At 44.9% G+C, this 143,800-nt stretch overlaps 2 protein-coding genes across 3 annotated transcripts in view; both read left to right on the top strand.

Moving 5' to 3' along the window:
- Positions 1–8,166, top strand: part of SC5D (sterol-C5-desaturase) — an 11,900-nt gene extending 3,734 nt beyond the window's left edge. For both annotated transcript variants that reach the window (XM_087706417.1, XM_087706416.1), the window contains 3 exons: positions 1,465–1,597; positions 5,100–5,200; positions 6,738–8,166. In XM_087706417.1, the coding sequence (XP_087562543.1) occupies positions 1,465–1,597; positions 5,100–5,200; positions 6,738–7,157 (654 nt within the window). In that variant the 3' untranslated portion in view covers positions 7,158–8,166. The remainder of the gene's footprint in view (positions 1–1,464; positions 1,598–5,099; positions 5,201–6,737) is intronic.
- Positions 8,167–34,170: 26,004 nt separating this feature from the next.
- Positions 34,171–127,328, top strand: SORL1 (sortilin related receptor 1). The gene is made up of 48 exons (XM_087706412.1): positions 34,171–34,491; positions 57,169–57,285; positions 59,792–59,917; positions 61,436–61,597; positions 63,629–63,696; positions 64,728–64,908; positions 72,548–72,649; positions 73,005–73,174; positions 73,969–74,161; positions 75,876–75,993; positions 76,700–76,773; positions 79,109–79,197; positions 80,758–80,936; positions 81,084–81,270; positions 83,480–83,608; positions 85,655–85,740; positions 87,112–87,284; positions 89,557–89,688; positions 90,103–90,194; positions 90,433–90,679; positions 91,835–91,973; positions 93,540–93,713; positions 95,266–95,379; positions 97,003–97,125; positions 98,351–98,470; positions 100,587–100,712; positions 101,915–102,022; positions 104,130–104,261; positions 104,344–104,475; positions 104,978–105,112; positions 106,695–106,850; positions 108,941–109,090; positions 109,759–109,887; positions 110,866–110,992; positions 111,779–111,948; positions 112,193–112,305; positions 113,118–113,222; positions 114,191–114,263; positions 116,157–116,239; positions 117,652–117,748; positions 118,620–118,804; positions 119,187–119,306; positions 120,441–120,605; positions 122,000–122,174; positions 122,906–123,012; positions 123,856–124,048; positions 125,357–125,569; positions 127,029–127,328. The coding sequence occupies exons 1-48, from the start codon at positions 34,186–34,188 to the stop codon at positions 127,094–127,096; spliced, it is 6,663 nt and encodes a 2,220-aa protein (XP_087562538.1). The 5' UTR covers positions 34,171–34,185; the 3' UTR covers positions 127,097–127,328.
- Positions 127,329–143,800: the final 16,472 nt, after the last annotated feature.

The raw sequence follows: 143,800 nt of genomic DNA, 5'->3' as shown, positions 1-143,800 counted from the left end.
CTGGAGAATTCTGGGAGTTGAAGTCCACAAGTCTTAAAGTTGCCAAGTTTGGGAACCACTGAAATAGGAGATGGGGTGGTTTCTCCATATATCTCTAGGGTACTTTTGGAGATTGGGCACATTTCATCTTTTCTTTCCTGATTTAGTTACCCTCATTTTATTGAGGAGCTCTTTGGGCCGGAATTTTGACTGCCCCCCCTCCTCCCATTTTGGTCTATTGGAGGGGAGGAAGAGGATTCATACAGGCATAGCGTTGTCAGGTAATGTAGCATAGTTAACAATAAAGCAGAACTTTGTTACAGATTCATCCAATAGCTTTAGCTTTCTCAGACGTTTGGTGGGGAATGTGAGGTCTACACCAGGGATTTCCAACCTTGGAACTATTCCCCAGACAGATAGAGCCGAGGTGGCGCAGTGGGTAGGGTGCAGTACTGCAGGCCACTTCAGCTGACTGTTATCTGAAGTTCAGCGGTTCTAATCTCACCGGCTCAAGGTTGACTCAGCCTTCCATCCTTCCGAGGTGGGTGAAATGAGGACCCAGACTGTGGGGGCGATATGCTGACTCTGTAAACCGCTTAGAGAGGGCTGAAAGCCCTATGAAGCGGTATATAATTCCAACTGCTATTGCTATGCTGACAGGGGAATCTGTAAGTTGAAGCCCACAAAACTTCAAAAAGGGGTTGATTAGCAGCAGCCACGTCCCCTTCTTCCTTTCCCCAGCCATAACGGTTCCCGAGCATCCACCTTCCCCAGCCGGATCCCTTCCAGAGAGATCGGAGGAGGCATATCCCAGGGTTTCATGTGGGCTGGGAATGCTGGGGTTTGTAGTCCCGATGCCACTTGGGAGGACTCTAGATGGGGGCGGTGGGTTTCCCACCACTGCTTTAGAAAGGCCAGCGGTGCTAGCCAAAGGAGGACGAAGAGGCTGGCAAGGCAGTTTTATCAATAATTATTTATTTTTTGTCCGTTATCTATAATATATTATTTTAAGGTACTGATCTAAGTTGGTCCTCGACGTAACAACAGGACGTTCGGCGTTACAACCACACTGGGTGGGGGGGGGGAGGAAAGGGACCTGTGACCGTCACACTTGACACAACCATTGTAGCCTCTCCGGGATCGTGGAATCAAAATTCAGACAAAAGAGCCAAGGTGGCGCAGTGGTTAAATGCAGCACTGCAGGCTACTGCTAGATCAGCAGGTCAGTGGTTCAAATCTCACCGGCTCAGGGTTGACTCAGCCTTCCATCCTTCCGAGGTGGGTAAAATGAGGACCCAGATTGTTGGGGGCAATATGCTGACTCTCTGTAAACCGCTTAGAGAGGCCTGAAAGGCCTATGAAGCGGTATATAAGTCTACTGCTATTGCTATTGCTATTGCTTGGCAACTGACTCATATTTGTGCCAAAGTTAGGACTGGGTGGTTTTGAAAGGCCTTTTGACCCATTCTTTGCTTTTGTGTTCAGAATCAAGTGCAGCGGGAAATAAAGCACACCCTCTCGTCTTTGCCTACTATCAGCGTTCCCACCGTGGCCATCTTCTTTGCTGAGGTCAGAGGCTACAGCAAACTCTACAGCAGCGTTGAGGATTCTCCCCACGGTAAGCACCCCTGTTTGTCAACACTCTCCAGAACTGGCCTCCCTGCGGATACTTTTCTCGGTCCCTTTATATCTTTTTTTTTTTTTGAAATATACTTTTTTTATTTTCCATTTTCATAACATATATATACTATTACATAGCCAATATCCTATTGTATTAAGTAGTAATTACTTCAGTTCCTCTTGCCATCAACGCCCAGGAAGATAAAAACCCATTATTAGCTCTTCTGCTCACCATACACCTCTTTCTTCTACCTCTCTCCTACCTCCTTTCTTCCCTCCATCATCCTTTTCTACTCTACTTCCCCTTCCTTTCTCCTTCTCCTCTCTCTTCATTCCACTCCTCCTTATCCTCCTCATCTTCCCCCCTTACCCTCTCTCCTATCCCTCTCTTCCTATCTTTCTTCTCTCCTCTGTTTCCCACTCTTCCTCTCATTCACTTGGTGTATTTCAGCTTCTGAGCAAACTCCATTCTATTTTGATGGTATTTATGCTTCCATATCAATATACTTAACATATCTTATTTAGAGAAGACAGCATACATGTGCAATCATATTATATTAAAGTCTAACACCCCTCGTCAAGCATAATATACATCCCTCCCTCCCACCGTACCCCCCAACCACCTGCAATCTTCCCTCCCCCGACTTCCCAGAACCCATACACGGTATAAATCTTTCTCGGTCCCTTTATATCTTCCTTCCTTAAAACTCCTCCATTCCACCAGAGTCTTTGCCATCCCGAAATATATCTCGGCCCCGATTATGCAAAGTAAAATGGTTTAGAAGTGGACTTGTATGGTACAATTTAACTGCTACTTTCTGGAGTGCATTGGTTTAGGGAAAGATGTTTTAAATTATATCTGCTACTTTATGGTAACTTTTAGGGTTGGGAATTGAAAGCTTTGGAATGTAAAATACTAAGTAGCATGGAAGAAAATCTATAATTATGATTTAACCACAAACACAGTGTTATTAAACTTGTTAGTAGCCTTGCCCATCCGTATGTTTACTTAATTATGTGCATTTGCCCATGAATCTGTCTAGTCCATTAAATGTGGTTATAGGGAAGGGATCGTTGAAGCAGACCAATGAAGTTTGCATCATTTGTCTAGTCCATTAAATGGGGGTCATAAGGAAGTGATTGTTGAAGCAGACCAATGAAGTTTGCATTATTTGTTTAGTCCATTAAATGGGGGTCATAAGAAAGGGATCGTTGAAGCAGACCAAAGAAATTTGCATTATTTGTCTAGTCCATTAAATGGGGTTATAAGGAAGTGATCGTTGAAGCAGACCAGTGAAATTTGCATTATTTGTCTAGTCCATTAAATAAGGAAGTGATCGTTGAAGCAGACCAATGAAGTTTGCATTATTTGTCTAGTCCATTAAATAAGGATGTGATTGTTGAAGCAGACCAATGAAGTTTGCATTATTTGTTTAGTCCATTAAATGGGGGTCATAAGAAAGGGATCGTTGAAGCAGACCAAAGAAATTTGCATTATTTGTCTAGTCCATTAAATAAGGAAGTGATAGTTGAAGCAGACCAAAGAAATTTGCATCATTTGTTTAGTCCATTAAATAAGGAAGTGATCGTTGAAGCAGACCAAAGAAATTTGCATTATTTGTCTAGTCCATTAAATAAGGAAGTGATAGTTGAAGCAAACCAAAGAAATTTGCATCATTTGTTTAGTCCATTAAATAAGGAAGTGATCGTTGAAGCAGACCAAAGAAATTTGCATTATTTGTCTAGTCCATTAAATAAGGAAGTGATCGTTGAAGCAGACCAATGAAGTTTGCATTATTTGTTTAGTCCATTAAATGGGGGTCATAAGAAAGGGATCGTTGAAGCAGACCAAAGAAATTTGCATTATTTGTCTAGTCCATTAAATAAGGAAGTGATAGTTGAAGCAGACCAATGAAGTTTGCACCATTTGTTTAGTCCATTAAATGGGGGTCATAAGGAAATGATCGTTGAAGCAGACCAATGAAGTTTGCACCATTTGTTTAGTCCATTAAATGGGGGTCATAAGGAAGTGATCGTTGAAGCAGACCAATGAAGTTTGTATCATTTGTCTAGTCCATTAAATGGGGTTATAAGGAAGTGATCGTTGAAGCAGACCAATGAAGTTTGCATCATTAATTAAGGAACTCTGGCTGCAATCCTTTAACTGATCAGGCAATTCAACAGCCCACATATATGTGCACATTTTTAATGCCTTTGAATGGAAAAACAATACCATTCAAGCTGCTGCCTGCTTAGCTGACAGCTGCAGGTTCTTTTCAAATGTGTTGTGGGCCTCTGATTTCTCTTAAGACTCCTGAGAAACACAGAACGGGGCACAGCTCTGCTCTCTCTCTCTCTCTCTCTTCGCAGGCGGAAGATCCCAAGTCTGGCAGCCCCCTTTCCAATTAACAGATTAGCAGATGATGTTCAAAGGCGTCAGCTTTTGTGAGCTGCAGCTCAACTTCCTCAGAGCATGAAAAGGACAACTGACAAAAGCTGGTGCCTTTGAATCAAATAGATTAGACAGAAAATTCCTGGGTTCTTGCCCCTGTAGATCAACATGGTTCACCACTTACAGTATCGTTTCTAAGACTGGACAACTTTTAAGACATGTGGACTTCAATTCCCAGAAATCTATACTGGCTGGGGATTTCTGGAAGTTGAAATACACATGTTTTAAAGTTGCCCAGTTTGAGAAACATTGATCTACAAGAAAAGGAAGCAGCCTTAAGGAAACTGGCACCATTGCCTCTTTAACTGCTAATGTTTGTCCCAAAATAGAAGGACCACTGTGCAAATTCTGACATTGTTCGAGCTTATTTTCCTCCTTTTAAAAAGGATCAGGTGGGAAAGGAAGAAGAAATATGTTCACAAGTTCTGGCCGTGTCCACCCACCTGAAAATGTCTCTGTCCGGCCTGCAGCCATCTTTTCTTTTGGATCTTTGGCCTGCCACACTTCCTATTATTCTACTAGGCCTTTTCTATTGTGGGGAAGTGGGAGGGGGGGATTGTATGGAGTTAGATGCTATGTAGTCATAACAAAATCCTTTTCTAGAAAGCCAAGGTCATCCTTTGTCTCTGCACCAGACCGGAACTGGATGGGTGGAACTGCCAGCATGGCAGTGGGAGATTAGACCATGTGATGGACTTGGTGGGGTCAAGATCTTGAATTTTCAACTGGGTGGGGAAAACCGGGAAGCCTTCAGATTCGGGTTTTCCCAGATATGCCAACATGGCTCTCTTAATAAATTGGAACTTTGAGGAATCCTTTGCCTCGGACTCCGACTTAATTTTGGATGCTATTTGGAACCCTGAAACTCCTGTTCCTCCCTGGGTTGCCCTTTGATGATCCAATTCTTGGATTTGGCACCTGCCTAACTATTATTAAAGTAAATTCCAGATACAAACATTGTCCAATAGACTTGACAGATGTCTTTGTTCTCATGACTTGAATCGACTGGAATTCCACCAGCCCCTAATTTTCTTCCCTCCTTATCTAGGATGGTTTGACGTGATTTTCAGCATGCTTTCATTTCTGTTCTTCACCGATATGTGGATTTACTGGATTCATCGGTTTCTCCACCACAAGCTCCTCTATAAGGTAAGGTCAATAATGTCCTTGTGAGACTGTTTCTGGAAGAACAGGCAGCACCTGGAATATGCATGATTGAAGCAGTGTGCTGATCGCTATCGGCAAGAACAAGCAGGAGAGGACTCAATGCCTGGATGAATGTTCCTAGCTTGGCTTGAGTGAACATTCCAGTGGTTTAACACAACGTTTTCCAGGGTCCTTTCCAGCTCCTTTCTATTCTATTCTATTCTATTCTCTATTCATTCCAATATCTATTCTATTCTAAATTTCAATATTTATTCTATTCTATTCTTCATTTCATTATTTATTCTATTCTATTCTCTATTCTTCATTCCAATATCTATTCTATTCTATATTTCAATATTTATTCTATTTTATTCTTCATTTCAATATTCTATTCTTCACTCCTATATCTATTCTATTCTCTATTCTTCATTCCAATATCTATTCTATTTTATTCTATTCTATTCTCTCTTCTTCATTCCAATATCTATTTATTCTATTCTATATTTTCTATTCTTCATTCAAATATCTTATCTAATCTATTCTCTGTTCTCTATTCTTCATTCCAATATCTATTCTTATTCTATTCTATTCTATTCTCTCTTCTTCATTCCAATATCTATTTATTCTATTCTATATTTTCTATTCTTCATTCAAATATCTTATCTAATCTATTCTCTGTTCTCTATTCTTCATTCCAATATCTATTCTATTCTATTCTCTGTTCTCTATTCATTCCAATATCTATTCTATTCTATTCTCTACTCTTCATTCCAATATCTAATCTATTCTATTCTCTGTTCTCTATTCTTCATTCCAATATCTATTCTATTCTATTCTCTGTTCTCTATTCATTCCAATATCTATTCTATTCTATTCTCTACTCTTCATTCCAATATCTAATCTATTCTATTCTATTCTCAACCTTGGCAACTTTAAACTCTGTTGGCTTCCATGCTGAACCCATTGAGAAACCCAGGTATAGCAGACTGAGGCCAGTTTTTCTAGTCTTTGAATGTGGGTCAGTCCCTTGTGGAACATTTTGTTCCTCAACATGGTTTCTGCCATGGTACTGAACTTAGTTCTGTCCCTTATAAGCAACGGTGGAGTAACATTGGTGAAATTCACAATGCGCAAATCGGTTGAGGGTTGCCCAAAACAGGCAGTCCTCGACTTACTCGCCATTCGTTTACTGGCCATTCGAAGTTACAAGGGTACTGAAAAAAGGGTACTTACGACTGGTCCTCGCACTTAGGACTATTCCAGCCTTCCCCTAGTGATCAAATCAAAATTCAGGTGCTTGGAAACTGGCCTGTTTTTCTGAGGGTTGGGGTGATTTGCTTAACCATGGCAGAAATGATGGTAAAATTAGGCACGACGCCTTTAACAACCATCTTCGGTAGGAGAGGAAATTCTAGTTATGGTCATAAGTTGAGGATCCCCTGTAGGCCATTTTTTTGTAGCTGGTGGAGACCTCAGCCAAATGAAGTGAAAATATTACGATTTCTAACATCTGCTTCTAACGATCTGGTTCTTTCCACAGCGTTTCCACAAACCCCATCATGTATGGAAGATCCCAACTCCGTTTGCCAGCCACGCTTTCCACCCCGTGGACGGTTTCAGTCAGAGCATCCCTTATCATATCTACCCGTTCCTTTTTCCTCTTCACAAAGTGACCTACTTGGTCCTTTACATCTTCGTCAACGTCTGGACAATCTCCATTCACGACGGGAACTATTGTGTTCCCGGTCCGCTGAAATCCATCATCAACGGATCCGCCCATCACACGGACCACCACTTGTACTTCAATTACAATTACGGCCAGTACTTCACCCTCTGGGATAGAATCGGGGGCTCCTACAAAAACCCCTCTTCTTTTGAAGGTCAGGGCCCCCACGCATATTTGGAAAAGCTGGCGAACGGCCAGGAGGATAAGAAACTCCCAGGAGCGAAAAATAAATAGCAAGCCCTCCCAACGGAAGGATGAGGAACCTCTATGCCTTATCAACTGCGTAGCTGGAAGTCGACCCCCCCGTCTCCATCCATTAGCTTCCAAAATGGAAATATTTGGCACCTAACATTCCAGGATGAGAAGACAGAATATGTGGATTCACAGCAGAGCGGTCTCTTGGATGTTGAGCAAGAGAATAGCGTCCATGAATTTCCCCGTGGCCACTAGAATGAATCAGGAAGCGGTCAGGGCTGCTCTGAAGTCCATCCTTGGCAGATGTTTGAAAGCAACTTTCAGCAACACCTTGTAAGCTGTTGCTGTGTAGTCTGTCTACGAATGTCTACTGTTGCACCAGCGTGTTAAATAAGTGGGTTTGGTTTGAGTTAATGGATTCCTTAATTGTTTCCATCCTAAAATACATATTGCAATGCACTTTAGTCCTGTCTTTACAGACTAATCGGTGGGAGGGATTTCTGAAGTCCTGAACCGAAGGGGACACCTTCGCAGCAATTAACAAAATGAGGTGATGTATGTCAAAGCATCAATATCCAAAGGGCGCCAAATTGCAACAGAACATGCAAAGCCCAGGTTTTCTAAACTTGGTCAAATTTAAGACATGTGGACTTCCAGTCCCCAAACTCCCCAGGCAGCAGACTGTTGGCAAGATTGAGAAATAGTGGTTTAGAGCAGTGGTCTCCAACCTTGGCAACTTTAAGACCTGTGGACTTCAACTCCCAGAGTTCCTCAGCCAGCAAAGCAGCAAACAGGCCACGCCCACCCTAACCCTTTGCAGAGTTAGGGTGGGCGTGGCCTGTGCGTGACGCATCCCGTCCGTAGGACGCCAGTTTGACACTCCTGTTAAATCATTGCTTTCCTCTTCAACATGTGTTACTTCAAACACTAAAATCACCTTCTGTTTACTCTGGGGTGTAAATCCCATGTTTACTCTGACAAACAAACCTTTATCAGAGTAAATATGATTGCTTTGATTAAAAAAAAATGCGAATAATTCAGGAGATAATGTGAAAAAAAATTCTGATTTTTTTTTTCTGTATATAGGATATCTTACCATTTCTTACTCCCCGCCCCACCCCCAAATTAGACAGTCTGTGGAAATTTGTCTTTTCTTTAATAATGTTTTTAAAAGATCAAAAGTTGTGAAATGTAATTATTGAGTGCCTGAAATCAGTGTTTGTAAATTTTAAAAAGTGAAGATGGAATATCTATATATGTGCATATTATATAGTGGATTTATTTAGTTTATTGGTTCTGATGTTTTCTGGTGATAAAATCACTAAAATGATTTTTTTCTGTGGATAGATTTTAATAAAACGGGCAGAGTGCTGTACTCCAGGGGCGTCCAACTTTGACAACTTGAAGACTTGAGGACTTAACCTCCCAGAATTCCCCAGTCAGCAACTTTAAGACCGGTGGACTTCAACTCCCAGAATTCCCCAGCCAGCATGGCTGGCTGGGGAAATCTGGAAGTTGAAGTCCACCGGTCTTAAAGTTGCCATGGTTAGACACCCCTAGTTAAAGGGGTGAAGGCATTCAGCTAGGGACTGGAAGAGTCCCGCTGTCAGCGTTCCAAATATCATCCAGAATTAAATCAGAGTTCAAGGCAGAGCTTTCCTCAAAGTTCCAATTTATTAAGAGAGAGAGAGAGAGAAACATGTTGGCACATCTGTGGAAACCCGAATCTAAAAGCTTCCGAGGCTTCCCACCTAGTTGTAAGTTCATGATCTTGCCCCCCATACCCACAAGTCCATCCTATGGTCCAATCTTCCACTGCCACGCTGGCAATTCCACCCATCCACTTCCGGTCAGGTGCAGAGGTGCAAAGACAAAGGATGACCGTGGCTTTCTAGAAAGAATGTTGTTATGGCTACATAGCATCTAACTCCGTACAATTTCCCCCTCCCAATTCCGCACTAATGAAACAGCATAATAAAATAAGAGAGAGTGTGGCAGGCCAAAGATCCTAAAAGGAATATGAACGGAGGCCTGACGCCTGCCTTTGACAGAAGGCCACTGGATAGCTTGGGCCGGTCACTTTCTCTTAACCCTAAGAAGGAGGCAATAGCACAAACCACTTCCAAGCAAACCTCTGGAATTTGTCCAGACAGTTTCCAAAGAATCAGAGACGATTGAATGGAAGGGGAAAAAGCATAAATAACCACATAGCCAGCAGCTCAGCTACATGTAACAAGCTGCACTTCCCCGAGTTTGCATGTCAGGTGAAATTCTTCTCTTTGGTGTGGTTCTATTGCAGCTGCCTTCCTTCGGGATATTATTTTTCAAATTCTTCCCCCCCTAGCCTACGAGGCTAATATTTCCTTTGGCGTTCCCATTCAAGTGACATGCCTGATCCTGCTTGGTTTCCACAGCCAGGGCGAATCAACTGAATGGATCCACCTTCCAGCCAGAGTTACTGACAAGGTCTCCAGATCGGTGTTTCTTAGCTTTAAGCCGTGTGGACTTCAGCTCCCAGATTTCCTTGTGCTGACTTGGGAATTCCGGGAGCTGAAGTGCACACATCTTAAGAGTTGTTGAGGTTGAGAAACACTGATCTCGTACCTCTCATTATCAAGTGTGCATGTTGTTCTGTAAGGAATTTTTAGCAAAGTACAGTGCCTTGTCATGCACAGCTGAAGCTTTATGGATTGTAACGGAAATTTGGGAGAGCTTTAAGCATACATTTCTCCTTCCAAACCTCTCACTGTATCATTGCAGAGCCCGGTGATTATTATGTTTACCAATACATTATATTTCTTAAAATGTGCACATTTAACAACAACAAAAAAATTGAACTCTATTGGCACATGTGCTGAAAAATTAAATGCTGAGTGGGTTCCCAATTTGTTTTAAAAGTCGTAAACAATTTGATTTTGGGAGTTCGATTTCTGGAGTTGTTTTATGAATAAACTAATCACATGACTTATTTAGGGAATTAAAGCTGAATCAGTCGTACTTGTTTTCTGTTTATGGAACTAGAAAGTAATACCCCAAAACTCTTAATTCTAGCAGAATATGATTTATTTGATTGATTGATTTGGCTTGTATGCTGCCCTATTCCCGGAAGACTCGGGACTAATTTGAAATCAGTCCATGTTTATTTTGGAAGAGCTACTAAGCCCTCATGTGTCTACTTTTCAGGATTCCAAATAGCATCCAAATGTAAATCAGAGTCCAAGGCAACATATTGCTCAAAGTTCCAATTTATTAAGAGAGCCATGCTGGCACATCTGGGAAAATCCGAATCTGAAAGCTTTCAAGTTTTCTCCACCCAGTTGAAAGTTCAAGATCTTGCCCCCACCCCCACAAGTCCATCACATGGTCCAATCTCCCATTGCCATGCTGGCAGTTCCACCCATCCAGTTCCGGTCAGGTGCAGAGACAAAGGATGACCTTGGCTTTCTAGAAAGGAATTTTGTTTTGGCTACACAGTAATTAATCCCCCCTCTCATTTTCCCACAATAGGTGATGCATGGTAGAATAATAGAAAATGTGGCAGGCCAAAGATCCAAAAGAAAAGATGGTTGCAGGCCTGATGCTACTTTGATTTCGGTCCGATCTTGGGATGAATCTGGTCACCGGGACTTAAAAACCCTGATCTATGGCTTCATACCTTATATGACTCAAGATGCATTTCTGCAGGTTGTAAGGATTTGATGGCAGGCACAAAGTAAAAAAACAGGGTACTTCCTCTGCTTGGATTCATAAGCTATAAAGTTGTAGGAGAGAGCCGCCTTCATCTAATAGTGTTTTCGGACTGTAAAGTTAAAAAACAACAACCCTGCTTGTAAAAGAAGAAATGGTATAGGGCAGTGTTTCTCAACCTTGGCGACTTTAAGTCCTGTGGACTTCAACTCCCAGAATCCCCCAGCCAGCATAGCTGGCTGGGGAATTCTGGGAGTTGAAGTCCACAGGACTTAAAGTCGCCAAGGTTGAGAAACACTGGTATAGGGTACGATAATTAAAATGCTCATTAAATGCTGGGCTGGCTTCTCCATTCTCAGCCATGGAAAATTACTGGGTGGACTAGCTTTTCCTTCTCTTTTTTTAAACCCAAGCTACCTGACAGGTTTTTTGTGCAGGGCAGGAAGCATGGGAGAAGGTAAAGAGTTGAAGGAAAGACGAGTAATTAAATCCAACCGCTAAATGAATAAATAAAATAAAAAAACGAGATCAAAGAAGTGAAAGAGAGCGAGAGAGAAAAATTATTATACCCCCCCACTGGAGAGCAGAGGAATTTGCTCGAGATTTAAAACATCCTCTGGGCCTTCAGGGGGGGATTACACTTGACAGGAAGAAAATCTTCCTTTCTCGTCTCTAAAATAGGAGAGCAATTTGGTCTTGTTTCACTTTTAAAAAGTCCATAGCAACTGGTGTCACATTTCGGAAAAGGCTCCACTAGAGAAAGTCGATCGCTGGATCTCGGTGGAATGAGACAAGCTTCTGTGCTTTTTGCTCCTTTAGAACTACACTCCATTGGAAGTGGTTGGTTCACTAACAGGGAGGAACTTCAAACGGTTACTCACGCCCTTGTCACCTCAAGGATTATTGCAACACCCTCTACATGGGGCCACCCTGGAAAAGCGTTCGGAGACTGCAGCTAGTCCAGAATGCGGCCGCGCGAGCGATATTGGGTGTACCGAGGTACACCCACGTTACACCTGTCCTCCGCGAGCTGCACTGGCTACCAATTGGTCTCCGGACGCAATTCAAGGTGTTGGTTATTACCTTTAAAGCCCTACATGGCTTAGGGCCAGCGTACCTTCGAGACCGCCTACTGCCACATACCTCCCAACGGCCAGTAAGATCCCACAGATTGGGCCTCCTTCAGATGCCGTCAGCCAGACAGTGTCGGCTGGCGGGCCCCCGGAGGAGAGCCTTCTCTGTGGCTGCTCCGACTCTTTGGAATCAGCTACCCCCAGAGATCCGGACCTCACCCACTCTCATGGCCTTCAGGAAAGCTGTAAAAACCTGTCTGTTCCGGCAGGCCTGGGGCTGTTGACCTCATTGTTGAGGTCCAGCCCCGATTAGAATGAATGTATGTGGTGTTGCGATTTTAAACTGTCTTTTTTTTCTCTTCTTTTTCTCTCTTTTGTAAGCCGCCTGGAGTCCTTCGGGATTGGGCGGCATATAAATTTTGATAATAAATAAATAAATAATAACAGAGAAGGCACCTGACCATCCAGTTTTAATTTTTTTTGTAATTTTAATCCATTTTACATTTACAAGTGCTGTTATATGTTGTTCTCTTTTGATGTAAGCCATTCAGAGCAGTGGTGGGATATGACCAGTACACCCCGATACGGGCGTACCGGTGCCTGTTGGGAGCACCAGGTACCGTTCCGGTACGGTGCTCCGGAGGGCCCGCCCACCCATCCTCCTTACTGGCATTTGAGCCGATTAGGGGTTCCGCACACACGCATGGAGCGTATGGCACCTGCGCGACGCTCCGTCGAGCAGCTGGAGCGTCGCGGAGCATCACTGGCGGTAAGTACGCATGTGCATGCTGCACACATGCATGTGGTGGACGCCCAGCCCCATTGCACCATAGTGGTTGCAACGGGATCCGGAACTCACCACTGATTTCAGAGTCACCTGAACCAGAAGATGAGCAGGAAATGAAATAGATGGATGGGTGCAGTGGTGGGTTGCAGGCGGTACGCCTCGGTATGGGCGTACCGGTGCCTGCCTGGAGCACTGGGTACCGTTCAGGTACAATGCTCTAGAGGGCCCACCCGCCCTCCTGCCCTTCTGCCCTTCTTACCTGTATTTGACCTCTTCAGCGCTTCCATGCACGGAGCATACAATGCCTGCACGACACTCCACCAAGCAGCTGGAGCATCGCTGAGGTGTCGCAGGAGGTAAGGATACATGTGCATGCTGCTCGCATTCATGTGGTGGACGCCGCGCCCGTTGCACCGTACTGGTTGCGACTGAATCTGGAACCCACCACTGATTCAGAGTCACCTGAACCAGAAGATGGGCAGGAAATAAATTAGATGAATGGGTGGGTGGATGCATAGGATGGATATAGAGATACACGATAGATACAAAGTCAGATAGATTAGGATAGAAAGATGGCAGGCAGACAGACAGACAGAATGAATGAATAAATGAATGAATGGAAATGCAAATCTAGGTAATTTTTGTTTCCAGCCTTGCCACTGATTTTGACATGCAGGTAGTCCTCAACTTACAGCCACAATTGGGGTCACAATTTCCTTTGCTAAACAAAGTAGTTGTTAAGAAAGTTGTGCCTGGTTTTATGACCGATTTTTTTGACACAATTAAGCAAATAATTAACAGTTTTTAAATGATTCACACGGTCGTTTAGCGAATCCAATTTCCCCAAGCATGGATTTTGCTTGTCGGAACCCAGCTAGGAAGGTCACAAATGTTGATCACATGACTCCAGGATGCTGCAATAAATAAATAATGGCATGTATTTATATATAAATAAATAAATACATGCCAGTTGGCAAGCGTCTGTGAATTTTGATATGTGACTGCGATGGTCGTAAGGGTGAGGACCAGTGATAAGTCCCTTTTTTTTCACAGCTATCGTAACTTCGAATGGTTACTAAACAAATGGTTGTAAGTCAAGGATTCCCCGAGCTTTATAACTGAGACCATAATAAGTTTTGCATGGATATTTTTGCGTGACTCCAGCTAATGCGAATATGCATTTTGGAGATCCTGTTTCTTAATTATTCAACCAAAAACTATCCAGAGCTCCTAGAGAACCCATCATTCATTTTTGAGGGGGATGATCTCTCTAAGCTTCTCTGTGCGGTTTAAGAATCAAGAACTAAGTCTGCTGTGGTTTAATTAATCTTTCCTTCGCCAATAAAAAATCCCGACATTAAAAAAAATTGAACCAACGCAAGCCATATGTTTGCATTTGAGCTCTTAAATCTTAACTTTAATGGGTAAAGTCATGTGGGTTTTATAACTTGTTCCGTCTGTCTCTTTTCATTGAAAATAAATCCATGGTGCAATCCAAGTTACGTCCACAGCATCAAGCTGTGGTTTTGGTTTTTTATCTCCTAACTGGGTGAATAAACCACAGAGTATGCAACTATGAGTTCCATACTCATTACCAATTTTGGATTGTTTAAAACGAGGATAGAGAAACTAGTCAAGTGCTTTGTGAATAATGTATTGTGTGGGTCAGTTGCTTACGCATAGTAATATTTATCCAATTTCTAATCTCTATCTCTATTATCAAGTCATCGATAAAACAAGTTCCAGGTTAAAAAAAATATTCCCTAACTTCTTTATCCTTGATGTCAACTTATCCATTTCTGCACAATCTAGTATTCTTTTTTTAATTACACTCTCTTCTGTGGGTATTTCCTCATTTTTCCAGGGCTATGCAAATACAATTCTTGCTGCTGTCAAGACATTCAATATTATATATATTTATATATATATATATATATATATATATATATATATATATATATATATATATATATATATATATATATATATATATATATATATATATATATACATACATACATACATACATACATACATACATACATACATACCTATCTATCTATCTATCTATCATCTATCTATCTATCTATCTATCATCTATCTATCTATATGTTATATTTATGCTGATAAATAAATAAAGGGAGACTAGTATAGATCTATTTCAAGCTATTTAGCTCTCATCAGCTAGCCACACCCTTACTGGGAATCGAAATATAACAAATGGTCTCTTGTGACGAGCCATATATATATATATATATATATATATATATATATATATATATATATATATATATATATATATATATATATATATATATATATATATATATATATATATATATATATATATATATATATATATATATATATATATTCCCTTTATCATACTTTTCTGGTGCTATGCCTAACAAAAATATTTCTGGCTTATAATCTATGTGTGGTATGCATTTTTGTACAAAACTTTTTTTTTGCCTTTGCACACGTGACACCACATGTGATAATATGTGCCTGGAGTCTTGATTGCATTTGCAACATTTGGCGGACATGTTAATAATTTTGACGTACTTTAAGGGCCTGGTCATCCATGGAAACGACAATTGAAGAGGCTGAGTACACTTCTTGACTGTCCTGGTTGCACACCATGTCATTGAACTCGTGCTTAGATGACCAATGTCCTTATCCGCGCATTGCTCTCCTTTTAATCTAACCCAGCAACCCATGGCTCTGGAGCCGCATGTGGCTCTTTCCTCCCTCTGCTGCGGCTCCCTGTCGCCAGTTGGCACCACAATTTTGAGACGAGCTTCCGGTTTGGGGGTGGGGAAGCAGGCCGTGCCAGGAGGAGACTCTATGGCAAGAGTCTTATCTCCCACAAAGCGGGGAGAGGATGAGATTCAAAAAATGTCTTACGAAGCTGAGCTGAAATGTTAAACATCTGGCCACATGGCGGAGCCTTTGCACAGACCAGATTTTTTTCAGTGGGAAAATCAAAAACGCATTGGTGTGTGTATGTGTGTGTGTGTGTGTGTGTGTGTGTCTGTGTGTTGTCTTTTCCCCGATCCTCCCCCTTCCCCAAAAGAAACAGTGAAGGGCTTCCTATTTTTAATATTTTAAAAAACAGCCAATTAAATGCAATTCAGCTGTTTGGTGTTTTTTTTTGTTAAAAAGGGAGACTTCTAAAGGACTAAAAACTGGACACCCTGCAGGAGGGGTCTTTTTTTTAAGTTAAAGTTTATTGTAATATAAAACACAAATGAAAATACAAATTGGAAGGGAAAAGAGAGAAAAGGTTAAAAAAATTAAACCCCCAGCGACTTCCATCTCTTTTTGATACAGTAGTATACAAAATATACTAAAATATACAAAACGAAGTATAGATTTTTCTTGGTTCACACCAGAAATAGGCATTCAAAAGTGATTCCTTTAATTGTAGCCTCCCAAGTGAGCAGCTGTAGGGCTTGAACCGGGAAATGACTGCGGAACCGACTTTAAGCCCATCTGTGCAAGGAACGGGAGTTTCCTGTTATAGTTTTGAGATTTGAGAAGTTTATTTATATGCCGCCCTTTTCCCTGAGGGGACTCAGGGCGGCTTACAACTCGAAAAGGGGGGGGGGAACAAACATTTAACATGTAGGACAGTACATCATTAAAAACACAACATTCATACCATTTGGGTGGGTTACAATCTTTAGCCCCAGGCCTGACGGGATAGCCAGATTTTAAGGGCTGTGCGGAAGGTCTGGAGGGTGGTGAGGGTACGAATCTCCACGGGGAGTTCGTTCCATAGGGTCGGAGCTGCCACCGAGAAGGCTCTCCTCCGCATAGTTGCCAGTCGACACTGACCGGCAGATGGGACTCGGAGGAGGCCTAATCGATGGGATCTAATAGGTCGAGTGGAGGTGATTGGCAGTAGGCGGTCTCTCAAGTTTTACTTGCTTCTGCTTCAATTTGTCACTAAATTAGCCTGAAAATTGTTAATTGGCCCACGCTCGCTGGTAAAATGTGTAAAATGTAGGCCTGAACCTAGATTTCCTAAGCATTTGTTGGTGCAAGTATACTAAATATTTAACTTCCTGCTTAATGATTGTTTTGTTGTTAAAATGTGTCTCTCTCCAATTAATTATGGATGGAGCGACAGTTAAACCCCATCAAATATCTCATTAAATCCAAGGAGTCCTCAACATACAATGTTTAGTGACCGTTTTAAGGGCACTGAAAAAAAACTGACTTAGGACTGGTCCTCACACTTATGACCCCTGCTCCATCCCCATGGATACATGATCAAAATTCAGGTGCTTGGCAACTGGCATGTATTTAGGACAGTTGCAGTGTCCTGGTGTTGTGGCATGTCGGCCGCCGGCCACTGCAGCAGCCGAATTAGAGGAGGAGGAGGCGTAGGAGTCAGGGAGAGCAGCAAAGCAAGCCGAAAGCTCCGAGGGGTGGAGGAGGAGTGGAGCTGGCAGAGAGAGGGGAGGGGGGGCAGAGCCTGGTCCGTCCATCAACCCTCAGATGGAGAGTCAACAGCCCCCAGGTCTGGAAGTGGCTGATGAGGAAGCGGAGGAACAGCTGGGCCCAGTGTCTGATGCGTGGATGCTCAGAAGGCAGAGGAGAGGAGAGCAGTGGAAATCTATGGGCCGGTCCTTGGGACGGAAGAGCTACAGCTGCTAGCGAAGCCCCATCCTAGCTCTGGGGATAAAAGGCAGGAAGTGAAGATAAATAGATGTGGCAGAGGAGAGGAGAGCAGTGGAAATCTATGGGCCGGTCCTTGGGACGGAAGAGCCACCGCTGCTAACGAAGCCCCATCCTAGCTCTGGGGATAAAAGGCAGGGGGCGGAGATGAATAATAGGTGTGGCAGTCATCTTCTGGGTTCGTCGTGTTTTGGGAAGCTGGGCCAGAACACCTAGGTTCATGTGATCACCATTTGTGACGTTTCCCAGCCAGCTTCCGACAAAGTCAGTGGGGGGAGCTGGATTCACTTAGCGTCCGCATGATTCACTTAACAACCATGGCAAAAAAAAGTTTGTAAAACCCACTACGACTCACTTAACTGCCTTGCTTAGTGAGGAAAATTCTGGTCCCAGTTGTCATCATAAGTCAAGGACTACCTGTAAAATTGATTTCATTCCCAGTTTGGGGTGGTTATTTTTTTTCCTCCCCAATTCACAGGCTCCTGGTTGGAGAATATTTTTTTCTGGAATTATCCTGACCAGAATCTCCTGCTTTCACCTTGCATGAAATAATTGGGCTTTAAAAGCGAATTTGAAGAGTTGAATAGAATCAGAAACTCCGTGAGATTTAAAACAGTAAGATATTTATTCGTTCCAAAGCATTTAAATTCCAAAACAATATCATTTCTTAAACTTTCTCTCTCCCCCATTTCATTTGTGGATTTCTCAAGGCTGTTAGGGAGATTTTCTTTACAGAATTAAACAACATGGAAATGTCTTTCTTTCCTTCCTTCCTTCCTTCCTTCCTTCCTTCCTTCCTTCCTTCTTTCCTTCTTTCCTTCTTTCTTTCTCTTTCTTTTCTTCCTTTCTTCTTCCTTCCTTCCTTTCCTTCCTTTCTTCTTTCTCTTTCTTTCTTTCTTTCCTTCCTTTCTTCTTTTTCTTTCTTTCCTTCCCGCCTTCCTTCCTTCATTTTCTTTCCTTCCTTCCTTTCTTCTTCCTTCCTTCCTTCCTTCATTCTTTCTTTCTTTGTCTTCCTTCCTTTCTTTCCTTCCTTCCTTCTGTCCGTCCTTCCTTCCTTCTTTCTTTCTCTTTCTTTCCTTCCTTTCTTCTTCCTTCCTTTCTTTCCTTCCTTTCTTCTTTCTCTTTCTTTCTTTCCTTCCTTTCTTTCTCTTTCTTTCCTCCCCGCCTTCCTTCATTCATTTTCTTTCTTTCTTTCTTTCCTTCCTTCCTTCCCTTCTTCCTTCCTTCCTTCCTTCCTTCTTTCTTTCTTTCTTTCTTTCTTTCTTTCTTTCTTTGTCTTCCTTCCTTCCTTCCTTCCTTCCTTCCTTCCTTCCTTCCGTCCGTCCGTCCGTCCGTCCTTCCTTCTTTCTCTTTACTTTTTTGGGTGTGTGACTTTTTAAACAACCTTTCCCCATGACCAGAGCTCCTAATAACAAAAACGGCGGTAGGTATTTATCGCATCTCGTAAGCCTATCATTTTCTCCATTTCCAAAAAGTACATTGTTTGAAGAGGCTGCATTGCAGTAGAGGGGTGATTTGCTGCCTGGGAGACTGTCTGAAGAATCAGCAACCGTTTATTTATCCTGCCCGGCCGGTGACCTTGTGCCTTTATGGACACACTCGTTTTTGTTGAAATACGGGAAGGTCTCCAGCACTTCGTGTAACAGGAACTCCAATAGCTGTTTGCAGATTAATTTGGGATCAATGGCGGAGGTCAGAGGCCAAACAGGAATAAGTAATTGACATGAAGAGAATAAATGATGCCCTTTCCTTGGGCTATTTATGGATGGCCTGGTCTCTTTTTTCTTAATTTATGGATCCGTAAAAACTGTCAAGGATGCTGTGGGAAGCCCTGTCTTTGGCTGTGCCTTGCAACTCAACAAGAATTTGGTCCAGTTCTTGAATAGAATAGAATAGAATAGAATAGAATAGAAATCGTGTTTGGGGAGTTGTATTGTATTGTATTCGTATTGTATTATTTGTATGCCGCCCTTCTCCGGGAGGACTCTGGACGGCGAACAATTCAAGGGGGGAAAAAAGGGGGAACATAAAAGACAAAATACAAATAATAAAAGTAGACAACAGTCGCACAACCATACATGTCGAGAGGGGAGGGAACTCATCACCCCCAGGCCTGCCGGCAAAGCCAGGTTTTGACGGCTTTTCGGAAGGCCTGGAGAGAGGTGAGGGTCCGAATCCCTGCAGGGAGTTCATTCCAGAGGGCCGGAGCTGCCACAGAGAAGGCCCTCCCCCGGGTAATAGCCAGGTGGCATTGGCTGGTAGATGGCACCCGGAGGAGGCCAATCCTGTGAGATCTAATCGGTCTGTGGGAGGTAATTGGCAGCAGGCGGTCTCTTAAGTACCATGTTGGGTCAGAACACCTGTATTATTCAGACATAGACCTGGTCCTGGTCCCCCTGTGCTCTACACCAAGGTTAGAATTTTTCCTGCTCAGGTATTTTTGACTAAGTCTCCTCCTCCAGCTCAGAGGACAAAGGACCAAAGGTGAAAAGCTGTAGCTTGCAGCCACGTGAGCCTCTGGTATGCCTTTCATCCACCTGGGAAATGGCACAAGCGTGAACATGCAGACACATGACTCAAGGAAGTCACCTTGATAAGACGCTCAAGGCATCCTTAATTCTTCCCAGTCCTATTCCTGAAGCTGTCCTGAGTTACCAGCTGGAAGAAAATGAGGGATTTTTATTTTTTTGCCCTGGCCGTGGCGATGAAAATTGACCGTTTTATGTTAACCGCAGAAATGGAGAAAGAATAAGCCAAAGAAAATATATTTTTTTAAAAAAATTATAAGCATTCTTTCTCTCTCTTTAAATATGTGTGTGTGTGTGTTCTATTTGTGCTGATAAATAAATAAAGGGAGACTAGTATAGATCTATTTCAAGCTATTTAGCTCTCATCAGCTAGCCATACCCTTACTGGGATTCGAACCTGGGCTGTATTACATATTAGGCAGATGTGTTAACCACTAAGCCACAAGCTTACTGTTGCCTTTGTTACTTAGTGGTTAACACATCTGCCTAATATGTAATACAGCACAGGTTCCAATCCCAGTAAGGGTATGGCTAGCTGATGAGAGCCAAATAGCTTGAAATAGATCTATACTAGTCTCCCTTTATTTATTTATCAGCACAAATGCAACATGAATGTAACAAAGGCAACAGTAAAAATATTGGGTTTCTGTCTGGATGGTCTCTTGTGACGAGCCGATAGACAGAGAATGGAAGCAGTAGACTTCCTCCCATATTTGGGCATACCAGGAGTTGTGACACTAAATACATACATACATACATACATACATACATACATACATACATACATACATACATACATAGGCTGTCAGAAAGGATTCCTGATCTAACCAGATTCCCTGGCTTGGTGTTTGATGCTGAAACTTTCAAATCTTTTTGTCTAAAAAGAGTTGAGCAACAGGAAGCAAAGTAATTTTACATCCATTCTTCTGTAGCATGAAAAAACATGTTTTCTCAGTCCCCTCGGATGGTCCACTGAGCTGAACGCTACCTGGTATATCTCAAAATCTTTCCCCCATGGCCTCCGTTTAGTCACTGCAGGATCTTAAAAAAAGATTGGGCGACTGTCTGAAACGGTATAGGATCTCCTGTGTCCAATGGAACAAGGCCTGGAATGGAATGCAGAGGGTTAGACTAGAAGACCTCCAAGGTCCCTTCCAATTCTGTCCTTCTGTTACTCCAATTCCCTTTCAACCTCCAAACCAAGCACACTAATTCCAGCTTTATGAGCCGAGGTGGCGCAGTGGTTAGAGTGCAGTACTGCAGGCCACTTGAGCTGACTGCTATCTGCAGTTCGGCGGTTCAAATCTCACCGGCTCAAGGTTGACTCAGCCTACCATCCTTCCGAGGTGGGTGAAATGAGGACCCAGACTGTGGGGGCGATATGCTGACTCTGTAAACCGCTTAGAGAGGACTGAAAGCCCTATGAAGTGGTATATAAGTCTAACTGCTATTGCTATTGCTATTGCTTTCCTTCCTTCTCATTTCCCAAGAAAGCCATGCTTGTAGCAAAGTGCATTTGAATGTATGCCATCTAGGGGTGGGATTTAGCCAGTTCTGACCGGTTTGTGTGAATCAGATGCTAATTTTACAGCTACATTTACCAGTTCACCAAACCAGTAGTTGCAAGGACTGGCTCGCCCCGCCCAGCCCCCCCTCTCAGGAGTCTCCATGAGGCCCATTTTGGATGCCAGGTAAGTGCAGGCCCTGCGTGGAGTCTCTGGGAGGGCAAATAATGGGGCTCCCGGAACCCTGGAAATGGGTCCCTTTCCAGCCTCCGGAGGGCCTCCAGAGCCTGGGGAGGGTGGAAACACCCTTCCTGCTGTGGTGCAGGAGGCTAAAGAGTCCACACCCACCATGGCTATGCCCACCCAGCAATCGGGCAGAAAACTGGTTGCTAAATTTTTTGAATCCCACCCCTGACGGCATCTGCCCTCTGTATCAGCATCCTGATCACACAGAGAGGGTAACTCTTGGTACTTGCTTCCAAGGGTTGTCCAACCTCGACAACTTTTAAGACTTGTGGATTTCAATTCCCAGAATTCCCCTGCATGTCTGGCCAGGGAATTCTGGGAATTGAAGTCCACAAGTCTTAAAATCTTTCTGTGGCTGGATACCCATGCTGTAAAGAATGACAATGCCAGCACCTGACCCTTTACTGGCCAATTTCTTCTTCTTCTTCTTCTTCTTCTTCTTCTTCTTCTTCTTCTTCTTCTTCTTCTTCTTCTTCTTCTTCTTCTTCTTCTTCTTCTTCTTCTTCTTCTTCTTCTTCTTCATCATCATCATCATCATCATCAACAACAACATCTTTTAACAACCCCATAATCCATTGCAGGGTGGAGTCTGGGCAACTGAATGGAGCTAGCAGAGTATTTACTGGCCAGTTGCCCTTCGTGTCGCCAATGAGGAGTTTTGTTCAGCAGATCTATATTCTCATGTGCCCAGAGAGAGAAATATCTGCCTCTACCTAGGATCGAACTCACAGCCTCCTGGTTGTGAGACGAGAGCTCCACCTCTAGGCCAATGCACCACTCCCTTTACTGGCCAATTTCATTAAAAAAAAAAATGCATTCCTGATTTTTAACCTTCGGCGGAGTGGGTAGCACACTGTATGCCAAGGACGGGTGTCCATGGAAACATCGGCGGCTGAGTCACCCCGGAGGCTCAGGACGTACCGTTTGCTTCTAATCACAAGGCCAATTTGCTCCTGGGTTGAGCTCCATCCATTAACTGAGAAACTAGCCAGGAACGGGGCGAAGAAGCGGGAGAGAAGTCGCAGGGAAACAAGGCAGCAGGCGCACATCCTTGCACGCTCCCCGCGAAGCCTTTGCAGCAGGAGACCGAGCCGAACTGATTGTGTAACTCAAGAGCCTTTAGGAACCCACGCTGTCTTCTGTTTGCATTTGGCAGCCCCCGGGTACACGCTGGAGTCGTACAACAACCGGCAGACACCTTTTAATTATTCAATGTGTTTGCGTTTGGCGTCGGGGGAAGGAGGGGCAGGACGGTGAGGAGTTTGCTGACATTGTTACTTGCAGTGTTTCAGAGTGCTCCTTGCAGCAGGGCGGTTAAACAGAGGGTACGCTGAGGCCAGCGGTGGGATTCACTTACCTTCCCTAAAGGTAAATGTTCCCCTCGCACATATGTGCTAGTCGTTCCCGACTCTAGGGGGCGCTGCTCATCTCCATTTCAAAGCCGAAGAGCCAGCGCTCTCCGAAGACGTCTCCGTGGTCAGGTGGCCGGCATGACTCAATGCCAAAGGCGCACGGAACGCTGTTCCCTTCCCACCAAAGGTGGTCCCTATTTTTTGCATTTTTTACGTGCTTTCGAACGGCTAGGTTGGCAGAAGCTGGGACAAGTCACGGGAGCTCACTCCGCTACGCGGCGCTAGGGATTCGAACCGCCAAACTGCCGACCTTTCTGATCGACAAGCTCAGCGTCTTAGCCACTGAGCTTCCACGGCCCTTCCCTACCGGTTTGCAAATGTGAGCGCATGCGCCACATCTGCGCATGCATGCCACCTTCTGCACATGTGCAGACGTTTGCACATTATGTCGGGGTGAGGGGGCGGAGCTTCCTGGATGAGGAGCGAAACATATTCAAGGAAAGTCCAGTTGCCTCTTGAAAAAACATCTTTGGGACAACCATGATGACGGAGACTTTTAACAGATCATATTTTATTGTGTTTTTAAAACCTAGATGAAATGCTAATATATATGCAAGTCCATGTATGATATGCCATACGCTAAATAAATAAAGATGCCTAAACCATAGAGAGGTGACTTGCAAACATTTAAAAGATTCGTCATATAATAGTTTAAAAAAATCTGCCCCACCTCCATGGCAGCAACCACACAATGAAATCGGCCACTGGATTGGTTTCATTTCAATTTGCAATCCCCACCAGTGACTGTGGCATCTGTTTTACAACCTTTGCATTCACTTACCAACGGCTGCAAACGAAAGTCATACAGTCAGGTCATGGTGACCCACATCACAACTTAATTGATGTAATTGTTAGGCTCAATTGCAGCCGTAACTCAAGGATTGCCTATATCAGTGGTTCCCAAACTTGGCAACTTTAAGACTTGTGGACTTCAACTCCCAGAATTCTCCAGCCAGCAGCTGGCTGGAGAATTCTGGGAGTTGAAGTCCACAAGTCTTAAAGTTGCCAAGTTTGGGAACCACTGGCCTATATTATCCAAGTTTGGGAACCACTGGCCTATGTTATCAAAAGCTTCCCTTGATTCTGATCCTTCTCCCATGTGATCGTCAGAAAGGTTGGCAGTGCGTAACGGAGTGAGCTCCCGTGATTTGTCCCAGCTTCTGCCAACCTAGCAGTTCGAAAGCACGTAAAAAATGCAAGTAGAAAAAATAGGAACCACCTTTGGTGGGAAGGGAACAGCCTTCCATGCACCTTCGGCATTGAGTCATGCCAGCCACATGACCACGGAGACGTCTTCGGACAGCGCTGGCTCTTCGGCTTTGAAACGGAGATGAGTACAACCCCCTAGAGTCAGGAACAACTAGCACATATGTGTGAGGGGAACCAACCTCTCCCATGTGACAATATAATTAATCATATCTGTGTTTTTTCAACCGGCAATAAACCATTTTTTTAAAAAAAAATGGAAATACACAAAGAAGTCAAGATGGCAGCCACAATTGCGCGATTGCAATGCATATATCAAAAAAAGCTCCAGTTTCTTAGTTTTGGCCATAATCTTTCCTTTTTTGCTCCTTTCCCTGTGGATACGCTAAAAAAAACAAATCCCAAACTCCATACAATAATTAAGATTTGCTCTCATTTTTTTTTTTAAAAGCTTGCTTTGATTTGGCTGCGGGAACCCTCAATTAAGTATCCGATGAGTAAAAGAACACCGTCTATTCGGCTGTGACTAACCTGTAGGCCGTGGACAGAAAGGCTGCATTAAGAGGTGAATAATGAAAACGCTAGTCTAGAACAAGAAAACATTTGCCTGTCCCTAGAATTTCTGGGTGGAGGTCCCGGAGACATGGATGGGAGGACAGCTGCGACAAGAGAGGGAAGGGCTGAAGAAAGGAAAACAACATTGGGAAGGGTGGAGATGGAAGGCAGAAGGGAAAATGACAGATCTGGGACAGTCGTGAGCAATCGATCTCCAGCTGGAGGCTGTTTTCCATCCGCCAAAGGCTTCTACCAAATGGAACATCCTGCATTGGGGGGAAATAAACCCACTGAACATTTTTTTTAAAAAAAACAAAGGTTGTTTTTTTTTTGTTGTTCCATCCAGAGTTGCAACGATAGAGGAATTGGCTAGGTCGATCGAAAAGCCTTTTCTCTTGATGAAAAAGCCAGCCCTGATTAATCAGAGGATGGATTTAAACCCCCTGGCGATTCACAATTATTGTAATGAAAGATTTTTAAATATATATATACATAAGGGTTATTAGTAGGTCTTTGGGCCAAAGGACGGATTGTCTCCTGTGCAGCCAATTTAAAAACATAAAAATAGAATAAGAATAGATTAGAATAGAAGTAGAATAGAGTACAATACAATACAATACAATAGGAGTAGAGGAGAGGAGAAGAATAGAATAGAATAGAATAGAATAGAATAGAACAGAACAGAACAGGAGTAGAGTAGAAGAATAGGATAGGACAGGATAGGAGTAGAGTAGAGTAAAGTAGAAGAATAGAATAGAGTAGAATAGAGTAGAATAGAGTAGAATAGAGTAGAATAGAGTAGAATAGAGTAGAATAGAGTAGAATAGAGTAGAGTAGAATAGAGTAGAATAGAATAGGAGCAGAACAGAGCAGAGCAGAACAGAAGCTGGAAGGGATCTTGGAGGTCTTCTAGTCCAACCCTCTGCTTAGTCAGGAAATCCTATACCACTTCAGACAAATGGTTATCCAATCTCTTCTTAAAATCTTCCAGTGTTGGAGCACCCACAACTTCTGGAGGAAAGTTGTTCCACTAGTTAATTCTCACTGTCAGGAAACTCCTCCTTAGTTTCGTTCTTAATATCTCCTTACATGAGAACCATCACACTAAAAAGAAGGTTGCTTGGTCATGTGGATGATGGTGACGATGATTGAAGACTGAAAGGATCAGAATATAACCTATGATTAAGCTGACAGTCCCTTGGGACACTCATAGGAAGGGAGGTCAGTGGGCTTTTCAACAATTAGGGATTGCATTATATCATGGTTTAGTCACCCTCCGTGGCTCTAGCAGTTTTCTCCTCCTAGATGAAAAGAAAGAGTACTTTTCACTTCCTCCCTTCATTATAGGCAGTCCTTGACTTATGACCACAGTTGACTTCTGGCCAAAGTCAGCCAACTGGTTTTCATGCCTAAGGCAGGACTAGAACTCACAGTCCCCTAGTTATTGGACCAAAATCAACCAGCTGGCTTTGAGGGCAAAGATGAGACTGGAAACTCATCATCTCCTGATGATTGGCCCCAAAGTGATCCAGCTGCCTTTCATACTTTCGACAGGACTCGAACTTACAAATTCCCAATTTCTATCCTGATGCATTCAATATGAGACCAAACTGGCTTGTTTTCAGCCTCCCTTGGGGAGTCTTCCCAACAGCCTTGCGAGGCAGGCGTTGTCCGACTCTTCTTTCCTAGGCTGCCACATGCTTAAGAAAGAAGGAAGGAAGGAAGGAAAGAAAGAAAGAAAGAAAGAAAGAAAGAGAAAGAGAGGGGGGAAAGAAAGAATGAAAGAAAGATAAAGAAAGAGGGAGAGGGAAAGAAAGAGGAAGAAGGAAGGAAAGGAAAGAAAAAGAAATAAATAGAGAGAAAGAGAGAGAGGAAGGAAGGAAAGAAAGGAAAGAGAAAGAGAGAAAGAGGGAAAGAAAGAAAGAGGAAGGGAAAGAAAAGAAGGAAGTAAGAAAGAAAGAAAGAAGAGAGAGAAAGAAAAGGAAATAAATAGAAAGAAAGAAAGAAAGAAAGAGAAAGAAAGAAAGAAAGAAAAAGAAAGAGAAAGAAAGAAAGAAAGAGAAAGAGAGGGGGAAAAGAAAGAATGAAAGAAAGATAAAGAAAGAGGGAAAGAAAGGAAGAAGGAAGGAAAGGAAAGAAAAAAGAAATAAATAGAGAGAAAGAGAGAGAGGAAGGAAGGAAAGAAAGGAAAGAGAAAGAAAGAGAAAGAGGGAAAGAAAGAAAGAGGAAGGGAAAGAAAAGAAGTAAGTAAGAAAGAAAGAAAGAAAGAAAGAAAGAAAGAAAGAAGAGCGAGAAAGAAAGGAAATAAATAGAAAGAAAGAAAGAAAGAGAAAGAAAGAAAGAAAGAAAGAAAAAGAATCTTTAATTAAGATAATTTCTATGGAGGTTCTCATTCATCATCCAGGTCATGGTTGTCCCCAAAGGTGCTTTTTTCAAGCAGTAACTGGACTTTTTTTGTTCTTTGAAGACATTTCGCTTCTCATCCAAGAAGCTTCTTCGGCTCTGTTAAAGTATCTTTTAACCCCTTGTGGACCCTTATCTCTTCTATTCCCGAATTAGATTCCTGTCTTCCGAAGGGATGCATGGAATCTGTGAGGAGGAATCTCTTAGCCTGCGTATGATCTCATTACCTTTCTCCTCCCCCTCTGCCTTTCATTGCAATGTTAAGGCAGAGACCCCTTTGCAGCTCCTCTGCAGAGAGAATTAGCAGCTGTCGGGGAAGGACGAGGCCGACGCAGCCAAGGTTGGAACATCACAGACGACCCACCCAGCCAGGAGAGACTTCAGTGGAGATTTTGATATTATGGCAGCCAGGGGCTCTGACCTATGGCTGCAGAAAAGTGCTCCGGCATGTGCAAACCTCTGGTGCTGCAGTGAGGCTCCGAAGCCAGCCTAGATGCCTCCTGGTGTCCTTCAGAAGTTGCTGGAGCAGAACGGATGGAATTAGTTTTAACGACACCAGGAGGAACAATGCGCTCTGCCTTCCCAGGCTCACGGAAACACAGCGCCTTGCGATTGTGCCAGGACTATATTCCACCCGCCCCCTCCGGTCCCGCCTGCCTTAGCAGTGGCCCAGCGACCCAAACCCAGGACCCAAACTTATAAAACAGGCTCTGCCCCCTTTTGAAATGAGAGCCTCAGCGGTCACCCAGAACGGGGAACTGGAGCTTCGTCCCTGGAAAAATAAGACACCCCTGCTTTATTGATAAGGGACGCGGTTAAGAAAGGTCGGCAGTTTGGCGGTTCGAATCCCTAGCGCCGCATAACGGAGTGAGCTCCCGTGACTTGTCCCAGCTTCTGCTAACCTAGCAGTTTGAAACCATGTAAAATTGCAAGTAGAAAAATAGGAACCACCTTTGGTGGGAAGGGAACAGCGTTCCGTGCATTTAGTCATGCCGGCCACATGACCACGGAGACGTCTTCGGACAGCACTGGCTCTTCAGCTTTGAAATGGAGATGAGCACCGCCCCCATGTATTGAATGGGGTGAGGTCCACTGTGGACAGTTTGAGGTTGAAGCTGTGGGGGGGGGGTTGAGGAAGTAACAACGGAGTCAGGTAGTGCATTCCAGGCGTTGACCGCTCTGTTGCTGAAGTCGTATTTTCTGCAATCGAGTTTGGAGCGGTTTACTTTGAGTTTGCCTTTATTGTTTGCCCGTGTGTTATTGAGGTTGAAGCTGAAGTGGTTGTTGACAGGTAGGATGCTGTGTCTGTGTGAAGATGGTTTCTGTTTTATGCAAAGGTGCCTTTAAAGAAAAAGACGTTTGAAATCCCTGGAGAGAGAGAGAGAGAGAGAGAGAGAGAGAGGGAGGGATGGAGGGAGGGAGGGAGGGAAGGAAAGAGAGAGAAAGAGAGAGAGAGGAGAGGGAGGGAGGGGGAGGGAGGGAGAGAGAGAGGAGAGAGAGAGGGAGGGAGGGAGGGAAGGAGAGAGAGAGAAAGAGAGAGGGAGGGAGGGAAGGAGAGAGAGAGAAAGAGAGAGAGAGAAGGAGAGGGAGGGGCAGGGAGGGAGAGAGAGAGAGAGAGAGAGAGAAAGGTTAATTACAGGAGAGCAAAACCCAGGGGGCGAATTTCCCCTTGGAAATCCGAGGCTTGCGTGTTTGATGAATAAATAAAAGATTACGAGCTCCATTTAACTGCATCAGTGTGTGGTTCGTCAGCGTTTTCCTCATCTGAAGCAAACCGAATTCAGGTCAGGCTGTCCCAGAAGAGCATGAAACAATATTTAGTTTCATTATCTACAGATCTTAAATTAAAAAAAGACTTTGAGAATATACAAACAGAAGACTTTGGTTCAAAGACTTCATTTCTTTCTGAAATTCCCCGTGAGCTCACATCTTCTAACCCGCCGCCTGCTCTGGATTGGATGGATTGAGGAATGATGTGCCATCAAGCTGGTGTCAGTTATGACCCCCACAGATAAATCATCTCCAGGAGGATCTGTCCATAACTTGGTCCTTCAGATCTGCTAAGAGATCTTCTAACTCATCAGCCCTGTAACATACTCCAACCACCCTGGAGTTGCTCATACCCTTCTCTTCTCTTATTCTATTCTATTCTATATCCCTCTTCTCTTCTGTTCTCAATAAAGATTCTCTTCTATTAATTCTCTTCTCTTCTATATTCCTATTCTATTCTGTTCTCAGTAAAGATTCTCTTCTATTAATTATCTTCTCTTCTATATTCCTATTCTATTCTGTTCTCAGTAAAGATTCTCTTCTATTAATTATCTTCTCTCCTATTCTATATCCCTATTCTATTCTATTCTGTTCTCAATAAAGATTCTCTTCTATTAATTCTCTTCTCTTCTATATCCCTATTCTATTTTGTTCTGTTCTCAATAAAGATTCTCTTCTATTAATTCTCTCCTATTCTATATCCCTATTCTATTCTGTTCTCAGTAAAGTTTCTCTTCCATTAATTCTCTTCTATATCCCTATTCTATTTTGTTGTTCTCAGTAAAGATTCTCTTCTATTAATTCTCTCCTCTTCTATTCTATATACCTATTCTATTCTGTTCTCAGTAAAGATTCTCTTCTATTAATTCTCTTCTCTTCTATATCCCTATTCTATTCTGTTCTCAATAAAGATTCTCTTCTATTAATTCTCTCCTCTTCTATATACCTATTCTATTCTGTTCTCAGTAAAGATTCTCTTCTATTAATTCTCTTCTCTCCTCTTCTATTCTGTATTCCTTTTCTATTCTGTTCTCAATAAAGATTCTCTTCTATTAATTCTCTCCTCTTCTCTATCCAACTCTGTTATTCTATTCCATGCTATGCTATGCTATGCTATTCTCTATTCTGTTCTAAGATTTCTTGCTTCATTTTGCAGATCTTAATGGCAATATGTCTCTTTAGGACATATTACTTCTCACTTGTGACTTAGGAAGTGGCCTTCTGTTGATATTAACAATACGATCCAAGATTTTATTTTTATTTTTTAAAAAAGAGCACTGCTGTCCTTGGGATTATGAGCCAAGGAAACTTGGTCAGATGACAGAAACAGGAAAAGATGAAACAATGACTGGCTAATTCTGTGCCCACCTATGGAGACATGGCACCAAACCAGAGCCTGCTAATTTGTTCCAAATGGACGAGATGCCTGTTCAAAAGGGACTCTCAAAAGTCTTGTCTTTGGGGGAAGATTCTCTTCGGCCTCCCTTCCCATGGACACCGAGTCTTTGGAGCAAATTATCCAGTACGCTAGTCCTTGACTTCTGAACATTTGTCTAGTGACCATCTGCAGGTGCAAATGAAAAAAAAGCGACTTATGATCGATTCACACACCCACGACCATTGCCAATTCTCCACAATCACCTGATCAAAATTTCAATGCTTGGCAAGCAAATTTATTCTGGGGTATAACTCTTGCCAAAAAGGGATGCAGTGACTCAGAGGCTAAGACGCTGAGCTTGTCCATCAGAAAGATCGGCAGTTCGGAGGTTCGAATCCCTAGCGCTGCATAATGGAGTGAGCTCCCGTTACTTGTCCCAGCTTCTGCCAACCTAGCAGTTCGAAAGCACGTAAAAAATGCAAGTAGAAAAATAGGAGCCACCTTTGGTGGGAAGGGAACAGCGTTCCATGCGCCTTCGGCATTGAGTCATGCCGGTCACATGACCGCGATGTCTTCAGGCAGCGCTGGTTCTTCGGCTTTGAAACGGAGATGAGCACCGCCCCCTAGAGTCGGGAACGACTAGCACATATGTGCGAGAGGAACCTTTACCTTTTTATAGCGCCTGCCAACCTAGCAGTTCAAGAGCATGCAAATGCAAGCAGATAAATAGGTACCACTTTGGTGGGAAGATAACAGGGCTCCGTGATGTCATACTGGCCCCATGACCGCGGAAATCCCTTTGGACAGCGCTGGCTCAATGGCCTTGAAACGGAGAGGAATGCCGCCACCCTCTACAATTGGCAACAACTAGCAGAGTAAAATCCGCAGGGGTCCCTTTACCTATTTTATGAGAGAGCCCACCTCACATCACAGTTTGGACCTGGCAGAAGAGGGTCTCCCATTCCATCCATTGATCACTCCCAACCAGAAGAACTTGGAAGGTAGAAAGTCCTTCCTTGGGCTGCTAGCAAAGGACTGGTTGACTTTATCCCAGGCTGCCTTTGCAGAGCAATAGATGACCTCCTCCAGAGCTTTCAAGGACATCTAGCAAACTGCCACTACCTCTGGCCCAGCGTTCTGACCGAGGCTTCCCAAGAGCATGAAACAAACTCCTTGTCCTGACAAAAAAAAACCTTTTATTAATTTGCTGTGAATTCCACTCATTCACATCCAGCAAAATCTTTTGAAGAGAGGATTTATAGTCACAGACCTTATCTGGCTTGGAGAGCTGCCAGGCCGAGATCTGCAAAACTTGGCAAGGAGCCTCGGAGAGTCACAAACCAATGAAGCGAACTAATGGTCTCCTGCAAACTCCACTTCCCTTTCGCTCCTCTTTTAGAGGAGCGAAAGGGAAGAGCCGAGGTGGCGCAGTGGTTAGGGTGCAGTACTGCAGGTCACTTCAGCTGACTGTTATCTGCAGTTCAGCGGTTCTAATCTCACCGGCTCAAGGTTGACTCAGCCTCCCATCCTTCCGAGGTGGGTGAAATGAGGACCCGGATTGTTGTTGGGGGCGATATGCTGACTCTGTAAACCGCTTAGAGAGGGCTGAAAGCCCTATGAAGCGGTATATAAGTCTAACTGCTATTGCTATTGCTATTTCCTCTGGGAGGGGCCATCATCGTCCACCTGTGGCCTTACTCCCAAGTCGACCCCTGTTCTTTAGCCGTTCCCTTCATCTGGCAACTCTGTGCATGAGCACACTGGGAACAGGCTCCAGCTGTTCATCTGCCTCACTGATGTCTGACTCCGAAGGCAGCTGATAACTGTCAGGGGGCCCTGGTCCCCTCTCTGCCTCCGACACAGAGCCTTCCTCAGAGCCTTCCCCAGCTTCCAGGACTGGCCCATCTTCCTCCCCAACCCTTCTCACTGTCTGAATCTGCTGCCAGCTCCGCTGATGGGCCACAACACCCAGACACGTAAACATTTTCAGGATTTGGTGCTTTGGTATCAGCCACCCATCACAATCCCCCAAAGCCAGGCACAGCAGCTAAGGCATAAAATAAGCCACCAACAAGTGGCTCCGTTTGTGGCCTGCAAGATTTTGGCTGCAGAACGGTGACCTCAGAGAATGTTCTTGCAGCCAGCAGCGGTGTGGTAACAATCCAGATGTGGGTGATTCATGAAAGGGAAGCAGCTGTGGTGGTAGCCCGCAAGCCAGTCAAACCTGAGTTTCCCTCTTGCTTTAGAGGGGAGGCAGAAAGCGCCAAGAGGATCTGAGCGTGCTTCAGATGTAGCACACCTGGTTTACACTACTAGCCTCTTGGGGGAGGGGGAGTTCATGTGGGCCCTCTTTCCTGCTGGGAAGAAAAGGGAAGAATGGAGAGGGGGAGGAAAGGGGAAAGGAGGAAGCAAAGAGGAAGGAAGGAGTATAAAGACAAGGAAGAAAGGAAGGAGTATAGAGATAAGGGGGAGGGAGGAAGGAAGGAAGGAGTATAGAGATAAGGAAGGAAGGAAAGAAGGAGTATAGAGAATAGGAAGGGAGGGAGGGAGGAAAGAAGAAGGGAGTATAGAGATAAGGAAGGAAGGAAGGAAGGAAGGAAGGAAGGAAGGAAGGAAGGAAGGAGTATGGAGATAAGGAAGGAAGGAAAGAAGTATAGAGAATAGGAAGGGAGGGAGGGAGGAAAGTATAGAGATAAGGAAGGAAGGGAGGAAGGAAGGAAGGAGTATAAAGAATAGAAAGGATGGGAGGAAGGAAGGAAGGAGTATAAAGAATAGGAAGGGAGGGAGGGAGGAAAGAAGAAGTATGGAGATAAGGAAGGAAGGAAGGAAAGAAGGAGTATAGAGAATAGGAAAGGAGGGAAGGAGGAAGGGAGGAACTATAGAGCCAAGGAAGAGAGGGAAGGAGGAAGGAAGAAAGGAGTATAGAAATAAGGAAGGAAGGAAAGAAGTATAGAGAATAGGGAGGGAGGGAGGAAAGTATAGAGATAAGGAAGGAAGGAAAGAAGGAGGAAGGAAGGAAGGAGTATAGAGAATAGGAAGGGAGGGAGGAAGGAAGGAGTATAGAGAATAGGAAGGGAGGAAGGGAGGGAGGAGGTATAGAGCCAAGGAAGGGAGGGAAGGAGGAAGGAAGAAAGGAGTATAGAGATAAGGAAGGAAGGAAAGAAGGAGTATAGAGAATAGGAAGGGAGGAAAGTATAGAGATAAGGAAGGAAGGAAGGAGGAAGGAAGGAAGGAAGGAGTATAGAGAATAGGAAGGATGGGAGGGAGGGAGGAAGTATAGAGACAAGGGACGGAGGAAGGAAGGAAGAAGGGAAGGAAGGAGTATACAGACAAGGAGGGAAGGAGGGAGGGATTAGGGGGGGAAGGAAAGGAAGGAGTATAGAGACGAAGGAAGGGGGAAGGAAGGAAGGAAGAAGGGAAGGAAAGGAAGGAACGAGCATAGAGACAAGAAAGGAAGGAAAGAAGGGAGGAAGATCAGATCAGAAGAAAGTGCGTGGCCAGAGCTCAGCGCACGCCCGCCTTTGGCTCCGTCCGCGCGGGCGCGCCCTCGTGCGCAGAGCCGCCTCCGTGTGTTCCACGCGTGCCTGGCTGGCCTTCCTTCCTTCCTTCCTTCCTTCCCGGCGGGGCGCGGGCGGAGGGGTCGGCGGAGGCGGGCGAGGGGGTCGGCGGAGGGGTTGCCCCGTCCGGGCGCGGCGCCTGCAAGGCGAGCCCCGGGGTGTCCTGCGCGGCGCGCTCCCGGAGCCCAGCATCCCTTGGCACATTCTCTCCGGGCGGCGGCGCCCCACTTGGCCGCTGCCGAGCGCGCAAAGCCGGCGGAGCCGAGCGAGGAACATGGCGACAGGCGGCAGCGGGAAGCCCGGCGCTGCCCCGGCCGTCCTCCGGCTGCTGCTTCTGCCGCTGTTGCTGCTGCTGGCGGGGTCCCACCGGCCGCCCGCCGCCTCCGCCTCCGCTCCTCCTTGGAGTAGCCTGCGCTTGCACGGCGCCCTAACCTCGCGCCCCCAGGATCGGGGCTTTGCGCAGCTCCAAGCTCAGGATCCCCCCGGCTCCGAGCAGCCCCCCAGGAGGAGAAGGAGCCCCCCGCCGCCGCCCCCGCCGCCCCCGCCGCCGCAGGAGGAGCCGGTGAAGGTGTACGGCCAGGTGAGCGGTCCCCGGACGGGCATCTCTGCCCCCTGAGTTGCTCTGCTGCGCCGCGAGCCTCTTCGGCTGGCCGCCCCTCGCCCGTGCCTCCCCCAGGCTGGCCTCCGTCCCGGCTTTGGCTCCCGGGGGGGAGAGGGGGAGAGGGGAGGGGGCTTCCCCCCCCCGGAAACGTCCTTGGAGGATCCCCTTGCAAAGTCCCCCTCCCCACTTGCCAGCTCCCCCTCCCCATTGCAAACTCCCCCTCCCCACTTGCAAGCACCCCCCTTCCCGCTTGAAAACACCCCTTCCCCACTTGCAAACAGCCCCTCTTACTTGCAAGCTCCCCCCTCCCCACTGTTGCCTTTGCGCCCTTTGCGAGGGTTTTGGTTTTTTTGGGGTGGGGGGAATGGAAGGGGGTGCCCAGCGATGCTTGCAGGGAGGCAAACCATGATTCAGGAAGCCCTCTCCCACCCACCCCCTTGGCTGGTGCTTCATTGAGGAGGGGGGCTTCGTGTGCCCTTGCAGCCGCTGAGCTAACCTTACCTCCCTGGCCAGGAAGCTGGATACTTTATCTTTGGGGAGGGGGCATCAATCAGGGCTAAGTGACTCCAGAGGGAGGGAAGAGGGGGAGGGTAGGAAATTAGAATTAGTGGCAGGGGTGGGGGGGGCAAGGTGGGAAATTGCTAATCCCCCCCCCTGCAGTGATTTAAGGTTATATTATATATGCTTGGACAGAGACTTAAAATTGAAATGAAATATCCTTGGTGGAGGGTGCAGTGGGAAAAAGGGACATCACAATGGTTGTGTAGACAAGAGGACCAGCTTGGACCAAGCTGGATGTTTGTTGTTTTGCTTGCAAGCCCCTCACCAAGGGGCTTTGAGAGGCTGGGTTGGTGGGTCTCTTTGGGGAAGGGGGGAGGCCTGGAAAAAAAAAAAGATCAGTGCACATCAAGGCTGCTTTGCAGATTCACGGTTTGTTCCTGGCCTGTAGGAAGAACTGGAAATCCCAGTTTTTATGGGACTCCTTTGCCAGCTGTTTGCAGATGGGTCTGGTCTGGTCTGTGGTCTTTGTTGCAACTTGCAGATTGTCCAGCTTTGAGCCCCGAAGGTGCTTTCCTGAAAGGCAAAATGAAACCTTTCTGAAAATGCTTTTTTTTTTTCCTTCCGGTCCAAGAAGCTTCTTCAGTTCTGGTATTCCCCACCGGACTGATAGAACAGAAGAAGCTTCCTGGATGAGAATAGAGTAAGAATAAGAATAATGGTTAGGGTTAGGAATTGAATGGGATTGAATTCTTTATTGACCAAGTGTGATTGGACAGACAAGGAATTTGTCTTTGGTGCATATCTTCTCAATGTACATAAAAAGACAAGATACATTCATCAAGAATCATGAGGTACAACACTTAATGACAATCATAGGGTACAAATAAGCAATCAGGAAACAATCAATATAAATTGCAAGGATACAAGCAACAAAGTTACAGTCCTGCAGTCATAAGTGGGAGGAGATGGGGGATAGGAATGTTGAGAAGACTAATAGTAATAGTAAGTAATAGTAATAGTAATGCAGCCTTAGTGAATGGTTTGACAGAGATAAAATAGAATAGAATAGACAATGGAATGGAATAATAGAATAGAAATAGAATAGAAAAGAAGAATAGAATAGGAATAGAATAGAATAAAGAATTGAATAGGAATAGAAAAAATAGAATAGGAATAGAATAGAAATAAGAATAGAATAGAAATAGAATAGGAATAGAAGACTATAGAATAGGAATAGAAGAATAGAATAGAAATAGACTAGGAATAGAAAATTAGAACAGGAATAGGAATAGAAAAAATAGAATAGAGAATAGAATAGAAATAGAATAGAAATAAGAATAGAATAGAAATAGAATAGTAATAGAAGAATATAGAATAGGAATAGAAGAATAGAATAGAAATAGACTAGGAATAGAAAATTAGAACAGGAATAGGAATAGAAAAAATAGAATAGAAAATAGAATAGAATAGAAATAGAATAGAAATAAGAATAGAATAGAAATAGACTAGGAATAGAATAATAGAATATAAAAGAATAATAGAATAGAATAGAATAGAATTATTTATTGGCAACTGTGATTGGACACACAAGGAATTTGTTTCTGGTGCAGATGCTCTCAAGTGTACATAAAAAGACAAGATATATTCATCAAGAATCATAAGGTACAACACTTACTGATAGTCATAGGGTACAAATAAGCATTACAAATAAGAAGCGAAACATTTTCAAAGCAAAAACCAAGAAGGTCCAAGTTGACTTTTGAAAAAAAAAATCTTTGGGACATCCGTGACCTGGGTGACTGAAAAAATCTGCACAGATCTAGAGGGTGCTGTTATTTCCATCAAACGCGGCAAACAATATTGGGAGCTTGGTTCCCACCGAACTTCGGCGCTGATTGAGTTTCTGGATCTTCCTCACCTATGAACGTTGAAATCCATGGTTGTCATCCTTGTGTGTGGCTCGAGTTCCTTGTGCAAGAACCCTAAGGGTGTCCTCTCCAGACTTCTCCCTCTCCTTTCTAGACAAGCCTGTTTGCCTCTTTTTGAGATGTCAACATGTGTTGGGTTTGTTGAGTCCATGAGAGACTTCAAGTCCCAGCCTTCTTCTCTTTCTCCATGACGTAACGGCGGACGTGAGGTTTAAAGGGAGCTATTTTTAAATTTAAAGGAAGGCCTCTAAAAGAATAAGAGTTGTGTTGTTGTTGTTAGTTGCGAAGTCGTGTCCGACCCATCGTGACCCCATGGACAATGTTCCTCCAGGCCTTCCTGTCCTCTACCATCCTCTGGAGTCCATTGAAGCTCACGCTGACTGCTTTGGTGACTCCATCCAGCCACCTCATTCTCTGTTGTCATCCCCTTCTTCTTTTGCCCTCCATCGTTCCCAGCATGAGGCTCTTCTCCAGGGAGTCCTTCCTTCTCATTAGATGGCCAAAGTATTTGAGTTTCATCTTCAGGACCTGGCCTTCTAAAGAGCAGTCAGAGTTGATCTTCTCTAGGATGGATCAGTTTGATGGCCTTGCAGTCCAAGGGACTCAATGCAGGAGTCTTCTCCAGCACCAGAGTTCAAAGGCCTCCATTCTTTGAGTTGTTAGCAACCGCCATTCCCTGTTGAAATGAAAGAGTTCCTTGCATTTCTAATGAGGCAGTTGGAACTATTGTCAGAAATGGCCACCATTATTTTTTTTAAGAAAGATGGAAGCAAGTGTGAAGAGCACAATGGACCTTCTGTTTGCTTGAAGGTGCTCTTGAGGTTTCTGCATGAAAATCCAGATTAAGATGATTTCTATCTCCCTAGCCTCGGTCAATAAACATTGCCTTCTTTTTAAACCACAAGCCACAAATCTTGTCAATTCAACCATGGCTTATTATTATTTTATTTCCTGCCTTGGCGTCTTGTTTGCAGGGAGCAAAACCGACCAGGAAGACATCAGGTTAAGAAATGGCTTTGAGAGTGACCGGATGTTCTAAGAGAAAAATCAGGTCTTCCTGGATGTCTAAACCCCATTAAACTGAACCAAACTTTCTGGTCCCCAGAATTTCACTTTCCTGGGAACCAGCTTTCCATGGCTAAATTTTCTTTCTTTCTTTTCTTTCTTTCTTTCTTTCTTTCTTTCTTTCTTTCTTTCTTTCTTTCTTTCTTTCTTTCTTTCTTTCTTTCTTTCTTACTTTGATGGAGAACCTCCATAAAGATTCTCTAAATTAAAGATTCTTTCTTTCTCTTTCTTTCTTTCTTTCTTTCTTTCTTTCTTTCTATTTATTTCCTTTATTTCCTTCCTTCCTTCCTTTCTCCCTCCCTTCTTTCCCTTCCTTCCTCCTTTCCTTTCCTTTTCCTTCCTTCGTTCCCCCTTCCTTCCTTCTTTCCTTCCTTTGTTCTTTCCTTTGTTCCTTCCTTCCTCCTTTCCTCCCTTCTTTCCTTTCCTTTTCCTTCATTCCTTCCTTCCTTCCTTCCTCCTTTCCTTTCCTTTTCCTTCCTCCCTCCCTCCTTTCCCTTCCTTCCTTTCCCTTCCCTTCTCTCTCTCTCTCCTTCCTTCCTTCCTTCCTTTTTTTGCACAATTCCTTTGTTCCTGTTTCCCCCCTTCCCCTAAGGACCCCAGAGCTTCTGTGAAAATCTAGAATATTTTAGGCTTCCCTCTTCATCCTTTGGTGCATTTTTTAAAGTGCTTGAGAATTCTGCACCCCAGGATGAAGTCTCCCCGCCCCCCCAGTGCTGTTGTAACTGCCGCTAGATGAATAGCCTCTAAGTCAAGGACTCCCTGCACACCTAAACTAGATTTGTGTGTTTCATGATCATTGTTTGATTTCAGGGCATTGATTTCCTATCAAAAAACAACCCTGTGGGCCTATCTAGTCTAGTGTTTGGTTCCCATAGTAGCCAACTCTGGATGTCTTTCAAACTCTGACTAAAACATAGGATGAACAGTTGCAGGAATTGGGCCTGGCTAATTTAGTGAAGAGAAGGACCAGGGGAGGCATGATAGAAGTCTTCCAATATTTGAGGGGCTGCCACAGAGAGGAGGGGGATCAAGCTATTTTCCAAGGCACCCGAAGGCCAGACAAGGAACAATGGATGGAAACTGAGCAAGGAGAGATTCAACCTGGAAATTAGGAGACGTTTTCTGACAATGAGAACAAATCAACCAAGTTGCCTTCAGAAGTTGTGGGGGCTTCATCCCTGGGGTCTTTCGAGAAGAGACTGGACTGCCATTTGTCAGAAATGGTGTAGGGCCTCCTGCTTGGGCCCCAGGGGGTTGGACTAGATGACCTATAAGGTCCCTTCCGACTCTTTTCATCTGTTGAACTCGTTTACGGCACAAATGGTTGCAGAAGATGATGGCTGGGATGGCAAAACTGACCCTTTTTATCAAAGGAGAGAATAGAAGTGCTTTTGGCGACAGCGTCTGATCTTCGTGCTTGGAGTGGAAATGAACGAAACTTTGATTTTGGGTTTTACCGTTTAGATTGATCGAACTTTGTAGAAATGGCTTGTTGGTGTGATTTGATGTTAATGCCTTATTTTTGCCTTCCCCCCAGCCCTGCTGAAGCCTGAAGAGGGCTGAAGGAAGGCAAAAAAAGCCTCTGTTTTTGCAAAAAATGACGTTTTTCACAAATATAGGATGCGGGGGGTGGGGAGGCCAAAAATGACTGTATTCGGTGTATAAGACGCACCAATATGTCCACACACTCTTGGAGTGGGGAAAGGTGCCTCTTATACTCTGAAAAATACGGTAATAAGATAGCAATAGCAGTAGCAGTAGACTTATATACCGCTTCATAGGCCTTTCAGGCCTCTCTAAGCGGTTTACAGAGAGTCAGCATATTGCCCCCAACAATCTGGGTCCTCATTTTACCCACCTCGGAAGGATGGAAGGCTGAGTCAACCCTGAGCCGGTGAGATTTGAACCGCTGAACTGCTGATCTAGCAGTAGCCTGCAGTGCTGCATTTAACCACTGCACCACCTTGGCTCTTATATGGGCCACCAGGGATAGCTGGAGAACATTTTGAGCCAGGTGAGTTGCTTGCTTTTTCTCTTGCTCAATTACCTGTTCAAAATGAAACCGGATCACCTAAGACAATCCTGGATTGCATAAACAGAGGCATAGGATGAAGATTGCGTGAAGAATTAGTAATACTTTATAAAACCCTAGTGAGGCCACACCTGGAATACTGCAAACAACTTTGGTCCCCGCACTACAAAAAAAGAGGTTGGGACTTTGGAAAAAGTTCAGAGAAGAGCAATTCAGATGGTCAAAGGCCTGGAGGCTAAAACATATGAAGAACAGCTGAAGGTTTGGCTAGTCTGAAGAAAAGAAAAATTAAAGGTGACATAATAGCAGTATTCCAGTATTTTTGGGGGTGTGTGTGTTTGCCACAAAGAAGAAAGGGTCAAATTATTCTCTATTTTTTTTAAACTTTTTATTTTAAACACATAAACAAAAACAAAGACATGACTTAAAACAACACAGGAACAAGAAGTTCCATCGTATATCATACCGCAGTTCCGTATTGGTTTCTTTGCAGTTAGTGTTTTCCCTTCTATACATTTCTATCTTGCATTCATGGTCCCCTTATTCGTTATCCATTTTTTTAATGTACTATTTATTTATTTATACTTGGCTATTTATACCAAAATATTGTTTACCCTATATTATGCTTTATATTCTTACTGTCATTTATTCTCTTAACATACAATTATAGGTATACATTCACATAGTTATTCTTTTTCTTTGCCATTCTTATACTTTTGTTACGGGTCAAATTATTCTCTAAAGCACCAGAGGGCAGGACAAGAAACAATGGTTGGAAACTAATCAAGGAGAGAAGCAACCGGGAGTTAAGGAGAAACTTCCTAATGGTAAGGACAATTAACCAGTGGAACAGAAGTTGCCTTCAGAAATCATGGACGCTCCATCGCTGGAGGTTTTTAAGAAGAGACTAGACAATCACTTGTCTGAAATAGTAACGGTCCTCCTGCCTGAGCAGGGGGCTGGACTAGAAGACCTCCAAGGTCCCTTCCAGCTCTATTCTATTCTAACATTCTAACCTTTTTTTTTTCAATTAGAAAAAAATACACACTTTATCTTTACCGTTTCTGTGTCTTCAGGTGGAGAACTTTCCACACCTGGAATTGTTATCAATTGTGGTCTCGAATTTTCTTTCCCTGTTTATTTAAAAGGCCTCAAAGCCAACATGGAACAGGAAGGCTTCCTTTGTAAGGAGAAAACAAATCTGAAATTCCCATTTGCAATTTCATGATAATGCTGGGCCTTGTTATTCAAAAGCTTCCAGCGGTAACTCTTGTGTCAACAGTGTGTGTTGATAGCAGCTGTCTGCATGTTCAGGTGTTTGCGCGCCCGTCCTTTTGCAAGGAGGGGGTTTTGCATTCTGAGGACGAGTCGTTTTCTGAAATCCACGGTAGAAAAGAATTCATAGCTGGTTCATAGCTCCTTCTCAATCACAGCAAGGTCCCTATGACCTTTTAGATTCTGTAAAAAACAACACCACCATGCATGGGATTCTCAGCAAACTCATTGGTCCTGGAGTAATCAAAAGCAGTTGTCTCCTGCTTGAGCAAGGGGTTGGACTAGAAGACCTCCAAGGTCCCTTCCAGCTCCATTCTTTTTCACAAGGTAAAGGTTCCCCTCGCACATATGTGCTAGTCGTTCCCGACTCTAGGGGGCAGTGCTCATCTCCATTTCTAAGCCAAAGAGCCAGCACTGTCCGAAGACGTCTCTGTGGTCATGTGGCCGGCATGACTAAATGCCAAAGGCGCACGAAACGCTGTTATCTTCCCACCAAAGATGGTCCCTATATTTCTACTTGCATTTTTACGTGCTTTCGAACTGCTAGGTTGGCAGAAGCTGGGACAAGTCATGCGAGCTCACCCTGTTAGGCCGCACTAGGGATTCGAACGGCCAAAGTGCTGACCTTTCTGATAGACATTTTCAGCGTCTTAGACACTGAGCCACTGCGTCCCCCAATGACCTTTTAAATACTGTAAAAAAAAAAAAAACACAACAATGCATGGGATTCTTAGTAAAATTATTGGTCCTGGAGTTGTCAAAAGAAGCTGTCTCGTGCTTGAGCAGGGGGTTGGACTAGAAGACCTCCAAGGTCCCTTCCAACTCTGTTCTGATAGATAAGCACTCCTTTTATTTGGTACCTTTTTCTCCTAGGAACTTATCCTCCTTAGGAAATGGGAACAGTTTCAGAACTTCATGCCCTGAATAGACTCTTGAATGTCCAGCAAAGTATGTTTTCTATCAATAGAACAGAATATTTGTAGTTTTGGATTCAATTGTGGAGTCCTTGTTGCTCTCCGACCTTGGTGGCTTTCTTGTAGATGAAAAATCTAATGAATATTGTCCGAGCTCTGAAGGAATATCTACAAGATACGGGCAAAAAACGTCAAGCATCTTGTGAGGCATGTAAAAAAGAAAGCCAGGGGTTTGATTTATACTTCTGCCTTGACTTTGTGGGTCCTTGATGCTAGCATTGATGATGATAATTGGACATTAATACAATTGAGCAAGTCCAGAGGTATTTCACGAGGAGTGTCCTCCACTCCTCTGCTCACAACAGAATCCCACCAGGGTTGAAATTTTGGGCCTGGACAACCTAGAACTACGTCGATTAAGGTCCAATCTAATCATAGTACACAAAATTGTCTGCTACAATGTCCTATCTGTCAACGACTACTTCAGCTTCAACCACAACAATACATGAGCACACAATAGATACAAACTCAAGGTGAACTGCTCTAAACTCAATTGCAGAAAATACGACGTCAGCAACAGAGTGGCCCATGCCTGGAATGCTCTATGCAATACAATGCAATAGCAGAGTTGGAAGGGACCTTGGAGGTCCTCTGGTCCAACCCCCTGCCTAGGCAGTAAACCCTATACCGTTTCAGACAAATGGCTACCCAACATCTTCTTAAAGACTTCCAGTGTTGAGGCATTCACAACTTCTGGAGGCAAGTCGTTCCACTGATTAATTGTTCTGTCAGGAAATTTCTCCTTAGGTCTAAGTTGCTTCTCTCCTTGATTAGTTTCCACCCATTGCTTCTTGTTCTACCCTCAGGTGCCCTGGAGAATAGCTTGACTCCCTCTTCTTTGGGGCAACCCCTGAGATATTGGAAGACTGCTATCATGTCTCCCCTGGTCCTCCTTTTCATTGAACTAGACATACCCAGTTCCTGCAACCGTTCTTCATATGTTTTAGTCTCCAGTCCCGTAATCCTCTTTGTTGCTCTTCTCTGCACTCTTTCTAGAGTCTCCACATCTTTTCTACATTGTGGTGACCAAACCTGAATGCTGTATTCCAAGTGTGGCCTTACCAAGGCATTATAAAGTGGTATTAAAACACTTCACGTGATCTTGATTCTCTCCCTCTGTTGATGCAGCCTAGAACTGTGTTGGCTTTTTTGGCAGCTGCTGCACATAGCTGGCTCCTACTTAAATGGTTGTCCACTAGGAATCCAAGATTCCTCTCACAGTTACTACTGTTGAGCAAGGTACCACCTATACTGTACCTGTGCATTTCGGGTTTCTTGCCTAAATGTAGAACCTTATTGTTTTCCCCATTGAATTTCATTTTATTAGATAGTGCCCAATGTTCAAGTTTGTTCAAGCTCTACCTGACTCTGTGGTTTCTTCCCCAAATCCCCAAAACTTTAACCTTTAACCTGTCTACTGTCAACCTCACCCCATTCCTAAGAGGTCTGCAAGGGGAGCATGCATAAGCACGCCAAAGTGCCTACCATCCCTGTCCTAATGTCCCCATTTATTCATATCCATTTCATGTATTCATAATCTTGTAGGTACTTATGCCTATTATCTTACAAACACTTGACAAAACAAACAAATAAATAAAATAAACAGTACCCAGCTGGGAAATGTTATGAGCTGCAATCCCACCCATCAGGATGGCACCTGCTTGGCACAAGCTTGCCATATGTTTTGCTTAAGCTGAATGTCGCCACGAGATATACCATTTGTTGATCTGCGAGCCTCATTTTCGGAGGCTAATGAAAATGGATTGCTATTGGTCACCTGTGGGCCTTCGTTCGAATCACAGTTCCTTATTTCCCTGCTGCCCGCTGAGTGCTTTCCTGCGATATCTCCGAAGTGCCTTGATTTTTGCAGAAAAGGATTAAATGAGAGTCTTTTGCAGAGTTTTAGAGTGTGACGTATCGTCTTCCCTACAGCTGTTGCGCAGTTAATTCTCAAGCAGAATTAGCTTCCGTAATCCTGATTTCTTTCGCCATGATTGCTCCAGGCTGGGATGGTGATTTATTATTATGCTGATTACACAGATGAAGAAACCTAACCTCGGAAAGGGAATATTTTGCCCCAGGGAACGGTTTAGACGCTGAGAGACGAAATGAAATCCATGCCAACAGAAATCTCCTCCAACAGAAAGGGGAAGACAGGCTCTGTTATTTTGCTCTCTTGCTCTCTCTTTTTACATCTGTACAGTAAAGACTTAAATAATTTAAGGTTTTTTTTAATTTCTGTTACTCTCCAGGCCAATGTCCAATCAAACCTCTTCCTGTTCTGTTTAACAGGTGAAGAATGATGCCGGCAAAACATTGCATAGAATAGAATGGAATAGAATATGGAAAGAATAGAATAGAATAGAATAAAGATATCTGCTGTAAGAGGGAATGTGAAGTTCCGATGTTATTTGTTATTTGTAAGTTGTCTATGTTTTTTGTCAATGTATATTAGTGTTTATAATAAAAATTTAAAAAAAAGGATAGAGAAAAAACAGAATAGAATATGGAAGGAATAGAAGAGAATATGGAAATAATAGAACAGAATATGGAATGGAATAGAATATGGAATTGAATTGAATGGAATGGAATAGAATATGGAATGGAATAGAATATGGAATTGAATTGAATGGAATAGAATATGGAATGGAATGGAATAGAATATGGAATGGAATGGAATAGAATATGGAATGGAATGGAATAGAATATGGAATGGAATGGAATAGAATATGGAATGGAATAGAATATGGAATTGAATTGAATGGAATAGAATATGGAATGGAATGGAATAGAATATGGAATGGAATGGAATAGAATATGGAATGGAATGGAATAGAATATAATATGGAGTGGAGTGGAATGGAATGGAATGGAATAGAATAGAATAGAATATGGAATGGAATAGAATATGGAATGGAATGGAATAGAATATGGAATGGAATGGAATAGAATATAATATGGAGTGGAGTGGAATGGAATGGAATGGAATAGAATAGAATAGAATATGGAATGGAATAGAATATGGAATGGAATGGAATGGAATAGAATATGGAATGGAATAGAATAGAACATGGAATGGAATGGAATAGAATAGAATATGGAATGGAATAGAATAGAACATGGAATGGAATGGAATAGAATAGAATATGGAATGGAATAGAATATGGAATGGAATGGAATATGGAATGGAATAGAATAGAATATGGAATTGAATGGAATTGAATTCTTTATTGGCCAAGTGTGATTGGACAGACAAGGAATTTGTCTTTGGTGCATATCTTCTCAATGTACATAAAAAGACAAGATACATTCATCAAGAATCATAAGGTACAACGCTTAATGATAGTCATAGGGTACAAATAAGCAATCAGGAAACAATCAATATCAATATAAATCGTAAGGAAACAAGCAACAAAGTTACAGTCCTGCAGTCATAAGTGGGATGAGATGGGTGATAGGAACGATGAGAAGATTAATAGTAGTGCAGTGAATAGTTTTGACAGTGGTGAAGGAATTATTTGTTTAGCAGAGTGATGGCATTTGGGGAAAAAACCTGTTCTTATGTCCAGTTGTCTTGGTGTGCAATGCTCTATAGCGTCGTTTTGAGGGTAGGAGTTGAAACAATTTATGTCCAGGATGTGAGGGGTCTAGATATTTTCACAGCCCTCTTTTTGACTCCTGCAGTATACAGGTCCTCAATGGAAGGCTGGCTGTTTTTTCTGCCGTTCTGATTCTCCTCTGAAGTCTGTGTCTGTCTTGTTGGGTTGCAGAGCCAAGCCAGACAGTTATAGGGGTGCAGATGACCGACTCAACAATAGTTAAATAGACAGAAAACCCATTTGTTCTTGCAAAGTCTTTTGATTCTACTTCATGCTTATGGCATGAACGCAACCCAGCGCTGCTTATTCAGTAAACCATCGTTAAGCAAACCATGGCTTCTTGTGATCCAAAAATTCTGCCCATGGCTGAGAAGGAAAGGAAAAGATGGCGGAGTCTTGAGATGATTGATTGGGTGAGTTGTCTGGTTGGCTTTGTGGGTCCTTCAATTCTTGTGAAGGACACCTGTCAGTTTCCAAGGAAACCATACAACAATAAAAAAAACAGCAATTAACAAGATTTAGCCATTCAGCATCCCCCACATACTGCAGAGAGAAATTCACTTTAACACATTCCTCCCCCCCCCTCCGCAAACTCGCCGAAGTGGTGCAGTCCTGTCAGGTCTCCATCATTTCATTGGTCTATATGAAGAGGTGGAGTATTTGTCGGCACCTTTGGAAGAGAAGATTCGAAGATGCCAATGCTCAAATTCGCATTGATTCAGACACAGATTGAGCCATGGCAACCCCTGGTATCCATGGGGACGTCAACAAATTCAAGATCCTGATGGAAGAGAATTTTTTTTTTGCAAAGGCTTGAATTGTGGGGTACTTGGTGCTCTCTGATCTTGGTGGTTTTCTTGCAGACGTTTCACTACCAGACTAGGTAACATCATCAACGCTAGAAGGGAGTGAGGAGGAAGAGGGCAGACTGTGTCCTCCTTGGCATTCTTTGAGCCTGGTGGTTTTCTTGCAGACGTTTCACTACCAGACTAGGTAACATCATCAACGCTAGAAGGGAGTGAGGAGGAAGAGGGCAGACTGTGTCCTCCTTGGCAATCTTTGAGCCTGGTGGTTGTCTTGTAAACATTTCACTACCAAACTAGGTAACATCATCAACGCTAGAAGGGAGTGAGGAGGAAGAGGGCAGACTGTGTCCTCCTTGGCATTCTTTGAGCCTGGTGGTTTTCTTGCAGGCGTTTCACTACCAAACTAGGTAACATCATCAACGCTAGAAGGGAGTGAGGAGGAAGAGGGCAGACTGTGTCCTCCTTGGCAATCTTTGAGCTTGCTGGTTTTCTTGCAGACATTTCACTACCAAAGTAGGTAACATCATCAGTGCTAGCACCAAGGATCCCGCAAAGTCCAAATAGCAGTACAATCGGACTTTCTTCTTTTTAGCATGCCTCACAACATGCTTGACATTCTTTTTGACCCTTCTTCTATATATCCCTCGATTGAAGAGATTTCCGAAGAACTTAGAGAATATTCATCGGGGAGCTTCAGTATGTGAGGAGACCACTTTTTTTGCAGGTTCATCCGAAGCAAAAAACGGGACAGCAAAACTGGATGAAAAGGGGTATCACCACCTTCTCTTAGGAATAACACCTTCCTTGTTTTTTTTTTTCTTACCTACTAAACCCAAAACAATATTTATCCTTTCTAAAGGAGTTAAAGGGGACGTGGTGGCTCAGGGACTAAGACGCTGAGCTTGTCGGTCAGAAAAATCGGCAGTTTGGGCAGTTCAAATCCCCAGCGCCGCGTAACGGAGTGAGCTCCCGTTCCTTGTCCCAGCTTCTGCCAACCTAGCAGTTCGAAAGCAGGTAAAAAATGCAAGTAGAAAAATAGCAACCACCTTTGGTGGGAAAGTAACGGCGTTCTGTGGGCCTTCGGCGTTGAGTCATGCCGGCCACATGACCACGGAGACGTCTTCGGACAGCGCTGGCTCTTCGTCTTTGAAACAGAGATGAGCACCGCCCCCTAGAGTCGGGAACGACTAGCACATAGGTGATGCGTGTGCACCTTCCATTGGCCAGCTGGCCTTCAGGTCTCTGAAGGGGGTGGATGTGTGTGGACCCCCAAGCATGCATGCATGGGAGGTGAGGTGCATGCAGGGGACATGCACGTGTGTGCGGGGGTGTGGAACACAGGGGAGCCATGCATGCATGCGTGGGGTGTGGAGTGTTGCGGGGGTGGACATGTGTGTGAGGTGGGGTGCATGCACGGGGCCCACATGTGCATTGCATTTTGGGGGTTTGGGGATGCGCATTTGCGCACACTTTGGGCACTAAGTCCGGAAAAGGTTAACCATCATGGACTAACACATACAGTATGCGCGACGGGAACCTTGTTAAAGGAGTTAATTCCTCAACACAACCTGCGGAGTTGAAGTGGCGATGGAACATTTCTGTTGCATTTCGTGCTCAGCTCCGCTCAGCTGACGTCACCTTCAGCTACACACCTGCTACCTGTGCTGTTTACCTCTGAAGGGCGGCTCCAGAAAACGGTTCCAAGTCCCCCTGGGCCCAACTTCAGGGCTTGAGTCACAAACAGCCCATTAAAGAGGAGAAGTTGGCTTTGTATTCGGAAGCCCCCTGGGGGCAGAACGAGGCCGTGGGGAGCAGCTTTGACAAGGGAGATGAAAGTGACCTTGTTGCCCTGCGGAAGAACTGAAGAAGCTCCTTGGACGAGAAGCGAAACGTCTTCAAAAGAAGAAAAACAAGGAAGGCCAGGTGCCTCCTGAAAAAAGCACCTTTGGGACAACCGGGACCTGGAGGACTGAGAATCTCTACCGACTTTTAGCTATACAATTTGGGATGAAGACCCTTGGAGTGGTGGTGGAGCAGGAATGGGTTTCCAGAGGGAAAAACTGAAGAGCGTTGGCACCACTCGGGTGACCCTGAGGACACAGATAAGCCTCCAAGTGGCCTCAAGGACCCTCTAAAACAGTGTTTCTCAACCTTGGCAACTTGAAGATGTCCGGACTTCAACTCCCAGAATTCCCCAGCCAGCGAATGCATTCGCTGGCTGGGGAATTCTGGGAGTTGAAGTCCGGACATCTTCAAGTTGCCAAGGTTGAGAAACACTGCTCTAAAAGATTGCAAATGACCAGCAGTCTGCAAGGAGACTGCACAAATTTGTTAGTGTGTACGTGCAGCAGCCTCCCATTACCAGTCAGTATTGTGGTTTTGCTTTGGTGTTTCTATGCAATTCTGGGGAGCCGTTCTGTTTTTCGTCATTTTTAATGAGGATTTGCCATCTGCTTTCAAAACGTTTGCCTAAATGGTGCTTTATAAATGCTTCATTCTAAGCAAAATCCCCCTAAAGCAAATATAATATAATTACCTATTAAGTATAGATCAATTTATGCAGGCTTTGTTTTTTTTTTTTAAAAAAGCTGGTTTTTACTCCTCTTGATTTAGCTGTGTTTATACAGATTTCCCCTGTCTTTGATGCTCTAATTCTGTTTGTTTTCGTTGATGCTTTTTTCTCTTTAGTTCAGTGTTTCTCAACCTTGGCAACTTGAAGATGTCCGGACTTCAACTCCCAGAATCCTCCAGCCACTTGAAGATGTCCGGACTTCAACTCCCAGAATCCCCCCAGCATTCGCTGGCTGGGGGATTCTGGGAGTTGAAGTCCGGACATCTTCAAGTTGCCAAGGTTGAGAAACACTGCTTTAGATAGTTTGTGTTTCCCCACCCCTCTTATGGGAAGGGGGTGATATTGTTATAATGTATTGTTTTTAACTGGAAGTTTTGTTCTGCTTTTTAAACCAAAGCCAGAGAAAAAGAGAAGACTAAAATGCCAAATTAAAAAATAATAGCTAAGCGCAGGGCTGGCTGGGGGAACTCTGGCAATTAAAGTACACGCATTTTACGTTGCTAAGGTTGAGAAACACTGGGTTTATTTAGTTTATTTATTAAACAAATTTGCGTAGCCACAAACTCACACGTAGTTGATTCCGGGCAGATGACAAAATTTAAACAATCCATCAGATAATTAAAAACCCATAAGAAAATAATAAAAACCCATAAGAAAACTCCACAGGTTAGCAACATATCTAAAGAATCTTCCCACATTTTCTATGTCATCTGTTCTGGATTTTTCTATATGATCATTTAAATAGGAGCCAGCCAGCTGTGTGCATCAGCTGTCAAAAAAGCCAACACAGTTCTAGGCTGCATAAATAGAGGGATAGAATCAAGACCATGTGAAGTCTTAATACCACTTTATAATGCCTTGGTAAGACCACACTTGGAATCCTGCATCCAGTTTTGGTTGCCATGATGTAGAAAAGATGTGGAGACTCTAGAAAGAGTGCAGAGAAGAAGAGCAACAAAGAGGATTAGGGGACTGGAGGCTAAAACTTATAAAGAACAGTTGCAGGAACTGGGTATGTCTAGTCTGATGAAAAGAAGGACTAGGGGAGACATGATAGCAGTTTTCCAATATCTCAGGGGCTGCCACAAAGAAGAGGGAGTCAAACTATTCTCCAAAGCACCTGAGGGTAGAACAAGAAGCAATAGGTGGAAACTAATCAAGGAGAGAAGCAACTTAGGACTAAGGAGAAATTTCCTGACTGTTAGAACAATTAATTAGTGGAACAACTGAAGTTGCTCCAACACTGGAAGTTTTTAAGAGGATGTTGGATATCCATTTGTTTGAAGTAGCAATAGCAATAGCAGTTACACTTATATACCGCTTCATAGGGCTTTCAGCGCTCTCTAAGCGGTTTACAGAGCCAGCATATTGCCCCCAACAACAATCCGGGTCCTCATTTTACCCACCTCGGAAGGATGGAAGGCTGAGTCAACCCTGAGCCGGTGAGATTTGAACAGCCGAACTGCCGAACTAGCAGTCAGCTGAAGTAGCCTGCAGTACTGCACTCTAACCACTGCGCCACCTCGGCTCTCGAAGTGGTGTAGGGTTTCCTGCCTAAGTAGGGGGTTGGACTAGTAGACCTCCAAGGTCCCTTCCAAGTCTGCTCTTCTATTCTGCCAAGCTCACCGCGTGCTCCCTGTGGCACGAGTGCCATAGGCTCACCATGATGGGATTAAGTTGTAACCCTCCAGTGTTTCTCTTTTCCTGAAGAACCTCTGTCATTTCCAGCGGCATATGTGTAAATAAAGCCAGTGCTAAAGTCTGCTGTTTTGCTTTCCCTCATGCCAGCTTCCAAAAGATTAAACAAATACACACGGGAAATGTCATATTTTTACCTTCAACTTTGAGATTAATACAGTGGGGAAAAGACAACAGCAAGAGTTGGCCCTCCCTTCTCAGAAGAGTAATGCCGTTCTAGAATATTCTTTTAGTACACCCCAAATTCTCCCATTGGCTAACATTTCCAGTCAGTTTCTCCCAATATTCTCTTGCTTTACTACACCTCCACCACATGTAGTAAAAGGTACCTGGGGGCTGAGGCTGTAATTCATTTTTTTTTTTTGCCGAAATGGTTAGATTAACCTTTAAAATTAAAGATCAAGAAGATACAGAATATTGTATGATTTGGAATAAATTCTATGCACGGATAGAAGCAAGGGGTGGGAATTAGAGAAGAGGAAGGTCGTAAATGTTAGTCCTGCAAGTAGAAAGTAAATAATTACAATACTTTAATGTATAAGAAGAAACCTTCTTCTTCCAAGAGCCTTCCAAGAGCCGAGGTGGCGCAGTGGTTAGGGTGCAGTACTGCAGGCCACTTCAGCTGACTGCTATCTGCAGTTCAGTGGTTTTATCTCACCCGCTCAAGGTTGACTCAGCCTTCCATCCTTCCGAGGTGGGTAAAATGAGGACCCAGATTGTTGGGGGCGATATGCTGGCTCTGTAAACCGCTTAGAGAGGGCTGAAAGCCCTATGAAGCGGTATATAAGTCTAACTGCTATTGCTATTGCTAAACCTAGCTAAAAGCTTTTTGGTTATATGATGACTATTGTTACTGTATCATTATTATTGTTATTAGCTTGTCTGTCAATATTTAACACCACCATAGTCACTAAGAACCGAAATGGCAGCGGCCCAGTGGCGGGTGAGGGAACCAGTTTGGGGGCGTGGCAGGCCTGGGTCGTTGCCGGTTTTGCGACCCAGGCCTGAATTCGGCCGAATCAGGCCTTATTGGGAGCAACCCACCTCAGATAGATAGATAGATAGATAGATAGATAGATAGATAGATAGATAGATAGATAGATAGATAGATGATAGATAGATAGATAGATAGATAGATAGATAGATAGATAGATAGACAGACAGACAGACAGACAGATGATACATAGATAGATAGATATAGATACACACACACACAAACACACACACACACACACACACACACACACACCATTGGCAGATAGGAGTTTGATTCATAACTTTTCAGCAAGATATCTCTTCCGTTTATGTTATTTTATTTGGAATCTTTTCTTCGCATTATTTTCTTGCAGCAAACCGGAAAGGAAAAATTTCATTTTGCCTCTCTTCTCCTATTTCCCCTCTCATCTCTATGGAAAAGTTGATATGGCTGATATGGCTTTCCGGGCAGGATCGGAACACAAATTGAGGGCTGAGGGACTCTTGTTGATGATGTCCCGAACCATTTCTTGAAATGCTTTCAAATCCTCTCGGATCACCCTGCCTTAAATCCTGACAATTCCGGCTCTCCAGAAAAGCTAGAACGTCAATTTTCCCCTTGAAAGCCAAACTTTCATCCTTGTTGACCCCTTGTTGACGTCTGCTGGAATGAAAGCAGCAGATCAAAAGGAACTCCAGGTGTCGCTTGCCTTCCGACAGACAAATGGCGCAGAGCCTTGTTCTCACAGTTGTGAGGATCCAGGGTGCAGCTGCGTGGCTTTGATTATTATTTATAATGCTTGCGTCACAGGCTTCGAAATGCCTTAATTCTTCAGCCCACATCCTGGACCAAGTTGGAAGAATCCGGATGGCTGGTCTCCCCCCTCCCCCCACCTCCGGGTTTGAACTCAAAAATAGGTGAAGAGATAAAGATGGAAATTACGTGGGTAGCATTTGTCTGCAACACTCTAAAGGAGAAAATCTTGCCAGCCGCCTGATCTTGGGAAATGTACATCTATTTTAGAAGAAGCTACATTTTGGATTTTTAGCATATGTGGAGAGGGAAGGAGAGAGAGAGAGAGAGAGAGAGAGAGAGAGAGAGGGAGAGAGGGGGGGGGAGAGAGAGAGAGGAGAGAAAGAGAGAGACAGGGGGAGAGAGAGATGAGAGAAAGAGAGACGGGGAGAGATGACAGAAAGAGGAGGAGAGAGATGAAAGAGAGAGGAGGGGAGAGATGAGAGAAAGAGAGGGGGAGAGAGAGATGAGAGAGAGAGAGGGGGAGAGAGAGATGAGAGAAAGAGAGGGAGAGAGATGAGAGAAAGAGGGGAAGAGATGAGAAAAAGAGAGGGAGAGAGATGAGAGAAAGAGAGGGGGAGAGAGAGAGGAGAGAAAGAGACAGGGGGAGAGAGAGATGAGAGAAAGAGAGACGGGGAGAGATGACAGAAAGAGGAGAGAGATGAAAGAGAGAGGGAGAGAGATGAGAGAAAGGGGGAGAGAGATATGAGAGAAAGAGATAGGGGGAGAGATGAGAGAAAGAGAGGGGGAGAGAGATGAGAAAAGGGGAGAGATGAGAGAAAGAGAGGGGGAGAGAGATGAGAAAAAGAGGGGGAGAGTGAGATGAGAGAAAGAGAGAGGGGGAGAGAGAGATGAGAGAAAGAGAGGGAGAGATGAGAGAAAGCGGGAGAGAGATGAGAGAAAGGGAGAGAGAGATGAGAGAGGGGGAGAGATGAGAGAAAGAGAGGGGGAGAGAGATGAGAAAAAGAGGGGGAGAGAGAGATGAGAGAAAGAGAGGGGAGAGATGAGAGAAAGAGCGGGAGAGAGATGAGAGAAAGAGCGGGAGAGAGATGAGAGAGAGAGGGAGAGAGAGATGAGAGAAAGAGAGGGAGAGAGATGAGAGAAAGAGGGGAAGAGATGAGAAAAAGAGAGGGAGAGAGATGAGAGAAAGAGAGGGGGAGAGAGAGAGGAGAGAAAGAGACAGGGGGAGAGAGAGATGAGAGAAAGAGAGACGGGGAGAGATGACAGAAAGAGGAGAGAGATGAAAGAGAGAGGGAGAGAGATGAGAGAAAGGGGGAGAGAGAGATGAGAGAAAGAGATAGGGGGAGAGATGAGAGAAAGAGAGGGGGAGAGAGATGAGAAAAGGGGAGAGATGAGAGAAAGAGAGGGGGAGAGAGATGAGAAAAAGAGGGGGAGAGTGAGATGAGAGAAAGAGAGAGGGGGAGAGAGAGATGAGAGAAAGAGAGGGAGAGATGAGAGAAAGCGGGAGAGAGATGAGAGAAAGGGAGAGAGAGATGAGAGAGGGGGAGAGATGAGAGAAAGAGAGGGGGAGAGAGATGAGAAAAAGAGGGGGAGAGAGAGATGAGAGAAAGAGAGGGGAGAGATGAGAGAAAGAGCGGGAGAGAGATGAGAGAAAGAGCGGGAGAGAGATGAGAGAAAGAGGGAGAGAGAGATGAGAGAAAGAGAGGGAGAGAGATGAGAGAAAGAGGGGAAGAGATGAGAAAAAGAGAGGGAGAGAGATGAGAGAAAGAGAGGGGGAGAGAGAGAGGAGAGAAAGAGACAGGGGGAGAGAGAGATGAGAGAAAGAGAGACGGGGAGAGATGACAGAAAGAGGAGAGAGATGAAAGAGAGAGGGAGAGAGATGAGAGAAAGGGGGAGAGAGAGATGAGAGAAAGAGATAGGGGGAGAGATGAGAGAAAGAGAGGGGGAGAGAGATGAGAAAAGGGGAGAGATGAGAGAAAGAGAGGGGGAGAGAGATGAGAAAAGAGGGGGAGAGTGAGATGAGAGAAAGAGAGAGGGGGAGAGAGAGATGAGAGAAAGAGAGGGAGAGATGAGAGAAAGCGGGAGAGAGATGAGAGAAAGGGAGAGAGAGATGAGAGAGGGGGAGAGATGAGAGAAAGAGAGGGGAGAGATGAGAGAAAGAGCGGGAGAGAGATGAGAGAGAGAAAGGGGGAGAGAGATGAGAGAAAGGGGGGGGAGAGAGAGATGAGAAAAAGAGAAAGTGGGGGGAGAGATGAGAAAAAGAGAAAGTGGGGGGAGAGATGAGAAAAAGAGAAAGGGGGGGGGAGAGATGAGAAAAAGAGAGAGGGGGAAGAGAGATGAGAGAAAGAGAGGTGTCATTTGGGGGTTCCCTGAACTGGGCAGAATCCTAGCTAGGGGATTGCCCAAGCCTGTGCGAACCCCCAGCAGCCCACCCCTGGAATAAAGTATCTGTGGAGAGACATGGCTTCATTTATTGGCTTCATTTATAAGTTTCCTTTCCATTGGAAAAAGACCCGTGATGAGCCAGTGAAATGAAAACACGAAAGATGAAATTAATTGGGCTTAAAAGGCTAAACCAAAGAGATCAGTCTCTACGGGTTTCTGAAAAGTACAGAGAGAGTAGATCAAACGGCGATCCGGAGGGAATTCATTTCTCAGAAGCCTCTTCCTCCCTGGGTTACAAGACTTCCTTAGTTTACAACCACAGCTGAGCCCTGAATTGAAGTCGCCCAGTGAGAAATTTGTCTAGTGGATTTCTGTAGAACCGGTAGTGGAAATTTTGAGTTGTTCAGAGAACCGGCAAATGCCACCTCTGGCTAGCCCCAGAGTGGGGTGGGAATGTGGATTTTGCAGTATCCTTCCCCTGGAGTGGGGATGGGAATGGGAATTTGGCAGTATCCTTCCCTTGAGTGGGGAGGGAATGGAGATTTTGCAATATCCTTCCCTTGGAGTGGGGATGGGAATGGAGATTTTGCAGTATTCTTCCCCTGGAGTGGGGAGGGAATGGAGATTTTGCAGTATCCTAACATGCCCACCAAGCCATGCCCAAAAATTTTAATTTCACCACTGCAAGCATCCAAATGTAAATCATATGACCACAGCGTGTCTCACTTGTTTCATGCCGTTGTATCTTTGGACAGTCATTAAACGAACTGTTGTTATTCGAGGACTCTACCTGTATTAAGTATTAAGTATCTAGGTATTAATAAAATACATCAGCAGAGTTTAGAGACTAGAACCCACTGACCATGAGAAACCAAGCAAAGTCTGGATAGTTATCATCTACTGAGGAAGTCGTTGTGTTTCATGGCTTGATGATGGCCAAAGAGAGATGATGATCAAAATATCCACAGAAGCCTGTGGCTAGAAAAAAATGGTTGGACAACATATAGAATTCAAGCCAGAATTATTTCTATTACGGTAGGTATTATCACAGAAGGCTGTAGCAAAGGGTCAATATAATACTTCACATCTGAACAGCAGCGAGAATGGTGCATGCACAGCAATGGAAGAGTGGAAATAGCCCTTCAGAAAAGGAGATAATAAGGAAGATAATGAACATGCGCAGAAATGGATAGAGTAACATTACAATTAAAAAAAAACAAAGGAGAGACAGAATATTACGGCACATGGAATAGATTTTATCAATGGCTGGAAACATGAGGTGGGAGTCGAAACACAAAAAAAATTAGGCTAAGTAGACTTGAAATGAGAGTTTATATAACTTTTAGAATGAATACGTTGGTCAAAAATAATTATATAAGACTAGCACTTGAGGGATGCAATGGTTCAGTGGCTAAGATGCTGAGCTTGTCGGTCAGAAAGGTGGGCAGTTTGGCGGTTCGAATCCCTAGCGCTGCGTAATGGAGTGAGCTCCCATTTGTTATCCCAGTTTCTGCCAACCTAGCAGTTCGAAAGCACGTAAAAAAATGCAAGTAGAAAAACAGGAACCACCTTTGGTGGGAAGGGAACAGTGTTCCGTGTGCCTTTGGCGTTTAGTCATGCTGGCCACATGACCACAGAGACGTCTTTGGACGGCGCTGGCTCTTTGGCTTTGAAAGGGAGATGAGCACCGCCCCCTAGAGTCAGGAACGACTAGCACAGATGTGCAAGGGGAATCTTTACCTTTACCTTAGCACTGTGTAAGTAGTATATATGTCATTTGTCTTTCATGTGGTTTTTATGGCGGATGATCACACTGTGTTCGATTTACTTCTATGTAAATAATAAAAATATATTTTAAAAAAACCAAAATATCCACAGAAGCCCCGTAGAATTCAGTGAACCTAACACCGCTCTGCTCCTCTTTCAAATAACAAGGTATATATTGAGGTAACCAAAGAGCTTCCACCTTTCTCATTTTTCCCAAGGGTTGAAATAAGCCAGGAAGAGTTGTAGGGAGAAGTGGTTTCCTTCTCTTTTATACCTCCTGCGCTGTTCATTGCTTTTCCTTCTAACGCCGTTTTCTCTTATCTAGGTTAGCTTGAACGATTCCCACATTCAAATGGTCGTTCACTGGGCTGGGGAGAAGAGCAATGTGATTGTAGCTTTGGCCCGGGACAGCCTGGCATTGCCAGGTTCCAAATTTAGTGACGTAAGTATTTTGCCTTTTATCTTTGGCTGGTTATTGTTTATCAGATATTTACTTTGCATTTAGGCTGGAAAACATTCCCAGAAAAGACACTTTGGTTTTTTTCTCAGGAATAACAAGAGTCTGCTTCCTTATTCTCTTCTTCCTCCTCCTCCTCCTCCTCCTCCTCCTCCTCCTCCTCCTCCTCCTCCTCCTCCTCCTCCTCCTCCTCCTCCTCCTCCTTTTCTTTTCTCCTCCTCCTTTTCTTTCTCCTTCTCGTTCTTCCCCTTCACCTCCTCTGTCTTCTCCTCCCCTCCTCCTCCTTCTTTCTCCTCCTCCTCCTTCTCTTCTTTCTTCTTCCTCCACTACTTCTTCCTCCTCCTCCTCTTCTTTTCTCCTCCTCCTTTTCTTTCTCCTTCTTCCTCCTTCTTCCCCTTCACCTCCTCTGTCTTCTCCTCCCCTCCTCCTCCTTCTTTCTCCTCCTCCTTCTCTTCTTCTCTTCTTTTTTCTTCCTCCACATCCTCCTCCTCCTCCTCTTCTTCTTCCTCCTCCTCTTCCTCTTCTTCTTCCTCCTCCTTTTTTCTCCCTCCTCCTCCTCCTCCTCTTCTTCTTCTTCTTCTTCTTCTTTCTTTCTTTCCCTTCTTCCTCCTCCTAGTCTTCTTTTTTCTTCCTCCTATTCCTCTTCTTCTTCCTCCTCCTCCTTCTTTTCTCCTCCTCCTTCCTCCTTCTTCCCCTTCACGTCCTCTGTCTTCTCCTCCTCCTCCTTCTTCCTCCTTCTCTTCTTTTTTCTTCTTCTTCTTCCTCCTCCTCCTCCTTCTCCTCTCCTCCTTCCTTTTCCTCCCTCCCCTCAAAGAACTCAGCAAGTGTAAAGCAATTTTTAAACCTTGGATTCTGGTGGTGCTTGAATTAAAGCTCTTAGCAGCCCTGAATACAGAGGTGGGAATGATGGAGCAGCAACATCTGATTTTTTAGACTGGCTGGCTGTACAGATGTTTTTTTTTTTGGAGCAGGGAATGGCAATTAACATGTGCAGTTAAAACATATTAATATTTTTATCCATAAAACCAATTGCCAATTTAATGGAAAAAATAATTAAACCACCCAGCTAATTAAATTAATAATTAAAGCACTAAAGCTAATAATCAGATCATGTGAACACTTCAGTAGCTCAACCTTAATTGAATCAAACCTCCCAAGTCTTTTCAACTCCTGTCTGGAGACTGATGGGATTCTACCCGAGGCCCATAGAATAGAAAGTTGTGTACAATGTTGTTACTTTTTCACAAGGGTCTCACCAGGAACAAGAAGCAGAGTGTGAAGGTGGATTTGCACACTTCCCTCTTTGCTCATTCCGCCCCCTCCCCATCCAGGGAGCAACTTGGATTGTTTCCAGAATAATAATTTGGAATGGCTTTTACATCTTCTTGTAAAGACAAGGAGTAAGTCGCCATTTCGCAAACTTTGGTGCCGTACAAACAACAGTTCCTGTTCTGTAAAACCAGAAGATGTTTTCTTTCTGAAGGAAAAAAGTTAGAATAGAATAGAATAACAGAGTTGGAAGGGACCTTGTAGAATAGAATAGAATAATAGAATAGAATAGAACAGAACAGAATAGAATAGAATAACAGAGTTGGAAGGGACCTTGTAGAATAGAATAGAATAGAATAATAGAATGGAATAGAATAACAGAGTTGGAAGGGACCTTATAGAATAGAATAATAGAATAGAATAGAATAACAGTTGGAAGGGACCTTGTAGAATAGAATAGAATAATAGAATAGAATAGAATAACAGAGTTGGAAGGGACCTTGTAGAATAGAATAGAATAATAGAATAGAATAGAATAACAGAGTTGGAAGGGACCTTGTAGAATAGAATAGAATAGAATAATAGAATAGAATAGAATGGAATAGAATAACAGAGTTGGAAGGGACCTTGTAGAATAGAATAGAAGAATAGAATAAAATAGAATAGAATAGAATAACAGAGTTGGAAGGGACCTTGTAGAATAGAATAATAGAATAGAATAGAATAACAGTTGGAAGGGACCTTGTAGAATAGAATAGAAGAATAGAATAGAATAAGAGATTTGGAAGGGACCTTGGAGGTCTTCTAGTCAAGGGATGGTAAACGAAGCAAACCAAATGGTATGTTATAAACCTGTAAATGGAATGACAAATGTATAAGAACGACAAATGTAAAAAAGAATAATAACTATGTGAATGTATACCTATTGTATATAGCGAACCAACAATTTAAAAAAACTGTTCAAAAAAAATGCAGCCTCCAAAGAGGTCAAGATTTTGTGTTCTCCAGAATTCTTCATCAAGGGATCTCTCCCTCCCTCCTTCCCTCCCTCCCTCTTTCTCTCCTCCCCTCCCCCCGCACCACACACTACAGCAGATGTTCCCAATTGGACATTGGTTATGTGTGATCTAATTATTTACAAGAATGCATTGCCATGTGTTTCCGTGATCTGTGAAAAGACACGATCCTGTCATTTCTCATGCTTTGCCTCTTCCTTTGCTAGGTTTATGTTTCCTACGATTACGGGAAAACGTTTAAAAATATATCCCAAAAATTTGGTTTTGGCCCAGGGAACTCCAGCCAAGCTGTGATCGCTCAGTTCTATCACAGTCCAGCCGACAACAAAAGGGTTAGTAAAATTAATAATTGTTTGATAGTTGAATGGAGAATTTATACAGATAATCCTTAACTCACAACTTGCAGTTTGGGATCAGAATTCTCATTGGTAAAGCAGAGCAGTTATTAAGTAGGTCACGTCTGATATTACGACCTTTTTTTGCCACAGTTGTTGTGGCCCGCCAGTGGCCAGCAGAGCTGGCAGCAGATTCGGACAGTGAGGAGGGTTGGGGAGGAACCTGGGCCAGTCCTGGAGTCTGGGGAAGGCTCTGATGAGGGCTCTGTCAGAGGTAGAAAGGGGGCCAGTGCCGTATGCCAGTTATCAGCTGCCTTCGGAGTCAGATATCAGTGAGGCAGAAGAACAGCTGGAGCCTGTTCCCAGTGTGCGGATGCGCAGAGTTGCCAGATGAAGGGAACACTAAAGACTTGGGAGTAAGGCCACAGGTGGACGATGAATGGCCCCTCCCAGAGGAAATAAAAAAAGGAGCAAAAGGGGAGTGGAGTTTGCAGGAGACAATTAGTTTGCTTCATTGGTTCGTGACTCTCCAAGACTCCTTGCCAAGTTCTGCAGATATCAGCCTGGCAGCTCTCCAAACCAGATAAGGTCTGTGACTGTAAATCCTCCCTTGAAAGACTTGGCGGGATGTGAAGGAGCAGAATTCAGAGGAAATTAATAAAAGGGTCTTTTGTTGGGACAAGGAGTTTGCTTCAGGCTCTTGGGGAGCCTCGATCCGAACAGTAGTTGCTAAATGAATCACTGGATTCATGGGGTCGTTAAGTGAACCTGGCTCCCCCCCCCCGTTGATTGCTTGTTGGAAGTCTGTTTGGAAATGATCAGAGAACCTGGGATGCTGCAACCAGTGGGAATACTTAGAGAGCCAGTTTGTTCTACTGGTTTAAGGCACCAGGCTAGAACCCAGGAAAAAGTGAGTTCTAGTTTCACCTTATGGCACGAAAGCCAGCCAGGCGACTTTGGCCCAGTCACTCTCTCTGAGTCAACTTACCTCTCAGGGTTGTTTCTGTGAGGCTAGAACTCACTATCACCTGGCGATTGGCCCAAAGTCACCCAGACAACTTTCATGCCTCAAGTGGAACTAGAACTCACCGTCTTCTGATGATTGACCCGAAGTCATGCAGACGACTTTCGTGCCTGAAGCAAAACTATAACTCACCATCTGCTGGTGGTTGCCCCAATGTCACCCAGTTGATTTCATGCCTAAGGTGGAGCTAGAACTCACCACCTCCTGGTTTCCAGTTTGGTGCCATAACTGAATGGATAATCCAGCCTGAACTTTTTAGAACCGTTGTTGTTGGCAAACACGCAGTATAAGCAACTATTTAATTAACGGCATTAAATTACTTTTGAGAGATGTACTAGGCGCCATTTTGGGGCCTTGATTCAACTGACTGCGTTTATCCATAAAACCATGGTTAAATATATTGCGTCAGTCACAATTTTATAGCTGTCTCTTGACCTGTTTCTTTTAACCTGTTTCTCTTTCCTTCCCTTTCTCCCCCATCCCTTCCACAGTACATCTTTGTCGATGCGTTCTCTCAGTACCTCTGGCTCACGACGGATTTTTGCACCACTATTCAAGGCTTCCCGGTTCCATTTAAAGCCGCGGACCTCCTCCTGCACAGCCAGCTCCCCAATCTTGTCCTGGGATATGACCGATCCCATCCCAACAAACAGGTGAATGAGGAAACTCAATTTCATGGAGAGCCGCATCAGGTTGTGTTTGACTTTGGGGTGAGGGGGGGGGTGAGGCAGGGTGGGTGTGGCCAGCATGACATCACTAGTGTCGGGGGCTGGGGGAGGGGACATGCCTGTGGTAGCCTAAGTGCTCTGCCAGTGAAAACAGGCTCCAGAGCTCCGTTTTCAGCTGTGACGACCTCCTGCAATCTGTTGTGGCCTGCCAGATTCGGATAGTGCCCTCCTCTCTGTAGGTTTTCCTCGAGCTTCCGGGAGGGCGAAAACAGCCTCCCCCGGGCTCTAGAGGCCAGAAACAGGTCGGTTTCCAGACTTCTGGAACTTCAGGGAGTCCCGTTTTTCACCCCCTCCCCAAGACCCTCCACGTGGGCCCTGCATTTACCTGGCGTAATGAACAGGCCGTGTGGACAGTCCTGAGAGGGATGGGGTGGGCGAGGCCAGCCAATCCTTCCAACTACCAGTTCTGCGAACCACATGTAAAATTAACATCCAGTTCGCCCAAACTGGTACGAACTGGCTGAATCCCACCCCTGCTAAGCAGTATGTTTTCTGCCTGAAAGGGAGGAGAAACAGATCCCGAGTTTTCTCCTGCTCTTGCGTCGTTCTATGTTTCCGGCTTTCCTCCCAGGATCCAGATTTTGGATAGGGTCAATTTGCCTTTGGATCACCGCTCTCGGTCCCTCTTCTGTCCCAAGGCTGAGGCCCTGGGTGGAAGAGCATTCACCAACTGTCGAACATTCGCCCGCCCTCCCCCTCATGTTTCCCTCCCCCACCCCACCTCTTTTCCCCCAACAAGAATCCTGCTTTTGTTCTCCTTCAGCTCCGCTCAACATTGTTTGTCGGTGCTTGGAAGGAGGCAGCACCGGGATGGAGAAAGAGATGCCAGGGAATGTCCCGGCTGCTTTGATTCTGGCAGCAACGAGGCTGTTTGGCTTCTGTGGTCACACACCCGTGTTTTTATGCTTTCTTTCTGCTCCAGTGCAGCCGCGTCTTCTCTTTTTCCTTTTTTGCTTAGCCCCAGAAAAAAGAAATACTGCCTGGGGATGAATATAATGCAGTATTTCAGGTCTCATCAGGCAGAAATATTTGCTCCGTCCTTTCTCTTCCCTTCCCTTCTTCCCCTCCTCCCTTTTCTGTAGAAAATAGGGTTGTTGTTTTTTTCTCGTTCCTTCCTCCATTTCCTTTTTACCTACTTTCCTTTCCTTTGCTCCTTCTTTTCTTCCTTTCTTTTCCTCTCTTTTTTCTTCCTTTCCTCCTTTTCCTCCCTCTTTTTCCTTTCCTTTCCTCCTTTCTTCCTTTCCTTTCCTCCCTCTTTTCTTCCTTTCCTTTCCTCCCTCTTTTCTTCCTTTCCTTTCCTTTGCTCCTTCTTTTCTTCCTTTCCTTTCCTCCCTCTTTTCTTCCTTTCCTTTCTTCCCTCTTTTCCTTCTTTCCTTTCCTTCTTTTCCTCCCTCTTTTCTTCCTTTGCTTTGCTTTCCTCCCTCTTTTCTTCCTTTCCTTTTCTCCCCCTTTCTTCCTTCTTTTTCCTCCCTCTTTTCTTCATTTCTTTTTCTTTTCTCCCTTTTCTCCCTTTCTTTTCCCTATTTTCTTTCTTTTGTTTCCTCCCTCTTTCCTTTCTTTCCTTTTCTCCCTTTTCTTCCTTTCTTTTCTTCCCTCTTTTCTTTCTTTTGTCCCTTTTCTCCCTTTCTTTTCCCTCTTTTCTTTCTTTTGTTTCCTCCCTCTTTTCTTCCTTTCCTCCCTTTTCTTCTTTTCTTTTCCTCCCTTTCCCTCCCCTCCTCTCCCCTCTCTCCTCTTCCCTCTTTTCCCTTTTCCATTTCCTTTCCTTCTATTTTTCCTTTCCTTTTCCTCTTTCTTCCCTTTCCTTCTTCCTTTCCCCATTCCTTTCCTCCCCTTTCCCCCCCGGTTCATGGCAAAGAATCCACCTTGACAGCTTTTATTATTCTGCTCTTCGAATTTAGTTCGCCCAAACACGACTCTCAAATATGCCTTGCCATCGTCTCATATATTTTTTTCCAGCTCTGGAAATCGAACGATTTTGGGCAAACCTGGATCATGATTCATGAACACGTGAAGTCCTTCGCTTGGTAAGTCCTATAATTTATTCTCGGGACTCTTCATCTCCCCCTGCACAATTTCACTTCCCTCCAATCTGGGGCGATTTCAAACGAGAATGTCCCAACCTTGTAAAATTCAGTGGCCTCCCAAAAAAATTGGCCAACATTATTTTTAAAAAGGGTTATTTTGTTTATTTGCTGCCCCTTTTCTTCCTCCCTCCCTCCACTAGAGGTATCCAAATGGACTACCATGCATCTCTGGTCTCCAGACTGGAAAATTTTGTCCTAGGTCCATTTGACTGACCACTGCTGGAAGCAGCCTACTGGGGAAGAGGCGGCATTATTGAGAGTTTCTCAACCTCCAAACTTTACAGTGTTTGGACTTCAACTCCCAGAAGTCCCCAGCCAGCATTCTTCATTTCCCAGCATACTGGGGAATGGTTGAGGAAATCTGGGGGTTGAAGTCCAAATATCGTAAAGTTGGCGAGGTTGAAAAACAAATTATACCACACATCATTGGGAACGTCTGCTGTGTTTTGTGTGTGTGTGTGTGTTGTGTGTTGTGTTGTGTTAGAGAGAGAGAGAGGGAGATATGAGAGAGAGAGGAAAGGAGGAAGGGAGAGAGAGAGAGATGAGAGAGACGAGAAAGAGAGATGTGTTAGAGAGAGAGAGAGGGAAGGAGGAAGGGAGAGAGAGAGATAGAGATGAAAGAGAGATGAGAAAGAGAGATATGAGAGAGGGGAGAGGGAGGATGGGAGGGAGAGAGAGGTGTGTGAGAGAGAGAGATGACAGAGAGAGAGAGAAAAGAGAGAGAACTGTTCTTCTCCATCCCCTAATGAAGAATTCTGGAGAACCCTAAAATCTTAACCCTTGTTGGAGGGTTTTGATTTTAATGGGTCTAAATCAGGAGTTTTCAAACTTTAAGTCTGGAGAATTCTGGGAGTTGAAGTCAGCAAGTTTTAAAGTTGCCAAGTTTGGAGACCCCTGGCCTAAATGAAAAAAAAACAACCCTTTTTTTCCATGCACCAATTCTCCCCCCCTCCCCTTCTTTTGCCATTAAGGGGCGTGGAGCCGTACGACAAGCCAAGTACAATTTACATCGAGCGGCACGAACCCAATTTGTCTTCGACGGTCCTCCGCAGCACAGATTTCTTCCAGACGCGGGAAAATAAGGAGATTTTGCTGGAAGAGGTGGAAGACTTCCAGCTCAGGGACAAGTATCTCTTTGCAACAAAATCTGGGGTAAGAAACTGCCCTCTTGGGGGTTGCTGAGGAGTCTCCCACCAACCTCCCACACATTGTAAGATCCCTCCTGGGTGGAGGTGCATTTCAAACAGGGGAGGCAGGGGTGGGGTGCTACCGGTTTGGACCAGTTCGAGTGAACCGGTAGCTCCAACGATCAGCTGGGAGCAAACCGGTTCGCCCCGACAATCAGCTGGGCCCACCTGCTCACCCCTGCGCTAGGCTGTCCTATATTTCCTTTGTTTGAAGCCCAGCTGATAGGAACAGCAGAGAGGATTGCTGCATCTCAACTGTTTTACTCACCAGGGCCGCAGTAGAAGATCATTTTAAGAGCTGTTTTGATTTGATTGATTTTGATTTGATTTTATTACATTTATATGCCGCCATTTTCCCCAAGGGGGACTCAGGGCGGCTCACAATTCAAATCAGGGGAGGGGGGTACAGACAAGAAATAAAAAAGACGGAACATAACAATACATGATTTAAAAACACACAGCAGTCATATCATTCAAGATGGGGGGCAACAGCTCTTTAGCCCCAGGCCTGTTGGAACAGCCAGGTTTTAAGGGCTTTGCGGAAGGCCTAGAGGGTGGTGAGGGTTCGAATCTCCACGGGGAGCTCGTTCCAGAGGGTCAGAGCAGCCACAGAGAAGGCTCTTCTCTGGGTAGTCGCCAGTCGGCATTGGCCGGCGGATGGAATTCGGAGGAGGCCTAATCTGTGGGATCTGATCGGTCTATTGGAGGTAATGAAACAAACTGCGCGTGCGGGGATTTCAGCAAACCAGTTGTTACACTGGTTGAATCCAGGGGTGAGTTCCTGCTGCCATTACTACCGGTTCAGTGGCCAAAATTTTTTGTGCGCATTTGCTTTAAAAACGGTCTGTGCATGCGCACAATATTAAAAATGGAAAATAATATTTTTTCAATGAAGATTGTTCTGCGCATGTGCAGAACAGAAAATCAAGATGGCGCCATTGAGGGTAGAACCGGTACAATCACATTTCCGCCAGAGTTACTACCTATTCCCCGTCAGACCTGGGGATAAGATCTTCATACACCCCACCCGAATGTTGAATGAATGTTGTGTTTTATTGCTATTTTTATTTGTACCCACATATTATTTTATGTTTTGTCTTGCACTCCCTTCCCATGAGTTGTAAGCCGCCCTGAGTCCCCTCAGGGAAAAGGGCAGCCTATAAGTGACAATAAATACAAATACAAATATTCGGCAGAACCATACCGTACCGGTAGGAACCCACCTCTGGTTGAATCCCACCACTGAGGGGAGGCCTTACCGAGTCAGACTCTTGCAAAGTTTGTTCTCCAACTGGTTGTAGAACCAAGAGTTTGCTCAAAGGATGTTCTAGGACCGTGATGGCAAACCTTTGGCCCACGTGCCAGAGGTGTCATTCAGAGCCCTCTCTGTGGGCACGTGCCCCGTCACCAGCTGCTCTTCTGGTTGCTCAGCTGGTCTTCGCGGGCGATGGAGTCTGGAAAATGCCCCCCAAACAGCCTGGAAAACAGCCTGAAAAAAGACCGAAAAATGTCCAGAAACAGCATGAAAAACAGCAGAAAAACAGGCCATTTCTCAGGCCATTTCTGGGCCATTTTCCAACCACTATTTGGGCCTGGAAAACAACTTGAAAATGGCCTGGAAAACAGCATGGAAAATAGCCTGAAAACAGACCGAAAAATGTCCGGAAATGGCCTGAAAAACAGTCAATTAACAGGCCGTTTGGGGGCCATTTTCTGGGCTGTTTTCTGGCAATTATTCGGGCCTGGAAAACAACCTGAAAACAGCCAGGAAAACAACCTGAAAACGGACAGGAAAATAACCTGAAAACAGCCTGGAAAACGGCCTGAAAATGGACTGAAAAATGTCTGGAAATGGCCTGAAAAACAGCCAAAAAAAAGAGGCATGCTCACACTGGCCAGATGGTCTTCGGGTTTCCGGCGTGCGCACACAAGCCCATGCTCACATGTTCCAGTTTGGGCACTCGGTGCGAAAAGGTTCGCCATCACTGTTTTCTAGGACTTTGTATTTAAAATTCAGTTCGTATTTGCAATTTAGATCGAAGAATGGTTCTTACGAAATCTGGCACAGTTTGGAGCGGATTGGATGCGACACCTTGTGAGTTTGAGGCCAGAGAGAGTAACATAAACAAGCATTTTAACATAGGCCATGGAGGGGCAAATCTCGGTTTATTTGTTCAGGAATTTTAACATGTTACCCATTCCTCTCTGGGCCTCTTGCTTGGCTACGAACCGTTCATCTCTGTTAAGTTCATCCCTTAAAAACAAAAATCACGGGACTATCAAAAAAAAAAAAAAAAGCAAGGCTCTCAAAAAAAAATACAGCATAAAAAGAAATGTTTTCATCTTCTCCTAAATTATAATAAAAGGGGAACCACCCTTGGTTTTTTTAATTGTCTCGGTCCGGCTTGGCGAGGGGTGAGCAAAATTAGGTGTTGATGTTAATTTTACATGAAGCAGGTTAGGCCAGGTTAAAGGTGGACTTTAACTCCCAGAATTCCCCAGTTAGCCTGCTTTAAGAGGGTTTGACATCAATTCCCAGAATTCCCCAGTTAGCCTGCTTTAAGAGGGGTGGGCATCAACTCCCAGAATTCCTCAATTGGTGTGCTTTCAGAGGGGTGGACTTCAGCTCCCAGAATTCCCCAGTTAGTGTGCTTTAAGAGGGGTGGACTTCAGCTCCCAGAATTCCTCAATTAGTGTGCTTTAAGAGGGGTGGACTTCAGCTCCCAGAATTCCCCAATTAGTGTGCTTTAAGAGGGGTGGGCATCAATTCCCAGAATTCCCCAATTAGCCTGCTTTAAGAGGGGTGGAGTCAGCTCCCAGAATTCCTCAATTAGTGTGCTTTAAGAGGGGTGGATTCAGCTCCCAGAATTCCCCAGTTAGCCTGCTTTAAGAGGGGTGGACCTCAACTCCCAGAATTCCCCAATTAGTGTGCTTCAAGAGGGGTGGACGTCAACTCCCAGAATTCCCCAATTAGTGTGCTTTAAGAGGGGTGGACTTCAGCTTCCAGAATTCCCCAGTTAGCCTGCTTTAAGAGGGGTGGACGTCAACTCCCAGAATTCCCCAATTAGTGTGCTTTAAAAGGGGTGAACTTCAGCTCCCAGAATTCCTCAATTAGTGTGCTTTAAGAGGGGTGGACTTCAGCTCCCAGAATTCCCCAGTTAGTGTGCTTTAAGAGGGGTGGACGTCAACTCCCAGAATTCCCCAATTAGTGTGCTTTAAGAGGGATGGACTTCAGCTCCCAGAATTCCCCAGTTAGCCTGCTTTAAGAGGGGTGGGCATCAACTCCCAGAATTCCTCAATTAGTGTGCCTTAAGAGGGGTGGACTTCAGCTCCCAGAATTCCCCAATTAGCCTGCTTTAAGAGGGATGGACCTCAACTCCCAGAATTCCCCAATTAGCCTGCTTTAAGAGGGGTGGACCTCAACTCCCAGAATTCCCCAATTAGTGTGCTTTAAGAGGGGTGGACTTCAGCTTCCAGAATTCCCCAGTTAGCCTGCTTTAAGAGGGGTGGACCTCAACTCCCAGAATTCCCCAATTAGTGTGCTTCAAGAGGGGTGGACGTCAACTCCCAGAATTCCCCAATTAGTGTGCTTTAAGAGGGGTGGACTTCAGCTCCCAGAATTCCCCAGTTAGTGTGCTTTAAGAGGGGTGGACGTCAACTCCCAGAATTCCCCAATTAGTGTGCTTTAAGAGGGATGGACTTCAGCTCCCAGAATTCCCCAGTTAGCCTGCTTTAAGAGGGGTGGGCATCAACTCCCAGAATTCCTCAATTAGTGTGCCTTAAGAGGGGTGGACTTCAGCTCCCAGAATTCCCCAATTAGCCTGCTTTAAGAGGGATGGACCTCAACTCCCAGAATTCCCCAATTAGCCTGCTTTAAGAGGGGTGGACCTCAACTCCCAGAATTCCCCAATTAGTGTGCTTTAAAAGGGGTGGACTTCAGCTCCCAGAACTTCCCAGACATGTTGGCTGAGGACTTCTGGGACTTGAAGTCCACTTCTTTTCAAGTTCATTAACCCTCAGTGTGGGGAATTCTGGGAGTTGAAGTCCACCCATCTTAAAATAGCCAACGTTGAGAAAGGCTACTTTATAAAATATATATCTATTGTTTCCAAACATTTGATGGAGAGATTTCTGTCAAACAAGCCGGAACACTTGTTTCTGTTTTTTTAAATGTATTACGACCTGTTACAGAACTGCACAAACGCCATTATTCACCGGCACATGATGTACTTCCTTAGAAAGGAAAGAAAAAAAAAAGAGGGATTTCTCCCTTGGCTGATCTACTGGTTTGGAACAAGACGTTCTGAAGCTGGGTTTCATTTTTGGTACGCTAAGCAAGATCATGGCCTCTGCGCGGTTCCTGACCAGTTCTCGTACTACGGTCTGGCCTCGCACCTCCTTCTTTTGCTGCGTTGTTCTTTTCACAGGGAAATATGATGCGTTTGTCACCCTATCAAGGCAGACGGATCTTTGCCTTAGCATTTCTAACTGGCACCCTTTTGCTGATTTTTCCCAGCTCTTATACAGGTAGTCTTTGACTTGGAACAGATAATTTAGTGCCCGTTGGAGGTTTTACTACGGCATTGGGGAAAAAATTGACTTATGGCCCGTTTTCACACTTATGACCGTCACAGCATTCCCACGGCCACATGATTTATAGTTGGATGCTTGACAATGGACTCACATTGATGATGGTTGCGGGGGAGGCTGTGATGGTATAGGTTCTCCTGCTTGAGCAGGGGGCTGGACTAGAAGACCTTCAATGTCCCTTCCAGCTCTGCTGTATTCTATCCCATCCCACCCCATCCCATTCCTTTTATTCCATTGTATTCTATTTACTATTCTATTTACTATTCTATTCCTATTCCTATTCCTATCCCTATCCCTATCCCTACCCCTACCTCTATTCTATTCTATTCCTATTCCTATTCCTATTCCTAGCCTAGCCTACATTCTATTCTATTCCATTCTATTCTATGCTATGCTATGCTATTCTATGCTATGCTATTCCTATTCCTATTCCTAGCCTAGCCTATATTCTATTCTATTCTATGCTATGCTATGCTATGCTATTCCTATTCCTATTCCTATTCCTAGCCTAGCCTATATTCTATTCTATTCTATGCCAGTGTTTTTCAACCACTGTGCCGTGGCACACTAGTGTGCCGTGACATAGTGTAAGGTGTGCCGTGGGAAAATTACTTTATATATAGTCAATATAGGCACAGAGTTAATTTTTTTTAACATTTTCTAATGGTGGTGTGCCTCGTGATTTTTTTCATGAAAAAAGTGTGCCTTTGCACAAAAAAGGTTGAAAAACACTGTTCTATGCTATGCTATGCTATGCTATCCTATTCCTATTCCTATTCCTAGCCTAGCCTACATTCTATTCTATTCCATTCTATTCTATGCTATGCTATGCTATTCTATGCTATGCTATGCTATGTTATGCTATTCCTATTCCTAGCCTAGTCTAGCCTAGCCTATATTCTATTCTATTCTATTCCATTCTATTCTATGCTATGCTATTCTATGCTATGCTATTCCTATTCCTATTCCTATTCCTATTCCTATTCCTATCCTAGCCTATATTCTATTCTATTCTATTCTATTCTATGCTATCCTATCCTATCCTATCCTATCCTATTCCTATTCCTATCCTCTGTTCTATTCTATTCTATTCTATTCAGCCGTTTTTGCGTTCATTGACGAATACGACACAGATGACGTTTCCAGGAAACCAAATTTCTCTCTTGCTCCTCTCTCTCACACGCGGCTTTTCTTTTCAGTCCGCCACCGCAGCATAGTTACAACATTGTGGCATTTCGTTAATAGCTTGGAGACCAACCAACAAGTGGAATAAGTATTGGCTTAGGCTGCGAGCCCAAAACCACCGGTGTTTAAACTATCCCATTGTAGCAAATGGATTCAGTTCATTGAGCCACGGTGAATTTGGAACAGTAGTTTCTGGCAAGTTCCCATGGAAAAAGAGTTTTTTCTTTTTCTTTTTATGTTTGGGCTTAAGTTTCAAAACTCTGCAGTGTGTGTATACCTGCACAAAGTAGTTTTTGGGATGGACGCAATCCTGTGAGGACCTTTTTATGGGTAGTCCTTGACTAATAGAATAGAATAGAATAGAATAGAATTCTTGTCATTCAAAGGTTTTATTTCTTTTAAAACACAAATATTTCATCATTCGTCAATCATTAAAACATCGAAGTACAATTTTTTTGTATGTCCCTCCCTCCCTCCCCCCTCCCCCCAACCCCCCTCCTCCTTCCCCCCCCCCCCCCCGACTTCCCGGAACCCGTACACGGTATGGATTTTTAACCAACACAGTCTAAAATCTATTGAGAAAAAAAGAAATAAAGAAATTAATGACATTCTACATTGACCTTAGCTTCTTCTTGCTGAGCTAACTTTAAACAATTTAAATCATTTCTGATCTTAAGCATGGGCTAACTGGAATTTCTTGGTCCCGTATTTATTTTGTATATAGTCAATCCATTTTTTCCAGTCTCGTTTATATCTCTCGTTTGAGTGAGCTTTAAGATATGCCGATATTTTAGCCATCTCGGCTAAGATTCTTTATTGGCCAAGTGTGATTTGGACACACAAGGGATTTCTCTTTGGTGCAGATGCTCTCAGTGTAGATAAACAGACAAGATACATTCGTCAAGAATCATAAGGTGCGACACTTAATGAAAGGCATAGGGGACAAATAAGCAATCAGGAAACCATCAATATCGATATAAATAGTAAGGATACAAGCAACAAAGCTGCAATCATAAGTGGGAGGAGATGGGTGATAGGAACGATGAGAAGACTAATAGTAATAGTGATGCAGCCTTAGTGAATAGTTTGACAGAGATAGATAGAATAGAGTAGAGTAGACTAGGACAGAACAGAATGGAATAACAGAGTTGGAAGGGGCCTTGGAGGTCTTCTAGTCCAACCCCCTGCTTAGGCAGGAAAACATACCATTTCAGAATAGAATAGAATAGGATAGGATAGAATTCTTTATTGGCCAAATGTGATTGAACACATAGGGAATTTGTCTTTGGTGCATAGAGCCGCCTTCAGAGGCTCTTCAAAGAGCCGAGGTGGCGCAGTGGTTAGGGTGCAGTACTGCAGGCCACTTCAGCTGACTGTTATCTGCAGTTCGGCGGTTCAAATCTCACTGGCTCAAGGTTGACTCAGCCTTCCATCCTTCCGAGGTGGGTGAAATGAGGACCCAGACTGTGGGGACAATATGCTGACTCTGTAAACCGCTTAGAGAGGGCTGAAAGCCCTATGAAGCGGTATATAAGTCTAACTGCTATTCCCCAGATGCCAGGACTGGCCCATGTTCCTCCCCAACCTCCTCACTGTCTGAATCTGCTGTTAGCTCTGCTGGCTGGTCACAACACATGTTTAAACATTAAACTGAAATTTAGTCCTGGAACCTCTGTGAAACGTGGAGATTTATGGAGGGCCTTGTTTTTGTTTTTTTTACTTGTTTTCAGTTTGCAGAAACTTTTATTAAAAAGTTCTTTTTTTTGACCCAGGATGAAAAAGAGCCAGAATACTTGATTTTTCTCTGTCCGTCCCTTTTCTCTTCGCAGCCTCTGTCGGGTGATCAGTTACAAACATCTGTTCAACTCTGGGTATCCTTTAACCGGAAGCCAATGCAGGCTGCACAGTTTGCAACAAGACACCCCATTAAGGTACGAACAAATTAAGGGGGGCTAGAAACTTTATTTAGCTGTAAACCACACTTCTGTAATCGGCAGGCTTTCTTTCAGATTTTTTTTTTGCATGTTTCCATAGAATGTAGGCATCCTTTAAAACAAATGATTATTTTCAATGGGTCTCAAGATATTATCATTATGCCCATTGCACAGCTGGGGGAAACTGAGGCTTATCTAAAGCTACAGTGAACTCCTGGGAAAGGTGTGATATTTTGGTGGCGTTTTTGAGATTAGATGTCAAACATTTAAGCCACTTTGCCTGCTCGAATGCTTTCTATTTTTATTTTAAAAAATGAACAAACATCTTCCGCTCCCAAATTTTGTCCTGAAGGAGTACTACATCGCTGACACTTCTGAAGACCAGGTGTTTGTGTGCGTCACTTATAGTAACAACAGCACCAGCCTCTATATCTCTGAAGCGGAAGGCCTTCACTTTTCGTTGACTTTGGAAAACATCCTGTATTACAGTCCGGGTGGAGCAGGAAGCGACACTTTAGTAAGGTAAGAAGGTAGACAACTTCTTGGAGACTATCCTTCCCCTGCCACGCCCACCAAGCCACGCCCACAGAACTGGTAGTAAAAATTATTGAATCCCACCACTGCCTCGAAGGACTGGTAGGTGAGTGAGTCTCAGGTGCTGCTTCATTTAATAATCAGGAAAGAAACCACTCAACTTCATTTGGTTGAAATTAAGTGTACTTTTACTAATTACAAACGAATAGTAGCAAAGCAAAGCTGAGTCTGGTTAATTAGGCGCGAAAGCAATGAATATCATGTATAGTTCAATCCCCTCCTCTTGGCACCCCGGTGCATAGTCCAATAATAATTCCCCCAAGGTGGCACAGTGGTTAAATGCAGCACTGCAGGCTACTGCTAGATCAGCAGGTCAGCGGTTCAAATCTCACCGGCTCAGGGTTGACTCAGCCTTCCATCCTTCCGAGGTGGGTAAAATGAGGACCCAGATTGTTGGGGGCAATATGCTGACTCTCTGTAAACCGCTTAGAGAGGCCTGAAAGGCCTATGAAGTGGTATATAAGTCTACTGCTATTACTGCTATAACTGTCAGGTGGGAGATAACTTCAAAAAACCTCATCAGGGTGGAATGTTGGACAGTTAACCTTGGCGGGAAACTCCCTTCCTCCACATGCGCAATGAGATGGTCAGGACAGCTTCTAGAACATTCCTCCAGCATACGATGATTCCCCTCCCAAACACCGTGCCTTCCCCTCCCCGTTTCAATGGCAGCCGAAGCAGCAGCAAGGCAGAGGCTGACAGTGAGTATCTTCTTTCGGCAGATACTTCGCAAGCGAGCCTTTTGCAGACTTCCACCGCGTCGAGGGGATTCCGGGGGTCTATATCACCACCCTGATCAACGGCTCGTTCAGCGACGAGAATATGCGCTCGGTCATCACCTTCGACAAAGGTGGGACTTGGGAATTTCTCCAGCCTCCAGAGTATACTCACTATGGCGAAAAGATAAATTGTGAGGTAATGATGCCGACAACCGACGGAATGGTGGTGCCTCCCTGAAGGCTTTCGGATCGCTCATTGAATTCCGGGGTCCCAGTTAAGCTTCACGCAGGTTGTAGAAGTAGGTGAAGTTAGGGGACGTCAACCGGCGGTGAGCTTATCTCCCCCCCCTTTTTTTTGTGGTAAAGATGAGATACCTGCCTACAGGTAATTTTTATTTATTTTTGGCAAGTGGAAATACATACAGCCCAGCGTGCCTCAAGCCCGTCATAAAGCATTAATCCATTCAAGCCACGAATCTTTTCTTCATCTTATGTAATAATTATCCAATTACAAATACTTCAAAGTAAATATTTACCATATTTTTCGGAGTATAAGACGCACTTCCCCCCCCCAAAAAGAGGGTGAAAATCTGGGTGCGTCTTATACACTGAATGCAGCATTTTGGCCTCCTGAAACCCCACCCCCTTTGCAAAAATGGACATGCTGAGAGTTTGGGAGGCCTGCAAAGTGCTCCTGGAGGCTGGGGAGGGCAAAAACGAGCAAAAAAATGGGCCTTTTTTGCTTGTTTTTGCCCCCTCCCCAAGCCCCTAGGAGCACTCTACAAGCCTCCCAAAGCCTATGCATGCCCTGGTTTGTTTGTTGTTGTTTTTTTTTTTTGCAAAAAATGGATTTGTTTTTGTGAAAAACTGGCAATTTTTTGCTCGTTTTTGCTCCCTCCAGTCCCCAGGAGCACTTTGTAGGCCTCTCAAACTCTATGCATATCCATTTTTGCAAAGCAGGTGGGTTTCGGGAGGCCAAATTGCTGTATTCAGTTTTCACAAAAAACGAGGCGTGCAGAACGTTTGGGAAGCCTGCAGAGTGGTGCTAACGGGTGTGGAATCTTCTTGGAACTGAATTGAATTGAATTGAATTTATTATATTTCTATGCTGCCCTTTTCCCCGAAGGGGACTCAGGGTGGCTCACAACTCAAGTCAAGGGCTGGTGGTGGTGTACAAATAAGGGAAAAAAAGAACACGAACAAAACAATGCCACAATTTAAAAACACACAACAACCATACCATTCGAGAGGGGACAAAAGCTCATTAGCCCCAGGCCTGTCGGAATAGCCAGGTTTTAAGGGCTTTGCGGAAGGCCTGGAGGGTGGTGAGGGTTCGAATCTCCACGGGGAGTTCATTCCAAAGGGCCGGGGCAGCCACAGAGAAGGCCCTCCTCCGAGTGGTTGCCAGACGGCATTGGCCAGTGGATGGAATTCGGAGGAGGCCTAATCTGTGGGATCTAATCGGTCTATTGGAGGTAATTGGCAGCAGGCGGTCTCTCAAGTACCCAGGTCCAATACCATGAAGGTTAAAAGGACTGTGTTGTAGATTGTTCCAAGAAGGCTCCACACCCATTTGCACCACTCAAGTGACCCTGAGGACACAGATAAGCCTCCAAGTGGCCTCAGCGACCCTCTAAAAGGATGCAAATGACCAGCTGTCTGCAAAGAGTATAAATCCTTCCATTCCCCTCCATCCAGACAGAGCTGTAGAAGCTTCTTGGATGAGAAGAGGAACGTCTTCAAAGACAAAACCAGAAAGTCCACTTGAAAAAAGCAACTCTGGGACAACCATAATGACGTGTGGTTTTTATAGAGGGCTCTTAATGAGATTCCCAGATTCCAGAATGCTAAATGCATCATGTTTTTGGTAGGACAAAGCATGTGACGTCTGTGTGTTTCTTCTTCCCTAGCTTTCTTTGGGATGTTCTCTTCATTTGGCCCAAAGACTCAGCCAGCTCCTCAATTTCCAGTTGCGCAGAATGCCCATCCTATCCAAGGAATCCGCTCCGGGATTGATCATTGCAACAGGTAGATCTCCTTTTTTTGGCTTGCTTTGCTTCAATCCTCTTGTTCTCCTCTCCTTAAATTCTGGTTGGTCAATGGTCAAAGCCCAATTACCGCACTTTTTGGAGTATAAGACGCACCTTTTTACCTCAAAAAAGAGGGTGAAAATCTGGGTGCGTCTTATACACTGTATGCAGCATTTTTTGCCTCACAAAACCCCGCCTCCTTTGCAAAAATGGCCGTGCATAGCCTTTAGGAGGCTTCCAGAGTGCTCCGGGGGGCCGTGGAGGGCAAAAATGAGCAAAAAATGGGTCGTTTTTTGCTCGTTTTTGCCCCCCCTCCAGCCTCCAGTCTATAAGCCTCTTAAAGGCTATGCATGCCATTTTTTTGACAAAAATTGGGCCTGTTTTCATGGAAAATGGGCTGGTTTTTGCTAGTTTTTGGACCTCCCAATCCCCAGGAACACTCTACAAGTCTCCTAAAGGCTATGCATGCCCTTTTTTTTGACAAAATGCGGGCCCGTTTTCACAAAAAATGGGTCGTTTTTGGGAGGTCTGCAACACGAGTGATGTCGAGCTGGCCATGCCCACCCTGGCTACATCCACTCCACCCCTCACCCCCCCGAGGTCAAATACAACCCTGATGCAGCCCTCAGTGAAATCGAGTTGAACACGCCTGGTCTTGAGGCATTGAAAGAATCGCTCTGAGATCAACGTGTTTCTCTTTGTAGGTTCTGTGGGGAAGAACATGGCAAGTAAAATGAATGTCTACGTTTCCAGCAGTGCTGGCGTCAGATGGCAGGAGGTAAGGAAAAGCCAGATGCTCATGTGGGGCAGGTGGGGGCGGCCATCCCTGTTGCTCTAGAGACATTTCAACACTAGGCAAAGGATTTTGCCACAGCTGACCAGGTATCATCCTGTGGCTGAGCAGCTTCTATAATCATTCATTCATTCATCTTCTATAATCATCCACCCACCCATCCATCTATCCATTCATTCATTTTCTATAATCTTCCGTTCTGACCCCCCTCGTCCCACACCAAAGCACGCCGAGCCAAAGATACTTTACGGAATTTATTAACAGACAGACAGGTCCTTGGCAGCAAACCAGTACAGACAAGCCTTGGCAGCAATCCAGCACAGACAAGCCTTGGCAGCAATCCAGCCTGCCAAGCTAGTCACAAAAGTTCTCCAACTTTTAGTCAAAGCGTTGACTCCTGCAACGGGGCGGGTGCACAAGCAGTCCTCTTATAGTCTTGAGAGGAGCCTAATTACCACCAGCTGAGTGCAATTATCTCCTGTAACTGCACAACTATCAGCTCTTCGGTGCTGGGCATCCAGGAACAACTCCCTTGGCTCCTTCCCACTGTTCCAATGCTCAGGCACCTCCTGGTGGCCAACCAGCCTCTCTGCGCTCTGCTCAGAGTCGGAACCCTGTCCAGGGTCCTCCACATCCTCCAGAGCCGACTCATAGGACCCCTCGCTGTCGGAGTCTGGTGGTAGCTCCAACGGCTTCTGCTGGGCCATAACAATCTTCCATCCATCCATCCATCAGTCCATCCATCCATCCATCCATCCATCCATCCATCCTTTCATATTCTAAAATCATCCATCCATCCATTCATTCTTTCATCTTCTATAATCATCCATCCACTCATCTTCTATAATCATCTATCCATCCATCCATCCATCCATTCAATCAATCACCCATCCATCCATCCATCCATCCATCCATTCTTTCATCTTCTATAATCATCCATCCATCCATCCATCCATCCATTCTTTCATCTTCTATAATCATCCATCCATTCATCTTCTATAATCATCCATCTATCCACCCACCCACGCATTCACTCATCTTCTATAATCATCCATCCATCCATCCATCCATCCATCCATCCATCCATCCATCCATCCATCCATCCATTCATCTTCTATAATCATCCATCCATCCATTCATCTTCTATAATCATCCATCCATCCATCCATCCACCCACCCAACCTCCCAACCTCCCTCCCTCCCTCCCACCCACCCATCCATCCATCCACCCACCCACCCACCCACCCACCCACCCACCCACCCACCCACCCACCCACCCATCCATCCATCCATCCATCCATCCATCCATCCACCCACCCACCCACCCATCCATCCATCCGATTTGTGTGCTCCCAATCTCATCTAGAGCTGACAATATGGGAAGTTTTGGCTTTGGTTTAATTTCATGTCCAAGAAGAACTGACTCTGGTTAACTACCTTCCTCCTAAACTTGCCCTTTCCTGATGCTTCAACCCCTCCCCGAACTCCCATCATCCCCAGCCAGCATAACCAAGCCCATATTGCCTAGATTTTAAACACCTACAAAGGTGTTTGGGAGCAACTGATTGGTAAAACCCCAAATCAAAAGTTTCATTTCCCCCCACCTCGAGCGCCAAATCCAGAAGCCGTTTCCAAGTAGAGACAAAATTAGTTGTATTTTTTCCCACTTTGATCAAAGCAGACGGTTTAGCCATCTCTGCTAACTCCATCCATTTCTGTAGCCCTTCCTCCATCGTGGGAAACACAGGATCCTGAGTTTTATAACATGATGTAACATTGACATTTAACCCCAGATAAGTTGTCGAGAATGTATAAAGGTGTTTCAAATGAATGTTGGCAAATTTTGCTGATGTTTTCAGAGAGAGGAAATTCCAGTAACGTGATTCCTTGATGGGGGAAATGATAGGATCGTCCTTGGATGTGTTTTTTTTTGTTAGAGCAAGCAGGAACATGAATATCGACTTTTCAGAATGCCGAATGAATTCTTCTAGGCAGGCGTGTTTATATTTCTCTTTTGCTACCTGATATAAGAGCCGAGGTGGCGCAGTGGTTAGAGTGCAGTACTGCAGGCTACTTCAGCTGACTGCTAGTTCGGCAGTTCGGCGGTTCAAATCTCACCGGCTCAGGGTTGACTCAGCCTTCCATCCTTCCGAGGTGGGTAAAATGAGGACCCGGAGTGTTGTTGGGGGCAATATGCTGACTCTGTAAACCGCTTAGAGAGGGCTGAGAGCCCTATGAAGCGGTATGTAAGTCTAACTGCTATTGCTATATTGATCTGCAGCCCTCTTTGTCCAGTGATTTTGTTTGCTTCCTCCCTCAGGTCCTGTCTGGGCCCCATTATTACTCCTGGGGAGACCACGGGGGCATCCTCATGGCCGTGGCGCAGGGCTCAGAAACAAACCAGCTGAAGTAAGCAAAGTACCAATAAGTCTGCCTGTCCTGGGTGGGGACTGAGTTCGTAAACTGGGATAATATGCCTTCCATCTCTCAGGTGCTTTAGGCTCCCTGGGGGAATGGAAAAGGAGTCTTGATAGCCATGATCTAAATCAGGGATGTCAAACTCAAGACCCACGGGCCTGATGCGGCCCACAGGCTTGATGTGGCCCACGGGGTGCTTAAATCCAGCCCACAGTGCCTCTGCCAGCCAAATGGGCTGCATGTGGGCTCCCTGTGGCCCGTTTTTGGCCTCCACGTTCTCCTGCAGCACTCTGCTGGCCAAAAAGGCCTCGCGGGGGCCTCACATGTAACCCTAACCCCTCTATCCCATTTTGGTTGCATGTGTCCCTCCCTCACCCCTATTGACTGGTGCTGCAGGAGGCCGCCCAGGCCGAAAACTGGGCAGAGGGCACCGTGTGAGTCCCCCCTGCACCGTGGTTTTGCCAGCAGGGTTTTGTAGGAGGTATCCATTCTGTCTGCCCCTGCCCACTCCCTGCGCCCCCTCCCCCACCGTCCCTCGGAGGAGAACTACAATGGTGATCCAATTTCCCGCAACCTCATTCTTGAGGTTCTGGATCGAGAGGGGTAAAATAGAGGTGTGATGCCACGGCAAATCCTAATGGCCCAAGTGGCCATCAAAACAACTCTCCAGCAGAGGAGGAAGGAAGGAAGGAGAGAAGAAAGGGGGAAGGAAGGAGGGAAGGAAGGAGAGAAGGAGAGAAGAAAGGAAGGAAAGGGAGGAGGAAGTGAAGGAGGGAAGGAAGGAGGGAAGGAAGGAGAGAAGGAGAGAAGAAAGGAGGGAGGGAAGGGGGAAGGAAGGAGGGAAGGAAGGAGAGAAGGAGAGAAGAAAGGAAGGAAAGGGAGGAGGAAGTGAAGGAGGGAAGGAAGGAGGGAGGGAAGCAAGGAAGGAAGGAAGGAGAGAAGGAGAGAAGGAAGGAGGGAAGGAAGGAGGGAAGGAAGGAAGGAGAGAAGGAGAGAAGAAAGGAGGGAGGGAAGGGGGAAGGAAGGAGAGAAGAAAGGAGGGAAGGAAGGAGGGAAGGAAGGAGAGAAGAAAGGAGAGAAGGAGAGAAGAAAGGAGGGAGGGAAGGGGGAAGGAAGGAGGGAAGGAAGGAGAGAAGGAAGGAGGGAAGGAAGGAGGGAAGGAAGGAGGGAAGAAAGGAAGAAGAAGTAGGATTGTTGTAAAATAAGATGGGTTTATGGGATGGTAAGAAAGTAATTTCAATTATATTGTCAATTGTAGGGGAGAAGAATTGTTACAAATACATATTATTATTTGTATGTTATGAGATCATATAATTGTGAATGTATATATGAGAAATAAAAATTTATTAAAAAAAAAACAACTCTCCAGCATTGTCTTTGAAAAGGGGGAAAAAAAAGAAAATAAGCTCATGTTTCTTCCATCACTGGCTATATCCTGAACTTAGAGACAAGTAGCAAGAAACGAGGGCCATCCGAAGCAAAAGATGCTGGAATGAAGAAGGACCAGAACCTAGGTATGGCTGACATCTTCTTGCCGTTCCTTCCGCATAGGTACAGCACGAATGAAGGGGAAACTTGGAAAACTTTCACGTTCTCCGAAAAGCCAGTCTTTGTGTATGGCCTGCTGACCGAACCGGGCGAGAAAAGCACCATCTTCACCATTTTTGGGTCTTATAAAGAAAACGGACACAGTTGGCTGATTCTGCAGATCAACACCACGGACGTCCTCGGTAAGGGAAGGAGTTGGCCTCTGGTAGCATTTCTCGATCTCGGTGTAGGCCAAAAGCTTGCTTTGTAGCGTGACGGGGTGTTTTTTTTTTTTACCTTCTCTGCCCACTCCCCGCAACTTAAAACATAACCCCGTGATGAATTCCTAGGGGTGCCTTGCACGGAAAATGATTATAAGCTGTGGTCTCCCTCTGATGAACGCGGGAATGAGTGTCTCCTGGGACACAAGACAGTCTTCAAAAGGCGAACGCCTCATGCTACTTGTTTCAACGGGGAAGATTTCGATCGACCGTTCCTCGTCTCCAATTGTTCCTGCACTAGGGAAGACTACGAGTGGTAAGTCGAGGTCTCTGGTGAGCGACAGTTACAATGAATGTTAGAGGTTGAGGACTTTCTACCTTCTTTGCTAGTCGTCACTTACAAAGCCCTTCGTGGTATTGGACCTGGGTACTTGAGAGACCGCCTGCTGCCAATTACCTCCCACAGACTCATTAGATCACACAGATTAGGCCTCCTCCGGGTTCTGTCTACCAGCCAATGCCATCTGGCTACCACCCGGGGGAGGGCCTTCTCTGTGGCAGCTCCGGCCCTTTGGAACGAACTCCCCGCAGAGATTCGGACCCTCACCTCTCTCCAGGCCTTCCGGAAAGCCGTCAAAACCTGGCTGTGCCGGCAGGCCTGGGGTCGATGAGTTCCCTTCCCCTCTCGACCTGTGTGGCTGTGTGACTCTTGGCTATTTTAACTACTTGTATTGTATTTTGTGTTCCCTTTCCCCCTTTGAGTTGTTCGCCGCCCTGAGTCCCTCTGGGAATAGGGCGGCATATAAATAAAACAAATCTAAATCTAAATCTAAATCTTCTTTGTTGGGGACTTCTAGAAATGTGGGTTTGTCTGAACCAGTGGTGGGTTTCAAAATTTTTTGGAACCTACTCTGTGGGTGTGGCCTCCTTTGTGGGAGTGGCTTGCCGGCCATGTGACCTGGTGGGAGTGGCTTGCCATGTGTTTTCTCTCTCTCTTTCTCTCTCTCTCTCTCTTCCTTTTGTCTCTCTGTCCCTTTTTTCTCTTTTTCTTTCATCTCTCTCACTTTTTCTTTCTTTTTTTCTTTCTTTCTCGTTCTCTTTCTCTCTGTGTGTGAGTCTGTGTGTGTGTGTGTGTGTGTGTGTGTGTGTCTTTGCCTCTCTCTCGCTCCCTCTCTCCCTCCCTTCCTCCCTCCGTGTCTCTCTATGTGATTCTCTCTCTGTGTCTGTCTCTCTGTCTCTCTCTCTCTCTTTCTGTGTGTGTATCTCTCCTCCAGTGGTGGGTTTCAAAACATTTTGGACCCTCTTCTGTAGGTGTGGCCTGCTTTCCGATTTGATGAACTGGTTCTACCGAATAGGTGCGAACTGGTAGGAACCCACCTCTGGTCTGAACCATATGTCAGCATTCCGGCTGACAAACCCAACCGAAGCATGCATGGAACAAAACGATCCAACCTCTGAATGCAAAACTTTATTGGAGTACATCATTTCGGCACTGATGAGGGCGAAACCAGATCTAGCTAATTCCTGCGCAAACCCACAAAGTATAGAATTCACCCTCCCGCTATTAGTGCAGGTTGCATTGTCCACTTGAGTGTCATTGTATTGTTATGAGAAAAAGCCTTTGGATTTGGCAAACTCCTGCTGAAGTGTCCTTGGCTCTCACAGATCGTCTTCTTGATGTCTGGAGCCTACATTCCATCACATCCTTCCCTCTCACTTGGTTTGTTGGCAAGCTGAGAAGGGATAATGGTTGCAACAATTTCCAGTCTACGTGGAGAGTGAAATCAAGGGAAAACTTTGTGAGGCCAGAGGGATAGGAGGGAAATGAATTCCTTATGCGCCTAGGTCAGTGATTCTCAACCTCAACAACTTTAAGAGATGTATGGACTTCAACTCCCAGAATTCCCCAGCCAGCAGCATGCTGGGAGTCGAAGTCCATACATCTACAAGTTGCTGACATTGAGATATGCTGCTATAAATATTAGGTCAAGATGTGTTCTCTTGAATAATGATGCTAACTTTTGTCTACCACTCTGCCTGGCCTGACTGGCTGGAGTTGCTGGCTGGGGAATTCTGGGAGTTGAAGTCCACACCTCTTAAAAGTTGACAAGGTTGAGAAACACTACCTTGGGTGCTCTGTGGATGATAAGGTGGCGCAGTGGTTAAATGCAGCACTGCAGGCTACTTCAGCTGACTGCAGTTCTGCAGTTCGGCTGTTCAAATCTCACCGGCTCAGGGTTGACTCAGCCTTCCATCCTTCCGAGGTGGGTAAAATGAGGACCCGGATTGTTGTTGGGGGCGATATGCTGATTCTGTAAACCGCTTAGAGAGGGCTGAAAGCCCTATGAAGCGGTATATAAATCCAACTGCTATTGCTATTGCTATAATCCAATTTAACTGGTTGCGATTCCTGCATTCTTGCTTTTCTAAGATTTGAAACCAGATGCTCCACAACAACATCTGGAATAATATATATATATATATATTTTGCTTTGCTCTTTTTCTTTAAACTTCCCCCTGTTTAGTGATTTTGGTTTCAAGCTGAGTGAGGACCTGTCGTCAGAAGTTTGCATTCTGGATCCCGAGTTTGCTGGCAAACTTTTCTCTCCTCCTGCACTGTGCCCGGTTGGGTCAACTTACAAGAAGACACGAGGGTAGGTCGCGAGATTGAGATACTACAAGGTTTATCAAGTTCATTTGCAGAGTTTTTTTTTTCTTTCAGACAGCAGAAGTAGAATTTTAAATATACGGTTGTGTTGTAAAAAAGAGGAATGATTGACTGAGATGAAGAGAGCTGTCTCTTCGGAACTGTTTGCATAGTTTTATCTGAGCAGGAGACAATCCCGTGTGTCACAGGCAATTAAATCAATTAAACATCGTAAAATAATTGAAAACACTCTAAAACAATAAGTCATTTCCTGATTATGCAGTCAAAACCAAGATGAGGTGGCGCAGTGGTTAAATGCAGCACTGCAGGCCACTTCAGCTGACTGTTATCTGCAGTTCGGCTGTTCAAATCTCACCGGCTCAGGGTTGACTCAGCCTTCCATCCTTCCGAGGTGGGTGAAATGAAGACCCAGACTGTGGGGGCGATATGCTGACTCTGTAAACCGCTTAGAAAGGGCTGAAAGCCCTATGAAGCGGTATATAAGTCTAACTGCTATTGCTATTGCTATGAGAATTGAAGTCGAAACAGTATAGAGAACATCCAACAACCTAGATAGCTGATTAAAAGAGTTTCTACAGAGAAAAGGCTAAGGTGGGGGGGGGAAATAGGATTTTAGGCTTTTCTTAAACTTGTCAGAAAATTAAAATTGCAGTTATCTGTTATTCAGAAGAGGGTTGTAATTGATCCTTAAAGTAGGGAGGGGAACATCATTAGGCACTGCATTTGTTAAGCCACAGAAAGGTTTAACTAACTTGAAGCCTAGCTGAGGTTGGGCCAATAGAGTAGTCTTCATCTTAAAGAAAAGAAGAATGGTGACATGATGGCATTATTCCAGTATTTGAGGGGCTGCCACAAAGCAAAGGGGACCAAATTATTCTACAAAGCACCTGAAAGCAGGTCAAGAAGCAATGGGTGGAAACTAACCAAGGAGAGCAGCAACCTGGAATCAAGGAGAAACTTCCTGACAGTGAGGACAATTAACCAGTGGAACAGAAGTTGCCTTCAGAAATAATGGGAGCTCCGTCACTGGAGGTTTTTAAGAAGAGACTAGACAGTCACTTGTCTGAAATAGTAATGGCTCTCCTGCCTGAGCAGGGGGCTGGACTAGAAGACCGCCAAGGTCCCTTCCAGATTCTATTCTATTCGACAAGATCTACCTTTTCACACTTACATGGCAGTGTGAGAGGGTTTGTGTCACTGTGTCACGATGCACATTTAGTCACTCCCCATTGTACCCAGGTGTTAATAGAATAGAATAGAATAGAATAGAATAGAATAGAATAGAATAGAATAGAATAGAATTCCTTATTGGCCAAGTGTGATTGGACACACAAGGAATTTGTCTTTGGTGCAGATGCTCTCAGTGTACATAAAAAAGATACATTCATCAAGAATCATAAGGTACAACACTTAATGATAGTCATATAGGGTGCAAATAAGCAATGAAATCATAGTAGGAAACAATCAATATAAATCGTAAGGATACAAGCAACAAAGTTCCGGTCCTGCAGTCATAAGTGGGAGGAGACGGGTGATGGGAACGATGAGAAGATTAATAGTAATAGTAATGCAGCCTGAGTGAATAGTTTTGACAGCGGTGAGGGATTTATTTGTTTAGCAGAGTGATGGCGTTCGGGAAAAAACTGTCCTTGTGTCTAGTTGTCTTGGTGTGCAGTGCTCTATAGCGTCGTTTTGAGGGTAGGAGTTGAAACAATTTACGTCCAGGATGTGAGGAGTCTGTAGATATTTTCACAGCCCTCTTTTTGACTCCTGCAGTGTACAGGTCCTCAATGGAAGGCAGGTTGGTAGCAATTGTTCTTTCTGCAATTAATGCATACAGTACTTGCAGATTCTTTTTGGAGGGCCCTGGTGTTTCAATGCATCACCCTCTAAAATCCAAACACTCGCAGAAAATAATTCGTCACCCGCGTAGGTGAAAGTAGCACATTCCCAGTGCTGTTAACTTGATAGGGGCGCTCGGGTTACAACTTCGTGTCCCTCTGACAAAACACTCTTGTTTTATTGATGTTAGTTACCGCAAGGTATCCGGCGACACGTGTTCTGGAGGTGATGTAGAGGCCCGGTTAGAAGGGGAAACTGTACCATGTCCATTAGCAGGTAAGCCAAGGAGGGGAAGAGGAGGTTGTTGCAAAAAGAGCATCTGTCAATGTTGTGAGGTTTGTAGATCAGGAAAATAAAGTCCGCCTTGTGTTAAGCTTGACTCCTGCTAACTAACGGACGCACGCTTAATTCTTTTGAGAGTAGCCCAAATATGTTGCTGCCAGATAATACATAAGGAAGGCTGAGTGCCAAAGAATGGAGGCCTTTGAACTCTGGTGCTGGAGAAGACTCCTGCGAGTCCCTTGGACTGCAAGGCCATCAAACCGGTCAGTCCTAGAGGAGATCAACCCTGACTGATCTTTAGAAGGCCAGATCCTGAAGAGGAAACTCAAGTACTTTGGCCACCTAATGAGAAGGAAGGACTCCCCGGAGAAGAGCCTCATGCTGGGAAAGATGGAGGGCAAAATAAGAAGGGGATGGCAGAGAAGGAGGTGGCTGGATGGAGTCACTGAGGCAGTCGGCGTGAGCTTCAATGGACTCCAGAGGATGTTAGAGGACAGGAAGGCCTGGAGGAATGTTGTCCATGATGTCGTGATGGGTCGGGCATGACTTCACGACTAACAACAACAAAGACAGTTGATCAGTAGCTTTGATGAAATGATTGGGAAATGTCTACTACAGCATTGTTCAGACAATATTTAAAATTAAATAAAATTATTTGAAATAAAAGGGACTTAAAATTGGCCAACACTGGGAAGGAGAGGGTTTCCACCTTTTCTTTAAATTTACCAAGATATAAAAAAAGATGTGGAGACTCTAAAAAGAGTGCAGAGAAGAGCAACAAAGATAATTAGGGGACTGGAGACTCTAAATAAATGAAGAACGGTTGCAGGAACTGGGTAGGTCTAGTTTAATGGAAAGAAGGACTAGGGGAGACATGATAGCAGTCTTCCAATTTCTCAGGGGCTGCCCCAAAGAAGAGGGAGTCAAGTTATTCTCCAAAACACCTGAGGGCAGGACAAGAAGCGATAGGTGAAAACTAAACAAGGAGAGAATCATTCTAGAACTAAAGGGGGAATTTCCTGACAGTTAGAACAAATAATCAGTGGAACAACTTGCCTCCAGAAGTTGTGAATGCCCCAACACCGGACATTTTAAAGAAGAGATTGGAAAACCATTTGTCTAAATAAATTTACATAGTTGGTGGTGAAAAACGGGGACTTTGCAATGTGGCATACATTTTTTTAAATTTTTTGTTGGATTATGCTTACATTTGAGCCATATTTGAAGGAAAACCAAGACATTTCAGTCTTGACATCAGCTAGAGAGGATGCTATATAGTAGTGGAGTGTTTACAAACTTCCTTTTCCGATGTTTGAGCTTGGAAAAAGGTCCTTGCCAAATCCTTCATTCCTGATTTTTTTGCAGAGGAAAATGAGTTCATCTTGTATTCAACAAGGTATTCCATCCATCGGTACGATCTCTCGTCCGGGCTGACGGAAGATTTGCCTTTGACGGGGTTGCGTGGGGCCGTGGCTCTTGATTTTGATTACACCCACAACTGTCTATACTGGGCAGATGTGACTCTTGAAATTATCCAGGTTAGTGGCTTCTTTGTGCTCTTCTTTGATATGATCCTATTCTGTTCTGCCCTCCATTTGAAGCCAGCCGAAGAAAAAAGCATATGTCAGGATTAGCATCCAAAAGTAAATCAGAGTCTAAGGCAAAGTATTGCTCAAAGTTCCAATTTATTAAGAGAGCCATGTTGGCACATCTGGGAAAATCCCAATCTGAAAGCTTCCCACCTAATTGAAAGTTCAAGATCTTGCCCCCACACCCACAAGTCCATCACAGGGTCCAATCTCCCACTGCCATGCTGGCAGTTCCACCCATCCAGTTCCAGTCAGGTGCAGAGGTGCAGAGACAAAGGATGACCTTGGCTTTCTAGAAAGAATGTTGTTATGGCTACATAGCATGTCACTCCGTACAATCCCCCCTCCCATTTTCCCACAATAGAAAATGCACAGCGAAATAATAGAAAGTGTGGCAGGCCAAAGACCCAAAATAAAAGATGTCTGCAGGCCCGACAGGATGCCACGTACAGGTTGGCACACCACGGCTTATGACCACAAATTGAGCCGAACATTTTCCGTTGCTAAGTGAGAACACCAGTTTAGTGAATTCTGCCCCATTTTGTTTGCCAACAGTTGTGAAGTGAATCTCTGCATACAGATTTCCCAGTATCTCCTGTCCCCCATTTAGATATTTCCTCCAAAGTTCTTGTGTATCCTCTTTGAATGGGGTAATATAGAAAAAGTGGGCTATAAAGTATTAATGCGGGTGTAAAACTAGGATTTTTTTTTTACTGAATTGAATAGATTAGATTAGATTAGATTAGAGGTTTATTTATATGCCGCCCTTTTCCCTGGGGGGACTCAGGGCGGCTCACAATCCAAAGGAAGGGGAAAAACAGACTTTTACATATAAGACAATACATGATTAAAACACAACATTCATACCATTCGGGCGGGTTACAATCTTTAGCCCCAGGCCTGACGGGACAGCCAGATTATGAGGGCTGTGCGGAAGGTCTGGAGGGTGGTGAGGGTACGAATCTCCACGGGGAGCTCGTTCCATTGGGTCGGAGCTACCACCGAGAAGGCTCTCCTCTGCGTGGTTGCCAGTCGGCATTGACCAGCGGATGGAACTCGGAGGAGGCCTAATCGATGAGATCTAATAGGTCGTGTGGAGGTGATTGGCAGTAGGCGGTCTCTCAAGTACCCAGATTATACTTGAATAAGATTATATTAAAATTTTATGGCAAGGGAAGAAAGCCAGGATAAAGTTTGAAAGCTCTACAGGGATGACAGAAGCAGAGGTGATATGGGACTCCCGGACTGGGAGTTTTATTACAAAGCAGCAGCACTAACATGGATCAGGGATTGGATAAATTTAAAAAATAAAAGAATACTAACATTAGAGGGCCACGATTTGCAAACGGGATGGCATTTTTTTCCCATGGGAAGAGGGTAAAAAGAAGCAAAAATGCTTTCACACACATTGTATTAGTGATGCACTGATACAGGTCTGGAATAAAATTAGAGAAAAACATTCCATCAGTGTTTCTCAACCTTGGCAACTTGAAGATGTCCGGACTTCAACTCCCAGAATTCCCCAGCCAGCATTCGCTGGCTGGGGAATTCTGGGAGTTGAAGTCCGGACATCTTCAAGTTGCCAAGGTTGAGAAACACTGCATTACATGAAAATACCCACATGGCTTTCCACTATGGAGGCCATGACACATCCCAATACGCTAGATCTATCGAAAATGGTTAGATATAGTGAAAGTTTAGACAGCCAAGGAAATTTGAAAACAAATCCAGAATTAAAGGAGCAAAATATAAATATAGATTGGTGGCCATATCTCCAACTACAGTCGAGATACAAAAAAGACGTAAAAGAATATGGAACATACACAGAATTACAACAAATAAGATACCAATTTAATTGGCCCGGAAAATAAATTCATAACGAAAATTTACAAATATTTATTAGAAGTAACATTAGAAGAAGAAAAAGTTTGTTACTTTCTGAAGTTGACCCAAGTCCTCTTCTAAGTCGACCACCAGTAATGGCTGAAAGTTCTAGGCCAGGAGTGTCTAACCTTAGCAACTTTAAGACGTGAATTTGTGGGCTTCAACTTTCAGAATTCCCCAGCCAACACTTGTTCTAAGCGATGCAGTTTTAAGGCTGGATGTTCTCCATCACTTCTTCTTATGCTGCTCTCCTTAGCTTCAGGGATCAGCTCTTAAGTTTTGTTGGCATCAAACGTAGCAATTGACTTCCCTAACGTCTCCGACCCATTATTTTCAGCGTCTCTGTCTCAACGGAAGTTCTGGGCAGGAAGTCATCATCGGCACCGGCCTGGAGACGGTGGAAGCCTTGGTCTTTGAGCCCATCAGTCAACTGCTTTACTGGGTGAACGCCGGCATCCCCAAAATCGAGGTACGCCTCCTTTTGCTTGTAGGAAAGAAGCCAGCATCCCAAGGAGAAGCCCATCACTCAAGCATCTACCCCAGATAACTAGCATGGATTTTTTTTTTTACTTTTGCTGTGTGTATTTCCTTATATACACTGCGGTGATGCAGTAGTTAAGAGTCCAGTACTGCAGGCTACTTCTGCTGATCATCGGCTGCCAGCAGTTTGGCAGTTCGATTCTCACCAAGCTCCAGGTTGACTCATCCTTCCGAAGAGGGTATAAAAGGAGGACCCAGATTGTTGGGGAAAAGATGCTAACTCTGCAAACTGCTTAGAGAGGACTGTAAAAGCACTGTGAAGCGGTATATTAGTCTAAGGGCTATTCCTAACAATAATAGTCTGGTGAACTCATCGTTCTCCAATTTGTGGTTCTCCACGCAGGTCGCAAACCCAGACGGGGACTTGCGTCTTACCATTTTAAACTCCTCGGTGCTTGAGCGACCCCGGGCCCTAACTTTGGTGCCCAAAGAAGGGTAAGTAGGAAGCCTCCTATCCCTTGATCTTGTTGGTGTTCTCTTTGGAGTCAGGGGACTTGCAACCTGGACCCCAAAGCAACCCTCCAGAAAGCTGAAATCTCACACCTTGAGATGTCTCTGGGTTGAAACATTCCCTAAATTTAATCAGGAGAATGACTTTCAATCCTAGTTCTGGCTTGATTTCGGCGTCATGTTTTTCTCTCTACCTCTTGTTGGTTATGACTTCTATCCCCAGACTGATGTTCTGGACAGACTGGGGGGACTCCCGGCCGGGTATTTATCGAAGCGAAATGGATGGCTCCTCTGCTACTTGCATTGTCTCCGAGGGAGTAAAGTGGCCCAATGGAATTTCGGCAGATGATCATTGGATCTACTGGACAGAGGCCTACATGGACAGGATCGAGAGGGTCGACTTCAACGGCATGCAGAGATCAGTGATCTTGGATAGTCTTCCTCATCCTTATGCCATTGCCGTGTTTAAGGTACTTCTGGAACACCTACGATAGCGTAGGCGTTGTCCATCCAGACTGCTCTAGGGTAAAGCAGGCATCATCCATCTAGACTCCTCTACGATAGAGCAGATATTGTCAATCTAGAACCCTCTATGATGGAGTGGGCATCATCCATGATGTAAATAGCCATAACCTCCAGGCAGCTGGTTATTAGTTCTCTGAACCACTCTGAATGTAGCACAGCTAGCTATCCTGGGTTGTTACTTGCTCCGTGACCTGACAGATGCGCGCACGACGAAAGCGCGCCGACAAAACTGCGGTGAGAAAACCGCAATGTTGAAATCGCACCCACAACAGTGGGCCGACAACAGCGCGCCGACAAAAGCGCGATTAGGGTTAAGGTAAGGGTTAGGGTTAGGTTCAGGGTTAGGGTTATGGTTAGGGTTATTACGTTGTTTTCGCGTTGTTTGTTGAAGGCACGCTGTTGTCGGTACGCTGTTGTGGGTGCAATTTTGATGTCGCAGTTATCTCGCAGTTTTGTCGGCGCGCTTTTGTCGTGTGCGCATTTGTTGGTGAACCACTTGCTCATGCAGATTAAAGCAGGAACAAGAAGGGTTGCGTGCCCTACCACAATTATTTATGTTGTGCTTTATAAGGTGCTGCCACTGGCTTAGGGTTGCCCATGAAGTCAACCCTTCTGGGTGTATTATGAATTTAACAGAGGCTAAATATTATTGCTCAGTATTTGCACAATTAGCGTGGTTTGGTACTTGCTTGTATGATCATGTCTCTCATCTAGGGGAGACATGATAGCAGTGTTCCAATATCTCCGGGGCTGCCACAAAGAAGAGAGATTCAAACTATTCTCCAAGGCACCTGAGGGTAGAACAAGAAGCAATGGGTGGAAACTAATCAAGGAGGGAAGCAACTTAGAACTAAGGAGGAATTTCCTGACAGTGAGAACAATTAATCAGTGGAACAACTTGCCTCCAGAGGTTGTGAATGCTCCAACACTGGAAGTCTTTAAGAAGATGCCGGATAGCCATTTGTCTGAAACGGTATAGGGTTTCCTGCCTAGGCAGAGGGTTGGACTAGAAGACCTCCAAGGTCCCTTCCAACTCTGCTATTGTATATTGTATATCTGCTCCTCCAATGAATATTTAAACATTTATCTTTTCCCTCCAGAATGATATCTATTGGAATGATTGGTCACAGCTGAGCATTTTCAGAGCCTCCAAGCACAACGGAGCCAGAATGGAGACCTTGGTTGACCATCTCAATAGCGTGATGGACATGAAAATCTTCTACCATGGAAAGACTGCAGGTATTTATTGGTCCATTGCTCTTACTTCTCTGATAACATCTCCTGTCAGGGTTCCAAATAGCATCCAAAATTAAATCAGAGTCCAAGGCAAAGTATTGCTCAAAGTTCCAATTGATGAAGAGAGCCATGTTGGCGCCTCTGGGAAAACCCAAATCTGAAAGCTTCCTTCATCTAGTTGAAAGTTCAAGATCTTGCCACCACACCCACCAGTCCATCACATGGTCCAATCTCCCACTGCCATGCTGGCAGCTTCCACCCATTCAGTTCCGGTCAGATGCAGAGGTGCAGAGACAAAGGATGACCTTGGCTTTCTAGAAAGAATATTGTTATGGCTACATAGCATCTATTCCTTACAATCCCCGCCCTCCCATTTCCCCACAATAGAAAAGGCATAGTAGAATAATAGAAAGTGTGGCAGACAAAGATCCAAAAGGATTATGGCTGTAGGCCTGACATCTCCCTTGAAATAGCTTTCCTTATTTCCTTGAGCCGAGATGGCGCAGTGGTTAGAGTGCAGTACTGCAGGCCACTTCAGCTGACTGCTATCTGCAGTTCGGCGGTTCAAATCTCACCGGCTCAAGGTTGACTCAGCCTTCCATCCTTCCGAGGTGGGTGAAATGAGGACCCGGATTGTTGGGGGCGACATGCTGACTGTAAACCGCTTAGAGAGGGCTGAAAGCCCTATGAAGCGGTATATAAGTCTAACTGCTATTGCTATTGCTATTGCTATAATTAAAACTAACAATTCATTGGCAACTCTGGAAGGTAACTGTCCATGGAGAGTCTCAATCATCCAGGCCATGGTTGTCCCAAAGGTGCTATTCCAAAAGGCAACTGGACTTTTTTGGAGGGGGGGGTTCACTGAAAACCTTTCAATCCGGTGGGATTCAGCCGGTTCGAACGAATCGGTAGTTCCAGCAATCAGCTGGCCCCACCTCTGCTCTATTTCATCCTATATTCCCTTTCTTTGAAGCTCAGCTGGTTGGCCTGGCAGAGCAGACTGCCTTGTCTCAGTTGTTTCACTCACTGGGGCTGCAGCAGAAGATAAGATTTAGTGCTGGTTTCAGATGTAAGGTGCGCACGCAAAGCGCACCGCTTGTTACGCCGGTTGAATCCCACCACTGCTTTCAACACTCACCCAAGAAGCTTCTCAAGAGCCGAGGTGGCGCAGTGGTTAGGGTGCAGTACTGCAGGCCACTTCAGCTGACTGTTATCTGCAGTTCGGCGGTTCAAATCTCACCGGCTCAAGGTTGACTCAGCCTTCCATCCTTCCAAGGTGGGTGAAATGAGGACCCGGATTGTTGTTGGGGGCAATATGCTGACTCTGTAAACCGCTTAGAGAGGGCTGAAAGCCCTATGAAGCGGTAGATAAGTCTAACTGCTATTGCTATTGCTATTCTCGGATGAAAAGCGAAGCGTTTTCCAAAAACAGCAACAACCAGGAAATCCAGTTTTGGAAAAAAACGACTTTGGGGGCATCTGGAAGGCAACTTCTCCTCCTGAAGTTTCACGATGTACGTTTCCGGTTCACAAAGTACTTTCTTCCTTCTTCTCTCCTCTGGGCAGGGAAGAACGCCTGCGCCGACAAGCCATGCAGCCTGCTGTGTCTGCCCAGGGCTAATAGTAACTACACTTGTCGATGCCCTGATGGGGTCTCCAGCCATGTGCTCCCATCGGGGGAGATGCGATGCGACTGTCCAGCCAACTATCACCTGAAGAACGGCACCTGCGTGAAAGAAGGTAAAGGATATACCTGGGCGCTAGAGGGTCACATAGCATCTCAATTGGGATTTTATTATATTTATTTGCTAAACAAATTTATGCGGACACCCAGTTGATACATAGATGGCCAAAGGATTTGAGTTTCCTCTTCAGGATTTTGGCCTTCGAAAGAGCAGTCAGGGTTGATCTCCTCTAGGACTGACCGGTTGGATGGCCTTGCAGTCCAAGGGACTCAATGCAGGAGTCTTCTCCAGCACCAGAGTTCAAAGGCCTCCATTCTTTGGCTTCCTTCCTTCTCATTAGGTGACCAAAGAATTGGAGTTTCCTCTTCAGGATCTGGCCTTCTAAAGAGCAGTCAGGGCTGATCTCCTCTAGGACTGACCGGTTGGATGGCCTTGCAGTCCAAGGGACTCGCAGGAGTCTTCTCCAGCACCAGAGTTCAAAGGCCTCCATTCTTTGGCTTCTTTCCTTCTCATTAGGTGACCAAAGAATTGGAGTTTCCTCTTCAGGATCTGGCCTTCGAAAGAGCAGTCAGGGTTGATCTCCTCTAGGACTGACCGGTTTGATCATCTTGCAGTCCAAGGGACTCGCAGGAGTCTTCTCCAGCACCAGAGTTCAAAGGCCTCCATTCTTTGGCTTCTTTCCTTCTCATTAGGTGACCAAAGAATTGGAGTTTCCTCTTCAGGATCTGGCCTTCGAAAGAGCAGTCAGGGTTGATCTCCTCTAGGACTGACTGGTTTGATCATCTTGCAGTCCAAGGGACTCGCAGGAGTCTTCTCCAGCACCAGAGTTCAAAGGCCTCCATTCTTTGGCTTCTTTCCTTCTCATTAGGTGACCAAAGAATTGGAGTTTCCTCTTCAGGATCTGGCCTTCTAAAGAGCAGTCAGGGTTGATCTCCTCTAGGACTGACCAGTTGGATGGCCTTGCAGTCCAAGGGACTCGCAGGAGTCTTCTCCAGCACTAGAGTTCAAAGGCCTCCATTCTTTGGCTTCCTTCCTTCTCATTAGGTGACCAAAGAATTGGAGTTTCCTCTTCAGGATCTGGCCTTCTAAAGAGCAGTCAGGGTTGATCTCCTCTAGGACTGACCAGTTGGATGGCCTTGCAATCCAAGGGACTCGCAGGAGTCTTCTCCAGCACCAGAGTTCAAAAGGGCTCCATTCTTTGGCGCTCAGCCTTCCTTATGGTCCAACTTTCACAGCCGTCCATTGCAACTGGGAAAACCGTAGCCTTGACTAGACACACTTTTGTTGGCAGGGCCATGTCTCTGCTTTTTAGTCTGCTGTCTAGATTTGCCACAGCAGCTCTTAATTTTAGCTGGCTGGAGAATTCTATGAGTTGCAGTCCACCCATCTTAAAATGGTCAAGATTGAGAAACATTGTTATGGACTCATCTTTGAGAACTGCTATGAAGCTTCTTCACCATAAAGGCTGTTTTGCTTGAATCTTTCTCGCTGGGAACTGGGATGGGTGGGTTCATTAAATTCAGCTTGTCATTTTTTCCTTTTTAACGGCTGTTGATTATCTGTACTGGTTTCCTCCTCCGCCTCTCTCCAATGCCACCGACATCCAGAAAACACCTGTCTCTCCAACCAGTACAGATGCTCAAATGGGAATTGCATTAACAACATCTGGAAGTGTGACAATGACAACGATTGCGGGGACATGAGCGATGAAAAGAACTGCCGTAAGTCATGCAGATACCTGGGGGGATGGGGTGGAGGGGCAAGGGAGAGTTTGCTTATGTGAATGATCAAAGAATCTTGGAGAAATCTTGACAACGCAACACATCGACAGGGAGGAAAAGGTTAAGGGTATTCTGACCTAGGCTTCCCGAGGGGCTATTCATCCACCTGTGACCTTACTCCCAAGTCGACCCCTGTTCTTTAGCTGTTCCCTTCGTCTGGCAACTCTGCGCATGCGCACACTGGGAACAGGCTCCAGCTGTTCTTCTGCCTCACCGATGTCTGACTCTGAAGGCAGCTGATAACTGTCAGACGGCTCTAGCCCCCTCTCTGCCTCTGACACAGAGCCCCCATCAGAGCCTTCCCCAGACTCCAGGACTGGCCCATCTTCCTCCCCAACCTCCTCACTGTCCGAATCGGCTACCAGCTCTGCTGGTGGGCCACAACAAAGGGTCCTTTTGATTAGGGTGGAATAAGGAGGAATTTCCTGACAGGGAGAACAATTAATCAATGGAACAGATTGCCTCCCAGAGTTGGGTGCTCCATTGCTGGAGGTTTTCAAGAAAAGATGCGTCAAGGATGATAAAAAGGTCTCTTGCCCTGGGCAAGAGATGGTTGGACTAGAAGACCTCCAAGGTCCCTTCCAGCCCTGTGATTCTAAATTTGGAGAGAGCTTTTCTCTTCTTAAAAGATGAAACGTGGCCCTCTCTATCTTTTATTTTTAAAGTTAGTCTGTCCATTTCCAGACTGTCTAAAATTTTTTGAATCACATCTTCGTCCGATGGGGTATTGTCATTTTTCCAGTATTTTGCAAATATGATCCTTGCTGCTGTTAGTATATGTAAAACTAAATATGTGGTCCCTTTATCATAACCCAATGGCGTTATGCCCAACAAACATATTTCCGGTTCCAGATCTATATTCTGTTGAACAATCTTTTCCAGCCAGTTATGTATTTTTCTCCCAATATTTCTTTGCTTTAATGCACATCCACCACATATGATAGTAGGTGCCCGAGGACTGCTTGCATTTCCAGCATTTGGCAGGCAGACACAGAATATTGTTTGATTTGGAATAGATTTTATGAGTAGTTAGAGACAAGAGATAGAAAATTAGAGAAAGACTATGAATGTTTGCATTAAAAATAGTGATGGTTTATAACTTCAATCATTACGAGTAACAAAAATGTAAATCAGCCAAAAGTAAAAAGAAACTTTGTTAAAACTACTTGGTTATAGCATTATTATTTTCATTAGTACATATTATTATTACTATTATTAGTTTAGGGGTTAATATTTATTAACTATTTTTCCTCTGGTCTTTCTTTTCTTTAAATGGTACACACCGACAATAGACTGTATTCAAAAAAATGCTTTGAATAAAACTCTTTTTTTAAAAAAAAAAGATGAAACCAGGCCCTGAAGCTTCTGCAAAGTTTAAGCTTCACATTTCGTCCTCCATCCCTTTCCTCCATTATCACACCATATGCTGGTTCTACCGACACTATCTAAGGTGGCTCTGAAACGAGTCCTGATGGGATGGCTTGAATGTTTTTGGTGCTGTTGACGTCACAATGTGAGATATGGATGATGTTAGAAGGCCTCTTTTTCTTTGTGTGATAACAGCAACGACGGTGTGTGATCCTGACACCCAATTCCGTTGCCACGAATCAGGGACCTGCGTCCCCCTGTCCTACAAGTGTGATCTGGAGGACGATTGTGGAGACAGTAGCGATGAGAGCCACTGTGGTAAGCTCAGGAGAAGATCTCTGGGCCTTTTGGCGTGTCTCAAATGTCTCTCTGTTGCCCTGGATACCGAAAGACCATTGCATAGAGGCCTGACCTTCCACCTAGCATGCTGGGAGAATTATAGTTTGGCAGTTAGTGCTCCCATAGGAAACAAGCAAGAAGAACCTTGTCCAAAACGTGACCCATTTGTAAACTCAGGATGTGACTCCTGCCATGGTGGATTTTATATCTGACTAGCTGATAACTCGGCGTAGCCCAGGTATGTATTTATCCCAAACCTGTATTAGAAGAAGCCCCCTTGTGGAGTACTGCAAAGCTGTTAACAATGGCAACTGTGCTGTACACTAGAAGCCATTTTAAGGCACAACAGGATGTATCTTAACAGAACACACTATCACTGTCAAAAACACTGTGATTTGACACTATACGTAGATATAATTCAGTCCTTTTCATTTTAGCGGTCCAGGTGTTCCAGAGTTATGCTGGAACACACCCACACACAGACACACCCACACCCTATGAGGTGTTAAGTGTGTCTTACTCCCACAGTATTTGTTTCCAGAGAGTAAGTCATCTGTGCACCAAGTTTGGTTGAAACTGCTCGAGACGTTCCAGTGTTATACTGGAACATACACACACACACACACACACACACACACACACACACCCACACACACCAATAGATAGATAGATAGATAGATAGATAGATAGATAGATAGATAGATAGATAGATAGATAGATAGATAGATGATAGATAGATAGATAGATAATATAGATTTAGTGATACTGTCCCTTGGGTGGACACCAAACATCTGGGCAAGGAGGAAGGCTTGTGCAATGTGAAGAAAAGAAGATGGGCCTCAGCCTATTTTGCAGAGAGAGCCACCTCATCTGGCATTTCTCTCCACCAGTGAGGAGTTGTGACGTGTTGCTTCAGCGGAACTGTGTCCTTTTTTTTGCAGAAAGGAGATTGTTCCAGAAAGTATGTTGGGATGGGATGAAATAGGAGGAGGGATCGAAGAGCAAATGATTGGGTCCTTCCTTCAGACTCAGCCGTAATCTTTGGTTTCCAGTTGCGTACAACGAGTTAACCTATGGTTTCATTCAATTCGCCATGATTTATACAAACCATGGTGCATCATGCGAGGCCCAGTTAGAGTCAACCTGTTGGAATAGTGAGATATAATCTGTTTCCACTTGCACCATTTTGTCCTGCCGTTTCCAGAAGCCCACCAGTGTCAGAATGACGAGTTCAGCTGCAATTCGGGGATGTGTATCCGTCTCTCATGGAAATGCGATGGTGACAATGACTGTCGGGATTGGTCGGATGAAGCAAACTGCACAGGTGACCATCCTTTCTCTGTCTCTCTGTCTTTGTCTCTCTGTCTCTGTCCCTCTCTGTCTCTTTTCTCTTTCTCTCTCATCTCTCTTTCTCTCTCTCATTTCTCTTGCTTGCTCATCTCTTCTCTATCTCTCATCTCTCTCTTTCTTTCTCATCTCTCTTTCTGTCTCATCTCTCTTTTCCCTCATTTCTCTCTTTCTGTTTTCTCTCTTTCATCTCTCTCTTTTCTCTCTCTCTTTCTCATCTCTCACTTTCTCTTTCTCATCTCTCTTTCTGTCTCATCTCTCTTTTCCCTCATTTCTCTCTTTCTCTGTTTTCTCTCTTTCATCTCTCTCTTTTCTCTCTCTCTTTCTCTCTCTCTCTCTCATCTCTCTTTCTGTCTCATCTCTCTTTTCTCTCATTTCTCTCTTTCTCTCTTTTCTCTCTCTTTCATCTCTCTCTTCTTTCTCTTTCTCTTTCTCTCTGTTTCTGTCTCTGTCTCTGTCTCTCTCTTAGTAGGAGTTGCTCTTCAGTAGACAACATCTGGTGCAAATATAAACAACTTCCTTGGAATTTGCTTTATAATACAGGATACACCTGGTGTTATAACGTGGGATGCATCTCGTTTCATTAAAACATTGTGCAGCTAGTTTTACAGCTCGAGGCATAGAGGTGTGCTTTCCTATTGTGCTGTTATTGATTTGATAGCAGTACTGCAGAACATCAAAAATGACAGCCTGGCTTGGTTTATGTATTTTATTTATGTATTTATTTGCATACTGTATAAGGGACGCGGTGGCTCAATAGCTAAGACACTAAGCTTGTCGATCAGAAAGGTCGGCAGTTCAGTGGTTCGAATCCCTAGTGCTGCGTAACAGAGTGAGCTCCCGTTACTTGTCTCAGCTTCTGCCAACCTAGCAGTTCGAAAGCATGTAGAAAATGCAAGTAGAAAAATAGGAACCACCTTTGGTGGGAAGGTAACAGCGTTCTGTGGTAGCATTTCACATCTGACTACATTCCACAACTCCTATTAAAAAGGAAAAAAAGAGAGAGAGAAACAGAAACAATATGACTCTTTAAAATCACATTTTGGGGGTTAAAAAAACAGGGGTTCATAAAAATACAGCGGGTTGTGAAAAGGCCCAGCAATATATTTCATTTATTAGAATTGCATAATGTTATTTTACCCCATCCATTGATGCTGAGCGGCGAGGGACCGGACTCTCTTTTCTTTGCAAAAGGCATCAGTTAGTGGTGGAATTTACAGCCACAAATACGTTTGGACGGTTGGTTTGAGGAGAAGGTTTGGGCAAGCGGAGAAAGAATAGTTTGCCAGGAGCTATTTGCACTTTTAGCAAAGATCAAAGCCAACTTACTAAGCTCTGGGACACAGCGCAGGAAACGGCTGTCCCTTTCCAGCTGTGAATTTTTTTTAAGGCTGATCCTGCCAGACAGGCTGAGAGGGTCAGCTTGACCTGATCCAATACAGCAGTGTGTGTGTGTGTGTGTGTGTGTGTGTGTGTGTGTGTGTGTGTGTGTAGAGGAAACAGTATGCTCTATGCTCCCTTCTACATTTGGGCAGACCAGGTACTTTGACAGAAGGAAAAAAACAAACCACTTCATCCCTCTCCTGGCTCAGCTGATAAAGGGAGGAGAACTTGTGACTTAGAGGTGTGTATTCTTGTTACCCAGCAATGTGAAGGACGGTCATTTCAGCGCTTAAGACAGCTCAGCAATGCCCATTTCAATGTTCTTTCTCCAGACTGCTGGTGGCCTAAAATTATATTTAGCTTGGTTGCAATTCACACAACAGATTACCCTGGGCGACTGAATTAACTCCTTTCCTAAGCCTGCTGTTGGGCTGGACAACTGATTTCTAGCTTGCCAGGGTCACTGGAGATTGTGTGTAGCCTGAAGGGGGTTGTTACCTTGATTTCCACATTCTCCCTCCCCTTCCTTCCTTCCTTCCTTCCTTCCTTCCTTTCCTGCTCTGGTCCTTGCATGCTGGTAAGTCGACACTGATGAGGTTACCTGGTTGGGTAATGAAACATCTGCAGGGCAACAACCAAGCTCAGAGACCACCAAGAATCCGGCAGTAAGTCAACAGTCTGTGTTGTGTGTGTGTGTGTGTTTTTTTTAGCTGTTCATCACACTTGTGAAGCCTCCAGTTTCCGCTGCCAAAACGGGCACTGCATCCCGCAAAGATGGGCTTGTGACGGAGACACCGATTGTCAAGATGGAACGGATGAAGACCCCATCAATTGTGGTAATGGGTTTTCTAGATACAGGCAAAGTCTCTTTCACTCTGACTTTCAACTTTCTCTTAACGTGGACCGCGGTCAAACATCTCTTAGTAAGCTCGATTAACTCATTAGAAAGTCTAGAACAAGGGTTGGCAACCTTAAACACTCAAAGAGCCACAAAGGTCCTAACTGGGAGCCCCCCGTTCAATTATGGAGCCGACTGGAAATCTGGTTTCCCCACCATAGAGTCTCCTCCCAGCGTGGCCTCCTTTTTCCTCTTACCTGTCCTAACCGAAAGCCCTATCAATTGTGGAGCTGAGCAGAAAACCCGCCCCTTGCCATAGAGTCTCTACCTGGTGTGGCCTGCTCCCCCCGCCAATCAGAAGCTCCTCTCAAAATTCTGGTCCCGACTGACAACAGGGAGCCGCAGCAGAGGGCTGAAAGAGCCACATGTGGCTCCAGAGCCGCAAGTTGCTGACTCCTGGTCTAGAACTTTTAATAAGTTGCTTCATTATAACAAAGCCTAAGATGCTGCTACAAGAATGCCAGTGTCTCAAACGGGAGCACTATTTACACAATTAGTGTTCATATCTCTGTGTCCCAATGGCTAAAGACATTTCTCTTTTGGATAAGTAGGTGAGTTGGTTGGGAGAGGCAGTTTCCATCTCTTTGTTGTTTAGATGGTAACCAGATCTGATATTCCAGACTTTTGACCATACTTCATGGTATTGGACCTGGGTACTTGAGAGACTGCCTGCTGCCAATTACCTCCACTAGACCGATTAGATCCCACAGATTAGGCCTCCTCCGAATTCCATCCGCCGGCCAGTGTCGACTGGCGACTACCCGGAGGAGAGCCTTCTCTGTGGCTGCTCCGACCCTCTGGAATGAGCTCCCCGTGGAGATTCGAACCCTCACCACCCTCCAGGCCTTCCGCAAAGCCGTTAAAACCTGGCTGTTCCGACAGGCCTGGGGCTAAAGAGCTGTTGCCCCTGTCTCGAATGGTATGACTGTTGGCTGAGTCAACCGTGAGCCAATCAGAATCAAACTCCTGGCAATTGGCAGAATTAGCCTGCAATACTGCATTCTAACCACAGGGAGGGAGGGAGGGAGGGAGGGAGGGAGGGAAGGAAGGAAGGAAGGAAGGAAGGAAGGAAGGAAGGAATTCTCATGTATTTAAAACTGAAGTTTGCTTTCTTTGTTTCCTTGTGGGATGGTTTGACAGAGAAGAAATGCAATGGTTTCCAGTGCTCCATGGGGACATGTATCCCTTCTAGCAAGCGATGCAACGGGGTGCAGGACTGCTCCGATGGCTCGGATGAACAACACTGTGGTGAGTGTAACTGGAGTGTACAAATTATAGCCAGGGTGACAGTGGGGTTGCTGGGTCACCAAAAAGGAAAGAAAGTCACAAAACTGCCCCGGAACTGGAGAACTATTTTTAATTAACATTTGCAATTGGTTACTTTGCTCTGCATGTACAGGTCCTCCTTCAACTTACAACCCATTGAAATTACTATAGCACTGGAAAAAAATAACTCGTATTGCATTGACGACAGTTGTACCATTCCCGTGGTCACATGATCAAAATCCCGGCACTTCGTGTCAGGGTTCCAAGTAACAGACCCAACGCAATCATACTCTGGGGGCCAAGGTGCTCCTCAAAGTCCAATAATAGGTAAAAGTAAAGGTTCCCCTCACACATATGTGCCAGTCGTTCCTGACTGTAGGGGGCGGTGCTCATCTCCGTTTCAAAGCCGAAGAGCCAGTGCTGTCCGAAGACTTCTCCGTGGTCATGTGGCCAGCATGACTAACACTGAAAGCACACGGAATGCTGTTTCCTTCCCACCAAAGGTGGTTCCTATTTTTCTACTTGCATTTTTACATGCTTTCTAACTGCTAGGTTGGCAGAAGCTGGGACAAATAACGAGAGCTCGCTCAGTTACGCAGCACTAGGGATTCGAACCGCCGAACTGCCGACGTTTCTGATTGACAAGCTCAGTCTCTTAGCCACTGAGCCACTGCACCCCAAATTTATTAGACTTGTCATATTGGCATATCTGGTTCTTTCCCCTAGTCCACATATCCATCACATAGGCTAATCCAGTCACCATCCAAACTCCAGTTGGTTTTAGTCCGCACCTCCCCAACTCCTGGTGAGAACGTCCTTGCATCCCAGGGGAAAGAATTTTGTTTTGGCTACACATCCTCAGCTATCTCTGTCTCCCTCCTCCCGTGCCCACAGCTCTAGCCAGCCCTACTAGGGCAGCCCTGGAGATGCTCCAAAATGGCTTCAGGGTGGACACTTAGCAAATTGGGCAACCGAAATGTTGGTCTCACTTGTGATTGTGGATGGGACGTGGTGGCTCAGTGGCTAAGACGCTGAGCTTGTTGATCAGAAAGGTCGGCGGTTTGGCAGTTCGAACCCCTAGCGCTGCGTAATGGAGTGAGCTCCCGTTACTTGTCTCAGCTTCTGCCAACCTAAATTAGAAAGCACGTAAAAATGCAAGTAGAAAAATAGGGACAATCTTTGGTGGGAAGGTAACAGCGTTCTGTGCGCCTTCGGTGTTTAGTCATGCCGGTCACAGGACCACAGAGACATCTTCGGACAGCGCTGGCTCTTCAGCTTTGAAACGGAGATGAGCACCGCCCCCTAGAGTCGGGAATGACTAGCACGTATGTGTAAAGGGAACCTTTACCTGTGATTGTGAGTCGAGGGCTAACTGTAAAACTTTCTTTTCCCAAAATGGTATCTAAAAAAGAAACTAGCCAAAAATAAGGAGAGAAATAAAGAGAGATGGGAAAGAGAAATTTGGGGGAAAGATACTCAAAAAATCTATCGAATCTATCTATCGAAAAGCGAGATGGAAGAAAAGATATAAGACACATAAGAAGGAGAAAAAGGGAAAAGAAAATTTAGAAATAGGAGAATAAGTAGAATGATACGACTCAACAGAAAGAAGTATTGTAAACAAGGTAAAAATATGTTTTAAATTAGAATGTGTGGGAATTATATTAGGAAACTTAAAGCTGTTAGATAATTATGTTCATTATACAAAACTTGAAATCTGAAATTTGAAGCTTCATATGGTTAAGGGGAGATAGAAAAGCAATGATCAATTGTTTATTTTTAAAGAGAAAGAAAAAATATATACTGTTTGTACATGTTAAAAAAACTAGAAATTGGAAAATATGAGCAGAAAAGTAATACGGCTAAAATTGGAAACAATGGAAATATAATGTAAAATGAATTATGTTTCTTGGTGGGAATGTTGAAGGGGGAATTAAGACAGCATGGTTCACAAAAGAAGTTTTATTATGTAACCAAAATAAATAAAAAATTTAAAAAAACACCCTCAAAACTTTCTTTCCCAACACTTATCCTTCTTTCTTTCCTTCCCTCCAACCTCCAAACCTTGCTCTGATTTGCCACTCTGGAGAATCCCTCTGCACACACTACATGGATTTCATGTGCAAGAACCGGCAACAGTGCCTGCTGCGCTCCATGGTGTGTGACGGCACCTTGCACTGTCGCGACGGCTCGGATGAAGATCCCGCCTACGCCGGGTGTTGTAAGTCAAAGCGGGCTAGGAAAATTGGATTTGCGGAATCCGGGCATTTCCCTCCCCCTAACAAGAGCTGGCTTCCTTGCAGCCCAGGATCCAGAATTCCATCGCACTTGTGACCAGTTCAGCTTCCAGTGTCAGAACGGTGTGTGTGTCAGCTTGGTGTGGAAATGTGACGGCACTGATGATTGCGGAGACTACTCGGACGAGGCCAACTGTGGTGAGTGGAGAATGTGCCGCGGGAAGGAAAGGAGACACGGTAGGAGAGGGGAACGGGTGATGTCAAATATCCTGACCTCATTGTCCAAGCAAGAGTGGTGCGGTGGCCTAGAGGTTGCGCTCCTACCTCACAGTCAGGAGGCCATGAGTTCGATCCTAGGTAGAGGCAGATATATATTCTCTGAGAATATAACTGCTGGAAAAAAAACCTCCTCATTGGCAACAGGAGAGGCATCTGGCCACTAAATACTCAGTTCCATTCAGTTGCCTAGACTCCACCTCACAAGGGATTATGGGGTCATTAAAAGAAGATAATGATGATTGTCCAAGTAACCTAATCTATATACTGGTAGTTCTTGACTTATAACAATTCATTTTGTGATGCTGACTGACTCCCACACCACCTCCTCCTCCACATCTGATTTGGCTACTAGAGGGTCCGGCGGCCGACAGGCCACGACATAAGGTAGTAAAAACTGACTGGCATATTTCGTCCTGGCTAGAAAACCCAACCGAAGCCCCCAGCTGTTCTCGGTATTACCAGTTCCAGTGTGACAACGGGCACTGCATCCCGAACCGATGGAAGTGCGATCAAGAAAATGACTGCGGAGATTGGTCGGATGAGAAGTCGTGCGGTGGTAAGAGCACGTCCTTTTTTCCAGTTACTCAAAGTTGGTCCTCTGAGGTCCTGGAATCGGGAACTATATTTTTGTAGATGCAGACTAAAATCACATTTGTCTTTTTGGCCGCCGCGTCACGCGAGTGACTTACATTTTGGTTTGTGTTTTTATTGGCATTTGGCATTTGTATGCCGCCCGCTCCCTAGGGACTCTGGGCGGCTTACAGACAACAAGGGAATTTATAAAAATTAAAATAGAAATACAATTATTTAAAATTCCACAACATACATACTACTTAAAGTGGGGCTGGATGCTAATCAACAGCCCCAGGCCTGCCGGAACAGCCAGGTCTTAGTGGCCTTACGGAAGGCCGGAAGAGTAGTGAGGGTCCGGATCTCAACGGGGAGATCATTCCATAGGGCCGGGGCAGCAACAGAGAAGGCCCTCCCCCGGGGGGGTCGCCAGCCGACATTGACCGGCCGATGGTACCCGGAGGAGGCCCAATCTGTGTGATCTTATCGGTCTTTGGGAGGTAAATGGCAGGAGGCGGTCTCTCAGGTAGACAACGGTTGCAAAACCGTAAACAACGGTTCCATTCCACCGGTGAAATCTGTCGGGATCCTTTCCGATTTCACTTCTCTCCTTTGCAGTATTTGGCTTTGTTCCATTGCAAGTTTGATAAAAAAAAAAAGAAATCCCCTCCATCTCACCTTCTAAGTCAGAGGTCTTCAAACTTGTCCACCAGCGTGAGGAATTCTGGGAGATGCAATCCACAAGCTGCCAAGTTTGGAGACCCCTGACCAGAGGTGGGTTCCTACCAGTTCGCACCAGTTCGGTAGAACCGGTTCGTCAAATCTACCAAACCGGTTAGAAGAGGTTCCACCAGTGGACCCGGAAAGCAGGCCACACCTACAGAAGAGGTCCCAAAATTTTTTGAAACCCACCACTGACACACATACACACATACACAGACAGACAGACAGACAGAAAGACTCACACAAAGAGAGAAGGAGAAAGAGAAAGAGAAAGGAAGGAAGAAAGAAAAAAAGAAAAGAAAGAAAGAAAAAGTGAGAGAGATGAAAGAAATAAAGGAAAAAGGGACAGAGAGACAAAAGGAAGGAGAGAGAGAGAGAGAGAGAGAGACATGCCCGGCAAGCCACTCCCACCAGGTCACAAGGCCAGCAAGCCACTCCCACAAAGGAGGCCACACCCACAGAGTAGTTCGAAAATTTTTTGAAACCCACCACTGCCCCTGACCTAAGTCGTGAATAAATTTTCGGAAGCAGACCAGATCAGGATTGAATCTATTTGCTACCTTTCCCGGGCAGGTGAAGTACCTGGCTACTGATTGGTTATAGCCTTATCTTTTGAGAACATGCGGTCTATGCAAAGACCTTAGTAGAAGCAAGGTTGTAAATTCGGATACATAGAGGCCAGTTTTTTAGGATCTAAGTGCCATCTATAAAACATCTTATAAAAGTTTTCTCTCAAATTTTGGGCTTGTGTAAATAAAGTAGCATTCTTGGCATCCACGTGGTCTCTCTTCCTTGACGGGCCCACCTTGAGGTTCTACTCTGAAGTTCTTCTGGTTGGAATCTAGGCGCTCCAGTCATCCCCAGCACCACGACAGTTCCTGCCACGTGTGGCTCAAATCACTTCCGGTGTAACAGTGGGACGTGCATCATGAACAGCTGGGTTTGCGATGGATACCGAGACTGTGCCGACGGATCCGACGAGGAGGCCTGCCCCACCGCACGTAAGGCGCCCTCCTCTTGCCCCTTTCACCGATTTCTAGACGTTTTGGTGGGTTGGGCAAGGAGGGGAGAAAAGGACCTCACACCGCTGTGCAAACGACACAAATCGCGTCATTTGTGGGCCTTGTGTTACACAACACGACACGTTACGTGGAAGCCAGATGGAGAAGACCTAAGAGCTGCCAGATGTTCAGGAAGGAATCACAGCAAAGCCAAACTCCCAGGAGATAATTAATTTGCTTCCCAGTGCCATCCCTTAGCAACCTGAAGCCACTGGAGATATGCTACATTCACTCATAATAATAAGACAGGGTTTCTTAGGAAGGGAGTTGAGGAACAAGCGTTAATGGCTCGGCTTATAAATCAAGTTTTTTTTATTTTATATTGTTTACACATATCAATATAGGGATGCGGCGGCTCAGACGCTGAGCTTGTCGATCAGAAAGGTCGGCAGTTCGGCGGTTCAAATCCCTAGCGCCGCGTAACGGAGTGAGCTCCCGTTACTTGTCCCAGCTTCTGCCAACCTAGCAGTTCGAAAGCAGGTAAAAAATGCAAGTAGAAAAATAGGGACCACCTTTGGTGGGAAGAGAACAGCGTCCCGTGCGCCTTCGGGAGTTGAGTCATGCCAGCCACATGACCACGGAGACGTCTTCGGACAGCGCTGGCTCTTCGGCTTTGAAACGGAGATGAGCACCGCCCCCTAGAGCCAGGAACGACTAGCACATATGTGCGAGAGGGGAACCTTTATCTTATTATTTAGCTCTTCGCATCTGTTTATATTAAAGTTCCATTCTTTCTTTCTTCCATTATTCAGTATCTCAATATGCACTTCTGGTACCAATCTCAATCATGTAAGGCATGTAATTAATTAATTAATTAATTAATTAATTAATTAATTAAGTTGCTTTCCAGTACTATCAGTTAACCACCTGTAGCCACTGGAGGTATGCTACATTCACTCATAATAATAAGGCAGGATGTTGTTGTTTTTTTAGCAAGGGGGTTGAAGAGCAAGCATTAATGGCCTGGTTGTGCATTAAGTCCATATGGATCCATTTGCATATTATACTGGGAGGAGGACAAGTAGGAGGAAGGAGAAGGAGGAAGAGTAGAACTGTGGGGGTCTTTGTTAGTCTCTGAGTTTGGTGTTTTTCAGAAGTTCCATTACCCACCTAGGGAACATCTTCAGTGCTAGAAGAGGGTGAATATTTGGGGGGGGGAGGAGAAAGAGGAGACCAGGTTCAGTATATCTCAGGGACACCAAGTTTTGAAAAATTGTTAGGGGCCACTGCTAACTCATAGAGGACAATCCTGACTAAAATCCCACATAAAGTGGTTGAACTTCTTCAGACACGCCAAGGTTCTTTCGCAGGACTAATTCCATAAAGGAATGATACGTGAACATCTCCGCTTTGCTTGGATGGGGAAGCCGTCGTTTCTGCCCAAGTAGCCAGCCCAGATGTGACTGAGTGCACCAGCTTCTGATGGCTCAGATTTAGAACTAGGAAGGATCAGAAACCCACGGCTCTGGAGCCGCATGTGGCTCTTTCATCCCTCTGCTGCGGCTCCCTGTCGCTGGTCGGCTCCACAATAGGATAGGTTTTCAGTTAGGAAAGGTAGAGGAAAAAGGATGCCATGCTAGGAAGAGACTCCATGGAGGAGGGAACTGGACTTCCAGTCAGCTCCAGAATTGAACCCGGGGGGCTTTCCGGTTAGGACCTGTATGGCTCTTGGAGTGTTTAAGGTTGCCGACCCCTGGATCAGCTCCTGGTTTGGAAGCGGCAGCCATGTCTTCTCCAGTCTCAACAGCTTCAGGCTGCCATCTGGTGGTACGGGAGACAAAGAAACCGGCCTTCCCTATGAATATACATGGTAGCCCAACCAATGCAGTCTTCCTGAACCTGGGTTGTTTTAAGATGTGTGGACTTCAACTCCCAGAATTCTCCAGCCGGGCGGCTGGAGAATTCTGGGAGTTGAAGTCCACACATCTTAAAACAACCCAGGTTCAGGAACACTAATGAAACAGGGTAATAGCACCTCTATGGCTTCCGATAATGCATGTTTTTCCTTCCCACACTTTCTGCCCACCCAGCTGTTGGTGCCAGTTCCACATCAGCCAGTGTTCATGGACGGTGCAGCCGCTTTGAATTTGAGTGCCAGAAGACCAAGAAGTGCGTCCCGAACTGGAAACGCTGCGACGGCTTGAAAGATTGCCAGGACGGCACGGATGAACTGAACTGCCGTAAGTTTTCGTTGGCTTTACGGGGAACTCCCGAAGGAGCCCTGCTGTCCCAGGAGATCCCCTTGCCTTCTCTCTTACCGGACAATGCTGGGAACCAGAGATGGGTTTCAACGGGGTCTACCGCCGAGGTCACCCCGTGCGCACATGCTCAATTTTTCTTACTTACCTCTTCGAAATCTTGGTGCGTCTTATACACCGGTGCGTCTTATAGTCCGACAAATATGGTAGATTAGAAGGTGGGGAACGATGGCCCTTTTATGACTTGTGGACTTCAAGTCCCAGAGTTCCTGAGCCAACATGACTGGTTTAGGAATTCTGGGAGTTGAAGTCCATAAGTTCCCCACCCCTTAATTGGATGGTACAAAACTTTGGTTGGTCATGAATGGACAGACCCAGTTGTGATGAGTAAACCACGGTAGCTCACTTTTCCATTCATTTGATTCAAGTAGCTCATACAAAACCATCGTGTTGGTTGATCATGACTGCACAAACCCAACAGTCGTGATGGCTATAAAGCTTGACTAGGCTTTTAGGAAAAGAAACAGCACCAAAATCCAGGAAAGCTTCTACTATTCAAAGTAGGGCAACCGATTACTTAATGCAAGGCAACTAAGTGAATCCGCCCCGTCTACTTGTTGCAAGATGTTGTATGTTCTTCTGTCTTCCAGCCACTCACAGCACCTTGTTATGCCCTAGTGGATTCAGATGTGAAGATAGGGAGGCCTGCATCATGAAGACAGAACGATGTGACGGTTTTCTGGATTGCCCGGATAGCAGTGACGAAAAGAATTGTACCGGTAAGTCATGGCCTTTAAATAGAAATCCCAAAAAAAGAATTAAGCCGACTGGAATCAAATCAAATCAAAATATCTTTATTATGGTCTCTGGCCAGCCTTTCCGATGATCTGTGACTGGAATTCCAGCCCCGATTATGGACCACCTGTATTCCATCCAATGAGGCTGGCGGGGCGGAGCAAGAGTCACCAACCTTTCGGAGGTCAGGGACCACTAAATTCATAATTTTGAGTCCCGCGGACCACTAATATGATCTGCCCAATGACTGGCTGGGTGGGCGTGTCTAGGTGGTCATGTGACTGGGTGGGTGTGGGCAACTCAAAAGTCACTCATGTCGAGGGGCGCTTTGCCAGCCTCAACTCGCTCCTCCCCTCCCAGCCATTCCTCGCCTGCCCGCCCGGGCTCCTTAGGGCCCCAACAGGAAGCAGTTGCTGGAGTTAAGCAGCCGCCATGAGAAAGAATTGGCAAAAACAGCTCAGTTCAAATTTGATCTGACTGAGAAGGAGGCTCAGCAGAAGCATCTTCACTGAGGACTACTTCACAGTACTTTACAGCTCTCTCTAAGCGGTTTACAGAGTCAGCCTATTGTCCTCCAACAATCTGGGTCCTCAATTTAACCAAACCTCGGAAGGATGGAAGGCTGAGTCAACCTTGAACTAGTCAGGATCGAATTGCTGGCAGTGGGCAGAGTTAGCAATAGCACGTAGACTTATATACCTCTTCCCAATGCTCTACAGCCCTCTCTAAGCGGTTTACAGAGTCAGCCTATTGTCCCCCAACAATCTGGATCCTCAATTTAACGAAACCTCGGAAGGCTGAGTCAACCTTGAGCCAATCAGAATCGAACTGCCGACAGTGAGCAGTGAGTTAGCCCTGCAGTACTGCATTCTAACCGCTGCACCATCACGGCTCTTTAAACTCAATTCCTCCTTTCCAGTTCTTTCAAAACTCAGGAAATCTTTCTTTCTTTTTTTACATAGATGATACCCTCGTCTATAAGGTTCAGAATCTTCAATGGACAGCTGACTTTTTGGGCAACATCACTTTATCCTGGGCTCAGCCGAAGAAGATGCCTCTCACTTCCTGTGTGTACAACATCTACTACAGGTAGACGGTCTGATTTTAGCGTTCTTGGTAACTCCTGACATCAGGGAGCTTGGCTGCAGGCTTAAAATTAGGCCCCGTGTGCTAACATAGAACCTCTTATTAGTACGACTGCTATTCCATTCACGGCATATGTAGTAAATTATATGGTACTGTGTGCAGCTCCTAAAGGAGCTTTTTTTGGTGGAGCTCCAAGGGTGGAGAAGGCAACATGTCCTATTCTAATGTTGATGGTGTCCCTGACCTGATTTGCTCATTACAATGTGCTCATACTTAGTTGTGTTTTCCTGAGGAACCTACAAGCAACTGGCCCCTTGCAACATGCTCAGGCATAGTCTAACCCTATTAATTAACCCTAAACCTATTAAGAGCCGAGGTGGCGCAGTGGTTAGGGTGCAGTACTGCAGGCCACTTTAGCTGACTGTGATCTGCAGCTCAGCGGTTCAAATCTCACCAGGCTCAAGGTCGACTCAGCCTTCCATCCTTCCGAGGTGGGTGAAATGAGGACCCGGATTGTTGGGGGCAAGTTGCTGACTCAATTTGCTGAAAAAAATTTGTAAACCGCTTAGAGAGGGCTGAAAGCCCTATGAAGCGGTATATAAGTCAAATAAATAAATAAATAAATAATGCCTAGCGTGCACGAACCCAGGCGTGGATGGAATTACGTGCATTTCTAGCAGCATCAAGGCCAACGATCAATGCGTGCATGCAACAGCTTCAACGCCGCCTGTCCGTCACTTCACCCTGTAACGTTGCGGGGTTTTTTTTAATGTCCACTCCTGAATCTAGGATGGTGGGAGAAAGCATGTGGAAATCCGTGGAGACGCACAGTAGCAAAACCAACAGCATCTTGAAAGTACTGAAGCCGGATTGCACGTACCAAGTTAAGGTCCAAGTCCAGTGCCTGAGCAAAGTGTACAACACCAACGATTTCATAGTCTTAAGGACTCCGGAAGGACGTAAGCTGCTCTTTATTTCTTCATAGCCTGCATGGGGTAATGGTGGCATGAAAATCTCATATTGCTTGGGCCCAGAGTATTTGGTTGCAGAGGAGAAGGTCTCTTGCACCTTTAGATGGCCTCTAAATGAATCAGAATGGAGCTGGAAGGGACCTTGGGGGTATTCCAATCCAGCCCCCCCCCTTGCTCAAGCAGGAGACCCTCTACCATTTCAGACAATCCTTCTCTTTCTTTCACTCTCCAGTCCCAGATCCCCCCCGCCATCTTCAACTGCACCTGAAGAAAGAAGCTGAAGGCATCGTGGTTTGCCAGTGGGCTCCTCCAGCCAACGCCCACGGTCTAATCAGAGAATACGTTGTAAGTATCTCAGTGTACATGGAGATAAGCAGAGTGTTCTTCCCGAGAGCATGAAGCAGACTCTTGACAAAAAAAACCCTTTTATTAATTTACTGTGAATTCTGCTCATTCACAGCCAGTAAAGTCTTAGGATTGACAGTCACAGACCTTCTCTGGCTTGGAGAGCTGCCAGGCCGATATCTGCAGAACTTGGCAAGGAGTCTCGGAGAGTCACGAACAAATTAAGCGAACTAATTGTCTCCTGCAAACTCCCCACTCCCCTTTCGCTCCTCTTTTATTTCCTCTGGGAGGGGCCATTCACCGTCCACCTGTGGCCTTACTCCCAAGTCGGCCCTGGTTCTTTAGCTCTTCCCTGCGTCTGGCAATTCTGCGCTGGGAACAGGCTCCAGCTGTTCTTCTGCCTCACTGATGTCCGACTCCAAAGGCAGCTGATAACTGTCAGATGGCCCTGGCCCCCTCTCTGCCTCCGTCACAGAGCCCTCATCAGAGCCTCCCCCAGATTCAGGACTGGCCCATGTTCCTCCCCAACCTCCTCATTGTCCGAATCTGCTGCCAGCTCCGCTGGTCGCTGTCAGGCCACTGAATCCAATGATGGAGAATTGATTTTAGGCAGACATTGGACTGTTAAATAAGGGGTGCCATTTTCCCTCCGGTGATCTTATTCAATGTTGGTTTCGCTCCACAAATATCTGAGGTCCAACTGGCAGATTCAAATCTTTGCCTGGAGGCCACGGCAGGACCTTAAAAGATGTAGGCTGCTGAAAGGTGACTTTAGCAAGGAGATGGTTGTCCCTATTTTTCTGTCCTGGTAGGTGGAATACAGCAGATCCGGTTCAAAGGAATGGTCTTCTGTGAGGGCGCCCACTAACTACTCGGAAGTGGAGATGTTGCAGGTCAACGCCTTATATGTTTTCAGAGTGAGTAGATGTCTTCTGTTATTATCTACGAGCATCGGCTGTTCTTGGCCCGTAGAACTAGGAGATTTCTATTTTTATGTTGTCCCGAAAAGAGTAGACGTTTAAAGCAGCGGTCGTCAACTGGTGGTCTCTGGACCCCTGGTGGTCCGTGAGAAAATTTTGTTGGTCCGCAGAAAAACTATTTGCATTTTTTTTTATATTGCACTAAATCGGGGGTCCTCAAACTACGGCCCCCTGGGCCAGATACGTGCAATGAACGCTTGTGTTGCTGCAGAGAGTCTCCCCCTTTGGGGTCTTTTTGTGGGGAGTCAGGGGGAAGAAATTCCAACTTGGGGTCTCCTTCGGATCCTTTGGGCGAACGCTGGAGGGAAGTGCCACTGGTGGGGAAGAGACGGAGAGCTCTGGGATAGAAGCTGTTTTTCAGCCTATTTGTCCTTCTTTTTATTGTCCTGTACCGTCTGCCAGATGGTAATAGTTAAAAAAAAAAGGATGGATCTTTGAGAATGTTTTGAACTTTCTTAAGGCAGCGGGAGCTATAAAGCTCTTCCAAAGAGGGGAGAGGGCAACCAATCATCCTCTGGGAAATGATGTTGACCCTCTGGAGCGCTGCCCGATCTGCCACTGGGCAATTGGCAAACCAGACACAGGTGCAGTAAGTTAAAATACCCTCTGTGGTACAGCGGTAGAAGGTCACCAGTAGTTTTCCATTCAGTTGTTGTTTCCTGAGAAGTCTCAGGCAGTATCATCTCTGCTGGGCCCTATTGACCACGCCGTGCTAGGAGGAGACTCTATGGTGGGGGAATTGAACTTCCGGTCAGCTCCAGAATTGAACAGGAGGCTTCCGGTTAGGACCTTTGTGGCTCCTGGTGTTTTCTTTTCTGTGGAAAACGGGTCCAAATGGCTCTTTGCGTGTTTGAGCTTGCCAACCCCTGGCCTATTTCAACAAGCCTATTTTCTGTTCTGAAAAGGTTGCCGCAGTAACAAGCCGTGGAGTGGGGAACTGGAGCGACTCCAAATCCATACGAACAGTCAAAGGCAAAGGTAAAAACTTCTAGGGGTTAATTTCCTGAGTTCTTTTCTCGCGAGGCACGGAAGTTGGTGAAGGCAGCTAGATGGCGCCAGCTATTCCACCCTCTCCTGATCTCAAAAAGTTCAGGAGATCCGCCTGCCCTCCTTTGACTTGGAGGAGAGAGATCCCAGGACTCTGACAGAGGAGAAGGAGCTCCTTGTAGTAGGAAGCACTTCCCGGTTGTTGCCCCAAAGCCCGTCACGTCCATGAAATTATCAATCTCTGAGCTGAAACTTAAGGAACGCTTTACTTCATTGTAGGATATCACTGCTCTAGGGTGGGAAAGTTTGCTGCCAACCTAAATACATATGCATACTGTATACATATACATACATACATATCAGGGGTAGGTTGCTACTGGCATTACTGCTGGTTTGGTGCACGCGCAATTTTGCACACATGTGCAGTTGACCATAAATAGGTCTGCGCATGCACAGAACATTAAAAAATGGGAAAAACCCCATGCTGCGCCGACCGGGGAACCTGTTTGGAAGCATGGCATGTCTGGGTTGCTGCCGGTTCCAGTGACCCAGGCCGGCAAACCACTACCGGTTCGGCTGAATTCATCCGAACTGGTAGGAACCCACCTCTGATACATATGTGTATGTATATGCATATATGTATGTGTATGCATGTGTATTTGTATATGTATAATGGGAAGGTGTATGTATATAAAGTGCTTTGACAAAACAATCATTCCCCTGGCTCAGCTGATAAGGGAGGAGAGCTTGTGGCTTAGAGGTTAATATAACTGCCTAATATGTAAAGACAGCCTAAATTCGAATCCCAGCAAGGGTACGGCTAGCAGATGAGAGTTAAATAGCTTACACACACACACACACACACACACACACACACACACTCACACTGTATACATACACACAAACACATATTTGTATATATAGTATATATAGCCTTTATTGTCATTGTACAAAATAAATACAGCAAAATTGGTTTTAGCCTCACTGGTGCAATCCATGACAAGAAATACAAACAACACAAATAGTATAATGAATAATCCCAATGCAAGTAATTAGGGGAAAAGAAAAGAAAAAAGAAAAACTAGTCATACGTTTCTGTGTGCGCCTGGAGTGATTGTGGTTGTGTTTATGAGTTTGACAGCCCAAGGATAGAAAATGTTTTTAAACCTATTTCTTTGGCTGGCTATCCTTCGATGTCTTCTGCCCAATGGTAGAAGTGCAAAGAGACACTGACCAGGGTGTGAATCATCTCTGAGTATCTTCTTTATTCTGCTAAAGCAGCGAGATCTGGCGATGTCATCCAGTGGTGTTGGAGGGCAACCAATGGTTTCTTGTGCCGAGCGTGACCCGTCAAAACCGCGGTCCACTAAAGCGCGCCCGATCAAAGCGCGTACGTGACGTCATCAGCAGCGCGACAAATAAAATTAAAAATAAATTAAATTAAAATTAAAATTAAATTAAAGCAAGCCGATTCACGTAAAGGTAAGGGTTTAGGGTTAGGGTTAGGGTTAGGGTTAGGGTTAGGTTAAGGGTTAGGGTTAGGGTTAGGTTTAGGGTTAGGTTTGGGGGGGTTAGGTTTAGATTTACACGTTAATTTTAAGTTTACCGCTCACAGCGTGCTGTTTTCGTCGCGCTGTGATGACGTCACGTATGCGCTTTCGTCGAGCGCGCTTTAGTCCACCGCGGTTTTGTGGTGGAACCGTGCCGAATTGATCACTCTCTTGTATATGTATATTTATATATCTATAGAAGATAAGGAGATAGGCAATAGGGAAGATGAGAACAATGAGGGTAAAACTACCTTTGTAGGTACTAGAAATGCTATCAGATGCTATCAGTGTTAAATCTCATGCCTCTTTCTTTCTCTCTTTTGATCCCATTCAGTTATTCCACCTCCAACGATCCATATTGATAATTACGATGAAAACTCCATAAGCTTTACCCTCAGACTAGATGCCAACATTCAGGTGAGGCATAGTCTCTCTTTCTAACTGCTGCCACTTTTAACTATCTGTAAGGTTGATTCCCCCCACCCCAAAAAAAAGTTGCACCCTCAACAGCTTTCCTTAAGTGGGAGCAATTGAAAATAAAAAATAAAACAGAATTTTGGGAAGGGAAGGGGAGAAATTCTCTAGTGTGTGTTTATGTGTGTGGGTGCAGTTTGGTGTTTATAGTACCAGTTTACAACTCCTGAGCAGGAGAATGTTTAATTATACCAATCTATACATATAAAAATGGCTCTGTGTGTGTGTGTGTGTGTGTGTGTGTGTGTTCCAGTATAACTCTAGAACGCCTCGAGCAATTTCAACCAAACTTGGTACACAGATGACGTACACCCTGGAAACAAATACTATGGGGGTAAGACACCCCTAACACCCCTTGAGGTGTATGTTATGGTAAGATACAGCCTGTTGTGCCTTAAAATGGCTTCTACTGTACTGCTGTAATATGGCTTCTACTGTACAGCGCAGTGGAGTTGCCATGGTATTAGCTTCAGAGTACTCCACAAGGGGGCTCCCTCTGGTAAGGGAGGAAATCCAAAATTAGAAATTACTTTTGGTCTGGACATGTTCCCCCTATAAATAAATACTTGGGCAACGTCAGTGTCAGCGTTCCAAGTATCATGTAGAATTAAATCAGAGTCCAAGGCAAAACGATCCTTAAAGTTCCAATTTAATAAAGCAGACATCTTAGCATATTTGTGTAATCCCAATTCTGGATGTTACATCAGATTCCCACCCAGATGAAAGTTCATGAACTTGTCCCCAAGCCCACAAATCCATCACATGGTCCAATCTTCTTCTTCCACGCTGTCATCTCCACCCAGCTACTTCAGGTCAGGTGTAAAAGTGCGGAGACCAAAGATGACCTTGGTCTTCTAGAAAAGAATGACAACAACACATTCCACGATCCTACTCCGTTCTATTCCCCGCCTCCCATCAACTATACTAATGAAACAGCATAATGAAACGAGAGCAAGTGTGGCAGGCCAAAGATCCTAAAAGGAATATAATTGCAGGCCTGACAGTCAGGTTATCAGCTAGTTCTACATAAATACATTATTGAATATTGGCCAGAATCTAAAGAGCCAAAATAGGTTTCCTTCCCTGATTTCACCCACTTTTCACTTCTGTTCACAATAATCCTTTCTCTTTTGCCCGTATTAATTTTTCTCAGATATACTGTATGTCAAGAGCCAGGCCCATTCCTTGAGCAAATAGAAGAAGTCAAACCTCTTTTGCCTTCGTTTCTGCCTTCTCAAATGGCCTTTTGGTGATGGGGTTCTTTTTGTTCACTCACATAAAACACCCCCCCCCCCAAAATATTGATCAGCTATTTTATCTGCCCGTCTTGCACATTTCGTGCTGCTGGTTGACAGGTGAACGGCTACGTGGTGAAAATTTTCTGGACTTTTGACACCCACCGACAAGAAAAAAGATCATTGTTTGTAGATGGAGGGAAGTCCGCTCAAACAGGTAAGATGATCTGAGCAAAACTACCAGGGAACAGGGAGATCCAGTCCCCAAGAGACCCTTAACCAGGGACTCTTGAATCGAATCAAATCCTTTTATTGTGCTGAAAAGTGAATGGAATAGAATGGAATGGAATGGAATAGAATAGAATAGAATAGAATAGAATATGGAATGGAATGGAATGGAATAGATAATGGAATGGAATAGAATGGAATATGGAATATTGAATGGAATGGAATAGAATAGAATAGAATATGGAATGGAATGGAATCGAATAGATAATGGAATGGAATAGAATAGAATAGAATATGGAATGGAATAGAATAGAATGGAATATGGAATATTGAATGGAATGGAATAAAATAGAATAGAATAGAATATGGAGTGGAATGGAATAGAATAGAATAGTGTTCTGTGCGCTTTTGGCGTTTAGTCATTCCGGCCACATGACCACGAAGACGTCTTCGGACAGTGCTGGCCCTTTGGCTTTGAAACAGAGATGAGAACCGCCCCCTAGAGTCGGGAACAACTAGCACATATGTTAGAGGGAAACCCTTACCTTAGAATAGAATAGAATAGAATAGAATAGAATAGAATAATGGAATGGAAAGGAAAGGAAAGGAAAGGAAAGGAAAAAATAATAGTAGAGTAGAACAGAAAAGAACAGAATAGAATAGATTAATAGAGTTGGAAGGGACCTTGGAGGTGTTCTAGTCCAACCCCCTGCTCAGGTGGAAAACCATCTACCATTTCAGACAAATGGTTATCCAAATCGTCTTAACAACTTCCAGTGTTGGAGCAACTTCTGGAGGAAATTTTCCCCCCCACAAATTCATGGTTCTCACTGACAGGGAATTTCTCCTGTCTTCCCCAGTGAGGAATTTGACTGCTCAGACGGCATATGAAATTTCCGCCTGGGCGAAGACGGAACTGGGGGACAGCCCGCTCTCTTTCGCGCACGTGGTGACCCGCGGCACGCGGCCGTTCCCCCCCAGCTTGAAGGCCAAAGCGGTCAACCAGACAGCCGTCGAATGCAACTGGAGCGGGCCAAGGAATGTGGTAAAAAATCGCGATTTCTTTGATTCATCCCATGGACTGAAAATGTTTGAAAACCCAGGGGCTAAAGCAGGCAGGCATTACTGCCAGTTCGCTCATGTGTGCACCATGCACACATGTGCAGTGCAAATTAAATTGTTCTGTGCATGTGCAGAAGCAAAAAACAAGATGGCGGTGCCATAGAGAACCGGTTCTGGGGCATGGCAGGCCTCGGTCACTGCCGGTTCCAGCAATCCAGGCTGCCACTACCACTACCGGTTCAGCCGAACCAGTCTGAACTTGTAGGAACCCACCACTGGGCTAAAGGATTCTGGGACGTTATTCCCAGAAACGCAGAATTAGCATGTTTATTAATTCTTCCTTATTTCATCTCTACCCGGGCCAGATATATGGCATATTTTATGCCACGTCTTTCCTGGAACTCTACCGGAATCCTAGCAATGCGACTACAGCTCTCCACAATATGACCGTGATTGTTAACAGGGATGAGCAGTACTTATTCCTGGTAAGGATGGACATTCAATTAATTCCTTTTGGCAATTTCTACAGAAACGTAACTTACTGCAATTTACCGTATTATACTCTGTATTTTACATACTGGAGTATAAGACGCACCAAGTTTTTGAAGAGGCAAATTGAAAAAAAAATGGGGACCTCCCAAAAATGGCCCATTTTTCACAAAAACGGGCCCATTTTTTGTCAAAAAGGGGCATGCATAGCCTTTAAGAGGCTTCCAGAGTGCTCCTGGGGGTGGGGGGGGGCAAAAATGAGCAAAAAGCTGCCCATTTTTTTGCTCATTTTTGCCCTCCCTGGCCCTCGGGAGACTCTGGAAGCCTCCTAAAGGCTATGCACGGCCATTTTTGAAAAGGGGTGGAGTTTCGGGAGGCAAAAAAAATGCTGTATTCCGTGTATAAGACGCACCCAGATTTTCACCCTTTTTTTTTGAGGGAAAAAGGTGCGTCTTATACGCTGAAAAATATGGTAAATACAGATGAGAGAGGGGGTTTGAAAGTTGTTCCTGTAGGATCCTTCAATCAGATGTCTGGGTGGGGTCATACCCTGTGCTAAGCTGTAGTTTAGCTTAGAGTGAGTTTTTTTCTTCCTATCATGGTGGGATTCACGTTCTTTGATTGAGTGATTGGTGGAACACAAGTTATGAAAGAATGGAAACCATGAGTTTGCAAAGAAAATAAACCAGTTCATGTCGGTTAGATTCAGGCTAAGCTTCGTGATCTGGAAAATCCACATTGTGCTTTTCAGGAATGAATTGCTCTATTGCAGGGATCAGCAACCTGCAGCTCTGGAGCCACATGTGGCTCTTTCATCCCTCCCCTGCGGCTCCCTGTCGCTAGTCGGCACCACAATTTTGAGAGGAGCTTCCAGTTCGGGGTGGGGGGCGGAAGCCAGGAGGAGACTTTATGGCAAGGGGTGGGTTTTCCGGTCAGCTCAATTGATAGGGCTTTCGGTTAGGACAGGTAGAGGAAAAAGGATGCCGCACTAGGAGGAGACTCTATGGTGGGGAAACCGGATTTCCAGTCAGCTCCAGAATTGAACAGGAGGCTTCCAGTTAGGACCTTTGTGGCTCTTTGAGTGTTTAAGGTTGCTGATCCCTGCTCTACTGATATCTCGCTTCCTCCAGGTGCGAGTTATTTCTCCGTACCAAGGTCCACCCTCAGATTATATTGTTGTGAAGATGATTCCTGACAATCGCCTTCCCCCGCGACACCTTCACGCTGTCCACCTATCGAAAACATTTGCCATCATTAAATGGGAGTCGCCTTACGATTCCCCAGATCAAGATATGGTAAGAGGGTTGCGCCAGTCCATCCTTGGCCCAACATTGACTCTACATATGGTTTGGGGCGGGGGGATCATGATTATAATTTTGATAAGTGCTTAGGACAGGAAATATGTCCAACCTCATAAGTGGCAATGAGAAGACTTTGGAGCGTGGTTAGCCTTGATAGATTAAATAGAATTATTGCTTTGAGGTCATCACCAATCTGGGGAAGATACATTCACTTGGTTGCTTGGGTTTGCCTGAATCTCACTGAGGGATCCTGTTGTCTGTGGTCCTCACAAGGTACATTTTGTGGCCCGCCGGTGGCCAGCAGAGCTGGCAGCAGAGTCGGACAGTGAGGAGGTTGGGGAAGAACATGGGCCAGTTCTGGGGGTTGAGGAAAGCTCAGACGAGGGCTCTGCGTCGGAAGCAGAGAGGGAGTTAGACAGCAGTGAGGCAGAAGAACAGCTGGAGCCTGTTCCCAGTGTGCGCATGTGCAAAGCTGCCAGAAGACAAGAACAACTAAGAAAGCAGGGTCGACTTAAGAGTAAAGCCACACCTTGGAGGTGATTGGCCCCTCCCATAGGAAATAAAAGAGGAACAAATGGGGAGGGGGCTTTTGCAATTCGTTCCTTCGGTCTGGAAAGTTCTGCTTGTGATTATAAGAGACTCTGTGCCAAGATTTGCTTTGCCCTGAGTTTGGAAACTAGTTATTTGGCAGCGCTCCAAACGAGATAAGGTGCGTGTGGATAAACATTCCTCTGAAAGACTGTTTGCTAAAGCCTTGCTGACTGTGAATGAAAGGAATTCACAGTCGTGTAAATAAAAGAGGTTTTGTCAGGACCAAGACTTTGCTTCTTGCTTTTTAAGGAAGCCTGGCTCAGAACAGTAGAATACCAGACCCTGCTTGGTGATCTGATCCATAAACATGGAACCCTGAAACCCATGAACATGGAACTATAGTGCCAATATAGGATGCTAGCTTTTGATTCCAAGGTTAATTATTTAATTAACCCAAGATCAATACTGCCCTAGGTGAGATTTAGTTTTTTTCAGACAATGGATCTCTTTTTTCCATAAAGCAGAGTCGTTCAACCTTGTCAATTTTAAGATGCATGGACTTCCTGGCTGGGGAATTCCGGGAGTAGAAGTCCATACAGTGATGAGTTTCAAAAAATTTTGGAAGCTCTTCTGTGGGTGGGGCCTGCTTTCCGGGTCCACTGGTGGAACCTCTTCTAACCAGTTTGGTAGATTTGACGAACTGGTTCTACCGAATAGGTGCGAACTGGTAGGAACCCACCTCTGAGTCCATACCTCTTGAAGTTGTCAAGGTTGAAAGACACTGTCCTAAAATGATGCTCCAACCAGAATATCCTGCCTCTCCCCTGTCCTGAGTCTCCACTTTTGCTTCTCCCCAGCTGTACGCGGTGGCTGTGAAAGACTTAATAAGAAAGACGGATCGAAACTACAAGGTGAAAACCCGAAACAGCACGGTGGAATATACCATCAAGAAACTGGATCCCGGCGGAAGATACCACATCGTTATACAGCTAGGAAACATGAGCAAAGAAGCTAGTTTGAAAATCAACACAGGTAAGAGCATTTTGGCCTAAGGGCTGAACATCCTCTAGAGCATGATGATGTTTTGAAGGGGTGGGCTTCAAACGTTTTAGCAAGGGGTTCTCTGCCTGGTTGCTGGGTGGGTGTGGCCATGGTAGGGGTGGCCAAGTCGGCATTCTGTACCAAGTCAGAGGCATTTTTGCCCTCTCCAGGCTCCGGGGGCTTTCCTAGAGCCTCCGGGAGAGCGAAAATGGCCTCCCCGTATTTCCCGACCTTCCGGTAGGCCCATTTTTCACCCTCCACTTACCTGCATCCAAAATGGGCCGCGTGGGCACTTCTGGGAGGGGCGAGGTGGGGTGGGCGGGGCCCAGAGGTGGGTCCCTACTGGTTCGGACTGGTTTGACCGAGTAGGTAGTAACTTGGCTGGACACGCAACCAAATGGGTTCTATCGGCACCCCCATCTTGTTTTTTGCTTCTACGCATGCGCGTGTAGCGTGCATCAAGTGCTCATCCCTGAGCAAATTGGCAGTAAAAGAAGCTGGAACCCATCCCTGGTAGGGCCAGCCATGAGTGGGATTTGGGGGTTCTCTGAACTGCACAGAATCTGAGCTAGAGGTTCTCCTGAACCCCTGCAAACCTCCAGCAGCTCCAACCCTGGTGAGCCCCATTGAATTCAATGGGTCTTCCCCCCCTGCATTTACTAAGAAGTTGCTATTACATTTACCTGTCGTATATCCACCTGTGTCTCCAATGTTTGTTTCAGTATCCTTGGCTGCACCTGATGCTTTAAAGATTATACCAGAAAATGACCACATCCTGTTGTTTTGGAAGAGTTTAGCCTTGAAAGAAAGCAAATTTAATGAAACCCGGGTAGGTGGCAGTTGTGTTACAATGACACTCTTTCCAATCTCCACTGCATTTTATTCCAGTGGATTCCTAGGGTTGCATGCAAATTGGTTGCATTCACACAGCACGTCAAGCCACGGTTGCCTAAATGGTGGTTTGTTGGTTTATTTTCATTGCGCAGGACCCATATACAAAGCATGAGTGGCACATCACACCGCCAGGGGTTAAGTAACAGAACAAATCCAAAACAAAATCGCTTTCTTTGTGCAATACAGTATTATTATTTGTTTAAATGTGCTAAGGTGTCTGCTTTATTAAATTGGAACTTTAAGGATCATTTTGCCTTGGACTCTGATTTAATTCTACATGATGCTTGGAACGCTGACAGTTAGATAACAGATTAACAGAGTTGGAAGGGACCTTGTAAGTCATCTAGCCCAACCCCCTGCCTCAAGTAGGAGACCCTACACCATTTCTGACAAATGGCAGTCCCATCTCTTCTTGAAAGCATCCAGTGATGAAGCTCCCACAACTTCTGAAGGCAACTTCTGTTTCATCGGTTGATCGTTCTCACTGTCAGAAAGTTCCTCCTTGTTTCCAGATTGAATCTCTCCTTGGTCAGTTTTCATCCATTATTCCTTATCCAGCCTTCAGGTGCTTTGGAAAATAGCTTAACCCGCTTCTCTGCGTGGCAGCCCCTCAAATATTGGAACATGCTAACATGTCTTCCCTGGTCCTTCTCTTCACTAGACTAGCCATGCCCAGGTCTGGACATTTTCCCCCTATAAATAAATACCCAGGCAATGCTGGGTTATCAGCACTAGTTCTAAATATTTCCATTCACCTTGAAATAACTTGTTCTTTCAGGGGTATGAGGTGCGAATGTTTGACAGTGGGACCAATACCACATCGTACCTGGGGAACACGACAGAGAATGTCTTCAAGGTTTCCCACCTGAAGGCCGGCCACAATTACTCCTTCACGGTGCAAGCAAGATGCCTCTATAGTGGGCAGATGTGCGGAGAGCCTGCAACTCTTCTCTACAGTGAGCTGGGAAGAGGTAGGAGGAATGTCTCCATCTCCTTGTTGTCACTTTTGGGCAGCTTCTCCACTTCTCCATCTTTGTTTGGACCCCCCAAAATAGCAGAGAGAGAGAGGGAGAGGCTGCTGTGGCTTCCTGTCAGCTGAACCCACCACTGGCTGGACCAGCCCTCCCCCATCCCCTCCCTCTCCCTCTCCTCACCTGGCCTGAGAAGGGAAGGGCAGGTGTTGGAGATTCGCTCCATATTCCAGAGCGGGAGCAAAGCTTCATCTCTTGCTGGGTGTTGTGGGTATTTCTTCTGGTCCTTGTTGATGCTGCGTGACTGGGAGAAATGCAACTTCTGCTCTGCCCCAAGACACTGGCTGGCCCGTGAGATGAGAGAGAGAGAGAAATGGGAGAAAGAGAGAAAGAAAGAGAAAGAGAGATGAGAGAGAGAAATAGGGAGAGAGATGAGAGAGAAAAGAGAGATGAGAAAGAAAAAGAGAGAGATGAGAGAGAGAGAAAAGGGAGAAAGAGAAAAAGAGAGAGATGAGAGAGAGAAAAGAGAGATGAGAAAAAGAGATGAGAGAGAAAAGAGTTGAGAGAAAGAGAAAAGAGATGGGAGAGATAAAGAGAGATGACAAGTGAATGAGAGAGAGAAAAGAGATGAGAGAGAAAGAGAAAAGAGATGAGAGAAAGAGAGATGAGAGAGATAGATGAGAGAAGTGAGTGAGAGAGAGAAAAGAGAGGAGAGAAAGAAAGAGAGATGAGAGAGAGAAAGATGAGAGAGAAAGAGAAATGTGAGATATGAAAGAGAGAGAGAAAGAGAGATGAGAGAAAGAGAAAAGAGATGAGAAAAAGAGATGAGAGAAAGAGATGAGAGAGATAGAGAGATGAGAGAAGTGAGTGAGAGAGAGAAAAGAGAGATGAGAGAAAGAAAGATGAGAGAGAAAGAGATGTGAGATATGAAAAAGAGAGAGAGATGAGAGAAAGTGATGAGAGATGAGAGAGATAGAGAGATGAGAGAAGTGAGTGAGTGAGAGAGAGAAAAGAGAGATGAGAAAGAGAGATGAGAGAGAGAAAGATGAGAGAGAGAGAGAGAGAGAGAGAGAGATGTGAGATATGAAAGAGAGGGAGAGAAAGAAAGAAAGAGATGAGTTTAGATCCTTCCTCATGTTCATATATTTTTTTCCAGTTGGCCAATGTCAGATCTTCTGCTCAACAATCGCAGATTGAGAATGACTTTGGCCTTATTCTGAGAACTTCTTGGTGTCAAGTGAGTCTTCGTGAGTTCTATTCTTTCATCTTTTTCTCTTCCCCCCTTTCCTATCTTTCCTCTTTCTGTAGATGGTGATGCCAGTGCGTCCCTATTGGGCAAATCTAAGGATGTTGCTGCCATTGTGGTGCCCGTCTTGTTCCTCTTACTAGTGACAGTGGGCGTTGGGTTTGTGGTCTTGTACATGAGGCATCGAAGACTTCAAAATAGCTTTACGGCTTTTGCCAACAGTCACTACAACTCCCGACTGGGCTCCGCCGTCTTCTCCTCTGGGGACGACTTAGGTAAGTGAGGTCCAAGTCTTAGGTGGAATTCAGAAGCGCTGCTGGATTTACAACAAGCCTTCAGGATGTGCCTGCTCTACCTGGACTGAGCATAAATAATTAGCTTGGTAAATTTCCACTGCAGCCATCTCCAGCGTCCATTGGAGTTAGGTGGCGAATGAATGAATGATTCAATGATTCAATTTGGGTTCCTTTATTTAGTTTGGAGAGTTTGGATTAAGTAGCTTCATTGGGCTTTTCAGATAGATGATAGATAGATAGATAGATAGATAGATAGATAGATAGATAGATAGATAGATAGATAGATAGATAGATAGATAGATAGATAGATAGATAGATGATAGATAGATAGATAGATAGATAGATAGATAGATAGATAGATAGATAGATGATAATGGATAGATAAGACAGAGAGAGGGGGGGCAGGCAGGCAGGCATAGACAGATAGAGATATAGACAGAGACAGATATAAATGATAGATACATAGATATAGATGAAGATAGATTGATGAGAGAGGGAGCGGGAGAGAGAGAGAGAGATGATAGATAGAGAGATGGTGCATAGCGGGATGATGAAGAAGATAGATTGAGAAGAGAGAGAGGATAGATATAGAGAAAGAGAGATGATACATATAGATGATGATGAAGAGGAAGGTAGATTGATAATAGATAAATAGATAGGCAGACAGATGATAGATAGATAGATAGATAGATAGATAGATAGATAGATAGATAGATAGATAGATAGATAGATATAGATTAGATAGATAGAGGCAGGCAGGCATAGACAGATATAAATGATAGATACATAGATATAGATAAAGATAGATGAGAGAGAGAGAGAGAGAGAGAGAGAGAAATGATAGATAGAGAGATGGTGCATAGCGAGATGATGATGAAGATAGAGAAGAGAGAGAGGATAGATATAGAGAAATAGAGAGATGATACATATAGATGATGATGAAGAGGAACGTAGATTGATAATAGATAAATAGATAGGCAGACAGATGATAGATAGATAGATAGATAGATAGATAGATAGATAGATAGATAGATAGATAGATAGATAGATAGATAATCCCCCCCCCTTTACATAATGGATCTACAAATAGTTATAAGCTTCCTCATCCCTATTTAACCAGAATACTATATTAAATGAACAAACATTTCAGGTGAGGGGATCTCTTATCTGATAATCATATTGACCCAACATCCAATCATAATATATATGTAACAGGTAATATAAAAAAGACCCCAGTCCACAGATTACACCACACATTGCACTAATCTTCAAATCCCCCCTGCGTTCGCCATCTTTTATTGGGCTTTTCCAAAACTGATGGTTCTATGGATCACGGTGAGGACGTGATCCTTCAGGCCCACCTCCACACTTCTTCATGCCTTGAATGTCTCTCATGGTCACTATATGTCAGCGTAAACCTTGTGCCTTGATTTCCCAGGCGATGAAGACGACGAAGCCGCAATGATCACGGGTTTTTCAGATGACGTCCCCATGGTAATAGCGTGAAGAACGTTTCTGGTTTCCGGAAAGCGCAAAAATAATAATAATAATAATAATAATGGTGTAAATATTTTATTTGATAAAGAAAAAAAAAGTCAACTGTTTATTTTAAAAAAGAAAACTGAAAAGCACTTTTGAGTTGCAATACATTATTTTTGTATCGGCTGAAAAAGAAAACAAAACAGACAAAAAAAAATGACGATTACACTTTGTAGCAACACGGCTGTGAAATTTCAAATCGGGTGGATGTAGTGAGTATTTCTGTGGTTGGGTTTTTTCCCCTTCTTCTTCTCCTTTTCCAAACCTTCAATTTAGTCTGAATGCTTCCTGAGCACAGCTTTGATTCTGAGGTCTTTCCCATTGGCAATGACTTTGATCCTCTGAGAACTTGTGGGTACCATGTTTTTCGCTCCATAAGACACACTTTTTTGTCTCCCAAAAGTGGGTGGAAATACCTGTGCGTCCATCGGAGCGAAGCCCCACCCACCCACCGGCCCCCATCTGCTGGCTCTTTTTGGCTTCGCGCACCCTGTTTTTGGCCTCGACGCGTCCCACATTTGGCCTCGACGCGTCCCACTTTTGGCCTCTGTGTGCCCCATTTTTGACCTCTGCACACCCTGTTTTTGGCCGCAACACATGCCATTTCTGGCCTCTGTGTGCCACGTTTTCAGCCTCCACGCACCCCGTTTTTGGCTTCGATGCATCCCGTTTTTACCCTCTGTGTGCTCTGTTTTTGATCTCCGCACACCAAGTTTTTGGCTTCGATGTGTCCCATTTCTGGCCCGTGTGCCCCATTTTTGGCCTCTGTGCACCCCATTTTTGGCCTCCACACACCCCATTTTTGGCCTCCACGCATCCCATTTTTGCCCTCTATATGCCGCATTTTTGACTTCCGCACACCACATTTTTGGTTTCAATGTGTCCCATTTCTGGCCTGTGTGCCCCGTTTTTGGCTTCCGCATATCTCGTTTTTGGGCTGGACGCGTCCCATTTTTGGCCTCTCTATGCCCTGTTTTCGATCTCCACAAAGGGGGGACACGCAGAGGCGGAAAACGGGAGTGTATCGGTCAGGTGCGTCTTATGGAGCAAAAAATATGGTAGTTGAAACCTTGGGACTTCTAGCTTTGAAGAAGTCAGATGGAAACCGAAGGATAGCCTGTCATCCTTGCAACGTGCATTAATGAAATGGTATGGCCTCATCAGGTTCTCCGTTGACCTGTGTGGTCAATGGAGGCTCTCCATCATTCCGGCATCTGGATTTTCTGATTTGTCTTTGGAGACACTTCGCTTCTCATCCAGGAAGCTTCTTCAGCTCCTCGAAGACGTTCCGCTTCTCCTCCCAAGAGCTGAAGGAGCTTCTTGAATGAGAGGCAAAAACATCTTCAAAGAAAAACCAGAAAGTCCAGTTGCCTCTTGAAAAAACAAAGCATGAGACAACCATGACCTGGATGAAGGAGAGCCTCCATAGACATTGCCCGGGACAGAAGTATTTCCACTTTCATTGTCTCCATGGGGTTAAACCACTGCAGAATTTTTCTCCATGAAGTAATGAATCAAAGAAGAAGCTGAACATCGTTGAATCGTTGTCCGTGCCAGCCATAGGATGCCAGTCCTTTATTTCTAGTCTGACCTCTGCTGGTTGACTAGATATCATTCAGAGATTTGTGGGAATCCTCTGGAGTCGTTAGTTTGTCCACCTTGTGGGGGGAAATGCTGATTTTCTTCTTCTGTTCCTTGAGTGGTGATTTAGAGTCTCACCTTTTAGAAGGCGACAACATCACTAAGTTTCAGCTCACTTGAACGCAAAGCACAGGTAAGATCCCTTTAAAAAGGTAAAAAAGGAGAGAAATGCTCTGAAGATGCGCTGAGCCAGAGGTTGCACATTGCCTGACGCTCTTCTCTGGTACCAATAAAGAAGAATATTTGTAGCTCAGGGTTGACACAAGGGGGCCCTTGGTTCTCTCCGAGCTAACTTGTTTTCTCGCAGACGTTTCGGTGCCCGACTAGGTAACCTCATCAGTGCTAGCATCAATCTAGTTTGGGTAAGGAAACGTCTTCAGGGAAACAAGCAAGCTTAGGGAGCATCAAGGATCCGCTCTTCTCTTGGTTCTCTGGAATCATTTCAGACCAAACATTGATGATTTTCTTCAGTTTGGATCCTGGAAATAAATAGAAACAGCCACACACACCTAGTGGTGGGATTCAGCCAGTTCGCACCTATTCAGGAGAACCGGTTGTGAACTTTCTAAGCAGTTCGGAGAACCGGTTGTTGGAAGAAATCTCCTTTTGTTTTTTCCCACTTTACAGGGCTAATCCTGTAAGGAAGGTAGGAAGGAAACATTCTGGTGTTGTTTCTAGCCTCATCTTTATTGCCCTGCTTACAGAAACTGCCTCTCCAGTTAACCCTTATTACCATTGTAACAGCTACAGTGACGCGTCCATCGATGTGAGTGATGTTGAGTTGGCCACGCCCACATAGTCACATGACCACTGAGCTATGCCTACCCAGGGTGGTCATTAGGGCAGAGAACCGGTTGTTAAATTATTCGAATCCCACCTCTGACACACACCCTAAAGCAGAGTAATCACAGTTTGGAAAGAGGACACCGAAGTCCCTGACGAAGCCTCAGAGAAAACCCCAGAGATGTGATGGTCTCTGCTCCCTTCTCAATGGGCCTTCATTGAGGGTCTCCCAACCTTGGCAACTTTTAAAACTTACGGACTCCAACTCCCAGAATTCCATGCCGGCTGCGGAATTCTGGGAGTTGGAAGTCCACAAGTCTTAAAAAGCGGCCAAGTTTTGGAGACCTGCCTTGCGCCCTCAAGCACGAAGCCTTTGGTCAGCAAAATCTTCCCGCCTACCGGGGGGAACGTGACTTGAGTCGCTTACAAAATGTTCTTAAGAAGTCGATTCCAGATTGAAAGTCAAGATGAGACAAGATACGACATTTTCTACGGGATGAAGACCAGATCATAGAAGCAGGGAAGATGGAACAATATGGGTAGCTTAGCGTCAAGGATGGGGCTTTGATTGTAAAGTCACAAATGCCATTATCCTCCACTCCTTACCCAGCTTAGTTTCCTAATTCCCGTGTGTGTGTGTGTGTGAGAGAGAGAGAGAGAGAGAGGGAGAGAGAGAGACAGATAGATATCTTCATTCTTTGAAATGTAGCTGCTACAAACCCCTGTAGTTTTTTTCAGGGACATTTGCTCAAAATCTATATCCCAGGTTCATGGAAGTTTCTTCGAAACAACCTCGTTCTCTCAGGATCAATCTCAACCATCTTCAGGTTTTCTTTCTATTTGTGTGTTTCTTTTTCCTAAGCAAAAAAAAAGAAAGAAAGTTATTTAAGAAAAAAATGTTCAGGAAATCTATAATTATGTCTATATCTATCTATAAAGAGAGAAGGAACCGTTGGTTCCTGAAGGTTTTACATTGACCGAAAGACAAAAATGATCTTTATATTATGTTTTATAGGAGGGGGTTGGGGTTTAATTCCTGGGTTTATTCTTTTTTTATTATTTTTGGTCGGTTCAACTAATTTATTAGGAAATCTGCTTTTTTGACCAGAGTTCCAAATTCTCAAGTCATGCACATATTGTTGGTTAGCGACACGTCACTTTAATCTATTTTTTTTCGCTAAACTTTGTTTCCTGTCTCCTGTAGTTGCAAATCTGGCGTTATTGCCGCAGCAAAACCACAAACACAGCCTATTTTTTAAATCTCTGAATACTTTTTCATGCTTTTGTGAGAAAGTAAAAAAAAAAAAAGGTCAGGCGGGTAGAATGAAAATCTTACTAAGTTGTCACACCGAGGGCTTAAATGTTTTCTGCAGATTACTTTGCACGTGTTCATAGATGCAAAAACAAAAACGAAACAAAAATGGTACAACAATTCTCTCTTGTTCTGGTTTTTTTTTCCTCTTGTTGCTTCGTCTGGAGTCTGTAGAAGCTGAGGCAGCCTCAGGGGTTTATAGCAATAGCAATAGCAGTTAGACTTATATACCGCTTCATAGGGCTTTCAGCCCTCTCTAAGCAGTTTACAGAGTCAGCATATTGCCCCCAACAACAATCCGGGTCCTCATTTTACCCACCTCGGAAGGATGGAAGGCTGAGTCAACCTTGAGCCGGTGAGATTTGAACCGCTGAACTGCAGATAGCAGTCAGCTGAAGTGGCCTGCAGTACTGCACCCTAACCACTGCGCCACCTCGGCTCCTGTTTCGGGATACAGCCCCACTTCGCAAACAATATTTTATGAAACAGGACTTTCTATTTGTTGACATGGAAACGTCAATACAAACAATATGTATCGCTATGCATAATAGCAATAGCACTTAGCCTTATATGCCGCTTTGCAGTGCTTTTACAGTCCTCTCTAAGCTGTTTACAGAGTCAGCCTCTAGGCCCCCCCCCCCCCCAAACAATCTGGCTCCTAATTTTTACCCACCTCGGAAGGATGGAAAGCTGAGTCAACCTTGAGCCGGTCAGAATTGAACTCCTGGCTGTAGGCAGTTAGCCTGCAATACTGCATTCTAACTACTGAGGAAGGAAGGAAGGAAGGAAGGAAGGAAGGAAGGAAGGAAGGAAGGAAGGAAGGAAGGAAGGAAGGAAATAGCAATAGTGCTTAGACTTAATACTGCTTTACAGCCCTCTCTAAGCAGTTTACAGAGTCAGCCTCTTGCCCCCAATCTGGCTCCTCATTTTACCCACCTCGGAAGGATGGAAGGCCGAGTCAAACTTCAGCCGGTCAGAATCAAACTCCTGGCAATTGGCAGAATTAGCCTGCAATGCTGCATTCTAACCACAGCAAGCAAGGATGGATGGATGGATGGATGGAAGGAAGGAAGAAAGGAAGGAAGGGAGAAAGGAAAATAGCAATAGCACTTAGACTTACATGTTGCTTCACAGTGCTTTTACAGCTTTCTCTAAGCGGTTTACAGAGTCGGCATTATTGCTCCCAACAATTTGGGCCCTCATTTTACCCACCTTGGTAGGATGGAAGGCTGAGTCTGAGGAGATTCGAACTGCCAAACTGCAGGCAGCCGGCAGGCAGCAGAAGTAGCCTGCAGTACCGCACTCTAACCACCGCACCACCACAGCTAATGATGTTGATGTTGATGTTTTGGTAGCCTCGGTGGCTCATTGGGAGACTCAAGGAAACTCTGGGCTGGGATTAAAACCCTTCCGTGCTTTTGAAGCTCCACAAACAGTATGATACTTTGGGGCCTCCTTGGACACTTAATTGTTCTTCAAACTTGTTTTTCTGAGGGCTTTGGCCCTCCTTCCCTCTATCGCAGATGAAGCTGGGGAGGTGGGGGGGGATAGGAAAATAGATGTTGGCGGGAGGTGGGGTATATTAGATCAGAGGAGGTAAGGCTTGGCATCACGTCATCTACAATCCGTTAGCATCATCTGTGGTTGATGAGGGTGATTCAGTTGAAGTCCAGAACATTTGCGCGAGGGAAACCTAGTTGTCTACTTCGGCCCTAAACCTTCAGATCTGTGTCAGAACCTCTCCGTGAATGAAGGCAAATAACTCGAGACCATATTTTAAAGTACTACCCAAATGGATCTTCATTAAGTACTTCACCCCCATTTTCCATAAGCTCTTCTCTAATCCAATGATTCTAATGAGCCGCGGTGGTGCAGTGGTTAGAGTGCAGGAGTTTAGGCTACTTCTGCTGACTTCCAGCTGCCTGCAATTTGGCAGTTCAAATCTCCCCAGGCTCAAGGTGTGACTCAGCCTTTCCATCCTTCCGAGGTGGGTAAAACGAGGACCTAGATTGTTGGCGGGCAAGAGGCTGACTTTGTAAACAGCTTAGAGAGGGCTGTAAAGCACTGTGAAGCGGTATATAAGTCTAAGTGCTATTGCTTCACATCTGCCGACTGCTAGCAGTTCAATCCTAACCAACTCAAGGTTGACTCAGCCTTCCATCCTACTGAGGTCAATAATATGAGGACCCAAATTGTTGGGGGGGGGGGAAGAGGATGATTCTTTAAACCACTTAGAGAGGGCTGTAAAAGCACTATGAAGCGGTATATAAGTGCTATTGCTGTTGTGACTTGATATTTGCTTCCGTTTCTATTAGTGGCCTTTATTTAAAAATAATAATAATCCCAGAAGCTGGAATGGTGGTTCAATTGTCTCTGAAGGGAGATAGTGTCTCATCTTGTTTCAATTCTAGTTATTGCCCGGAGTCCTTCTCTTCCTCTGGATTGAGAAGGAAATCAATTTATCCTGTGGACTGTTTGTTCACGGCGAGCAAGTCACATCAACATTTTTGGGGACGGTGAAAATATGGTGGCGTATGGAACCCTGGAGGAGGATCCTTTTGGATTAAAATGGTTAATTACCTAGGTGATATTTTGGGATAGAAAACAGAGGGTGTCCCTCTGTTAGTTCTTCAGGATTTATCCATGCTTTTCCCAGGTTAATGTTACAGGATCCAATCTGGGTTGCTCACCGGGACCAGAGTTTTAGTCTTCTGAACTTTCGGACTCATGGTGGAACCCATCCCTCTCTACTGGAATGTGTGCATTGGGCTATGCCAGGGGTCAGCAACCCGCGGCTCTGGAGCTGCATGTGGCTCTTTCATCCCTCTGCTGCGGCTCCCTGTCTCCAGTCGGCACCACAATTTTGAAAGGAGCTTCTGGTTAGTGGGGGAGGGAAGCAGGGCGCGAAAGGAGGAGACTCTATGGCAAGGGGCGGGTTTTCTGGTCAGCTCAATTGATAGGGCTTTCGGTTAGGACAGGTAGAGGAAAAAGGATGCCACGCTAGGAGGAGACTCTATGGTGGGGGAACCGGATTTCTGGTCGGCTCCAGAATTGAACAGGAAGCTTCCAGTTAGGACCTTTGTGGCTCTTTGAGTGTTTAAGGTTGCCGACCCCTGGGCTAGACAATGTTCCTCCTTATGGGGGGGAGGGGGAGGAAGGAAGGGAGAGCTTAGCCATGCTGACCTTGTTGAGAAGCAGGTATTTAGTTGGGGTGTTTTAACTCCTGACCGCTGTTCCAATTATTCCTGTTGTACGAACCAAAATTGTTGGTAAGAGTTTTTGTTTGGGTTCCTTGAACTCCAAAAGTGGATGAATTCAATAAGCAGGTTGAGTGTGCAAAAGACACGCAAAATTACATGTTCAGACTCTTGAGATCTCACCTCTTGTGTTTGTCTTCCAAGGATGCCTTTTGACACTTAAGCCCAAGTGAAACACTGCCGATTGCAGCTCCTAACATGCTCTTGACTGGTGCCTCTTGAAGGTCATGGCCACCTTGAAAATTATCTTGCGTTGTTGATCTCTCTCTCTCTCTCCCCCCCTCCCTCTCTCTCCCACCCCTTTCTCACTCACATCTATCTATCTATCTATCTATCTATCTATCTATCTATCTATCTATCTATCTATCTATCTATCTATCTATCTCTATCGATCGAGCTATATTTCTATCTCATCATCTCACTATTATCAATTGTCATCATCTATATCTATCATCTCTATATATCTATTTATATCTGTCATCTCTATCTCAATCATCTGTCTGTCTATATTTCTATCATTTGTCTATTTATACTCTCTCTCTCTCTCTCTCTCACACACACACATCTATTTATCATCTATTGTCAATCATCATCATCTATATCTATGTATCTATCATCTCTGTTTATATCTGTCATCTCTATCTCAACCATGGCTGTCTATATTTCTATCATTTCTCTCTCTCTCTGGCTCTGTCTCTCTCTTTCTCCCCCCTCTCTCTCCCACTTCTTTCTCACACACATCTATCTATCTATCTATCTATCTATCTATCTATCTATCTATCTATCTATCTATCTATCTATCTATCTATCAATCATCTATCATCTATCATCTATCATCTATCTATTATCTATCTATCTATCTATCTATCTATCTATCTATCTATCTATCTATCTATCTATCTTATGTATCATCTCATTATTATCAATTGTCATTATATCTATCATCTCTATATATCTGTCTATTTATATTTGTCATCTCTATCTCAATCATATGTCCGTCTATATCTCTATCATTTGTCTATTTATACTCTCTCTCTCTCACACACACACACACACATCTATCATCTATTGTCAAACATCATCATCTATATCTATGTATCTATCATCTCTGTTTATATCTATCATCTCTATCTCAATCACGGCTGTCTATATCTCTATCATTTCTCTCTCTCTCTCTCTCTCTCTCTCTCTCTCTCTCTCTCTCTCTCTCTCTCTCTCTCTCTCTCTCTCCCCGCTCTCTCCTACCCCTTTCTCACACACATCTATCTATCTATCTATCTATCTATCTATCTATCTATCTATCTATCTATCTATCATCTATCTATCTATCTATCTATCTATCTATCTATCTATCTATCTATCTATCTATATTTCTATCTTATGTATCATCTCACTATTATCAATTGTCATTATATCTATCATCTCTATATATCTGTCTATTTATATTTGTCATCTCTATCTCAATCATATGTCTGTCTATATCTCTATCATTTGTCTATTTATACTCTCTCTCCCTCTCTCTCTCTCTCACACACACATCTATCATCTATTATCAATCATCATCATCTATATCTATGTATCTATCATCTCTGTTTATATCTGTTATCTCTATCTCAATCATGTCTGTCTATATATCATTTCTCTCTCTCTCTCACTCTCTTTCTGTCTCTCTCTCTCTCTGTGTGTCTGCCTCTGTCTCTCTCTCTCTCTCTCTGTCTCTCTCTCTCTCTGCTGAATAGCATCCTATCGTAGCTTGCCTAACAAAAAGGCCAAAATGAAATGGACCATACACAAAGGCTTGACCTTCGAAAGGGGGAAAACTCTTGCAGAGTTGACCAAGAGGTATTGTGTTCCTTTGGGCCAGTGGCCAGTTCGACAGCCAAATCCGGCAGGTGGTGCTAAAGAGCAAAGGAAGAAAAGCCAAATAAAAAAATTAAAAAAATCCACCCGGAATGACAAAAAGCAGATGTGATGCACCTCGTCTCCGTGCCAATAGCCTTGGGCCTGCTTTTGTGCTTCCTAATTAAAGTCAAAACACTCCCTGCTATTGAAGATTAGGAATACCAACTTCTCAGCGCACACAAACGTCTCGGATCTCGGATTTAACTTTTAAGGCCACCGTCTCTGGGCTAAGAAACATCTGGATAACCATTAGGATGGTGGCTGCAAGAAAATGGAGGAATTCTTTTTCTTTTTTCTCTCTCTCTCTTCTTTCTTTTTAGCTAAATGGTGAGGTCACCACGCTATTGCCTATCCAGATGTGGCAATCCAACTTGCCTATTTCATTCAGCCCACCTGAAATGAATTTGCTTTCTTCCGCCTCTTGGTTTTGCATAGGTCTATCCTGATCTATAAGGGACGTGGTGGCTCAGTGACTAAGATGCTGAGCTTGTCGATGAGAAAGGTCTGCAGTTCGGCGGTTCGAATCCCTAGCGCCACGTAACACAATGAGCTCCCGTTACTTAGCTTCTGCCAACCTAAATTCAAAAGCACATAAAAATGCAAGTAGAAAAATAGGGCCCATCTTTGGTGGGAAGGTAACAACGTTCTGTGCACCTTCGGCATTTAGTCCTGCTGGCCACATGACCACGGAGACGTCTTTGGATAGCGCTGTCTCTTTGACTTTGAAATGGAGATGAGCACTGCCCCCTAGAGTCAGGAACGAGTAGCACGCATGTGCCAGGGGAACCTTTACCTTTATCCTGATCTATCTGTGGCTACTTTTCCTTCAAATCTCCTGCAAAATTCTCTACTGCAAAAAATAAAAATAAACCGAGCTATGAAAGGCAGAAATCAGTACTGTGTTATTAAGTTAGTCTTCCATGCATATTAATAAATCTAGATTTGTGTGTTGTTTTAAGTCATTCGAGCAATTTAAACAATGAAGTATCGTTGAGATGTGAATCTAATACAAATCTACCTTCATTTCATTGTTTAAATTACATACAGACATATATAGCCCACCTCGTTATTTTAAAAAACCTCACTACAGTCCGTGTGGGACAAAATAATAAAGAAATGAGACATCATCTTTTAGAACAAAGCCACAGTCCCCTTTGTTTTTCAAAAGACCCACAACCTGTGTTTTTAACAACCCACTTTGCAGCCAAGAGTATAACATCACAATGCTTTTCTGTCTAGGATAAAAACTCTTGAAATGTGCAAAATGGGGAAAACTGGCGCCCTTTTGAAACAGTTTTTGGTGGGTTTCCATTTCGCATATGTAGCATTTCTGATTTATTTTTAATTAAAAAGCTGCTTGTGAAAAATAAAGGCACTGTGGATGATGAAGGATTGAGACAATGGTGAAATTCAAATATTTTTTTAACTGCTGTTCTGTGGGCGTGGCTCGGTGGCCGTGGTGTGGCTTGATGGGCGTGGCAGGGGAAGGATACTGCAAAATCTCCACTCCCACCCCACGCTGGGGCCAGCCAGAGGTGGCATTTGCCGGTTCTCCGAACTACTCAAAATTTCCGCTACCGATTGCCCAGAACCTGCTGGATTTCACCCCTGGATTGAGGTATCAACCCTTGGGCAGGGCCGCCGAGAGGATGGCTAAGTGCTAGAACAAGACTAATATGGTCCCTCAAAATGTAATGTGCGTGCCACATTGCACATACCCCCCCACGCATGTGCGTGTGACACCCCTGCACCAGAGGTGATATTCAGCAGGTTGTTACCAGTTCTGGAGAACCGGTAGTGGAAATTTTGAGTAGTTCAGAGAACTGTGTAAATGTCACCTCTGGCTGGCCCCGCCCCATCTATTCTCTGCCTCCCAAGTCCCAATTGATTGGGAGGGAAAGGGGATTTTGCAGTATCCTTCCCCTGCCTTGCTCACCTAGCCACACCCACAGAACCTGTAGTAAAAAAATTTGAATCCCCCTGCACATGTGCATGTGATGCCCTGAATGTCCCCCCCCCACATGCTGGGTGGGGGACATGCTGGGAGGGGGGGGGTCAGTGCTTTGCCAAAGAACCATGAGGTCTCCATTTCAACCTCCTTGTCAATACCTGCAGTTATTAAGTGAATCACATAGCCATTAAGTAAATCCTCCTTTTCCCTTTCATGGGCCCCTTTTGAGCTCCATGGGCCCCAGAACAATGTATTGACTGTGCCCCCCCTCCTTGGGTCTGTTCTTGGGTGGTGGTGGTGGGGAATAGCCTTTGCTTAAAGCACAGATCAAGCAAAATATGGATTATTAACATTGTGAAACGTTGCAGCACCACCAGATTACACCAGGGGGCAGCACGGACTTTGCTCCCTTCTGCTTTTGCTCTTTCCCTGTGAGAAATATTTTGGGTGGCTTCCAAAAATTATTTGTTCCAGATGAGTCCTTGCTATTGTAATATTTTGTTTAACCCAACCCAATCTAAATGAAGTCGGCATTAAGGGTACGGCTTTTTTTTTTTTAAAAAAAATTATTATTATTTAATGATACTCGGCAAAAACCGAAAGGCCCAGTTCTTAAAGAGCCAAAGAGCCTCTATTCACATTTTGACAGCTGTTAGCCCTTTGAGCTCCCAAGTTGACATTAACAATAGGACTTTTGTGGAAGGAATATTACCAGACTGGAACTGAATATACATATTGGACCGAGATGCCCAAGTCTAGATTTCTCTTTGAAGATTAGATTTACCAAGTCAAAGGAGAAGGACAATGAGGCTAGAAGACAAACCTTGAATCACAAAGAAGACATTCGGGCTTTTGCCGCGATGCGTCTTCGTGATATAGTATTGACAATATGGTGGCAGCCGGAAAAACGATGATCTTCCCTCCAAAGCAGATTTTAAACATTGCGGGGGTCGTTGGGCATCATTGGAGTCATTTCTGTAGCATTTCACATTTTATCTGATCAACAGGTTATTGCTAGATTTTCGAAGGTATCCAGAAAATATAAGGTAGGGTAGGCCAGGGGTCACCAACCTTTCGGAGCTCAGGGACCACTAAATTCATAATTTTAAATCCCGCAGACCACTAATATGATCTGCCTAATGACTGGGTGGGTGGGCGTGGCTAGGTGGTCATGTGACTGGGTGGCCGTGGGCAACTCGATGTCACTCATGTTGAGGGGTGCCTTGCCAGCCTCGACGCGCTCCTCCCCTCCCAGCCATTCCTCGCCTGCCTGCCCAGGCTCCTTAGGGCCCCAACAGGAAGCAGTTGCTGGAGATAAGCAGCCGCCATGAGAAAGAGTTGGGAAAAACAGCTCAGTTCAAATTGGATCTGACCGAGAAGGAGGCTCAGCAGAAGCTCCTCACTGAGGACTAGGAGCATAGGCTTTCCAAGCGGAGGGAAGACCTGCGGGAGTTCAAGGCCAGGTACCGGCGCCTGGAGGCTCAGTGGGCTGAGATGGTGAGCCCATTCCAGGCCATGATGCAGTCCCACTGGAACAAGGCCCTCCGGCTCTTCGCCACCAGTGGTGCTTCCCTCCAGCCTTCGCCCAAAGCCCCCCACCAGGAAGCTGAAGCAGACCCCAAGTTGGAATTTCTGCCCCCCTCCGACCTGCACAAAAGACCCCAAAGTGGGAGACTCTCTGCAGCAACACAAGCGTTCATTGCACGTATCTGTCAGCACTCCTCCATTGAGTAATTAGGAAAGAAAACCACGAGACTCCATTGATAGAAATCAAGTGTACTTTTACTAATTATAAATGGTCAGAAGCGTAGCAAAGCGAAGACTGGTTATTTAGGCGCGAAAGCGATTGATATATAGAATAACCCATTCCCCACCCCTTGGCATCCCAGTTACAGTCCAATCATAATTCTCCCAAGTGTCAGGTGCGAGATAACTTCGAAAGGCATCACCAAGATGGAATGTCGGTGCCGTTGGCCTTGGCGGGAAACCTCCTCCGCATGCGCAGTAAGACAGGCAGCAGAAACTCCAGAATCTTCCTCCAGCACAATTAGTAATCCCCTCCCAAATACCATGCCCCCTCTCCCCGTTTCAATGGCAGCCGAAGCAGCAGTAAAGCAGAGGCTGACAGTATCCATTGCAGGGTCTGTAGTTTGAGGACTCCTGATTTGAGTGCAATACAAAAAATGCAAATAATTTTTCTTTGAACCACCAACATTTTCTCATGGACCACCAGTTGGTTACCGCTGGGGTAGGTGGAACCAAAAGGATCTCTGATCTGGGAGTCCCTGCTTGCAAAGTGATCAAATGCCAACGATTGCTTTGAGGGGGGAAAAAAAAACCCCGGTGATTTATAATCCGTGCTTAAAAACGGCCTCTGCATACTCTGTGCAAAATAGCCCCAGAAAAATTCTGTATTTCTTGGCATCCTTGTCAAACAAAGGCATTCTGGGCCATAAGGGCACATGAACAGCTCCTCGCGCTTAAATGGGCTTATGAGTAGAGCGGTGTTTTTTTTTTCAAACTTTGCAGCTTTAACGCACTGCTATATTTTTCTTTGTGGGTTCTTCTCCATTGAGAGAGAACTAGAGATAGCAATAGCAATAGCAGTTAGACTTATATACTGCTTCATAGGGCTTTCAGCCCTCTCTAAGCGGTTTACAGAGTCAGCATATTGCCCCCAACAACAATCTGGGTCCTCATTTTACCCACCTCGGAAGGATGGAAGGCTGAGTCAACCTTGAGCCTAGTGGGATTTGAACAGCCGAACTGCAGAACTGCAGTCAGCTGAAGTAGCCTGCAGTGCTGCATTTAACCACTGCGCCACCTCGGCTCTTGGATGTGAGTGACTCCATTTGTATCGCTTAAGCAAGCCACCTGTGTTGAGTTTGACCCCACTTCGATATTTACTGCAGCAAAAGCCTGATTTCCTTAAAAAAAAAGGGGGGGGGCTATCCCAATGATGGAGAACCTTTTCAGCTCCGAGTGTCCAAACCAGAACGTGTCCGAGTTTGTTGCATAAATTCAAATCCAGAAAGCCCACACAGATAACTGATTCAGCTGGATTCATTAAAGCCTTTATATACCTAAGAATAGATGGATAAATGTACAATACCAACAGGTGGTTCTCCCAAGTAAACACAAGGCAGGAGATTTACAGGCAAACACAAACAGTTAGTTTCCTATCAGCAGACAAGCCCAGACAGCTAGTTTACTTCACAGAGCAGCAGGCTGCTTAAGTTTCTGTTTCAATTCTCTGCGCAGACTCAGATCTGTTTAAACTCCCACTGGCTGACTTCGTTGCTATGCCTATTCATTGGCTGACCTTGTTCCCATGTCTCTCCCAGTCATGAATATTTTAATAGAATGTGCATGCGCCGAAGACCAGCTGGCTGGCGTGCGCATGCCTGTCTTTTGGGCATTTTTGGCTGTTTTTCAGGCCATTTTTCAGGCCACTTTCCGGGCTTGAAAATGGGCTGAAAAACAGCCTGTTTTGGGGGTGTTTTCTGGGCCATTTTCTGGCACTCCAGTGCCCATAAAGACCAGCTGGAAACCAGAAGAGCAGCTGGCAATGGCACGTGTGCCCAAAGAGAAGGCTCTTTGTGCCATAATTTCACCATCACAGGCCTATCCCCTGCATTTTTCATAGCAATAGCAGTTAGACTTATATACCGCTTCATAGGGCTTTCAGTCCTCTCTAAGCGGTTTACAGAGTCAGCATATTGCCCCCAACAACAATCCGGGTCCTCATTTTACCCACCTCGGAAGGATGGAAGGCTGAGTCAACCCTGAGCCGGTGAGATTTGAACCGCTGAACTGCAGCTAAAGTCAGCTGAAGTGGCTGCAGTACTGCACTCTAACCACTGCGCCACCTCGGCTCTCTCATAGAGCTGGAAAAGACCTCAGAGATAAATGGCTATCGAATCTTCATCTTGAAAACCTCCAGTGATGGACCCAACCTCCAGAAGACAAACTGTTCCGCTGACTAAGTGATCTGAAATTTCTCCTGATTTCCAGGTAGGCTCTCTCTCCGCCCAGTGTCCCCCAATTGCTTTTTGTCCTGCCCTGAGGTGCTTTGGAGAATAAATCAACACACACTTCCCTATGACAGACCTTCAAGCGTGGAAAGATGGTCTCCCCAAGCCTTCCCTTCATTCGGCTAAGCATACCTCATTGCTGGTCCATACGATATGATGAGGTTGGCATGCTCCAGGTCCCAGTGATTCAGCAATGTCATTTGGTGGGCTTCAGGAAGGAGACTTCTCAGGAATGGTCCCTGTCTCCTGGAACATAATTCCCCATCCCGCTTCTCCGAGATTCATCGTAGCTCTCACTCTGGCTCTGTTTAAAGAAGCCGTGGAAAGCTAGCTCTATCTCCAGGCCTGAGTTAGAGTGGGTGGAAGGACCCATTGTGAGATGATTTGGTTTTTCTAAATGGTGGTTGGTTCTCCTGATTTGAGGTGTTTGAGATTGTACAGTGTATTTTGTATGCTGCCCAGGATCATAACAGATTGGGGTGGGTGGATGGATGGATTGATGGATGGATAGATGGATAGATGAATAGATGAATGGATAGGGTGGATGGATACGAAGGATGGATGGATGAATGGATGAATGAATGAATGAATGAATGAATGGGATGGATGGATGGATGGATGGATGGGATGGATTGGATGGATGGGTGAATGAATGGGATGGATGGATGGGATGGATGGATACGATGGATAGATGAATGAATGAATGGGATGGATTGGATTGGATTGGATTGAATGGGATGGGATGGATGGATGGATGGATGGATGGATGGATGGATGGATGGATGGATGGATGAGATGGGATGGATTGGATGGATGGATGGATTGGATGGATGGGTGAATGAATGGGATGGATAGGATGGGTGGATGGATGGATGGATGGATGGATGGACGGACGGACGGATGGATGGATGGGATGGATGGATGGGTGGGTGATGGGATGGGATGGATGAATGGATAATGGGAGGGAGGGAAGGAAGGATATAATGAATGGTTGAGGGTGTGTGGATGGATGGGTGCATGAATGAAACGAAGGAAGGATGGATGGATGGATGATGGGATGGATGGATGATAGGATGGATGAATGGATGATGGGAGGGAGGGAAGGATGGATATAATGAATGGGTGAGTGGGGGGTGGATGGATGGGTGCACGAATGGAAGGAAGGAAGGATAAGGCACTCAGTGGGAGATGGAACAGCTAGGACTGAAACAACATTTACTTCATGCAAGGCAATATTATTGACCTCAAGCAAGCGTGCTTCGGTTTCAGTTTTGTTCTAGGCATTCCTGGTATTCATTTATCCGGAAGGAAATGCCTTTGTTTTAAAATAAAACTGGCAGACGCCATCTGCTCAGAATTTGCATTTAGGGGGGAAAAAAATCAAAACAAAAGGAAGCAACTCACATTCTTGTTTCAAAGAAATTTGCTGCCCAATTAATTTGGGGCATTTTGTTAAGTTGATTGAACTGTTTTTTCCGCAATTAAACAGCAAGCATTCTCAACACAGGGCTTTTCCCTTCCAAACAAGGTGTATCAACTTGGCAACATACCTTCTCTAAGGAGTTGATGTTGGGGCTTTGCTCTGAATATCTGGAATAATAGAGTTGGAAGGGACTTTGAAGGTCTTCTAGTCCAGTGTTTCTCAACCTTGGCAACTTGAAGATGTCCGGACTTCAACTCTCAGAATTCCCCAGCCAGCATTCACTGGCTGGGGAATTCTGGGAGTTGAAGTCCGGACATCTTCAAGTTGCCAAGGTTGAGAAACACTGTTCTAGTCTAACCCCCTGCTTA

The sequence above is a fragment of the Thamnophis sirtalis genome, unplaced genomic scaffold, assembly GCF_051295495.1.
Source record: "Thamnophis sirtalis isolate CommonGarterSnake01/CBP01778 unplaced genomic scaffold, rThaSir2_p1.2 scaffold_2, whole genome shotgun sequence".
In the NCBI taxonomy this organism is placed as follows: domain Eukaryota; kingdom Metazoa; phylum Chordata; class Lepidosauria; order Squamata; family Natricidae; genus Thamnophis; species Thamnophis sirtalis.
This window is presented reverse-complemented; position numbering and strand designations above follow the sequence as displayed.

Bases quoted from the DNA above. Each gene is read 5' to 3' on its own strand.
- SORL1 (XM_087706412.1), top strand. From the start codon at position 34,186: ATGGCGACAGGCGGCAGCGGGAAGCCCGGCGCTGCCCCGGCCGTCCTC. The intron at 87,285-89,556 runs GTTAGTGGCTTC...CATTATTTTCAG, and splicing joins TGACTCTTGAAATTATCCAG to CGTCTCTGTCTCAACGGAAG. The intron at 91,974-93,539 runs GTATTTATTGGT...TCCTCTGGGCAG, and splicing joins CTACCATGGAAAGACTGCAG to GGAAGAACGCCTGCGCCGAC.